At 39.5% G+C, this 144,179-nt stretch overlaps 1 protein-coding gene across 1 annotated transcript; it reads right to left on the bottom strand.

The window, feature by feature from the left end:
* Nucleotides 1-71,605: 71,605 nt before the first annotated feature.
* PLA2G4A (phospholipase A2 group IVA) lies at nt 71,606-133,171 on the bottom strand. The gene is made up of 17 exons (XM_062606272.1): nt 133,043-133,171; nt 128,126-128,207; nt 117,146-117,294; nt 114,450-114,563; nt 106,879-106,916; nt 104,544-104,685; nt 96,278-96,414; nt 91,983-92,205; nt 90,170-90,284; nt 85,882-86,019; nt 85,476-85,568; nt 83,257-83,328; nt 82,047-82,289; nt 76,374-76,558; nt 73,737-73,932; nt 73,370-73,527; nt 71,606-71,905 (listed from the first exon to the last, which is right to left on the bottom strand). The coding sequence occupies exons 1-17, from the start codon at nt 133,073-133,075 to the stop codon at nt 71,774-71,776; spliced, it is 2,250 nt and encodes a 749-aa protein (XP_062462256.1). The 5' UTR covers nt 133,076-133,171; the 3' UTR covers nt 71,606-71,773.
* Between the last annotated feature and the right edge of the window lie 11,008 nt (nt 133,172-144,179).

The following is a 144,179-nucleotide window of genomic DNA, read 5'->3' as shown; positions in this document are numbered from 1 at the left end:
AAAGCATTCACATGTTCAATAATTTATAGCCCAAATTAATTATTTGATTAAAATTATACACTCACAAGTACAAAAAAAATTTACGTGGTCTAGTACTGTCATTTAACACCTTTGCTTCGTTATCTGTCCTCTAAGTGATAATGATTCACCAAGAAATAAACTGCCTGCTTTGGATCATGTTAGAGTCTCAACATTAAAACAGAAATCTGATGGACTGTGACACATTTTTATTTTGCTGAAAGCACTATAATATCCTTTTCCTTGTCAGACTTCAACATATACTGTTTGCATTCTTCCCTCTATCTGCTCAGCCATATAGCTATAATGTTCTATTAATGAAAGAAGTTAAAAGAAAAGTTAATAATAGTGTTCTGAAACTATTAATTAAAAACTGAACTATCCTTCCTTGGCTTGAATGTCTCACTATATTTCTGAAGGCAAATAATGACACTGAAATCCAAAGTAATCCATCCTCAATGACTACCACTCCTTGTCATTTGATTGCCTTGATACAGCAGATAAATTTAAATGGCTTCAGTCCAATTTGAGGCATATGAGTGTGAAGAGCACAGTAATAATAAAACCAATTGACTTAAAATGGGAAGTGACGACAAGTAATATCTCTTCTTCTACCATTAATACAGGCATGTAGATTACATTTTTGCATTGAGGTCTGCAATTACAAAATAATTAAAAATAATATACAGACACCTAGAAATAGAGCTTAATACCAGGACATATAAATGTTAAATATACATGATGTAAGCTGATTAGCCATGGACTCCTGAAAGGAATTCTAAATCAGTGGAAGCACACTCAGTGGTAAAAAGGAGCCTTCAAATATCCTTACCTTCACATTCATTAAATAACTTATTTTTTCTAATCAAGCTGGCACAATTTGCTCTTCCTCTGAACACTATAATAGAAATGAATGTAAACCAAAACCAAAGACAAACTTCAGAGGGGACAAGAGGTATTTGCTAGGAAGCAAAACAAAAAGAAGAGAGTAAGAAATGAGGCAAAACAAAACCAGGCAAACCAGCTTACTAAAAGAATCACCCCCAAACAGAGGTTAACAAGCAGTGAAAAGCTTTTATCTTCACCCTACATGGAAATCAACTTTAAAAGGACTGCAGCTGCAGCAATCCCACTCTACATTAAGCTGTCTCTTTTTTAAATTCTCTGCTCCCCAAGGTAAATGACCCCCATACCGGCAATCTCAAATTATGGCTAATGTAAAAGTCAGTGGACTTGGAAGGGACATTATCTTTTCATCAGAATAAGTGAAAGATATATTCTCAAAGAAAAAAAATAAAAATCTGACCCACTGCATATGAAACGACCTCATGTATATTCCAAGCATAATGTGCATCACAGTTTACGCTGTCCTGGGCCTGTCAGCTCTTCCTTACGTGCCTGTTATATGTGTTTGGAACAGCCATGATTCCTGCTGTATCTCAGTTTTTTCATAGACCCATGATTCATGTCTAAATAAAGAATCATCAGAAATTATCCCTATAGCTTCTCAGCTGCGGATGCTTTAACTTCAATTAAGCTTTTGCCATTGAAGGGATGCCTGTTTCAAGAGGTTTAAGCACATCCTGTGGCTCCCTACACATTCACAGAGATAAAGGTTCAGACTACTTTAGATATGTCACTTATTCCAGGTTCAAATCTGTAAATAAAATTCAGAGAGTTTCCTCTAGATCCACCATAGGAATGCTGTATGGAAATGTCAGGGTACACAAAGTCAATATTACTCCGCTTTAAAACCTGAATACTTTTAAAGTCTATATTGTTGGGATATTAGCTCTAAGCTTCTTTAATGCAATTTGTATTTCAAAACTCTAATGAGGTTACATGGTATTAGCTTCAACACCCTACTGTAAATTTTATCTCTGGTATTTTTATTCTCCTTCTCCACATCTCTGTAGTTGGAGCTGAACAAAAGATTTCCATTCATTCTTGGTTATAATCTACCATGAATCACTCTTTCCTACCATAGTCCCCCTACCACATTCCATTTTCAGAAAGCTGCAAATTAATTTGGGATTAAAGCTATTATAAAATCCAGTATTGCTGCACAAACCTACAACCTACTGAATAGACAGCAGGTTTGTAAATTATTTGTCATCATTTCCAGTCTCCTGGGAGCAGGAAAAAAAAGGTCATTTTATGGGCAGAAGGTAAGAGTTCCTATTTATTCTCTTTTAATTTTTCCTCCTGTTAACTAAGCTCTCCTATTGAAAGCCTAAACCAAAATTTTTACCTTTTCAGGTACTCCAATATATAGCCATCCTTGTGTAAAAACATCTCTCAAGACTGATAAGTGATTTTACTTTGTGTGTTTTTTCCTATGCAGGCGAAGTGCTGAAAGGAGTTTGGACAGTATGTCCAATTACAGCACTGCAAAGAAGTGCTCTTTACCAGGAGGAGAGCAGAAAGGTCAGATGCCATGATGAAACTGCACACCTCTCCACTGGGTCAGCTTGAGCTGCCCTCTTTATCTCCACAAACTTCTTTTAAGAGCTCTTCTTGCTTCTTTCATCAGCCGAAATGGATGGAGAGCAAATGGCTCCCCAGACGCCACAGGCGGTGAGATTTGCCATAGTTGCCCAGTCTGGAAATGTCAAGCCTCTTCAGCAGAAAGGCAACAGATGCCTGGCTGAGTTAGCCCAAGGACACACCAGTTTAATTCTTCCTTTTTTTAGCCTCATAAATATGCCTAAATACTGCCACTCCTTCCATGTAACAGTTTATATGCATTACTGCCCAAGGGTGTTTAATGGGCTCTCCAGTAAGCCTTAAATTTTCTTAACTTTTATGCTGGGACAACCTCCAAACTTGTCACAGTTTCCCTAGCTGTTTAAGGAAAACATTTAAACCTTTGATCTGTATCTGTTTTCACTGATATCAATAAAACCCTGTCCAAATAATTCAGTGAAATTGCAGGGGAATGACAGCAGGAGAGTTTCGTTATTTGTTAAACTTGATCTCAGTCACTCCTCAGTCAGCATGCATATTTATTTCAAAAACATCCATATCTGATCTGCAGAGAGAAGGAACAAATCCTATCAAACTTCAAAATAAGTTATGAGGAAAAAAAGAAAAACCTAAGAAAATTTTTCAAGTTATGAGGAAAAAAAGAAAAACCTAAGAAAATTTTTCAAACAAACGAGTGATGCTTAATTAAGTTACCCAAAAAAATCAAAGGTGCATAATATGAGCACCATGACAGACACCATTAGCACCGCTTAAATTCAGCATGATTGAATCATGTCACTTGTGATAGTTATGCCAGATGCTAACTAGAAAGACATCACACAAAAAAAAGTTAATAGCTCTTTTAATTACTAATTAACATTGCCTATTCTCCTTTCCCTTCTACTGTTGCCCAGTGTTGATAGAGGGTTACTTACTTCATAGAACCACAGAATAGTTTGGATTGGAAGGGACCTTTAAAAGTCATCTATTCAAACCTCTTGTAATGATCAGGGATATCTTCAACTACATCAGGTTGCTCAAAGCCCTGTCCAACCTCACCCTGAATGTTACCAGGGATGGGGCATCTACAACCTGTGCAAGTGTTTCACCACCTTCATTGTAAAAAATTTCTTCCTCATATCTAGTCTAAATAAACAAAATAAAATAAATCTAAATAAAACTCTTTTAGTTTAAAATCATTAGCCCTTGTCCTATCACAGCAGACCCTTCTAAAAAGTCTCCCTTCTAAACTCTCACCCTGGAGTTTTTCTTTGTTTTTATGGTAACTGAAAGCAAACCTTATCATGGGCTGTGTCAAAAGGACCATGCCTAGCAGCTTGAGGGAGGTGATTCTCTCCCTCTGCTCCACACTTGTGAGACCCCATCCATAGTACTGCGTCCAGCTCTGGGGTCCCCAACATAAGAAGGATGGTAGAGCTGTTGGAGAGAGTCCAGGGGAGGCCACAAGATCATCAGAAGTCTGGAACACCTCTCCTATGAAGACAGGATGAGAGACCTGGGATAAGTTCAGCCTGGAGAAGAGAAAGCTCTGCAAAGACCTTAAAGCAGCTTCCAGTGCCTAAAGGAGGCCTACAAGAAAGCTGGAGAGGTATGTCTTACAAGTGCATGTAGTATTAGGACAGCAAAAAATCATGCACCATGAACTAAGAGTTCCAAATTCAGAAGCAGTGGATTTGTTACATTTCTAAGCATAAAAGTTTTATAGTCTTATTGCAGAGTCCAATTCTCTGACGTTTATTATGTGCAATAAAATATAACAGAGAATTTTTTTGTTGTTGTTAAACACTGGTTTTAAATTTTCTTTATTTTCCCCACTTATTACCACTTTCCACTCTCAGAGGGGCCCACAACATAAAAAACCCGCCACAACTACAGAAAGGAACAGGAATGCTCTTTGACATATTTTCTTGACAAAATCTGAGATTTTATCTGAGACAAAGGCAAGATAAATTGTACCTTTTTTTTTTTTTCCATTTGAAAATGGGATTTTGCACATCCAAGATTCTACACCTGTTTGTAACTGTCCCTATTTCCCCAGAAAACCCTTGATCTCTATTTCCTTGGAGTTGATTTTTTCTTTCTTACTCTTCAAAACACCTCCCCTTGTACACTTTCCACAATAAATGGAGCTTAGATTAAAATTCAGATAATACATTTGAAGCAAAAACCTTTTGTATGAATTCCAAACTTTTAAAATAACATTCCTCTATATCTATATCTATCTATCTATATATATATATATAAAAAATATAAAAATAGGGATGGGGGTCAAGGGAACCTGTCTAACTATCTGCCGCATGCCCTAAAAGCTTCCCTCATGCCAAAAGAGCATCTCTTCAAGTATTCTCCTTTCCTTTCCCTGCAAGTCTTTCATTTCTTTTTCTTAGTATATCACACAGTGATTAGAGAATCTACAGCGATTAATGCCCTTCAGTGCCCTATGTCTTCTCTGTACTTGTTAGATGGGTTCTCCTTCATGTCAGTGGGTTGTGTCACATTGCAAACTAATAACAGCATCACCACCAGGAAGCCAGGCTCCCTGCTGGGAGTGATGGTTCTCCACGTAGGTTGCTTTCATACATAGCTGAAAAAGTGTCTGCTAGGCTTGACCTCGTCTCTGCTTTGACATTTTATTTTCTCTTCATAGCCTCCTGTATCACAAAAAATACATCTTCCCCTGCCTTTCTACCCACAGAGAAAAGCCAGGTACTCTTTTTTTTTTTAAAAAAAAAGCTGAGTATTAGTATAGTCTGGGAAAATTTTGTATGCTTAGCTAGCGAAGGATTACATTTGGCTCTGCATCCTTTGTTATTGATTGTTCCTTTGGTTTTTTTTTTCTGATAAAATGCTGGTGCTGGACGATTCAAATACCAACTCCCGCTTCATTTAGTTCAACAGCTGCTCTGTCAACCCACACTCCAGCTTTCACTTTAAACCTATCTCCATGTTTTTTCCACTAGCAACCTTCTCCATATCCCTTAAATTTCTGATTCCTATACTGGAACCCATGATCCCCAGCAGTACTACAGGAAAACCTTCTTATTCAGGAAAACAGTGGAGCATGTTTGATTTTACCACAAGGGTTTGGGTTAGTATTTTAACAGGCTGTCTTGAATCACAGCCTCTATTTAATCCATTTAGTTTTGTTATTGATGAGCTCCACTACCCATAGGCTCAAGTCAGAAAGCCATTTATGCATATTTAATTTCTATTGACTCCTGTGGATTGCTTAGGATTAATCATGTGCTCAGATGCTTCCCTAAATTGGATCCATGACCTTTTTTTTTTTTCCACAGAGAAACAGCAGAAGAACTATGAACCTAATTCAGCAGAGTCTTGAGAGGAACAAACTGGTTTCCAATTAAATGACTTTATCATGTAGGTCAAGTCTTAAAAAAATTCAGTGATATCACTAACCAGGTTCACAAATACAAAACATCATTGCTTTGCCCTATATTGCACAGATAATAAGATGTAATGTAATAGTAACAGAGATGACATTTGAAATGGCCACAAAATGTGGAATCATATGGTGAAAGTCTTGTCCATTATTTTTTCCATTTGTCATCATCTTTCTATACTTTATTAGGGGAATTTATACTAAATATTTTTCTGAAATGATAGTTTTTAACTTTCTATAATTAATAAGAAATTAGAATACTGATTGTTTTTGAGGTACAATATAAACTTTTACATTGATTTCCAAAATTAAATCCCTGAAACTGAAGACACAAATGTTACTATCAAAGTTCTCATGCAGAATAATAAGCTGATACCAATAACCACCTTTTCTGCAAAGTGGAAAGATTTATTTTATGTAGCAGTTTCATACCCACACAAAATTACTTTAAATTAAATGTTGATCACTTTATACCCATAAGCAAAACTGTTCACTGAGATTGCAGAAAACAAGGCTGTTCACAGGAACTCTTAAGTATGCATGTAAAACAAATCACACTTAAAAAGCAGCTATGGCACTGTTATAGGGGTTTAAGCAAGAAAATGTTCAGCCCGCATTGCCCAAACTGGAAAAAAAACACATAGGTACTTACTGCTAAGCATTTCAGTAACCTCAGTGAAACCCAGAGGATTTCTTACAGTCTTCAAGATTTTTTGCACAACAATAAAACCTCCATGTCAAAATGGATTATTTTCAGTAAATAGATCATATTAGAGCTGATGTCGTAGAAATTAGAAAGTTTATAGCGTTTTATGAACTAGTTCCCTCACTCAAAAATTGTTCTTCATTAGCCTTCAATTCCTCCTTTATTGACAACCGTGCTTCCTATAAAAGCAACTGTATTTCCAAGCTATTAGAACCGCTCTGGAAATAGCACTTCAGACTTTCTAAAATGTCTCCCTGAAATGATCTGCTATGTTAAAGTCATTTCACAGATAGCTTGAGAAGGTATTCTCTCATCAGCCCCTAACATAAGCACCTTAATAGGAAACACAATAAAAGAAGTAAGTAATGAGAGTTTTTATTCCAAGCATTTACATCTGAAGTGGGACAATCAGCACTGAATGCGCTGTTACATAGCACCCAGGTATAAACGGTGTGTCAGATTTTACTAAGTACTGATAGGTTTTTAGCAGGGATTATTTACTTGTCCCTTGCCCACAATGAGAAAGTAGCTGTCCTTTATTTCAGCCCATATTTCATCTTCCACTCTCTTTCTGCTTGCCTGGAGATGAGTAAGAAGAGATCTGAGGTGGGGGTAGACTGCAGAAATGGTTAGACTTCAAAGGATGATAACAACAGCAGTTTGACGCCTTTGTGTCCTATGAGTTCAAGGCTGCTGCAAGGAGGGAACCAGTACCACAAAGGAGAAAGCAGCTTTTGCTGAACTGTGGTCTCTAATGTGCTGGGTTTACCCTTAGTCCTCATATATCATTTAACTAGAGGACTACACAAGGACAATTCAACTTAGCCAAGTACTTTGACCCTTTAGGTACCTCCACTTAGGCAAATGAAATCTCCTCATTGTTCACACTGCTTTCTCCTTTCTTTCTCTCTTATTCATACATTTTATTCTCATACATCATGAGCTGAAGGAAGACAGTAAATGAAATACTTTGTTCCTGAATATCACCTTCCTACTGTGTGTTACTCATGAGAGGGAGGTTGTGAAACTGGTCATAATCATGTTAACAAGCATCCAGCAAGGGGAACAGTGCTTGCAGGTTCTCTGCTGTTTCTTAAAAAGGGATATAAAATACAGCACTGAAGAAGGAGACAATAATGAAGAGTAATCAGGAAGGAAGAATGTAAAGTACATGGGAAAGTAATGCTAGTCCTAAATAGAATATGCAAAAAACAATTTCTGTGATTCTTGGTAATTCTACAGAAAATTATATACTGCATTTGCCTGAAGCAATAAAATGCAAGAATTGCAGAGTTTGAGAATCTTACTTGATTCTCACTTTATAATCTGTGAACATGACACGACAGTGCTTCCTCACTGAAAATTACTAGGGGGGCTGTGAAACACCAGCAAAAACAAACCCCCCAAAAAAAACCTGTTTTCACTAAAAAAAAAAAAAGAAAAAAAAACAAAAACCAGAAAGCCCACCAACTTATTTATTTCTTATTTTAGTGTTCTCAGAAACTGATGACAAGCCAGCTTCATCCACAACAAAACAGGTAGCTGACTTGAGACTGGAGATTTTGATGTCAAATCTAAGCTCAGTCCAGATTTCCTAAGGAGTTTTTCAGGACATCTGTGAAAAGCTTAACTATGCTACCAAAATTTCTGCTTAAAGACCCCCAAGAACTATCTTATATGCTTTACCAAATTTTTTATAAAATAGTAGGGAGTAGGTAGTTATTTGGATGTTCACCAGACATCTAATCTGTCTGCATCCTTCAGCAGAATGAGTTTGATTTAATTTTGGAGGTTGTGTAAGAAATCCAAGCAAGTCATAAGAAGTGAAAATCCCATGCAGGTTATACCCTGGCCTCCACCTTTCCACGTGGGATATCTCTACATCTAAGCACCACAACAAACCCTAATGTCCCAATGGCTCTGCTATTAAGAACTTCAAGAAGTTGGCTGACACAGGAAAAGAAAAGCAAACCAGAAAGCAGTACACAAAAAGGTCACATTGTCTTCCTTCAACCAGAATTTACATGGAATATTAAACAAGGGTTTTTTTATAATATATGCTCATGACAAAGGTTGTAACAAGAACAAGAAATCGAAGAAACTAATTCTCCATATGGGAAACAATAAAATTATAATTCACCGTGATTGCTGGCTTAGATTTTCATTTTCTGGTTCCCTTGGGCTCCACAGTAGGAGAAACTGAAGGACCTTGGAGCAGGACTAAAAAAAAAAATTATATCAGTGAAAAAAATTAAATCAGAAACAGTTCTGATTATGTTGTAAGTACTCAGCATACCTGTTAAAACCCAAATAGAAAGCCTTATCTAGCTTGTCAGAGGTTTTAATCATGGTCTTTTCAATCAAAAATCCAATAAATACATAATTCAAAACTTAAATTGTTTTCAGTACAAAAAATTGCGAAAAGAGCTGATGAAAAGCAACCAAAATCTTTCTTTCCTTCTATCTGCTCTACTGTCCAATTTTACTTAGTTTTGAGCTGGTCTTCATCTAAAACATTGAAATAGCATCACCAACCCACAATTAGCCTAGAAATTAGAAAGCATCATGTGAAATCTGGCTCCCTGCCTCCCCATAACAGGAACATTACTTTACCAATGCCAGCAGTGACAGCACAGAAGGCTTATATGTTCTGCCTTTTGTTTCCAAAAATGTGATTCATATTGATGACAATGGAGACCACAGAGCTGGGATGCTGTTTGAACTAGACACTTGATATTAGGGCAACATTTTCATGCTCATATGTGCACAGGTCTCACTTGGTTTGCAGTCAGTGGATGTAGATGAATGGAAGGGGGTGAAATCAGTAAGACAGCACCTAGACTGAGACAACAGCTTTAAAGTCCTAAAAATCTGCCTTTTCACACTCTTCCCTCGTGTCAGGTCCTCCCCCCCCCGCCCCCCCCCCCAAAAAAAATCACACACACACAAAACCTTATTTGACAAAAGCTCAAAAGCTGTTAGGGTTGTTCAAGTCCCTTTCCCAAGCACAGTCTGCAATTTTTGAATCAAATGAAGCATCCCTCTCTTCAAGGAGTATTCCTTTCACTTGCAGAGTTGTCTTTCAGAAAGCATTTTGGGAGTATACCAAAGAAATTCAAAATAGACACATCTCACTATGGGCCACACTTCAGAAGTGCTCTGCCATGAAATTCTTTTTTTGCCCACTTCTTAGGGGACCTAATTTCATCAGAAAGCAAAAGTTAAAAATAAAAACAAAAGAAACAATAAATGAGAGATGCAAAATTTCTTTGGAATTCATTACCATTTTTAGCAAAAAATTAATTTAGTGTAAATTCATTCAATATATCTATTCATTATCAAAATACATAGACTACATATATTCTCAGTCCTGGAGAAAAACATAAAAGCTACTTGGCCTGAAAGATCTGGCATCTCTAAGTAAAGCAATGCAAATGAGATGAAAGATTTTCATCCTTTGAGACTGACCCTAAACTACATTGGACATTTATCTCTCTTCTTCTGTTACCAAAAGAAGTATGTGAAATGGAGAGAGAGCAGCCTTCACTGTAGTCAGGAAGGAATGGGGTCTCTTAAACAGATAGAGCGTTACATATATCAAGATGAGAGGGAGCAGCATGCGGAATACTTCTTATTCTAAGAAAGTCACAGAATGAGTCAAATTTGCAATTAACAGTGTATGTAACATATTTCTATTGTACAACACCAAATCTCACTGAAGGTGATATGACCCTTTATCTCCGTTCGATTTTGAACACCTATGAAAAAGAAAAGGAAAAAAAAAAAAGCAGTATTTTGAGATAGCAGGTGCTTCTTTTACAGGATGCTACAACACAGGTTTAATAACACCTCTGCCATTTCAGAGCTGCATGTATCCTATCCCATTACGAAGAGTGGAAGCTATCACTTCCATAGTAGGAGAAGCTGAAAGGGAAAATGCATCCTTAAGCACAAGGATGCAGGAAGCCTTTCTCTTCTCCCCATCCTTTCCATTAAAGTCCATCTGAGTTTTTCTCTGGCTGTGAGACAGACACCTATTGCACCCATGGTATTGGCTGATGAAAACAAACTCATTCAGAAGCACTGAAGCGCTTGAGAAAATATATAAAAGTGTTTTATTTCCTACTCAAAGAGAATGAAGATTTTTGGTGGGAGGGCAGATTTCTGGATAAAAATGTGTTTTTCTCTCTCACGCTTGAGCTAGCTGGGAAAATGGAAAAAGAGAATCATTTAGCTCTACCTTTACGGGGTTTTTTTGGTTTTGTCTGAAGTTCTTGATCATGCCTTGCTCAGTTTCTGGTTTTTGCACTTGTTTCTAACAGACCAGAGTAGTTTACATTGTCTACATTTTTTTGTTATTCTATATTTTTGTCATAACCTAGACACATAGTTTATGAGGCTTCAAACTATATCACACTGAACCCATATTCCTGTACTTTAATATGTATCATCTCAGCACTGCTCATAGCTAACAGTCTTGGTAATACAGAGTGAGGTTGTATTCCCATGCCTTAGCGCAGGCATAGGTGAACTAAGCAGACCAAATGGGGTTTAGCCACAGTAGCTCCCTTCAGCTTTGTCTCTCCAAGAAAACACAAAGCTCAGTTCCCTCTCCCTACCAACAACTGCAGCAAATAATGATTTGCAACCAAACAGTCCAGCTGAAAAATGTGCCTTCTGCAGTACTGTCTCACTTCAAAGTCATAAAAATCTATCTGAAGTATAGTAGAACAAAGAAAGGGCACCGATATAAAGCTAAGAAGGTAAATTCACACTCTTTTCAAAAATTGTGAAATGTTTATCTCAGTCAAAACATACAGTCTGCTCTTCATCTGCAAAGTTCTCTCTTCCCCAAATGCAAAGTATGTGTTACTTGAGAAGATGTAAGCAGTATTTATTATTTTATTTGTTATTCCCGAGAGGATGGTTTTTATTAAGCTGTGGACTTCTAGATACTTCATCCTCGAGGCTAAGTATTAGTAACAAAGAAAAAAATTAAACTGATATACAAGACTATACCCCATCTTGCAAGAATTGGCCCGATTAAGTTAGTATTTACTACTGCATGTAGATAGACTAGAACTATTTTCTGTAAGATTTGATACTTAAAAAAAAAGGTTCTTTTTCATGTTTCTATTTGGACTGATATAAATATATATCCTTTTATAAAAAAATAAACCAAAACCCAACCTTTAAAGTATTTTCCCACTTCAAAAAAATCCTTTTATCTAAGGGTGAGACCAGGTTGTTACTTGAGATTGCATAAAATCTCATTAGCCTATTGATTCTACTTCTAACACCTCAGGTAGTACTTCATTACCATGCAAATAAAGACAGCCTTTTTACATGTAGCTTAACCAGGACTGATTATTCTCTTTTACATAGCACAGCAACAAAGCACTATTAATGAAAGTCATCAATAATTGTTCAACAGGTGAAAAAGATTAACATCAAACAGAGCCTTTTTTATCAGCAGGAAACTCCTTTTGCCCTCCAAACCACAAATTTTGTTGATTACTACCCTCAGGAAACTATGACATCAAATTTCATCTTTTTATCCTACAGATGGGCATACTGTGCTAGCAGAGTAAAATATTCTGAAATTCACAAAATGAAATCCCAACCCCAACAAAAGCAGTGGGGCTTTCAGCAATAGCTTGTTGCACCAAACCCCAGCCCTGGGCCTTTTAGTTCATTCTAGTGACAGCTCTGAAGTGCACAACACCTTTGGTTTTAATTTGAACACTTCTGATGTGGAAGGTCACTGCTTTAGTGTGTCATACAGTTTGTGACAAGGAACAATTCCTGTGAACTTGCATTGTATTTATGGTTTAAATAAAAATAATAATAGTAATAATAATAGCCAACTAGTCTGCTGCTATGCATATTTCAAAAGTCCTTATAAATAAAATTGCCATGTGATTCAGAAGGAATAATATATCCAGAGAAACAAGAAGAGGCTTGTTTCTCTGACAGAGAAACAAGACAGACTGCTAAAAATCTTACTAATATAGGAAGTCCTCAGATACCTTAGAGGTTGCTCCTTTAAGGATGTGTTTTATATATATATGTAGGGTATTTTTAAAATGTGTTTACTTTTTTTGCCATAACAACTCCAGGTGGTAAATGCTGAGGAGAAAGCAAAACCTATAATAGGTTATAGCTTCTTTTCTGAGCTGAGATGGGCAGGATTGCAGGTGCAAAATACAGAAGCTTTAGGGGTTTTAACCACCGAAATCTACATGCACATGAATCTAAACTGTAACTGTTTAAATAGCATAGGTCTTGGCAGAGATCTTGCACTGCCCTCATCCTGTAAAGTGGTATTTGCAGTACAGTAGGCTTCAAAGCTACACTGAAGTTAACCATAACTGCACTCCAGGATGTAAGCAAAATACCACTGTGAGTCCGCTTGGGAGAGAGAATCTAAGGGCAGAAGCTCCAGCTGGGAATGTTTATTGACAGAGCAGCTTCTGTCAGGATAACTAAGATGTCCCTACCCAGAGTAACCAGCTTTCTTCAAAAGGCCCTTAGTGCAGATCCAGCAGGTAACAGGAAAGAACCCAGACAAAGGGAGGGGGGACAAAAAAAAAAAAAAAAAGTTACTAAAATGGATTTGAAAGGCACCAAAATGCAACTGAGTTCACTGGAGCAAAAATGTCTTGACAGAAAACCTGGCATGAAGCATGAAACCTGCTAAGCCTGATCGAATGATGATTTTACTGCTTTTCCTTTTGTGTGATAACACAAATAAGAAGTGTGCTGCCATTTCAGCCAGCATAGACATGATTAATAGGGGCAGGTACTATTAATGGGGTGAAAATTGTGTAAAGCCTCACTGAAATCAAAAATCTCTCCTTCAACTCAATCTGCATAAGGAATTGGGGGTAGCTGGTTATAAAAACCTGCTGAGCCGATAATGCAAAACCTACACATGAACAATGTCAAACAGAAGCAGAGGTGTGCAGAGAATTGAAACAGGGATGTAATAAAAATGCTAGAAGTAACTTCAGCATTTGTTCCAAACATGTATAAATGCAGGCATAGAGCAGGAGACAAGAAAGCAGCAGTAGCAGGGCTGGAAATGTGGGTGTGAGAGGCAGGAAGAGACCCCTTTTTGAACTAACTGGGAAAAAACAAAAAAAAACAACAAAAAAAAACAAAACCATAACCCTACCAAACAAAACAAAAACCTAGCAAACAACAAACACCTAGGATTTTAAGTGAAGCAAAAAACCCCAATTTTGATCACATAGAAAAAAGTATATGTACTGTATTTTTGTATGTTTCTTTTTCCTAACAGCTCTAACAAGTCTAAGGTATTAACTACATCTGCTATTTGTTGGCAGTGAAAACATAAGGAAGAGCAACAAGATGCATGTACCATTGGTGTTCTCATCTAGTTCCACAATCTTCTGCAGCCCAGTAGAAATCCTAGTAATTGCTTGAGATTCAGCTTGAGATTTTCCCTAAATTAAGAAATAAAAAATATGCAGTATTTTACAAATATGTTTATGAAAAAAATTTTATGAAAAAAAATTAATTACATGTGCATGCAGTATATAATGAATTGGTTCCAATTCCTGTAGCATTTGCTTGCTGAAAACCAGAGTTTCACTATAATTCAGTTTGAATGCCAGTGTTGATTTAATTATGTTTTCCAAAAGAGGCAGCTTAGAAGCAGTAGAAAAAGCTAAGCATCGATTATCAAAAGGTACAGCATGGGAGAAGGACTAAATACATGAAATAAAAAAAAATTTAGGTGTTTTGAGCAAAATCTCCTGCTTAGGAAGAAAACATTTTGCTGCACAGGCAACTGTTGCTTAATTAACAAGAAATAACAAGCAAAAGGGTAAAAAACAAGTGTGTAGAAAATTCTGTGTTGCTAAAAGCAAACCAAATCAGCTGTGTAAGTATACATAAAAGACTGATATTACACAACTCAAGCAAAAACAGCTAATGAATCCCACTGACTAGAAATGCTTATATCAGTTATTAGCATTACAGTCAAAACAGCCACAATTTTGATTTCTGCTGTCAGAAGACAGAGAGGACATAAAAAAGGAGCAAAAATCTTAGAAATACATGTATAATATTTACTAATCACTACTAACTCAGAAAGATGTAACAATTCATATGCCTTGTACTGCAAAATATGATCTGAATTTTTTAATAATCTCTAACACCCTTGTCGTCCTTTCACTTGCAAGTTTTATAGACAGGATTACATTTTCTTGTGGGGGGAGGGGACTGTTGCACAAAAATTGTGCTTTATGAAAGCAATCAGTACTTTTACAGTACTGAGTGCACCCTCACCAAGTCTGCTGACTACACCAATCCGTGTGGTGCGCTTGACACAGTATAGGGAGGGATGTCATCCAAAGGGTCCTTGACAGGCTGGAGAGGTGAGCCTGTGCAAACCTCATGAAGTTCAACAAAGCAAAGTGCGAGGGCCTGAACCTGGGTCACGGCAATGCCAAGTGCAGATACAGGCTGGGCAGAGACTATATTGAAAGCAACCCTGAGGAGAAGGACTTGGGGGTGTTGATTGATGAAAGCTCAACATGACTCAGCAGCCTGCACTTGCAGACCAGAAAGCCAACCATGTCCTGAGCTGCCTCAAAAGGCACATGACCAGCAGTTTGAGGGAGGTGATTCTACCCTTCTACTCCACTCTCTTGAGATCCTACAAGAAGTACTGTGTTCAGCTCTAGGGTGCCCAACACAAGAGGGACATGGACCTGCTTGAGCAAGTCCAGAGGAGGCCATGAAGTTGTTCTGAAAGCTGAAGCACCTCTCCTATAAATACAGCCTGCGAGTTGGGCTTGTTAAGCCCAGCTGGAGAAGTAAAGGCTCCAGGGAGACCTTCTAGCAGCCTTCCAGTACCTAAAAGGAGCCTACAAGAAAGTTGGAAAGGGACTTTTTATAAGAGCATGTAGTGAAAAGGCATGGGGGAATGGCTTTAAACTGAAAGAGATTTATATGATATATTAAGGAAAAACTTCTTCACTGTGAGGGTAGTGAGGCACTGGAACAGGTTTCCCAGGGAAGTTGCAGATGCCCCATGTCTAGACAGTCTTTAAGGTCCTTTCCAACCCAAATCAGCCTATGGTTTTATGATTCTAACACAGACAAGAAACAAACAATAATGTTAGTACCATAAAAACAGCACTCAAGTCGTATGTAGGATAGAAGCAAAATGCAGTATTCCTGGCACTATTAAGTGAACAATTCCAACTCACTGATACACATTATACAAAATACAGCAGTTACAAAACTTGGTGTCTTTAATAGAAAAGATACCAATGTTTTTATCATGAACAGGTCCTGACACAAGATCATCTGAATTTGCTCCACTGCTAATTCAGACACATGCCACTGTAATCTCAGACAACTGCAATCTCAGACAGCTTTCTCCATGCTCTCTTCTTTGATGCATTTTAGAAAACAGGAAAAATTAAGCTGATGAAAAATGCAGTCCCAGAGCTTATGCAAAAAGGTGTGAAGGTGTGGGGGGTTTGTTGTTGAGTTGGTTTGGTTTTGGTTTTTTTTTTTAAATTTGTTTTCTGTTTTGCCCACTATAACCCACATATCAAAATTTCTATTTGTATTTGATTAGCCAAACCCAAACCAATATTTTGTGGATACAGTTAGCAAAGGACCTTTCTGACAGGAAGAAAGGAAGAAGCAGCCCATTGGTTCTGTAAAGGTCATAATTGAAAGGGGTCAGCACTAATAAACATAAGTGCTACCTGGCTCGTCCTTATTATTGAGGCAATATATGTTAAATTGCAACTAAGTATATGGCTACATGAGTTGTTTCTATTGCAATTCACTTTGAAATTTGTTAGATTCAATTGTGCCATTGCATACTGCAAGACAATATACATTCCTGTTTAAAAAACTATAGTGTGAGTAAATCACCCTCAAAGCTTCTTCTCAGTAACACTAAAATATAAGATTCAGTATTAAAGATCAAAATTTACCTGTTGACAGTAATGATGGACTATCTTTGCTTAAAAGACAGTGTTTAGTTTAATATATATGGACTTCATATGAATTAAAGCTACTAGCTCAAGTGCAATCAACAGTCAAGTCAATCCAAGAGTAGTGTGACCTTTGAAAGAGAATATTTGCACTCATTAAACGAGTTGCTGAGTTTTTAGAAAGAAATACAAAGCTTAAAAAAGGATATGGGATGTTAATAGGCTGGGAGAAAAGAATCTAAAGAAAAGCAATCTTACATCTTGCTCTTTGGTGTCACATAAGGCCAAGATCTATATTTTAGTGAATATTTTGTGTTCGCTTTCATTTATCGCCTCTCTATTGTTCTCCTTAACTGTCTACAGTTAAATCAAAAGAGATACTCACTAGGGAAAAATAACCCAAACTAGCAAAACAACAAAAAGTATTATTATCTGCAGGAATAACACAACTTCAAAGGAAAAAGAAAATCATGGATTCATTAATTAAAAAAAATAGTTCAAACCAAGCTAGCAGGTTTATTTTTATGTGTACAATGGGAATGCTGCTGCTTACATCTCGCAGAGGCTTTTTGTAATAGTGACAATGAAGAAAGTTAGAAATGCTCAAAGATAAGGGATTGTTTCCATTTTCTCTATGTTTTAGAGTTAACTGGCAGAAAAATCAACAAATGACCTTCGATCTTCTCTACCCGCACATGAACAACATTGTAGAGTTAAGCTGCTGCACTGGGGAATAGGGTAGAAGAATATTCCGGAAACTGGGTGGTGCAAGAGCATTCTGTAAAACAGTACTGGCACCTCACAACTGTCAGAGAGGTCAGGCATTGACCAATAGTCTAACATCCTATCGGTGACAGTCTCATTGGCTTGGCAGGCTCCCTGTAAGATGGATTTGGTTGAAAACAGAGAATTAAACACTAATCCAGTGTAGAGGTGTGTGGCTGATCTTATTTTATTTATAAATCATGGCAAGTTGGTAGAAGGGAAGTAGTAAAGTATCAAGAGTTTTTCCATAATTTCATCTAATCTCTATTTTTAATTGGCAAGATACGACATTAATTTTCCTCACATTGAGTCTGTTTTACCTGTGATTGTAACTGGTGTCTTCTCTTTTTTTTTTTTTTGGTTTATTTTGTTTTTAAACCTAATATTCTCCCCATGATCTTTTAAGTAGTGGGGAGTGAAAGAGCAGCTGGGTGAGCAGCTGGCAGCCAGCCAGGGTCACCCTAACCCACTGTGTACCCATAGTTCTAAATACTTAGGAGAAGGTTCTTTCCCTCCCTTCTAAAAATTACTGTTAAGAACCTCTGGAGGATGTCATGCCACTATTCTATGATTCTATGTCATACTGCCATCAGATCCTCAGTCCTGTCTATTTGGGAATTTTCATTATGAGAGAAACACAGGCCTGTAAAGAGCTTCCCACACAAAGACTGAGGTTAAAAGTTATATAGCACAGTTATCTGCAGAAAAGTTATTTTCTCTTTTACAACTCGCTTGGTTGCTTTTTCCGTTATTATTGCAAAGTCATTCCAGAACCTAATTTCCTCTGTATGTGAGCAAACTTCTGAAGTCCAGCCTGAATTTATGAGCAGACTATTTGAAACCATTAATTCTTATGCTAACATTTTCCTATTACTTTCTCCATTGATTACTTTTCTCTCTCAAGTGCTTCTAAAGAGAAAGTCCATCACCTGTCAGCTTTAATTTCACAAGGTATCATCATATAAAATAGATCTCTATTTCTTTGGTCAATTTAATCATTTCAGGAAAATATGAGACATTTTACAAGGTAAATGTTACAGAGTTAGAACTTAACATAAGTAGTAAGACTTTGAGTCAGAGATAGCCTTAAGGCAGGAGAACTTTCTGTTCTCAATCCTTCCTGCTCCTTCCTTTAAAGTGACACTTCCAAAAGATGTTTCAATGAGTCTGAACTATGCAATGAAATACATATATTTAAAAATGCATATCATCTACAAATAAAATAAACCAGGAGTTGTCCTCTGTAATGAAGCAATTTTCAGGGATCGAAGCATACAATTCCTTCTTTTTTTTCCAAAACAATGGTATGTGCACATCTTTCTCAGTTAAAAACCAATTTAAGGCTCTCTTTCAAGGAATATAAAAGACTAGAAGGCACCAATGGTTTCACAATTTATTTTCTCTGGAAAGTTCCCAATGTCCCAGACTGAAGATTAAATGAGCTATATCAGGTTCATTATGTTCAGTTCCAAAAGCCAAGAGAAGAACAAGCAGGAGTGTTCTGCCTGCATGTTGTAGAAAAGAAAATAAGGAGTCCTGTATCTACTTCAGGAAGCAAATATGTAAGAAGAATTTTTTCACTACACAAAGGATTCTGGGAAAAAGTGTGGACTTAAAAGCACCAGACAAGTTTTAGACAAGTTACAAATTTTATATGCCTTCCCTCTGTGTCTTTTCTATATGTGGTTTTCATGGACCAGGTTTGAAAATAAAGTCATAATTTTTCAGATCTTCGCAGGATCCTGGCTTTGAGCACTTGAATACACACAGATGACCACACTCACACTATCCCATCAAGGGGAATACACTGGCCCTATAGAGTGCACTGAGGCTTAGAGATACAATGACATTCTGGGTTGAGTGGGAACAGTTCGAAGGGCAATGTCACATGATCTGACCTGTCTTTTAAAGCCACTAACTTTTCAACTGAAGCTAAACTAACAAAAATATGTTTCAGGAGTGTCTTAGAGCTCTTGTAAAACAGCTTAAGATAAAAGACAGGAAAATTCAGTGTTTCATAAAACATCAAGGTTTGTGACAGACACGAACACAAGCTATTTCTTCCGCACCACAAACATGAGGCCATTCTTTCCTTCTCCAGACCAAGGTTATTGACCTGTCCATATCCTCATTTGTAGATAGAGATCATGCACTTCCATTCTTTTTTTTTTTCAAAATTAGATAAAAATTAGAAAATTAGGCTGCACAACATTTCCTCTCAGAGGTATGCTATGGTACGCAGTATCATCTAAAGTCTCCCTGATGCGAGGAGCTCAAATTCATTTACTGTCTTGCCTGGTATAAACAAAGTATAAACACCATTGCAATGACCTGAGATGTGGCACTTTGACTTCTTTCTTCTTTCAGATGTATTTTAATAAGTTTCAGAGAAATACAAATGTAGACGATAGGCACTAAATGACAAGAATAACTTACTGAAATGGAGAGATTCACATCCCTCCTGTTTTTAACAGAATGGCAGCTTTCATTCCCTTTGAAAAGAAAACTAAGGAATTCAGCACTCTGCAAGAGTAAAACTCTCTTTAGGTTCTTTAAATTTCTCTGAAGTAGGTATGCTAGAAGAAAACAAGAGGCTGCATTGAGTCAGGAGCACCACAATCAACACCAGGACCAGCAGCGAAGGATTTAATATAAACTACCAAAAGGGATAAATGAGGCCCAAATACCCCTATCTGGAGCCAGAAGTGAAATAAGGAATCTAAAAGAAGCACTTGCTGCAATAAGATCTACAAACCTGGCAGACCAGAAAACTGTACCAGGGGTTTGGGTAGACTTTAGGAAGCCAAGAAGAAATTCCAAGCTTTTAAAGCCAACCTGTCTACCCCAAACCGTTCCTCCCTCAACTGTTTTGACAGCTTTTAGTTCACTGAGAATATCTGGCTCTGAACCGCCCATCAACCATCCATTTCCCATAGATTTAGGAGTACTTTGGCAGTTTTTGAAAACATTTATGTGGTTAATAGAGGAGCTCATTAACCTTCTCTGTATAGGGAGAAGAGGAAGACAGCAAGCCACCTTTGAGGGTGATCTTTAGCACAATCGTCTTGTTAAACTTAGGTCCTGCAAGACAGGACAGGACATCCCACCCTCACACAGAGAGGATTGAAGAAGATTGTCCTTTGAACAAGTGGTTTCCCTCAGGGATCGGTGCTGGGACCGGTCTTGCTTAACATCTTTGTTGCTGACATGGACAGTGGGACTGAGTGCGCCCTCAGCAAGTTTGCCGATGACACCAAGCTGTGTGTTTCAGTTGATACCCTGGAGGGAAGGAATGCCATCCAGAGGGACCTTGACACACTTGTGAGGTGGGCTGATGCCAACCTCATGAAGTTTAACCATGCCAAGTGCAAGGTCCTACACCTGGGCCGGAGTAATCCCAGGCACAGCTACAGGTTGGGCAGAGAAGAGATGCAGAGCAGCCCTGCAGAGAAGGACTTGGGCGTGTTGGTTGATGAGAAAATGAACATGAGCCGGCTGCAGCGTGCGCTTGCAGCCCAGAAAGCCAACTGTATCCTGGGCTGCATCAAAAGGAGCATGACCAGCAGGTCGAAGGAGGTGACCCTGCCCCTTTACTCTGCTCTCGTGAGACCTCACCTGGAGTATTGTGTGCAGTGCTGGTGTACTCGACATAAAAAGGACATGGAACTGTTGGAACAAGTCCAGAGAAGGGACACGAGGATGATGAGGGGACTGGAGCACTTCCTGTATAAAGATACGCTGAGGAACTTGGGGCTGTTCAGCCTGGAGAATTGAAGGCTGTGTGGAGACCTCATAGCAGCCTTCCAGTATCTGAAGGGGACCTATAGGGATGCTGGGGAGGGACGCTTCACTGGGGACTGTAGTGATAGGACAAGGGGTAACGGGTTAAAACTTAAACAGGGGAAGTTTAGATTGGATATAAGGAGGAAATTCTTTCCTGTTAGGGTGGTGAGGCACTGGAATGGGTTGCCCAGGGAGACTGTGAATGCTCCATCCCTGGCAGTGTTCAAGACCAGGTTGGACGAGGCCTTGGGTGAGATGGTTTAGTGTGAGGTGTCCCTGCCCATGGCAGGGGGGTTGGAACTGAATGATCTTAAGGTCCTTTACCACCCTAACTATTCTATGATTCTATGAATACACTGCAGGGGGTGTTTCACAGGTCAGATGCATGCAGTGAGCCCTACTAAGGATGGACAGCGTCAGTAATAGCAGCCTCTCCTGTAATACTCATAACAAAGAAAATGTCATATGATTTACTGACATTATTCATTTTGCCCTGAGCACTTGGTATGGAAAAAGTATCAGTAGACGAATATATTTTTTTTTTATTATAATTATCATTACTGTTCTTACTTCAGAAGTAAGTCAGGAGAGGGATTTCCCAAGAAACACATGTTTTCTTAAATATCTAGTAATATCACATTGAAACTACATTTAGCCACCACCTCTATGGGAGTAAAAAGTAAGCAAAGTGCATAAGGAAGTTGTAGCACTCAAGGACACTTCCATTTTATCACTGAACAGGAGGGATTCTGGTATTCTGGTATCTGCTCTTTCAGAGTGATCACTGCAAGCGAGACTCACCCACTGACAGTCCTGCTAAGCACCCCTTTTCTCTCACCCTTTCTAGCTATTAGCAAATCTTCAGGGAGTGTTGACTGCTAGTAAGAAGACAATGATCTGCTGCTGCTGACTAGTGTTAGACTAGCTGCTATTGACAATGCTGGGACACCAAAAATTCTTGGCAGCATTAGATGTCTAGGTTATTTTTGGAATAAAAATTAAAAAAAAAAATGCTTTAGAGCTGAGTTTAAGTCACACTAATTCTCTGGTGACAGAGTTTTGTGCTGAAGCAGCCACAGTCACATAATGAACTAATAGCTTTAAAAGTAAAACAACATGAAATCCCACACAGATAAAGTCTGGCACTCTTTTACAGGACTGAGCTGTCAAGGAGCCCTGGATTCACTCACTGAATATACCCAATTTGAAAAATGCAAACATACAGATATATGCGTCTATTCAAATGCATATTCTACTTCTTAGTTGAAATATTCAAAGGATAGTGTGCTCTGATGGTTGCGAACATGCAAATACCAATTTAATGCAACGCAAATACAGATGGTTTCCCCTGCACTCCCTACATGATTCAGGGTAGCAGATATTTTTCCAAGGGTGTTGTGATGGACCTGCAGAGCTTCTGCACCTGTCTCCAAACATATCTCTCCTGTGCACCTACAATACTCTCAAACTGGATAGTCAAAAGCCCTTAACTGAAATAGCAGCTCAGTATTATTTCAGTATAGCACTGAAATTATTGCTAACAGACAGTAGGAGTCTTCCTCCTCAGGCATCTTTGAAACTCCTTCTAAGGAAAGACAATGGGATATTGTGAATATATTATCTCTTAGTAAAGATAAAAGCTGGAGTCATGCTGTGGTTATCATAAAAGCTTTCTCATTTTGGTTTCTGATGTTATTCTTCATTTTTCAGAAAGCCAGTTTCTAACAGTTTGTTGTTTCTTGATGAATCTCTGCTTCAGTTTTCAAGTTTTAGTTATCTATATTTTATTAGTGAGGCACGGATGACATTTCTACCTGGCTAGCAATCTTTATGGATATGGGCTGACAGATAAATGAACATATCTAAAGCTGCTGAAAATCAGAGAGAATTCCTCACAGATAATTTGCACATGTATCATACAGTGACACACTGGAGGCACAGCTATAGCAGTATTTAGGAATGAGAAAGGAGTTGGTAACCCACCTACACAAATGAACAGTGGCATCTGCTCTGAAGAAAAGCAAACCTTGTTTCTAAATATCCATTCTGACAGCTTGTTGAAGAAAGGTTTGATTAAAACAAACAATGAAAAGGGCATTATTTATTTCAAGACTAAATAAAACACAGTACTTTCAGATTACTAAATTCAGCTGTGGGATGCAGACCAATGTTTTTCTTTTAATGGAAAAGATACATCTGTATTTGCCAGCATAATCTGAAAATCTATAGTGGTGTAAATATAAATCTAAACCCACTCATAGTCCAAAAGTCCATCCATGAAATTGTTGTCAATTTGCATAGAATGATATTTTTAAAAATTACATAAAACATATTTGCATAAACCAACACTTAATTTTAAAACTCCTCCTACAGAAAACAGTTGAGACATCATGTTTGAAGGCCACCATGTCTTGCACCAAAACTCTGAAATCCTACCTGCTTTCTGAGTGCATTTATTTTGGCTGCAATGCCCTAGTCTCCAATCCTCTGCATAGCCTGGTGGGAAACATCCTTCCCATGCAGAGAAAGCTCAAATTAATTTTTCTAAAAAAAGTTATGCCTATAATCACATTGGTTTTGTTCAGGAACTGGAAGTTTGGAGAGCTGATTCTAGTCAAAGACAAGCCTGTTTGACAAGATCAGGTGATTCATGAAAATAAAATTGTTGCCTATTTAAATGAATTTAATACTCTCTTCCTTTTACAGCCTTTAAAGAACCCCATAACCGGGTGAATAGAGTGACGCCCATTTAAATTAAATTAGGTTGCATGAAAAGGAAGCTGCCAAAAGATCACCCTCCACTGACGTAAACCATAGTAAAGCAGTTTTAATAGACATGTACACAAGTCCATGGGACCTGATGAAATCCATCCGCAGGTCTTGAAGGAGCTGGCAAATGAAGTTGCTAAGCCACTGTCTATCATATTTGAGAAATCATGGCAGTCAGGTGAAGGTCCTGACGACTGGAAAAAGGGAACTATAACCCCCATTTTCAAGAAGGGGAAAATGGATGAGCCAGGGAATTACAGACCAGTCAGTCTCACCTCTGTGCCGGGCAAAATCTTGGAGCAGATTCTCCTGGAAGGCATGCTAAAGCACATGAAAAACAACAAGGTGCTTGGTGACAGCCAGCATGGCTTCACTGAGGGGAAATCCTGCCTGACCAATTTGGTGGCCTTCTATGATGGGGCTGCGGAACTGATGGACAGGGGTAGAGCAGTTGATGTCATCTACCTGGACTTGTGCAAAGCATTTGACACTGTCCCACATGACATCCTTCTCTCTAAATTGGAGAGACATCAGTTTGCTGATGACACCAAGCTGTGTGGTTTGGTTGATACCCTGGAGGGAAGGAATGCCATCCAGAGGGACCTTGACACACTTGTGAGGTGGGCTGATGCCAACCTTATGAAGTTTAACCATGCCAAATGCAAGGTCCTGTGCCTGGGAACGTGAAGCCAAGTTCTTTACTGTCAGGGTGGTGAGGCACTGGAATGTGTTGCCCAGGGAAGTTGTGTATGCTCCATCCTTGGCAGTGTTCAAGGTTGGGTTACACAGAGCCTTAGGTGACATGGTTAGTGTGAGGTTTCCCTGCCCATGGCAGGGGGGTTAAAACTAAATGATCTTAAGGTCTTTTCCAACACTGACTCTTCTACGATTCTATGATTTAATGCTTATTTATTCCAGCAAAAAAATCTCACTCTAACACTGGCTGCCAAAAAAAAATAAAAAATGCAAAGGTGATGAAATTACACAATTTCATAAAAATCTGTTACTAAATAGTGAAGGGCTGGTGCTGAAATACCTAATTATCTATCAGTATATTAACATTTTTGATCACAGATATCTAAGTACGAAACAGAATCAGTGTATTCACTGCAGCTAGCCAAAGCATTTTGCAGAAAAATGTATTGACAAGCCTTTGGAGCAAAGGAAAAGCAGAAAGAGCTTTAGTGGCTTGAGCGCAACCTGGATAACCTAAAACACAGGCTGCTGAGTTGAGGAAACCCTACCTTAGCTCATCTCTCCCATGTCTAGACTACAATATTCATTATCTTAAGCACTTTTTTCTCTTCTTGTATTTCCTGGGAAACAATTTGCAGTCAAGATTAAATTTAAACAGGGAAAGCTCAGATTAGTTATAAGGAGGAAGTTCTTTTTACTGTGAGGGTGGTGAGGCATTGGAACAGGTTGCCCAAAAAGTAGTAAATGCTCCATCCCTGGCGTTTTTCAAGGCCAGGTTGGGCACAGCATTGGGTGACATGATCTAGTGTGAGGCGTCCCTGCCCATGGCAGAGGGGTTAAAACTAAATGATCGTAAGGTCCCTTCCAACCCTAACTATTCTGTGATTCTATGATTCTAAGATCTAAATATCCACAGGAACCTAAAATAACAACTGGCAAAGAAGTAAGACTTAATTTCTTAACTATTACCAGTGTTTTTATAATTCCCATATATTAATGGATTTGAGGGGCAGGGGTTGTTTTGCCTTTTTTTCTTTAATTAAACGAAGCAAGTGATTGGCTCTAACTCCATAATTTTCCCCACACCAACAAAAGACCTTTGAACAACCGTCGCTTCTTCCAGTTCTCTCCATTTTACCTGCCAACTCAAATCTGAGTTTCCTCTACTGCTGACAAAGTGAACTTGAGCAGTGGGAAGCCAGTAAATCTCAAACAGCAGTGATGCTTTATGTACCTTAAGTAGTGTAAGATTAAAAATGTAGTTTTATCACAGTGTGATACCAATGTTAATAACTAGTCCAGAGCAAGAATTCAAAGCTTTCAAATTCTATAATTGCTCATCTAGGAACACAGGAGCTCAGATCATCTTAGCCAGTATTTTGCTCAAATAGAAAAGCTTGAGAAAGGCAGTGAAGCACCATTCAGTCATGTATTAACTAGTAGTGCACTAAATGTGGTGTTTGCATTAGCAAATGAAGCTAAATATAAGTAACACTCTGACACCATCTGATTACAAAGAAGGTCGGACATGCAGAAAAATTCTTTCATGGCATTTGGTGAAAGCAAAGCTAACATTAAAATTTTAGTTCTTCAGTCCATCAACCATATTTTTTACCTGCAGCTACATTTTCAGTTGTCTCAGCACCAAGAAATTATTTTGCTTTCAGCCTTTTTATTATTGCTTGTCCTTTTCAAGGGGCTTTGTAAGACAATTATTTCAAAAATCTTACTTGTTGTTTCATTTTATATTTTGACTGAACTCAACAGCCAATACCTACATCATGTTATAAAACAGCTGTCCCTCACAAGCATAGATACAGATACCACTCATCACACTACAGAACTGGCATTAAGATGAAGTGATCACATAACAAAAAGATGCAGAACAACAGGAGCAAGAAAGACTTGAGGAATTGCAGAGCAGGGTGAAGGGCCACATACCACAAGTACATGTACACAGATGCATGTGGCCTGAGAAGCAAGCAGAAGGAAATGCATCTCCATGTGTGATCACTGACTGCAACATCTTTGGAGTAAGAGCAACATGGTGGGACAATGCAAGACTCTGACACAAGCTTGTCAGGAAAGACAAGCAGTGACAATGAGAAGAGCAGTTGGCCTCCATGTGAGAGAAAAAATTAGCTGTCACAGCCTTGCTAAGGAATGGAGAACAGCTGGGTGAGAGCTGTGGGTCAGAGGCAGAAAAGAGGCCAATGAGGGTGGCATTGTGAGGGGCCACTTATCATGATGAGTAAGTGAAAGAAACCTTCCTTAAATAACTTGAAGTTTTGACCCTCATTGTTGTAGGGGACTGTAACTTCCCTGACATCTGCTGAAAAGCCAACATGGTGGGACACAAGTAGTCAAGAAGATTTGTAGAGGGTGCTAGGTATAACTTCTTAGTACTGGCTCTGGAGTGGCCAGTGGGATTGCTGCACAGATGGGTTTACTGTTCTCCAACAAGCAAGTACTGTTTGGAGATGTGAAAATCCAAGGCAGCTTTGGTTGTAGTGACCATGAAACACTGGGGATCACAATCCAGAGGGAAGAGAGAGGAAGGAGAGTAGCAGAGTACAGACTTGGGCTTCAGGAGAGCAGACCTTGGGTAATTCAAGGGACTGCCATTTGGGATCCCACAGGAGACAACTCTGAGGGGAGAGAAAGGTCAGAAATTATGGCAGGGATTTAAGGTCAGCTTCCTCCAAGTGTGAGAATGGTCCATACCAAAATTCATGAAACCATGTGACACTATCAGAAGACTTGCTTGGCTAAACTGGGTACTCATGATGGAGGTCCTAAACAAAAAGACAGGAGCTGAGAGCAGGGACAGGTTACAAGGAGGACACTGTGAATATTGTCCAAGTATGGAGTGGTTTTTGCAATACCAATGCTCACCTCAAGCTGGGGCTGCCCTGTTCCTTTGCTAGGATGGTGGATGGGTCCTGGTGAGCCAGCCAAGTTATCTGCCTTCAGCTCCCTGGGAAGGTATTGGCCCTTACTGCACCCTGAGAGACTTCGGAAGACACAAGACAACAGGCCTCAGCTGAAACGAGAGGCTCAGTCTGGAGGTAAGTAACAGCTTTACTTCCATAGGATCATAGAATGGTTAGGGTTGGAAAGGACCTTAAGATCACCAAGCTCCAGCGCCCCTGCCATGGGCAGGGACACCTCACACTAAATCATATCACCCAAGGCTCTCTCCAACCTGGCCTTGAGCACTGCCAGGGATGGAGCATTCACAACCTCCCTGGGCAACCCATTCCAGTGCCTCACCACCCTTACAGTAAAGAACTTCCTCCTTATATCCAATCTAAACTTCCCCTGTTTAAGTTTGAGCCAGTTGCTCCTTGTCTTATCTCTATAGTCCCCAATGAAGAGTCCATCCCCAACATCCCTATAGGTCCCCTTCAGATACTGGAAGGCTGCTAGGAGGTCTCCACGCAGCCTTCTCTTCTCCACGCTGAACAGCCCCAACTTTCTCAGCCTATCTTCATATGGGAGGTGCTCCAGTCCCCTGATCATCCTCGTGGCCCTTCTCTGGACTTGTTCCAACAGTTCCATGTCCTTTTTATGTTGAGGACACCAGAACTGCACGCAATACTCCAGGTGAGGTCTCGAGAGCGGAGCAGAGGGACAGGAATCATCTTCGACCTCACACTCCTTTTGATGCAGCCCAGGATATAGTTGGCTTTTCTGAGCACACACTGCAGCCGGCTCATGTTCATTTTCTCATCAACCAGCACCCCCGTCGACGTGGGAGTCATGAACAACGCAGAGATGATCAATGTGATCAAGCGATTGCCAAATTTATTACAAAGCCTTAACTCCTTATATACTATTTCTTACATGCACTTACAGTGATTTGGCATATTATGATTGGATACATGTCTTGAAGACCCTTAGTGACTAACATATAATTGATTAAGCACAGGTGTGAGAACTTGACCTCGAAAGCTTGCCAACAGTCCACAGTTCTCATTAACTCAGTGAATTCCAGCTTCTTCTTATCTTGCTTGCTTAAGTTTCTTCAGGCCTCTCATGGCCTTGCTGTATCTTTCAGGATTATTCAGAGTTTATGTACTAATTATGCATTCTCCCATGAGAACACTGTCTCCACATCTCCCCCTTTTTGTTTTATATATGTTTGGGTGACCGTACTTGAGCAGGGGATTTGGGCTAGATCATATCTCCAACATACACCAACTACAGGCTGCTGGGCCTGCCCCTTTTTTCTGCTGTATGGCTCTCTGATAACAGGGGAGGCCATCCTTCACATCAAGGTCTGGCACGGCATGTGTCCCCACCGCTCCACTCCTGCTGGGTTGCAGCCAACAGCAGAGCTGTACTAATTAGGCATTCTCCCGTGAGAACACTGTCTCCACACACCCTCAAATCCTTCTCCACAGGGCTGCTCTGAATCTCTTCTCTGCCCAACCTGTAGCTGTGCCTGGGATTGCTCCAAACCAGGTGTAGGACCTTGCACTTGTCATGGCTAAACTTCATGAGGTTGGCATCAGCCCACCTCACAAGTGTGTCGAGGTCCCTCTGGATGGCATTCCTTCCCTCCAGGGTATCAACCGAACCACACAGCTTGGTGTCATCGGCAAACTTGCTGAGGGCGCACTCAATCCCACTGTCCATGTCACCAACAAAGATGTTGAACAAGATCAGTCCCAACACAGATCCCTGAAGGACACCACTCGTTACTGGTCTCCAGCTGGACATTGAGCCATTGACCACAACTCTTTGTGTGTGGCCATCCAGCCAGTTCTTTATCCACCGAGTGGTCCATCCATCAAATCGATGTCTCTCCAATTTAGAGACAAGGATGTCATGTGGGACAGTGTCGAATGCTTTGCACAAGTCCAGGTAGATGACATCAACTGCTCTACCCCTGTCCATCAGTTCTGTAGCCCCATCATAGAAGGCCACCAAATTGGTCAGGCAGGATTTCCCCTCAGTGAAGCCATGCTGGCTGTCACCAAGCACCTTGTTGTTTTTCATGTGCCTCAGCATGCCTTCCAGGAGAATCTGCTCCAAGATTTTGCCCGGCACAGAGGTGAGACTGACTGGTCTGTAATTCCTGGCTCATCCATTTTCCCCTTCTTGAAAATGGGGGTTATATTTCCTTTTCCAGTCTTTGGGAACTTCACCTGACTGCCATGATTTTTCAAATATGATGGCCAGGGGCTTAGCAACTTCATTCGCCACCTCCGTCAGGACAGATTTCATCAGGTCCCATGGACTTGTGCATGTTCAGATTTTTAAGATGGTCTTGAACCAGACCCTCTCCTACAGTGGGCCTGAGGTCTTCATTCTCGCAGTCCCTGCGTCTGCCTTCCAAGACTTGAGCGGTGTGGTGTCCTGGGTTCAGCAGTAGCAGTCATTTTTCTCCTTCTTGGTAGCTGGTGCAGTGCAGTGTTTTGACTTTCGACCTGGGAACAGAGCTGATAACAAGCGATGTTTTGGTTTGGCCAAGGACTTTGTGAGCCTCGTGCTCTGCCAGGGAGGAGGGAAAGCTGGGAGGAAGCAGGGACAGGACACCTGACCCAAACTGACCAAAGAGGTATTCCATACCACAGCACGTCATGCCCAGGAGGTAACTGGGAGTTAGCCGGAAGGGCTTGGAGACTGCGGGGTTGGAGGAGGTATCGGTCAGTGCTTGGTCAGGCTGGGGGGGTGGGAGTTATCGGTTGGCTGGTGGTGAGGTGATGTATTCTCTTCCCTTTTTATTTCCTTTATCATTGTTATTATTGGTGGTAGCAGTAGTGATTTGTGCTATACCTTAGTTACTAAACTGTTCTTATCTCAACCTGTGGGAGTTGCATTCTTTTCGATTCTCCTCTCCATCCCTCCGGGAGTAGGGGGAAGGAAAGAAGGGGAGGAAGTGAGTGAGCAAGCTGGCTGGCTGGGTTTAAACCACCACATGTGGTCATAACATTTGCCAGTGAGGACTGAGGCAAAGAAGAAATGGTCTACTATCAAGTTTATCATATAGAATATATATCTGAATAGAAGCCTAAATTGAATATATTCTGTCAAGCACAAAATATATGGATGTTTTTTAAAGCTGATCATAAATTTTACTCTGGACTTTCACATACCAGTAGAAAGTAAACTATATAACACATGAAAAAGGTCTGTATGATCCTCCTAAAACACACACAGAGCAATAGAAATGTCACAATTTCCCCTCTTGTTTTCCCAAGAAAATCACCTTTTGCATAGAAGACCCAAGATATGGAAAATAACTTCACACATTAAAAAGCTTTTCTTTTTTTTTTTCAAACTTTATCCTGGATTAACCATTTTACCTTCCCAGATATGAAGTCTTATGCCGGATCTGTGATAATGTCCTGCATATTTACCTACTAAATCTCCTGGCATAACGTGCATACAACTTACTGGCCTTCCTTAACTGCACACTTGTTTTCATGGACCTCTCGGGTTTTTCACTGTGTGTTCATGCCAGGTCTGGTACAGCATGTTGAACTGATTAGCACCACTAATGTTGGTCACTGCAGTCCCATCACCCCTTCTGCAAATAAGGGCACATCAGTTCAAGATATAAATGCTTTATTTAAATTTTTAAGTGAAAATACATCTTCAACCTTGTAAATAAATATCATATCATCGATTAATACCTTACCTCATGTATCTTCTCTCCAGCGAGCACTACTAGTAAACTGGGGAGAACAAGCCTACTCAGTTTGCTAAGCAGAACCAGCATTTGAATTATAATTCCTTTAAAATATCTACACTGCATTTAATTAACTTAATATGAAGATGCACAACAGGAAAGGAGTAGGAGAAGCCAACCATCAGCAAGAGCAATTTGAAAACTGCAGAACATTCATCTGAATGGCAATTTTCACACCTCCTTTTTAGCTGTTAAACTTGGCACAAATGACAATCTGAAATTATTTCCAATAAAAGCAACACTTTCATATCTGCTCTACAGTTCTATTAAATTGGGGCCACTTTCATTGATGGGACTGCATGATATTTTTTTTATTTTCTGTAATTCCTTAACCAGTTACAGCTAAAAGACAAGCTCTTTTCAGCACACCTTGTGTGTCATGCTTCTGCAGCAGGCTATGCATCCTGCTGCTCACACCACTGCTCCAAAAACAGTCTTGCTGCAAGAGATGGTTCTTCCCCAGGCTTTTGTAGGATTCACGCTGCTGTTGCATACCTTGTTGCTCCCTAATTATCTAGTTCTTGTACTAGGGAAAAGCATCTCCTTTTACTTTTAAGGATTAACTTAAAAAAAAAAAATCAGAAATGCAAATGCTACTTTTTCACCACTGCAACAAGCTGGAAGTTGTTGATTCTGATCATGAAGACCACACATGTTCATGGTTGCCTGGTACTGACAGCAGATGATTTTTCTCTATTAGAATTGATCAGAAAGTAAAACAGCAATGAACTGTGAATAACAATGTATTATATACAATGCATTAATACTCAGGAGAAATTGATATATTTGGATCTAATAAAAATGTCAGAATGCCATTTTAACAGCTATGGTTACTATTTAACCTCCCTCTCTCCCAATACACACATCTGCACCTGACCTTGAAAGAGCATAAAAATATCAAGGACACAAAAATGCTCTCTGTGAGTTCACAGGTACATGTCTAAATCAACTCTACAGTTACAGCTACTTCTGAATCATAAAGACAGAAGCGTCTTTACATGAACTGTCACCATTTTTATTTTCTAGGTCAGCTTAAATACAATTTAATATATAAGACTCAATACTGCCTGTAAGCCTGTGCAAATGTCTATGTGTCATACATTGCTCATTTCCTGCAGGGATTTTCTGTTTCATTTGTGCAAAGCAGACCAAGAACATGTCTTTGTTCCAAATGACTCTGCAGAGGAGCAGAATACAGTGAGGAGAACTTCAGTACACAGGGAAAAAGAGCAATTCACTCCTCCATCATAAATAATGAAACTATGTAGATATACACAAGGAGCTTGGGCAAATTCCAAAATCTCTAAGAAACTGAAAGGTATCAAAAAGAAACTTGCCAGAGACCTGCAGTAATAAAAAAAAAATAAATAAAAATCAAATCAACCTAGGAGGACAATTACACTTTTAAAAAAATTTTAAATGAAGTGTGTGACTGTTATCAGATGGAATTGCAGGAGAATTATTCAGGCATAATTTCATTTGAAAAGTCTAATAACACTTCTTCATTTGAATTTTATACACCATTCTGCTTTCATTTTGCAGTTACTGGAAATGCCATAGTAAGAAAATACTACACACTATTTCAGTAGTGTATATTTTTGGTTTATGGCTTCCTTATCCCAACAAATTGCCATATATGTAAAGAAAATCAATCCTTTCAATTTCCAAACTGTTTAAGAATTTATGTTCATCTTCTATTATAAGCATTTGTCAGATGAAAAGTCAGATAGAAAAGTTTCTACCCTTTACAGTCAAATAAAAATATCTCTTGAGTATTTTTGACCCTGCAATATAAAAGTCTGAAAGCCCAAGATACCCCTTCACATTTTCTTTTCTGATGCTTAATATCTTTTCTGTTGCCCATTTGTGATAAAAGTTCCTGTGGAGGAATAATGAGGAAAAACAAACATTTGTTCCACACAAATTCTTTCTTCCATTAATAACACTGGCAGGTATACAGATGTTGAAGGCAGATTCTGCGCGTTTGACAAAAACCTGATATGAAACTGTAGAAGCATTCTTAGTTCAATTTATCACCAGATGTTACATTTAAAGATTAACATGTTCATGAAGTAAAACAGAAATAAGAATCATGGCCACACCTGCAGAAAGAAAATAAAAAGCAAGATATAAAACTATCACCTCTGGAAGCTTGTCAGCTTGGCTTAACACACAATTTGCAGGAAAATATAGGCACACGATATATATTTGATTTTTAGGTCAACTTTAGTGATTAGCTGGTTTGCTAATGTCCTGGGCTCAGCTGTACCAGTCATTTTTCTCCTTCTTATTAGTCGATGCAGTGCCGTGTTTTCAACTTCAGCTTGATAACAACACCAATAACACACTGATGTTTTTAGTTACTGCTAAGTAATGTTTACTTCGATCAAGGACTTTTTCAGTCTCATACTCTGCCAGTGAGGAGGTGCATGGGAAGCCAGGAGGAAGCAGACAGGACACCTGACTCAAAGTAGCCAAAGGGGTATTCCATACCACAGCACGTCATGCTCAGTATATAAACTGGTGGGAGTTACCTGGAAGGCCAAGATTGCTGCTGGGGTTAAGCTGGGTATCAGTCAGCAGGTGATGAGCAATTGTATTCTCTCCCCTTGTTATTTCCATTATCATTATTATTAGTGGTGGTGATAGTAGTAGTTTTGTATTGTACCTTAGTCACCGGACTGTTCTTATCTCAACCCATGGGATTTACATTCTTTCAATTCTCCTCCCCATCCCTCCAGGAGTGGGAGAGGAAGAAGAGAGAGGAGTGAATAAGCAGCTACATGTTACCAGCTGGGCTTAAGCCATAACAGCTAAATACATAGAACTTCTGATCTTAGTGTAGGCCAGGAATCTGGAAAGGTGGTGAGCCACTACCACAAAACAGCTTAGTCCACTTTTCATCCTTAAATGTTAAGAAAATTCAAGACTGTCTGCCCTTTCAGCTTCCCTTTCAGCAATGTAAGAATTTATTAAAATCTTGAGTCAAAATAATAACCAAGAAAAAAAAAAAACAACAAAAAACAGAGTCATACTGCCAAAATTTTCAAAAATGGTTCAAATTTTAATTTCATTTAGCTTGTGACCAGTTCCAGGGGCTATCACCCTTTGCTGTTTCCCCCTTGGCCAACAAAAAATGTCTTTTACCCACAGACTTTCCACTACAGAGGATGCAACAGATGTGATCCCACCTTGCAAACAAGGTTGGAAAGTACCTCCTATACTTGAAAATCAGTGGGAAAAACAAATCATGCAGGCACAATTTCTAAATCTACTAGTCAGGGGGGTACTGATGGTACTGCCCACACAATCAGGAAGGAGGACTGTCCCCCAAATGCAAGTGGATAAAAGAATACGGAAGAGTTGTTTTTTCCATAAGATATTTCCCTGTTTTCTTCTATCAGCACTGAGACTCTATACAAGCTCTTGATCATCATAAATAAGAATTGGGCAGAGAAATCAGAAACTTCAGAGCAGTGCATGAGAGGAGTATTTCCCCAAGATTATGTTTCAAATTGCTGTAAATTTAGTGCATTCTAGTAAGATTAAAAACTAAAATGAAGACTTGGAGAAGGACTTTATGAGCCAGGAGGATCTACACTTTGACAGAAATAACTTCGCAATGTAGGGAAAGGAGATAAAGAAGTGGCAGAGTGAATAAGTTATACCAACACTTTCTTCTCCAGTTTTTGACAGCAGAATTCTTAGAGGACATCAGAAAAGCTCAAATCCATAGTAATTCTGAGAGTCTGCAAGTCTATGCCAACAACCAAACAATTACATTCTCCAGTATTATGGGGAAAAAATTGTCTTTTGAAAATCCATACCTTAGTAGGTTTTAAAACAACTATGTTGCATCTGAACTCATGGATGAAGCGAGATACTCCTGGGTTAAAACATTCTCACTGAAAATCCTCTGTTGCTGTAAAACAATATGATTTGTAATACTTCCTCCCCCTTCACCTTGGGCACTGTATTCAACACGTGCATACCCACCTCACAATGTTTGCACATTCAAAGGTTATGGCATAAATATGCTGGGGAAGGAGACAAGGACATGTCTCCACCACTGAATTAGCTGGCAAGTTTTTGTTTACATGCAGGGGGGAAGAATTCCAGTGGGTTTCTTTATTAACAAAACTATGAAATCTTCATGTTTTGTTACTTGCTTTCTGTCTCTGCCACCACTGTCCATTCATACTTTCAGCACTTAAACAACCCAAATTTCAGCATTTACATTTAACTCCCAACATTTAGCAACCATGATTTGATGATGATTCTAGAAAATGTCAAGATTTTAGAGGTTAAATCTAACCTAATATAAATTAAACATATAAATAGAGCTAGGCAGAAAGTAGAGCTTGTCTCTCTATCCTACTTATATGTTTCTGACATTTTCTTGTGCTGTTTCCACTACTTTTCCTTTTTTAAATGGCAAGAGGGGCCAGTCAGAAGATTGTAATATAATTGCAAAATTTAAAGGTTACTCTACAAGTATATTTTCATTTATCCTATTTAGCTCTGAAATATACCACTAAGCTGGTAATATCTAATAATCCATTCATAGAAGCTGAATGTTATCTGTAAAAAAAATTGTTTACATTCACAATGTCATATAGTAAATATAAACGTTCATTCATTAGTTAAATGCATGTCTCTCTGCAGCACATTTACACCATTGCAAATTTTATTGCTTTCCTCCTATTTGGCTAACCAACTCCATAGAAATCTTAGCACCATGTTTTGGTTAATTTGTTTTCTGACTATACTTGTATCTTTTTCTTACAAAATCTCTTACAAATAGGATTGTTGTAAGGGGGCAGTGGGAAGCATGGAACATGCATTCCAATTCATAATGCTGCCATAAACATTGTGAGAGCTGTGGAAATCTTTGGAAGCAAAGAGTTGTATGGTCGGTTACCTGCTCTTTCCACAAATGGAAGATTTAAACTGGGACTGAGGTGGGGGACAGCCATCCAGCATACCTACAAAAACCACCTCTGATATTTCTGTTGGGAATGTCTTCCTAGCGTGAAAAGCAGTCAAAATGGGTATTGACGCTCAGGCTCTGTCTGAAAACCCAACTTGGAGAACCCTATTAGGTCCAATTTACACTGAGGTGACTTCACACAGTTGCAGCCCTAAACCTGTTTTTTTAAAATTACTTTGTAAACATAGCATCACTATAAAAGTGATCGCATATAAAGGCAAATCAAGTCCACTAACTATTAATCAGCTATGGATGCTTGTTTGCATCATATCATTTTCATAAAACATCTGATGTGGGCCTACTCTAGGGCTTTGCTGCTACTTTACCTTCTACTTTCTGTTCCATGTGTAAAAAGCTCTAAATTTAGACTAAGGATGATGTGTAAAAAGTATTTTTCCCTTCTTACTCTTTATGTTGCATTTTTTAAAGTGTTTATTGAAATTACTTGTAAAGAGGATGAAATGCTGCTTCTTATTCAGGCAGAGATCTCCACTCACTTCTGTATTAGTATTATCCTTTTGTCAAATGATATTACATGAGGGAAAAAAAAACTGACATATTTATTTACTAATGGACCCTCAACAGGATCATGTAAGAACAAGGATGGCTACTCGTGCAGTGACCAGGATGGAGGAATATATTCCAAATAAAACATAAACCCAGGACTTAAGAAGATTGTGCAAGCTGGGGTGCTGGAATTTGCTAGAATTTTGGGAATATTCCAAAAGAGAGAATAGAAATCTTAAAAAATTTTTGTTTTTCTGGATCTGGATAAACATTTCTTTTTCTAATTTCAAAAATTAGGACTTGTAGAGCACAAAGGACCTCACAAAAGGTAGAACTGTCTTGCTATCAAAGAGGCAGAGGGCCCTCTGGGTCCAGTCTTAGTGAAATGTCACATTCTGCTTTCACCAAGATCTCTGGAGGTTTCGGTGAAAACACACATAAGCTAACCTGAACTTGCAAGTCCACTAGGATGACTAAGGTCCTTAAATACTTAGTTCGCCTTTAGTAGACATGTTTGTTCTCTCTGTGTAGATCAGAGGATATCCATTTTAGTGCACCACCACATATATGCAATAGGGTGGACCACCATTTGTACAAAAGGAAGTACCATCTTAGAGCAAGATGAAAACAGAAAACTGCAAACACAGATGATTTCTCACTGAATAAGGACAGAATTTGGCATACCTTGCTGTTGAGTTTATGTCATCTGCAGAGCTATTAATCCCACCAGAATCCCTTCTACCTTATTTGTTAAAGAAAAAATTCTCCCAGGGTTAAACAGCATAAAGTATTATGAATTTTTAGTATGATGTTTTATATTCCAGCTACAGCAATATGTAATCAATTTGACATTCTGCTTTACAAAGCAGTCATCATTCATTGCCACCCTTATCTGCGAGTATAGATACATCATGATTTGCCCATGGGATCGAGTATTGCAACTTGGTTAATGTATAACAGAAGTATAATTTACTGCATGACAGCAGCAAATAGCAGTGCAAAACCTAACATAAAAGAGAAGCAGTAGCGCTTAAGAGAAATAATGGGCTATGTGTATACTTAATATATTAGAAACATGTATTTGCTAGTAACAATTACTGGAGTGGGGTCAGATTCTAGCAGCAGTACTGCTTTGCATTAGTACCTTAACCCACAAAACTAGACTTTTTAAGATGGACTTCTTATGTCAAATTATTATGATGAAACTGTTCTTTGTATATCACTACTTGCAAGTTAGACTGTAGTCTGGTGGTCTGGTATTTATGCCATGGTTTGCAGTACTATATTTACAGTGAAGTGTCATCTTGCATAAAACTGGCACAAAAGGCACTTTTACTTTCTTAAAGTTCTTCCTTTGGAGTTATTTATTGATAATAAGCAAACTGGTAAAAATTAGCTAAAATATAACTTATGAGTAAAGCCATGCATTTCAAAAATCTCCTTTACCCATTTGCTAGGTTTATATATATTCTTGGAGACAGAGGTGCAAGACAGCTGCTATAACTGAGCACAACAGGATAGACAAGAAACCTATGAAAGGGTTTTGTGGTCAGAAGAAAGTAAAATGAATTTAAATAAAGGCATCTAATAAAAACTGTTAACATTGCCATACCCAGATGCTTAACAAGATGTGAATAACAAGTACTTAGAAAGTTATTAAATGTGTAATATGACATATATCTATATAATTTGCATCTATATAATATATATACCTGTACCAAAATATATTATTTTATCTCTGGTTGTGTAATTTGAATCTTAAGGGCTGAGAAATACAGAAATGCTGAAGTAAGAATTTATGTGTGAGCAAGAATGTTTTAAGGCCATGCAGAACCATATCTGGAAATAGGAAGAAGACAATCACGTCTTAAAGGAATATTTATATATATATGAAGAAAATTACACCAAAATCAGACAGTCAAAAGAGAAACAAGCTACTTAAGAAAAGAGACAGTGATGTATACATCTTTCATGGTCATGGCATCTGAGGAAAAAGGAACTTTCTGTTGCAAACCAATTAACCTTGAGTAGGGAATCACGTAATTCATCCATGCATAGAAGTTGACTATACAAACCACAAAGGTGGAGCTACCTCTAGACCGGGTATCTAAAGCTATAATAAAGCGCCGTTAGCTGTTTCTTCAGAACTGGAGGGGCAGAATGGGCCAAACTGCTGTCTCACCTATGTACCACTACTACATAGGTAAGTACTGTCTTGCTACCATTAAATGGAAGAGTATCTTAATATTTGGCCTACATCTGTGGAGATTTTGATTGTTCTGTTCACTTAAACCCTTCTGGGTGCGGTGATTAAGTCTGGATGCAATTAGGAAATCCTTGGTCTGAAACCTGTTTCTGGTGCTGGTCTTCTGATATTCAAGAAGTTATCTGAATTACTGCGTTGATGGATGTGACATTAGGATTAAAGCAGAAAACAGATTAAAAAAAAACAGGAAAGTACAATAGGTGACCTCATTCTAGCTGGCAACAACTACATTAAGCATGAATTGTACAATACAGTAACTGGAGATTTATAGGAGGAAAAATCCGTAGCTTGAAACTCCAGAAACGTGGGGGAGATTTCTTTTCTTATTATTCAATAATTAAGGGGAAAAGTGGTTACAGAGCTACATTGCTTACATGTAATGTATTGGTCATATTTTTCCAGCAAATGAAAATCTTCAAAGAACTAGCAGGTTTCTGCTTGCTGTCTAAAAAGCCACGATATTGCAACATTGCATCATTGACTAAAAGTACAATGTTCAAAAATGGTCACAAAGGGACCCAGCCTGGCTGAATTTCATTCTAGTTGCTTCCAACCACCTCTATTTGAAAAGCTGCCTTCACAACATACACAAATAGAATCTACTACAGCAAAATTTAATATAGGAAAAGAGACAAGGAAAGGACAAAAAGGAAGGAAAACTTTTATCATTATATGGACAAGACGGAGACAAAAACTGAAATTCTCTAAAGAAAGTTAAAACTGCTAGAACTGAAAAACTAGAAAAACAAGGTTTTTCTTTGAAATTCAAAAGCCTAAGAAGTCTCATGACATTCCCATTTACACACGAGAATTTAAGTTCAAGGACCAATAAAGTGAGATACCAAAACCTGCACATTCCTTTAAGGTAGTACCCCTAGTTGTTGCAATTATTTTAAATTGATTCAGAAATAATTTAAACTACACCAGCAAGAAGTTTCAAAATAAAAATATGCTGAAATCAGGGAAAGCGAGGGATTGTGATCTTTCACAGGGATATTTTTCCCTGTTGCACTGACTTTATTGTTTATTTTTTAAAACTTCTTCAAGGCTCCTAAATCTATAGTTCAACCTTCCTATTTTTTTAAGACTGAAAGCTTAGAATTTTAAGCCAGAAGAATACAAAACATACTGGGCTTTTTTTCACCTTCTCAGTTAATATTTGATAATTGACCATGAAAGAACTTATTTGAATAGAATACAAACAATCTCAAGTACTTTGGGTACTTACCCTTAAAATTAGTACTGTTATGAAACTTTACACATGGCAATTTTCCCATGCCAACCACAAATTATTTTTAATAGTCATTTGGCACAGTGTGTGCCTGCTGTATCATTATCATGGTAAATGTTTTATTTATTGAAAACCCACTCTCTCTGGGCCAACTAACATTTGGTATTAAATAGCACTCTTCACATTGGTCCCTGAGCAAATGCTGTTGCACTAATATGTGCAACTACGTTTTTTGCAAGCAGCAGAATATTAGGTACTGCTGAACACTTAAATATTCTTTTTGAAACCAGCTATGAACATCGTAAGAAAACTGGCTTGGTTGACAGATTCCATGTCAGTGTTAGAGGAGCTGGGATGATGTCATTGGCTTTGCCTCCTTGTGCACTGTGAAGCACAGTATAGGGAAACATGAAGCAAAGACTGAGGCTTGGGATGTCCCACTTACCAAAGGGTCCAGAGCTGGTTCAGCTAAGAAGGACAGATTTGCCATGCTTATCCCCACCATCCTTCCAAGAAGCATCAGCAGGCGAGAAGGATGGGAAAGGGAGCTGTCAGAGGAAACCAGGTTTTGTCTCTCTATTTCCCTTACAAAGAAAAAAACATCAACCAAAAAAAAAAAACAAAACCCCAGAAAAAAAAGAAAACACACACACACCAAAAAAAAAAACAACACTGACTCACACGAACACACACCAAAAAAACAGGAACCATACTGGAAGATTTCTTTTAAACAAGGACAACAAACCACACAGGAGTTGTCATCATTGTCATTTTGAATGATCCATCCCCTTTAATAAACCTGAACACTGTTTCTGTTTTGGCAGGAAAGGAGCATTTTAAACATCCCTAGCAGACGTGCTTCACTGTTCAACACAGGTTTTCTTACAATATAAAACCATCTATCACAAGTCAGTCAAGACCCAGGAAGAGATTAAATACTAAGCAGGCTCAGCTCTCCCTGCCTTTTAAAAAACAACCTAAACATGAAAAAAGATGTCAAACTTTTCATAAGCACTGCATTTCACAGGATAGACCATAAATGTATTCTAACCAAGTCAACCTTTGAAACTTTTCATTTAGCTCTATGAAGATAAAGAGTAGATCAGTATCTTCATTAAAAAGAAAAGTCATGGCTCATTCCTTTTTGTAATTGAAGAAGTAGCAACATCTTTCAAAACTCAGGAGAAAAACATGTGCTTGCAATAAAAAATAAAATTGTAATTGTTGTTCCATTTAATGTTTCAGTCTGTGATTATAATGGCTTTCTGATGGGAAAGAATCCCCATGCTAAAAACCCTATGTAATAATAGCTAAAGCACACCAAAACAGAAATGGTAAAGCTCACAGGACTAGCCAGGGATTGCTTCTCTAGACAAGGTGTAGGGAACGAAATTTAAATGCTCTTCATATGTTCTTTTTTTAGTTATTATTGTGCTGCTGAAGAAACTTTTGTTCTGCAGTTTCTCTGTTCTCTCTCTCCAACCTCTATAATTTAGCAAGGACCTGGAAAAAACTACTTAAATAAGTTACAGTAGATTTTGATTGAGGTAGATCAGAAAGTCCTTACACAGGCAGTTGAAGAGGAGGAACAATATTTAACAACTAGAACTGTCTGAGATGATGAACTGCAGCTGGTACAACGGTACCAAAAGTAGGTTCTTCCCTTTGATGGCAACAACAGTAGAAGACTAGACATGAATAAGTCATCATCCATAAAGAAAACCACTGTCATGAAAAAGGATGCAGTGTCCTTGTGTTGGGCAGACAGACCCTGCAGACTGTTTTGTAGGCCAATTGCATGCGTTTAAAGGCCGCTAACACATGAACCAAAGACCAAATATAGAGCAAAGCAAAGAGAACGATTTTGGGCAAAATGTTTTCCTTCACTGCAAACCTTTTGAGATCAGAACTTTTCACTGGAGGAAACAAGTTTCAAGGAAGTATTTGTCATGTAATATTTCTTCATGACAAAATGACTGGTTCAAACAAAATGCTGATGGAGAAAATGAGGGAAAAGGAAGGAGAGAGCCTCAAGAAGCAGTAGCTGACCTTCACAACATCATGAGCAGTGTACCTAGTTCTTATTGTGACCTAAAACCATAATAAATATGTAGCATGAAAAGCAGAAGATGCAGCAGATCTGTCATACAGGCAACACACTATTCCTCTGAAGTCCACAGCAGGGATGACATTAATGGGGATGTTGCCAATGTACCAGGCAAACTTATCCAGACTGGCCTCAGTCTCCCCTCAAATCTTCTAGCAGCCTTCAGTACTGCAACCTGCATGCTATTTCCATTACTCTCTTCCCAACAAAACCCGCAGTTAGTAATCTGACAAAACTGAGGATGGGAGGTGCATTCAAGCTGCTAGCTATAACAGTCGAAGCTCATGCTTCAATTGTTTAGACTGTAGCATGGAGTTACATACCTGGGGCCGCCAGGGAATCTGCACAGGAGTTTCTGCTTGTGTGGCATGTTATACCAGCAAAACTAGTCAGAAGAGCCTGAAAAGGAACATAAGTGTCAGGTTTGGCTTTAGATCCCTGGAAGAGGTAGAAGCAATAGGACAAGTATTAAACCAATGACTGGAAATAAACTGCCTACATGCAAAATCCATATTTCAGAAAGTAGGTCTTCTGGGAATTTGTGAAAACATTCAAAACACAAAGAAAATCTTACAACTGAACATCAATGATTGGATGCTCCACATGGTCAGAAGGAAGGCAAAGACCTCCAAATTCTTTTTCTTGAGAATCAGTAAAACAGACACTGATTACTCAACTAGAATTGCTGAGCAATCTCAAGACAAAAGTAAGTTTCTGAAGTATATAGTTTTCTAACTTCTACTGAAGGCTTCTTGCCCAATTGGTGTTTAAATGACAGTCAAGAGCAGAAAACACTAGTAATTAGAAAAAGATGAAGAATTCAAGCCCGGCTTTGCAAACCAAAGACCTGACAGAGTTTTGGATGTTTATGCAGGATTGCCCTCCAACTTGTCAGTACCATAATGTAGTTTACTAGTAACTTAACATAAATATGTAACTGTACATAAAAAGTATACAGAAAGCCACTAAAAAAAAAAAAAATTCAGAAAACCTAGAAACAAGGAATTGAAAACCTGGGTGTTGATCATTACTACTTTCTTTGTGTTAACTTTAAAATAGTAATGATTTACTTTTATCTTAAATACATGAACAATGAAGTAAAATAATGTCAAGTCAGAAGAGAAAATCCTAAGTCACTTAAAGCAAATGAGATCTGATGCATGCTGTACAGTTCTGCTTTCAACAGATTAAAGTACTCTCAGATCTATTTTTTGTACTAGTCAAAGGCAGACTATTTTGCATAAAACATCAGGGAGCTTTCTTTGATCAGATGCATATCTTTACATTTCTTGTTAAACAGTTATAAAATAAAAAAAAAACTTTATAAGAGGTAAACTCAGAGGATATTTTTACTTCCTAAATGAGAGTTCAGCTGGGGCCTTGAGTTCAGTACCACTTTTGAGGTGCAAAAATAATTATTTGTACAGTAAGTTTTTGAGTTGCATCTGTAGTGGAGATAAAGAAATAATCCGCAGCTCTGTGCAAAACAAGTCCCACTTGGAAAGGGTGTTACCTTCATTGAAATAAACCTCTGCTTAATATCACTGAACTGGAATATAAAGAGTTTCTGAGAATTAATAACGCCTTTTTTGTGACCTCTGGAAGTCCACAGGAATGATAAAACTTAGTTAAATCTAAATCTAAAGATTTTCTCAACATAAGAGTTTATCCCTCTGAGAGACAGCCAGAGAAGCTCTGACTTCAAAAATTAGTTCGATCTTAGGTATTGTCACAGAATAAATAAATTGAGGCAAAATGATGTTTATTGTTCAAACTCAATTAAAGCTCCACCAACATCAGCTACAGATTCAGGATATCACATAGATTTGTCACTACACGATTCTTAAAGTTTATGGTTAATGATCCAAAATGCACAGTCACTCACCTAATAAAGGGAGGACTCTCAACCTCTAGAAGTTCTCTTCAGTGGTATTCTGACCCAAAAGGAGAGTGCCCAACTGAAGGCCTGCTGCTCTGAGGAGGACTAACTCTAAACAGCTGCCCAGCTGACCTCCTTTTATATCCTGGTCAAATCTGAGCTGTGGCCAAACATGGTCATGCAGCCCCCCCATGGGCTCCGGATGCAGCTTCCATGATCCTGTACCCACCAAATACTACTATGTGGGTGGCACAAGAGCTGCAAATGTGAGGAGTGTTCCCAGGCTCTTGTCTGTGGTGAGAAGATTTCATGGGTTTTTGTCAGGGCAGGTGTACCTGCTACAGGTATGAACGGCAAAACCCAGAACAGGAATTTGTAAAAGTAAGGAATGGTACAAGGACAGGGTGGTGGTCAGCCTCAGTCTATAGCCTCTTTCATCATGGCTTTTTAGGTTTTTCCAAAAATAAAACTGAATTTGAGCTATCAAGTTTTTATATTGATTTTCTTCTCTGTCATGAAAAAAGAAGGTTAACCAACTGCAAAGAAATTGTAAAGAGATTAACCATAGAAAAAAACTTGTAATACAAAGGAAAATGGGGCTGTTAAGAAGTTCATACTTGGGGTGAGATAAGAGCCACGCTGGAGTGAAGAAGGTTGATTTTTGTCCTTTTTTTATCTTGCAGCTCTGCAGATTTTAGCACCTAGCAAAATAAATCTAAGCACACACTGAAAGGCTGCTTTTCCTTGGAGCACATTTGTTTGTCAGATCACCAGGTTGCACTGAGCACCACAGATGCATGCTAACAGTTTTCCTTTCCTGTGTTACCTAGGCAACTTAGTTTTAACAGTCTGAGCAAAAGAGAAGGAATTCTTCTTAAAATACCAAGAAATAAAGAAGTTTTATCATTGTTTATCTAAACTGCTCATCAATATACTTAAATTCAAAGAGATGAGGGTCAGCTGTTCTGTGTTTTCACAGTATCACAGTATCACAGTATGCTAGAGATTGGAAGGGGCCTCGAAAGTTCATCTTGAGTCACATCTGAAACCATGACAGGGCAACCATTTTGAACAGTGCATTCTCAGTGTCTGCTTGCCAATCCCACTCCTTGTCTCAGAAATTACACCTTGCATCATCAGACACACTTAACGGATCTTTCAGGTGGGCCCTGCATAGTGTTTTTAAAGTGCATTATTTTCTTGTGACAGCAATATGTCGAGTGCCAGGTAGCATTTCTCAAGTCTTGGTCTTTCAAAAAAAAACAACTTACTGATTATGCAAATAAAGACCAGCTCAACAGCTTATGTTTTGAGTTAATCAACACAGAGCAATGGTTTCTACAAACAATCTTTTCAGATTGTAGAAAGCAATTTCATCCTGATTTTCAAGAATATAGCTAAGAGCTATGTAGCTCCGTTTCTTCAATGGTCCACCCTCTGCACATCTGTTTTACAATATATTTAAAGGAATGGTTTGAGACCTATGTAGTAGTCAAATGCCAACTCTATATGTGTGAAAAATATATACATGTACGTATGCTGTATACCTGCCTCAGTATTGTTTATTCTCCTCCCAAAACATGGAACAGACTCTGAAATCTTGGGTTTTAGACCAACACCTCTATATGCACACTGCAGTATCTATATAGTGCAATTAAGGCTGGCATTTTTGTGTTTCCTCAAACCTAGTGCAACTTCTTTAACTAAGGTAGGTTTTCCATTAAACTGATGCAAGAGGTGAGGAATTGCTCTGAATTGGTTATACTATAAAATTGTCTTCCATTTCTTTATAGGATTTCTTTTGGACTACCAAAATTTATGTAAATAATTTATAGTAATAGAAAGATACTTTTGTCTACAGCTTTGGTATTCTCAGATAATACTGTTAGGAAGTATTAGTTAGAAAGATGATCAATTCATGTCAACCCTTTCAGGTTTTTATTTCTATGAGGTTAGGATGTCTACTAGGAAAAACACTGAGACTTTTGATTCATCTTTCAAATGCATAGTGAGTATTTAAGGATAAACAACCTCCTAGTTAACAAATAACCTTTGTTAGTACACCTTGGGAAAAATAGCTCCATCATGACAACTTCCAATATTAGACATTCTCTCCTGTCCACATTTGTGCAAAATAAATTTGCAAATACCAGGTAAAACAGGATAGTGGTGAATCATGAGAAAAACTCTTTTTTGCATTCATAGGCTTCAGTGCATTCTTTTAAAGTAGTTCAACATGGCTATGTGTTAAAATGCTAATGCCAACCATTTGCATAGTCTCCTCTGAATAATAAATTGCGGAGACTCACTGAATAAGAATCACAAAGTGAATTCCATGTCTACACAGACACACCACTGACCTTACAGTCTCCTTTACCAGTTTCAGGACATTTTCTTGTTTCAGTTTTTGGGGAAATGTCAAGTGATATTTTGGTTTTCTTTTAATATTTATAATCACTGTGATTTCTCCTTTGTTGCACTGATCCCCACAGCATGTGCTACCTCTCTCCACCTTTCATTATTTGGCTTTCACATTGCCTTTGACATTTTTTCCCATATTTGCAATAAAATCCCATATTCCAAGTAGCAATAACTTTCCAAAGAAGCAATTTTATCTGTAGTATCAAGTGATCACTGGAAGGCACCAGGAAGAAACAAACTTCCATCTTACAGAACTGCATTAATCCATGGGTGAAAAATGGGAGGATGTTGGCAAAGTAACATTTGCTACTGGACACAATACCAATTTGACAAACCCTTGTCTTCATCAGCTGCCTTTTGGGGCTTTTTTGTCTATGAAAAGATAACAACATATAATGAAGAATTGAATACATATTTATGTATTATTTATACATAAATATGTATTCAATTCTTCATTACAATCATGCAAAACATCTACACAGAAAACTAAGTTTCTCTCTGACTCTAATTTTGATATCAGGGAATTTTTCCAATTCAAAAAAGCAATATGAGGCCATTGTGGAGATAGTAAAACTAATTTCATTCTGGGGAGGAAGGGGTCAATGGGAAATGAATAACCTTTAGGACGATTCAGAACCTATAGTTCTCTATCTCTTTCAAATTAACCAAATGAAGCAATACAAAACAAGCACACAAACAAAGCAGTTTGCAAATCATTTTTGTTTACCTGAAGTTTCTGCTGGGACCCAGACTCCAGACCTGCACCATATACATATATTTAGCTCTGCACATATGAGTAGCCTGGCTACTGCATGAGCATGGTGGAGGTGTTTCCTTGTAGGACAATGGCTGGAGGACACTTCGTTTCGCAAGATAAAGCTCCTTTATCTATAAAATTTTCAGAAAGGGTTACGTAATTACTTGAACCAGTTTAGCCATAAGTCAATAACATGATAGTTTCCTGGAAGCTTTGAGTTGCTCTACCTTATCTTAACAATATGCAGATATGTTTCCTGTGCAAAGTCAAGGGAATTTAATTATTCTCAAACTTTCCCTTTAATTCATGAGGAGGGAACGGCAAGCTATCTAAGACCATCACGATACTTCATGGTCTCTAAATAATAGAGCCAAGAGTTGCTGAAATTTGGAATGAAGCTTTTAAATTAGGATGATCTTAAGCATAGGCGCCAGTAAAGCCTATTTTGTTCATTTCAGGTGAAAAGTGAGCTGTTATAAAAGGAAAGACAAAGAAAGAAAAGTTAATAAAGCCTTGACTGATATTCAGATTGAACCTTAGTTTTAAGTATATGCAGAGATATTACCTTTCAGGGAAAATAAAAGGTATTGCTGACATTGACACACCAGAGGCAAGCTGCACAAGTCCAGAACTGATAGGATGCTTGATATCACCCAAACGAGGGAACAGGAATTGCAACTAGACAATACCTGATGCATTACTGATTTAGATTCTCTTTCAAACCTATGGGCATAATTGGAAATTTCTATTCCACTTGTACTAAACCAAAGATTTTTGTAAAGGCACCATTTGTAGCAATGAAATTCCTATCTAATTCCAACTCCTGACACAAACCAAATTAAAATTATACCTACAAAACAGCCACATGGAAGTACACAACTTCAAAATATCAGAGTTCTTATATCATATTTACACCCTGTATAAAATGCCTTCTGGAGTAATTTCAAACAGGCACATCCAGTAAAAACCTCAGTAAAAGCAAAAGAACAGCAATCTGAAAAAGGCTCCCGGGTCTGTCTCTGCAAGGCAGGTCTCCAAAATCACTCAATTTGTTCTTTTGAGGGAAATTGAGACTGTAAGGTCAGTTCAGCAACTGCAGGTGTGATCGTCTCAGTTTGTACAGACGGTATGCACTGTTTAACCAGGCACAGGTGAGATAAGCAGTTAGGAGGTTAAAAGGGAATTGTTACAGATATAAAAGAGCATCTCTGAATTACTATATTTTCTTTCTTTTATTTCATGATCTTCTGAAGGAAGTGACTGGTGATAAGAAGAGTTCCAGTAGTTTTGCATATTTGTTTCCCAAGAGTATTCAGAAAAGAATTGCATTCTCAGCCAGGAAACAAAAATAGGAATTAATGTCTTACAAGGGAAGAAACTGAAGGGTTTTCAACACTTCATATTTTAAGCTGGGACAAGACACACCACAAAGTTTCATAAACACATCATGTAAGGAGAGAAACTTGTCCACATTCTTGGTTCATGCTTGCTGAGTTGTGGTGGAGAGGAAGGGAAGGTGTTGTAACAGGCTCCTGAGTTCATGTCAGAGACATTGTGCAACTCATTACTTTAGGGTGGAACCAGAAAGAGCTCTAACCAATTGGGTCATGCTTAGCACTTCTCTCACCTCAGTAAGTATTAAATCATTTTGGGCTGGTAGCCCAACAGAACTGTTTGGCCTGTGCATTTTCTTCTGTCCTTTTGAAAAAAAATTAAGAAATCAAGTGCCTTTGATACCATGGTGGTGGTGACTGTCAACTAATGCTGACATTAAGGCTACCCTCAAGGGAAGTTAAGCTTCCAGGCACCACAAAAGAAAACCAGCCTAGTGATGAAAGTACTTTTCTTGGACGCATGAGTTGAAAAACTTTCAGATAGAAAAGAACGCTGCACCAAAGTGTCCTTTGCCATGGCTAATAATGAGCCCTACCTCTTTTCCCCAGATGGCTTTTATGGGAGAAAGATCCCATAGACTTTTAATTTCAAAAGACACTTCACCATGGTCCTGCTGTGACCCTTCTCTGCCAATCATAGATAATCTCAGGCAGAGCCAGCACAGCCTGGGCTGGGGCAGGACGAGCATTCCCAGGCTGCTCTGCTTGTCCACCTCCGTCACAGCCTCCACAGCCAAGGAGCAATCTATCAAATCACATCTGCCTGTGACTTCTGTCCTAATGCTACCAGGCATTAAATACCTTCTTTAAGAGATACGGTTGGTTTGGTCAAGCCAATTTATGGAGCTGCTACTACAGGCAGTTACAATTTGTGAACAACTGTGGATTAATTAGACTGCATATAAACATTTTAGAATAGCAGAAATAACTAGAATAATTAGCAACTACAGCTGCCAGGATTTGCTTTGAGACATTCGTGTTTTCCCTTTGAAATCACGTACATGTAAAGACTACAGGCTTTACACCATACATATGTAGTCATGGCTACTGAGGGAGATATTTTATGGCTGTTGTCCAAAGTCACTTCCCAGCTTTCAAACAATCTCCATCCTTGGAGGAGCTGGATGAAGTGTTTGGTGTACATGCCTTTTCTGGCCTTTGAAAAGAGCATTCAAAATTGCACATAACCAGCTCTTCCACAGCATATCTATTATTGATTAACGTTTGTGCCACACTTAGCTGAGCCTACAAGCCCTTTTCCCTGGTCACTGCACACACTGATAACAAAGGAAATACTGGCTATTAAAAACTAAGATTGGAGAGGAAATGCAAGGCTGAGGACACCTAGCAAGTGCCTGAAATAGGAGAGCAACTTGTGTTTTAAACAGCTTAAACCTGCTAAGGCCAGTATCTCTCTGCACAGTGAATCCTGGAACAACCCGAGAAGCTGTTGCTGTTCTCCAGTGCTTTAGTTGCAGAGATAGCTATTGATTTGTGATTTAAGAATTACCAATGCAACATCACCTTCCTGAACCTGAAACAATTTGGGGGGAATTCAGTGGGGTATATTGATGGTTTACCCTCCCTAAACTTCCCAGTGTGATAGTAGATTGAAAGCTTACTAGGGACTTTCTGCACTAGCGTATTTTACTGAAGGTGTCTTAATCAGATGGAAAGAAACAGAGTAGAAGTCAAGCTTGCAAAATAAAATACAGGAGTTTTACAATGAATTAGCTCTGAGCCTATCTAGCAGGGCAACAGTGCCAAAAGCAATAAGCTCACTCCTTCCCAAAGCTGCTTCTTAGTGTCCGCAGATAGTGGAGAGCAAAACCACCAGAAAGGTGGAAGATGAAATCCTGATCCCAACTCCTAGTGTTTGTCTACCACGAATCTCACTTCATCAGCAGGAAGATTTTCTGCTTTTTTTCTAGATTTGCAAGGGATTTTCTGATTTGTTGTTGCTGTTGTTATTGCTGTTGGATTAATCACATGCATGAGTAAAGTGCTAAAGCTGGTGCAGTGGAAGCCATGACCACGTGTGACAGGATGGAAGTAAGCAGATAGGCTTGCATTAGCACTCCTCATTTGGCTATATCTTAAATGAGGGGAAAGAGGGAGAACAAACATGACAGAAGAGATGCAAAACACATTTATCTTTAAAAATAAACAAATTTTCCTAAGTGCTAATGTAACAAAGCAACACAAAAATGAAAAGATGAGAACCCAAAATTAAAATTCATGACAAACTTCACAATATATTTCTTTAATTTCCATGCCAATAACGGAGAACTTACTTAAAGAAAATTAGAAACTTTTTGCAAGATTGAAGTCAAACTCACAGAAGAGTTAAAAAGGATAGCCTTGCTTTCTGCTGGTTTGCTCTTTAAAGTGTTGCCATGCAACATGCATTTAATGTGCTTAGAAAAAGGGCAAGAGAGGTCTCCACAACTTGGAGATTTAGAAAGAAATTGTCACTTTCTACTCTTAAGTGACAATTTTGTAAATTCCAAACATGACAGTAACAATCGAAAAAGTAGGGGGTAAGGGGGAGGTTGGTCTCCGGTGATGGGTTAGGCTTTGACACAGAAAGGTCTCCACACACTCAGTTGCAAAGATTTGTTAGGGAATTTAGTATAGCTGCTATAATTCACCTCTACAGAGCAATAGTAACATCTAGTGGATATAGGAGAAACTTCCACAGCAGGACCTTGCAGCTCTGCATTCTCCATGAAGACTGGAGACAGACTTCAGGAGAAAAAAAGGGTATGCCCTTACCCCCCTCCCCTTTTTCAAAAATATATGCGCACACCAACTCAAACAGCCCTAGTCAAATCTCACTGCCATCTTGCCAAATTTAAATGGGATATTTTGCCATTTCTGCTGATGAGAGGGGCAACTTAACTACCCCCACACCAAGAAACTTCCACAAACTCCCAAGCAGGTAGGGAGAGAAGGATAGATTGCTGGTAGGAAATGCTAAAATCAGTCCCCACATGCTCAGCTTCCACACCAAAGTAATATGAGTAGCTCCCTGAATTTATAGAGTGCCAGTAGATTATTGCCCATCCTGCAAGCGTATAGGAAGCTCAATGCAGCATCCTCTAAGGCAAGCACTATACTTTAACATTATTTACTGCTGTATTATTTGTTATGAAATAAGATTATTATAACTGACACAATGCACAGATTGTAATGCAAGCAGAATTACCCAGCATTTCGCTAAACTGTTGTGGGTGTGTGATGCTAGACAAAGATCTCCGTCCTCAAAGCCCATAGGAAAAGTGAATAAGCACACAAGTTGTAGAGGGAGCAGTTGCTGCAAATTGCAAGACTTCAGAAAAGGGCTAAAAGTAGGAATGCAGACTTCTACCTTACTCTAACACACAGATTGGTGGAATGTTGGGCAGTTTGTGTCCCAAAGACTATGTCCACATTAGGAAAGGTGTGTGGCACATCATGAGGAGCTCCATTAAGCACGACAATCAGTGTATCTAATCCAAGAATTATCCAATAAATCCCATTGCAATAAAAACATTTCTAATCCAAAGCATCCAATTATAACAGCTCTTTTGCAATGATGATAGAATTAAAATCCATACATGAAAAACTCTGACAGCTACCCCTTTTTCTGGTGTTACACCTGCCCTTCACTAAATGTCTTTACATCAACAGCAGCATCCCACACACCTCACAAGGAGGATTATAACGCTGATGATGGGATTTCTTCCTCTTCGCTCTTGAGTCTACACAGGTTATTTTTATTACTTCCCTAATGGTTTGCTTACTTACTTTCTCCTCTTTGGTGCATAAATTCCATGCTATATAAAGTTTTACAATATATGGTAGAATTGCTGTATGTTGAATACTTTTTTTTTGTTTCTCTTTCTTATACCTAAAATCAGCTTTATCTAGTACCCACGCTTACATCCGTTAAGCACCAGTAACGACTGGCACGTGTTTACAAGTAGTTACCATTCTGTGCCCCACACTTTCAAGGCCTCTAGCATCTCATGCTTGTATTTTGGGGACCCCCTGCTATAATCTTCTATTTTTGTGTGCAAATAATGTAATCAGCACAGGCTACAAGTACGTACAATCTTGATCCAGGGTCACTGAATTATGGACTCTAAGAAGAGCGATCCATTAGAAGGTAGACAGACACATAGGCAAGTGCAGGAACACTGCTCTGGTAACCATATCTTAATAACATAATAACTACAACAGTTTGAAGGTTGTACCATCAAGACTTCTATGCAACATATTGGACTCCCACATTAGAGAGCTCATAGCAGGAAGCTTCCTTCCTGCTGGTAATTTCTGGTGAAGAACTAGAAGGAAAGACACAAGCTTTAGAAGAAATACTACATTTCTCTTATTCACACATTAAACCAACCATCTCTAATTTACTGTACTACCAGTAGCTCTTGATTTTTTTGGCAATTTAAGACATACTTTCTACTCACTTCAGATCATGCTTTACACCTCCCTGCCAACTGTAATTAATGGTTACCTGAAATTGTATTTAAAGATCTAAAGAACTAAATTTAAATAACTCAGCTCATCCTCTCTGGGGCAAATTTTATAGGACCATGAGATTTGGGTTCATTTATTCTTCTTCCCAAACGTCTGTTATTCTTCACTCTGGCTTTTGCTCTAGCTCCTTCTGCAGTTTCCTGTTGTGTTAAAAGAAGCCTCCATAAGGACTGGTAATCTGTTCTATATGTGTTTAAACATGATTAACAGCTTCTAGCAGCTTCTCCTGAAAACTGGATTCCACCTATGTTGTCTCACGTTAACTCTTAAATACATCAGAATTGTGAGGTGATTTTGCCAGGAATCAAATCGATGGTGGGATTTGTTCCTTCTTTATAGTTTTTTGTTACTGGAGAAGTCAGATCCCCACAGTTCAATTTTCCATATCAGCTCATAACACATTAGGTGGCTTCTCCTTCCCTCTGCTTTCTTCCTGTCATACCTAAAAATACATTAGACTCGCTTTGAATAAAATATTATTTTTTTTTTTTAGTTTCCCAGAGGGAAAAAAAAAGCCTTGCTAAGTTTGCCACAAATAAATTAAAGTCAGGAATAAACTGGAAGTAGCATTCAGAAACAACAATCATCTATGCCAGCCAGCAGGGTCCCATGAGACAGACCATCTCTCACCTCAGTGTAATGTATCTGCCCAAGGAGGGGTGTCTGGCGACCCATTGCATGAACATGCTGGGTCTGGGGAAATCCTGACGACCAAGCTACCAGAAGAGAGAAGTTGGTAAAAGCACTGAAGTTAAAGATTACCTCGAGCAAGAGACACCACGAAGAGACTGAACATTTTTTAACTTCTAAAAAAAAGAATAAAATTGCATTCTACAGTATGATAACCAAGCAAATTGCAAGTAAATATATTCCTGCTGAGCATTTCTTTACTACTCCAACCACTGGGAAAGCAATAAAGCTTTATATTACCTTGGAGGCAGCCTCAGGTACTTCATGCAAACCAGGGCCTGACTAATAATACAACCTTGAAAGCAAAATCCCCAAACACACCATTTTAGGACCATCCAACTTAATATTCAGGGTTCTTCAACTGAAATGCTTTGCAGCCCTGAGGGACAGCTGTGTGTCACATTTTACTCCTCTAGCTTTAAAGCTAGATATGACACCTGGAAAAGGAAAAATTCTCTTTTACTATAAGAGCAATTTATGAACATAAATGTGCAAATGAGAATTTATCCAATGGCATCTATATCCCAGTATTCAGTGCAGGTTTGCTAGACCCCAAAGTGACACATTAGCACCATTATCATCTCGAACTCGCTGACTCCCTCCCCTCAAAGAAATGAAAATATAATTTTGATCAAGATATTATGAGCTGACATTATCAATAAAATAAAAACATAAGACTGATTCAGTTTGTTACTGCTTACTTGGACTACAGGTTGCCTCTTTATATATCTTTTCTCATTTATTGTCTGTATTAAAATTATGACCCATTGTCAAAACTGAGTTCAAAATTAGAAAGGGAAATTCATAGCATTATCAGAGTGTTTTGCGCATACAAATGAATACATATTGACTTCTTGGGATACTTCCTTCAAAATTCAACTTTGCAAGATCAGATCAAAGCACTAATTGGTTAAACCACCCTTTAAGCCACTTTCAGTTTTTCATGATTAACTCCTTACAGAAATAACTGAGTGGAATAAAAATTCCAGTCTGTATTCAGCCTAGAATATACACTCAAACTTTCAAAATCCCACACTCGTTAACTAATTGCCACAGCCAGTGCCTTGTCTCTCATTTGCTCAAGACAGAAATTCACTGTATTAACCTGAAATTTCTATTTCAAATGAAATTTTGGCACTCAGGCAGCTTTTTAATCTCCAGATTAAACAATTATAATTAGTGATTTTAATTCAGCTTGTTTCCAGGTTCCTATGAAATAAAAGAGAAGATGGAAATCACTTATTTTTAGCAAACAATTTCTACCTTTTTTTCTTTATTTTCTCTTGACCTTTTCTCCACAGCCCGAATTCCTGCTGTAAAAAGCAGCAACAGTTAACTCCTTCCATTTCTGCTCCTCTTTCAAGGACTTGAGGCAGGCTATAAAACTGTTATTTATCTAATTAGCACCACTAATAGTGCCGCAATTCCTTCTCTTTAAATGGAGAAAGTAGCTGGAAGTCACAAGTCCCTTAATTAGTCTGTGAAGTGCATTTAGTTTTAGAATAGGGAGGTAAACCTGTTTGATGAAAAGCCTCAGGGGATGATGACATTGAAAGGCTCAGATACTATGATGGCTTGCATACTGCAGGCACAGGGCAGAAAGGTTCATTTTAAGCTAAATTCCTCACCTTCCATCCCACCCGTGTTTATGCAGACCTCCTTCATTTGCAATTCCTCAGATAATGCCCAAGATTCACTCAAGCGCTCAACATTAAGGAACTAACGAATGAGCTTTTCGTCCAAATGTTAACGCAAGATCCCATCTGTTCAGACTTCTCTCGGCATGCCACCAGGGGCTCATAGACCATCATGTAAAACCCTCCAACACATGCCATGCTGGGAAAGTTTGCTTTCCTGAGAACAATAACAAAAGAACTGAAATGCATTGTCTTCATCGATTCTTGAAACTTTCATCAGTTATGCAAGAGTTTGGATGAATGAGAAGAAAGGCAACAGAGAACTGCACCTGTGCTTCCGTGAGTTAATAAGGAGGATGCTGAATCTCATCCTTTGATGTTTTCACATTAGACTACTTTCTCCCTAGAGGGTATAGTGGGTTTCTTTGAAAGATCTGGCACATACTATTCTTACAGAATAAAAAAAAAAACACAAAAAATAAAATAATAATAATAAACTCAATAAAACAAACAAACAAACAAATAAACAAAATAAACCAAGCAGAAAACACACACGCACACAAAAAAACAAACCCAAAGAAACAAAAAATGCAACTAGACAAATATCATCTGATCAAAAACATTAGAGACTATTTCTGCTCACAAATGCATGGTTTACAGAGGCAGTTTTGGAAATGGTTTCAGAGTTGCAGATTTTTCCCATTTACTTGGTATGATGTTACTAAACTTCCAGCTGATGCTGCAGGGATGTTTCTAATGAGCTGCTGCCACTCACATTTATGGCTTTCCTCACAAATGAACAGAACTCCAGAGCAGAGCCCATCCATCAGCCCCATGTTCAATACCAAATGGAGGAGACCTGACCACATGCCCCACATCTCAGCATCATACAGGGAAGCTTAAGAGCAGGATATGGGATATGCATTGAAATGGTACAATTATGACCTAGCTCTCACCAGCACCTTCAAGTTTTGCTGCCAGTCCTCACAGGAGATAAGCTACTGGAGGACGATGTTGTAAAGCACTGTTGCAATATTACTCTGCTTTTAACCAAGTCTTGAACCAATTCTGAGAGTCTCACCTGCATTTATTTTAACATTGTTTTATTGAAAGCCCATCCAGAAATTAATAGATCGTGACAATAATAAATTTCACAAGCCTAGCAGGAGTGACCCATCCCCAGTGGGACCAAGAGGTGGCGCCCAGAAACCAGTAGATGTTGCCTGTGGAACTGATTTGAAGTGAGGGATCTGCCCAGCAGAATGCAGGTTGTGTCGGGCTTATTAAGACAGGTTGAAAAGCAAATAGCAGAAGCCGGCAGGGGTGCTTTGTGCTTTGGTTTTTTTTTTTTAACATACGAAGAGAGGAAAGGGGCAGCCCTTTCCACTCCTGAATCGGCAACTTTCCTGAATTGCTAGCTTCCAAGCACCTACATGTTGGGTTACTGCAGCCTTGAATAGCCCAAATAAGCAGTCTGATCCTTTCCCACATTTTTGCTGATTGATTTACTTAAAAGAGGCTCTTGACTTCTCTACTTGCTCCAGCTTCATTTTTATACACCCTAGAAGAGCACACAATAAATGCGAAATTCCATATTAAATATTCCTATAGGCATTTTCAGTACCTTTTTTTATTTTCATTAGGCTGAAATTTCTCAGGTTTAAAGTTAGCAGTGAATATCCAGTATTTACATTTTAAGCAAAAACTACTGAAGTTCAGAGCTTGACTGTTACTGTACTGAAGCTTTGAATGCTGTCGATGTCTTGATCAGTCTTGAATTTCTATACCATGGCATTGGAATATGGACATGGTTGGTTAAAATATATTTACATACAGTCCACTTCAGAAAGTAATAGCCAAAAAAAGCATTCAAGGATAAAACAAACATAGGTGCATAAAACACATTGTCAAAAAGACAGACTGTTCAAGGTAAATATCAGAAAATAGAGTTCAACATTAGTAATAGGGTGGAAGACTTAAATTTGTGGTCTCTGCTGCCAGACCACCATGGGGAAATCTCCATCACCAAATGCCTCAGTTTTCCTGAATAGGGGAGGTAAAGGGACAGGTAAATGGCCTGACTTGCAGCTTCAGTGTATTCCCAGATGGAGAAAAATAAGCATTTTAGTGTAGAAATTAGTGAAGTTAAACAAAACAAGTCTATTTTTTCTTGATCTTTCATGCTATGAACACAAGCTGATGACCAACAGTACATTGAAAGAGGGGGAAAGGTCTGGTTAAAATTTGTCTGTGAAATTCACTATGAAGACATTCACTGAAGCCAAGACATCATAAACTTTTAAAAATAGATTTATACAAATAAACAAATACTTGCAGGATTTTAAGAGATTGATAAGCCAGTTCTTCAGAGCTAAGTCACTAACTAAGCTATAACTATTATATTTTACTATAGCTACTTGTATTAAAGGTTTTCTGAACTCAAATGAAGGACATACCAAGCTTAACACCAATTAGCAGAAAGGAAAACATCCCATAAAATCACCTCATTATTTTATCAAGGGAAAGGGGCTGAAGCTGAAGAAATCTTTTAACAGCTTCATTTATAGGGTATTTGTCTAGATTCATAGCAGTCTTCCTCTAGTTATCACTTGCCTAAAAAGAAAAAAAAAACAGGTTATGGGGGGATGGTGGAACTGCCAATATTTAAACATACTTTTGAGAAAACTCCAAGATTTCATTCTCCACTGAACCCAATGGACCCTGTTGTGTCTCTTGAAGAGGGAAAAATTACTCTGGGGGTTTCACGCTATAGACTTCATGCTGTATACACCTGCTTGAAAGCCATGTTCCTTCTGGAGTGCTGTAAGTATTTTCATGGCATAATAGCTTAACAACAGAGCATTAAAGGAAAGAAGACCACAGCCACGTGGTCTTCTTTCCTTTATACATAATTTCTGCAAAGTCTGAGTTTCTTTTCATCCTGTGGCTTAGGCTTTTTCTCTGCCTGCATGGCATACAATTTCTTTTCCTATTTTTCCCTTTCAATTGCTCTCCACCTAACAGCAGGATGACAACAGACTCAAAAGCCATTAACACAGTGGGCAATCTTCATGCGACCACAGTAAAAACCAGCACAGATGTAAGTAGCTAGTTTGCCAGCAAGGTTCTGATTTAACTGGAAATTCTGCAAATGAAAGAATGTATTTATTCTCCCCATGAAGCTCAACAATAGGTTGAATTATTTCACTTAAAAAGGGAGACTTTCATGCGTTTATTAATATGACAAAAGCCTATTATATTCTTCCATTCCTTATAGAATACTTCTTTTGACTTATGTCTAAAGTCACCTCCAGCTGCCTTTGTAATTTGCTTGATCTTCTTACTAGCAAGCAATCAGTGGAGAACTACCACTTTTTGCGCCTTCAGTGTTTTTCTCCTAAGCATAAATTACTTCAGAAGAGCACTCTGTCTTCACCATAAGATCTTTCAAGCACAAGGAAATTAATTTCTTATCCAACATAGTGCATGCTCTGTATTTATTTACAGCATTTACTGTGAGTTACAAACAGTGTAACAAATAAACAAATTTCTTGGAAGTACTCAAAAATGACATTTGAATTTAAACACTTCACCTAACAGAATGAAAAGTCTTTACAGTGCTTGAAAAGACATATTTCCTTCCTTCCCTGTATACTGGGTCTGCCTTATCTTTTCTATCATTCTGATTTATATGACAACATACAGAGGACAGCTGAACACTTTTGGAAGGGTCAACTGGACAGGACTTCAAGCCATACTACTTCAGTAGTATGACTGAATCATTTTGTTTAAGAGGACAAGGAGCAAAAATTGAGCATTGCTGCAAGCATAGGATCTAACAGATTTCTTACACCTGGGGATCACGAGTTCTTGGGCTTTGTGGAAAGCATCCTTAAAAGTCTGCCAGCTCTATTCTGCTCCCTTGTCCCTAAAGGCAGTTTCCAAGGGGTCCTATTGACCAACACCTTGAAGAGTGGAAGTTGGCTTTCTGAGAATTCAGGGTCCTCTTTGCCTGTCCCACCTCCCTCAGGGCTGCAACTCCACAAGTGCATGATCACTGCAGCCAAGACTGCCACTTGTCTTGATGTCACCAATTAGCTCATTTGCATTGGTGACCATCAGGTCCAGTATCACACCCCCCAGGTAGGGCTGTCTATTACCTGGCTTAAGAAGTTATCCTTAATGCACTCCAGGCATCTCTTGGATCGCCTATAGCTCTCCATGCTACTTTTACAGCAGATGTCAAGGTGATTGAAAACCCAAGCAGGACAAGAGCCTGAAAGCATGATGCCTCCTGTAGCTGGAGTAAGAAGACTTCATCAATAGTCCTGCCCTGACTGGACAGTCTGTACTAAACACCAATCACAAGGTTTACTTTGTTGCCTCGGTCTCTGATTCTTACCCATAAGCTTTCAACTTCCTCATGGCTATTCCTCAGAGACTACTCTTTGCACTCTATCCATCTCCTGATGTAGAAGGCAACCCCTCCACGCTTCCTTCCTTGCCTATCCCTTCTAAATAGCTTGTAGCCATCAACAGCCAGACTCCAGTCATGGGAGCCATCCCACCAAGTTTCAGTAATGGTCATGAGGTCATAGCTTTCTAGCTTCACAGTGGCTTCTAGGTTCTCCTGGTTTTCACCCATGCTATGTGTAGAGGCACTTCAGCTGAGCTGTCTGTCTCATCACCCTAGTAGGGGAACACCTAATTTCCTTTGGAGTGTTTTACCTGTGTTTGCACATTGTGTCCTTATTACCTCAGGTGCCCTTCTACCAGCCAATGGTCCTCACTAGCACTCTGGCATCTCATCCCACAGCTTGTCACAGGTAAGCTTGATACCACCCCCCTCCCCCATGACATCTAGTTTAAAGTTCTTTCAATGAGCCCCACTAGCTCATGAGCAAGCACCCTTTTCCCCTGTTAAGAAAGGTGAATCCCATCCAAAGCCAGCAAACCTGGTGTCATACAGGCCATCCCATACCAAAAACCTGGAACTGTGGCAGCAACACCAGCCACAGAGCAACATATTAAGGACTGGGTCTGTCTATTTCTTCTAATGTCACTGCATGTAACTGGAAAGAGAGGAGAAAATACCCTGCACCCCTGATCCTCTCACCAGCCCTACCCGGGCTCTCTTGGGTTGCTCCTGGGCTACAGGGCATGCCACATGCTGGTCGCTCACGCTCCTGAGGCTGCCTTTTATAGGTGTGGAGGGTGGTCTCCGTTGCTCTGGCAATGCCCAGACCTCAGCAGCAGCTCTGTGCTGCAAATGGCATTTCCCTGCCTCAGGAAAACCTTCACTGCTCTAACAACAGTAGCACATGAGGGTGAACTAGCCTCATCTTCAAGTCAAAGTACTAACTCAGGAAAAAGTTCACTAATTTCTTCCATGGTAGAGGGAATAACATCATTTCTTTCATCATTGTGGTTGTTCGCAGAATCTTAACCACATGGGCTTTCAGCACCAAACCTTACCCTCAACTGCCTAAGCGGTTCAAACTCTAACCAACACGAAATTAAGAAACATAATTTGAAATTAAGCTATTTGAAGTAACAAAACATTTATCTGGATTCCTTTTTCTTTTTACATCTAATAAAAATATCCTGTATTAATACAAAACAAAGAAGTACTTGTTAAAATTTCTCACCCTTACAAAATTCATTGCCTTTGGAGATATTTCTAGTCATTTTTACACAATTCTGAAGGTTTCCTTAAATTCCAAAACAACTCTCATTATGGACTCATTTTGTGAATTCCAAAACAAATTTAGCTATTACTTGGACAGGGATTGTTTCGGATAAAAATACACGTCCTGGTGTGACTGTCCTTAAGCAGAAATCCAGATAAATATGAGCGACAGTTTGATGCAATATTTTCCTTGTCTTCCAGCCTCAGGATTTTGTAATTCTTTGACAGGAAGAGAAAATAAACCAGGTAACTATTACAAGACAAGCTGTGAAATAATCACAGCCTTTTTTTTTGCACAGGCAGATATTAACTAAGAAGGAACTAAAAGTTTGTTTAGTTCTGGGTTGGAAGCTTAAAACAATGCTTACATACCTGGGAAAAACACAACAGATAATTACTATTCCTGTTTGGCTGAATAATGGAGTAGTTTGAAAACATTACTAGGTAGCAACTAGAAAAAAAAAAAAGGGGGGGGGGGGGAGGCAGGATGACTTCCATTGGTCTTTGATGGTCGTCCAGATGTTAGAGATATCTAAGGCTGGATGGGGAAGATGTGCTAAAATTTATTCTCGTCTGCTTGGTCGGCCTCCATTCCTCTTGCTCTTCCCCATCCCTGCATCTGTGTGACTCCTTCCACTTTGAAATTCTGATGAAGAATATATTTAATCAGAGATTTTCACCTACTGCTTACAAAACATAAAAAGTCCCAGAGGCTACCAGGTGGTATGTTCAATTCATAACCTTCAGAAGCAGACAAAAATAAATATGAGAGAGAACAGCAAGAGAGTTTAGGAAATAGTAGCAGGAATTTTTAGTACTGGGGAAAAAAACGGTTGGAGATCAAACGTCCCATCATATTATCAGTACATGTAAATAATCTACATCTGAATCAACCTCTTTTAAACAGCTGTAAACAGAAACCCCAGAAGACACGCTTGGCCTTCAGTGGCCCACATGCAGATATGGCAGGAACCTAAGACACATGTATATCGATGGCCCCAGCAGAGAGATGTGTGAGGATCACCCTCTGTGCTTATCAACAAATAGCCAATGCCACTCTCATACAAGAATACTGACTCCTTGCAATTCCTTCTAGATAAGAGAAAGGGCCAGCAGCTCTTCCTTGATTTGTTGCTTCCACAAGACCATCAGAAATCTGATTTTGCCCACTTTTAGAAGTAGAGGTTTATTTTCTTTTTATTTTTACATACAGTTGTCCTTGTTATAACATGAGTCTCAGGCTGCCAAGGATTTTATAGCCACAGATGGCTATGAAGCAGGTGGACTGATATGTAAGTTACTTAGCAGATAACCATACTCTAACTAACAAGACTAACAGTCTTGAACAGTGAACTAGGGTAAACTCAGCAGGTCAGTGCATGGAGGCACTGACAATGTCTTCTCCATGTTTTCCTTAAATTTTACAGAATCCACAAAATGCAAAGCTGTTCAACAACTTATTCATTAATGTCTTGTATCCATATACAGAATTATACTGAAAAAGAAATAACAGACTTGCGATTGTTACAATACCACTGAAGGTAGAATATGTTTTGGGATAAGGGTGCTGAAATAAATCTTATAACACATTGGCAAATGTGCCCTACCATAAAGGAAGACTGAAACATGTTCAGTTTTATGCTGAAATAATTCTTATTCCAAGATTAATTAATTTTCTGCAGCTTGATGGACTGATTGTGTGCTGGCCTGTCCTTAAGTCACAGGAGGGACTCATTCAGTTTCAGCAGGTTATATCCTCCTCACCTGATGGGTGACCAGATTGCTCAGAGGCACTTAGTGTTAATGTTCTGCAAAAAGTGTGCTCATGCATCCAGGAGAAATCTCATGAATTATTAAATCCCCATTCATAAGCTCATATATCACTGCATTTAGCACCTTGTTCTATCTTGGGGAAGGACTCTGCGGGATGAGTGAGGTTTGGAGCTTGCACAGGCTTTCCAAGGAGCAGAGCATTGCTCTGTGGGACTGCTCTTGCAGCACTGGATTACATCAATCTTCTAAAAATCATGAGCCCACAGCAGTGAGGAGGGGGAATGTTGGTGGTGATGCAGACACTGAAGGAGCCAAAGTTGGCGTTAGGGACGCTCCTGAGCACCGTTTCCTCCTTCTGCTGGGAGATGAAGGCCAGGTTTAAAATTATTTTTATTTTTCCTAAACAACATGTGTTTACTTAGAAGCCTAAAGGCCATCACTCAGGTATTACCTATAGATTCATAAGGCAAAGTTTTGTGTTTTACAAGATATTTCTGCAAGAGTGTTCTGCCACAGAGGGAACTAGGATAATATTAGCAAAAGCTGTTTTCCGCTGTGATAATTTGCCATTAGAAAACTGTGATTCAGTTGCATCCGTTAAGATGCTAAGTGCATCTTACAACATCATGGGCAATTATAAAAAAGATGTTTCAATGAAGTTAAATTTTTTAATCTGACATTTATTACATTACACAACATAGAAGAAAAGTCAGCTTTCATCACACTGTAGAACATAAATGTTGGAATTCTACATTGGAGTGAAATGTTACAACTTTACCACAGTGGGCTGTTTACAAGTGGTTCAGCTACAGGACTCCAACTGCCCGTTTTGGGCCAGGGCTGAAGCATCCAGAGGGTCTGGATCAGGGCAGGGGGTGACATAGCTCCAGCAGCTTGTCAGGGGAGCTAGAAACAGCAAAAAAAATATGGAGAATGGCCACTTCCAGGGTGGCTGCAGGGCCAATGTTCCAGCCAGATGCTTTTCCTTTTGTTTGGAATTTTCCATACTCAAAGCAAGTTGCAAAACATTAAAACTGTTGGTGAACCAGAAATATTTTTTTGTTGTAGTTTGTTTTGTCTTGTTTTGGTTTGTTTTGGGTTTTTTGCCATGATCACAGTCGGAGCCGGTCAGCCACCGGGCAAGCTGCCTGGTGCTCCATCACGCCACCCTGCACCCTGCTGCTGGATCTTCTGGTCTTCTGGCTACCCGAGCTCACAGCTGTGTTACAGAGCTTTTTGCAACTAAATCAGAAAAAGGCAAAACTCCCTTGGCCCTTGTGCTGCTCTGGAGAAGAGGGTCTCAGCAGATTCAACTGCCCACTTTCTTTCACACAGGACATCTAAACAGACAGTGGCAGCAGGAAGATGAGCCTGCTGAGTTGACCAGGGAATCGAGCTGAATTTTAAGCTATTCTTCTGTGGAATGAAGAAAAATTAGCTGTGACCTTTTGCTATTTCTATTGCTCACATTTGATATTGTGACCCATGGTTTCCACTATCTTCTTTACTGCTTGATGCAACCATTACACATTAGCAACTTAATGAAGCCCACTAATTACAGGCATCTCACTAATCTAGGCATTTCCATATCCTTTTTCTGAAATGCAATGAAGTGTGACAAGGAGAAGAGAGCACAGATGCTCCTCCTGGGGAATGAGGAGCATACAACACTGGAGAACAGCTTCTGCACCTCACTGCCGAAGACCATGGACACACAGTCCTCACACAACACGCACTGCTGGCACGCCATCACTCCTAGGGTCACCACCCACTTGCTGGCAAACAGACAAGGAGTTGCTTGGTGTAGCACATCAGCCTAAGGAAGAAATGGTTCAGGCTCAAAAAGAAAATAAAAATAAAAGAAGAAAAGGAAGCAACCAACAGAGACACAGTGACGATTTCAGATGCAAAACAATTATCTCATTTATTTTCTGGCAAGCCCTTCCTTGTCCCACACTGCCTGAAAAATTAGAAAGACACACAGACATGTAATAACAGAAAAAGGTCTGTGGTCCAGTGGGTTATTGAAACTTGCTCTAAACCTGTTTGAAAGAAATTTCTCCACTCAAAAAGGAATGGTGGGAAGGAGAGAGGGAGGAGGGAGTGGCAGGGTATGTGGCTTTAAACAAGATGCTAAAAGAGACTTGAAGCTGACGGAGGAAGAGCAAATGATAGTTAATCGGCATTATTAAGTTCTGAAACTTCTGCAAGGTCAAAAAAACACCGATTCAAAACCGGAAGAGGTTACTGGATTCTAAACTACTTAATTGGTTTTTCAGCAGCTTTATTAGGTGAAGGGGAAAATGCTAAACACTGTGCAGGCTGTCAGGTGGTTGGTTCCTCCCAGCCTTAATCGTCAGCTGTGAATGCTGCAACAGGATGGCAAAACCAAACTTTGGAGACTGCCCACAGCATGAGTCCCACTTCAGCACCAACAAGGCTTTTTGCCCACTGAGTCAGTCCTCATTTCCACCTCTGGTCCGGCCACATTTGCTCATCCTGCCCCGAGATTCACAGGTAAGGAAGGTCACAGCTCCTCTGCAGCCATCACCCGGGCCATCCTGGCATCCTGGCTAAAAGCAAGAGCCCTGGGGCTGTGGACAAACAGAGGGCCTTCCACATCTGCATTCACCAGCACGCAGATACCATCATCTCAGCTGTTCAGGCTGTGTCTATTTCCATTGACAGCTAGCAAGGCTTAGTTCCATAAGCAGTGTTTGACCATAATACAAAAATGTCCTGTAGCAAATCCCTGGCGTTTAGCAAAACAGGACCAGGAGGAAAGGTCTGTATAAATCCACAGCTGCAAAGTATCAGTGTTTCTACTTCCCAATTACGCTGGCAAAACACTTGCCTGAATTTTGTTGAGTATCACCACATGAATTCCATTTCATATTTTCCAGAACACACCCTAAACAATGTGTTGGCAACAAAACGTCTATAGCGTGTTCAGCACAAGCTGGATGTGGAATGTGCCTCCTACATTAACTTCCTCATCGTAAGCACTTAATGATCTGCTTTACAGAAGAGGCAAGTTTCCATATCCTGTGAAGATCAAGTGCTGGCCCCAGCCATCCATCTCTGTGATCCCATTCAGAAAGTTGGGTGAGGAAGCTAAATTAGAAAATGGCAACAAAGAAATTGTATAACTTTGCTTATGTAGCTTTTCTATAATGGCAGAAGTTATAGTTTCACACCTGAAAAAGAACAGAGCTGCTTATTTTTCCCTGCTCACTTTTCAGTTGCCTAAAAAAATATATCTGGCTGAGAATTAGATGGAAATACAAAGGCCAAAACCATCCCAAAGCACTCAGGTTTCTGCTTCTAGCTTGGACACAGGTTTCAAGGAGGACATGCTGGAAAAGCATTGCTCTGGTTAAAGGCAAAATATGTTTTAGGTATAAAGTTGGGTCAATGTTAAATTCCCTATGCTTTTTCTGCAAGTCTAGGGAAAATCCCACAAACAGGGCAGATGACTCCACGAGCAGAGTCAAGGAGAAGCCCAGAGTTCTGTCAGGATGATGCCCCTCTGCAGACATCAGACATTCCTTCTACTCCAGTCCTTGCATCAGCATATACCTGGTGGCCTCGTCACTGGTTTCCCTCCTAGTGGTCCATTTGCTTCCACCCATTCCTAAGGCCTGGCTGTACTTGTGACACCCCTGGGGTCCAGGTCACTCTTCTCATACTGGGGTCTGCCCTAGCTCATGGCTGCCTGCTTGGGGTCTTCTCTTCCCATACGTATTCTCAGAAAACCTGAAGAGAAGAGAATTCTTTTGGCTTGGCCTTTGGTCCCTAATTTCTGCTTGAACCAAATTTGCATGGCTTGGCACTCAAGGGTTAAATGGCCACACAGGGAATTCCTGTTCCTACTGTATCGAATATTGTACTTTTTGGTCAGTCTAAAAGTTAACAAGGCACTCTGGCAACTTCATTGCTGCACTGCTGATTCTTTGCATGCAAAACAGTCTGATGTTTTGTTGTCATGGGGAATTCCCTGCCTGTGAACTATGACGGTCTTTACTTTTTACCTAGCGTGAGAAGGGCCAGTATATATAACTTAATTGGCTGAGTCACATCAGTACACAATCTAGGCCGTATGTGAAGTGCAAAAGCAGTAAGAGTGATGGGTGAATTTACAGCTTCAGGAAACATCTACATGCCTTTGCTTTGAGTGAGATCAGAGCAAAGATATGTTATGTAAATGCATGGGGTTGCACAACTCGCTCCCCAGTGTTACTGATCTCACATCCGTTCATGTGTCTAGAGTAGCTGAACAGCTCTCCTCAAAACTGAGCTTATTGGTGCTGTAAATGCAGAGATCTGTGGGTGATCTGAGCTGTGTTAGAGAGGACACCACAAACCACTCATACTGACTTCTCAAGGTTCAACCCTGTGACAAAATATGCCGGGTCAAACCAAAAAGCACGTTTGTTGCAGCCCTGTTTCCCTGCCAAAATGAATTTTCTTCTCACTGATGCAAATACTCTTGAGGTCAGTGCTCTCATGCTTTCTGGGTCAATAGGATTTTATTCAGAGTATTCACTTCTGCTATTAAAGGAAACAGGCAAGTGGAGTTTCAGATGCCTATCCAGCAGGACTACCCAAAGGTCTTACAGACAAAAAAAGCAATCTCAGGGCCAGGTTTGGTGCCAGGTTTCCCTGGAGTGGGACAGACACATTGTCCACATCTGCTTTTCAGGAGCAGCGCTTACCTGCAATGCTGAGCTCTTTGCAGTCACTTCGGGCTTGCACGATGGCACTTCCATTTCCTGCAGGCATCACCTAAAATAATTTCTGACATCTGAAATAATTCATTCTCTAAACTCACCTTTTGCTGCCTTCCAGGTATAATACATTCAGTTGCAGGAATAAACAAGAGGAACCAGGGATTGAAGGAGGGGAAAATAAGGAACAAAGGACCAACTTTTTTGATTCTGTAAGAGGTATGCCTCCCCTGACAGACAGACACTGCTCCAAAACAAGAAAGCTCATACCAGCACCTGCAGCACTGCAAGGTCCCAGTAGTGTTGGCTCAAGAGTTTGGTGCATACTGGGACACTTATTACTCTGTCCACAGATGCTTTAGACAGCAAGCTATTGATGCCTCTAATACTTTACTCTTAGACCTATTGGTCATAGAATCATAGAATGGTTTGGGTTGGAAGGGACCTTAAAATTCATCCAGTTCCAACCCTCTGCCACAGTCAAGGACACCTTCCACCAGACCAGGTTGCTCCAAGCACCACCCAACCTGGCCTTGAACACTGCCAGGGATGGGGCAGTCACAGCTTCTGTGGGCAACCTGTGCCAGTGCCTCACCACCCTCACAGTAAAGAATTATTTCTTCCTAACAACTAATCTAAATCTCCCTTCTGTCAGCTTAAAGCCATTCCCTCTTGTCCTGTCACTACATTCCTTTGTAAAAAGTCTCCCTGCAGAGTTCTTGTAGCTAATACTGAAACCTACTGAAGCTTTGGATCTTACAACACATATTCAGAAAATACGGTTTGATTAAATTAAATTGATGCTGGTTTGCAACATATTAAATTAAAAAATACACATTTTTCTGTATATTAGCAACCCTTAACCAGGAGGGGAAAAAAATCAGGACAAGATCCAAGAGACTGTCAATCCTGACTTGTAGCCATATTCACCATACAGTAATGGGAGAAGAATATTTACACGTTATTTATAGAGAACGATGCCTTTGCATCTTGAAGTACCTGCAAATGACAGACCACTGCTATTTTTCAGCAAAGAGAAGCAACAGGCCAGCAGCTATTTGATCCGAGTGGTTTTGGGGGAACTTCCCTTATTGATCTGCTTTTTAATCTGGCCAGCAAAGACCCAACATCCACACAGTAATTTGCTGTAGTCACTCTTAACAGAACAGCACAAAATACTGGCAGAGTACTGATAACAAAATATGTCAGTTGGAATAAAAACAGATGGATGTGCTGTGCCCACGCACTGAACTGCTCAAAAAAGTTTTAATTTTAACACCTAAAATCAAAGCAACATGCAAAACCTTGAATTTCCTGCTTGTGAGCTGTCCTACCAGGTTCCATACACCATCAAGCTGTTCTACATCTCTTCGCAGTAAAAGTGAAAATACCATGCAAATGATTAAACTGTCTGAAAACAGTAAGTGCCAAATATAGTTGTTTTACTTTTTATTGTCTGATAACACTGTGATAACATAAACTGTATAAAGCATGATGAAGCACTTCCATAAGAGTAGGTACATATTATAAAATAAAAAATATAATAACAAAAGGAAAATAAAAACATAAAAAAGAAAATATTACAACAAAATAACAGTACCAGTTTCTTCCTGTATACCAAAATTTATTGAAAATGTTTAAATTATGCAGCACTAAGATAAGTTACTTTTATTTTCTCTCTTGATTTTATATGTATACTAACTCAAACAGAAATAAAACCTATTGATCAATACAGAAAATGTTATTAATGATGAAACATTGCATGTAGATTTAAGGAGGGATGACACAGTGGCTGTTAAAAGAAATGCATTATAATTACTTCTCACAGGCTTACAGATTTTAGAATTAAAAATAGCTCAATAATTCACAATAAAAGGACCAGCCACTGAATTAGCTGATAAATCAGCAGTTATTGTAAAAGTTGTCAGAAAATTACCAACCAGAAGATCAGCTACGCTTCAAATAGACTGCACAAAGAGATGGCATTACCTGATACCATGATCTTTGCACTTGCTAGGATCCTGATAGCCTTATCCGCAAGATAAGAGGGGGAAATCTTAACCGTATTAACGTCAACAGAAATTTTGAGACCAAAATTCCACTTCAGCTCTTGAAGAGAAATATGTATGCCTTCTGACCATAAGACTGCAAATAATCCTACTGAAAACATGCTTTGTTTCCACCACGATGATAATCCTAGTGGAAGGAGTGCTTTTTCACTCCGTCTGCTGTGGAGCATGGGACAAGCAGTCCGCAGGGCAACTGGGGATGTGTTCTTCCCCTCCCACCTCTGTGAACACCTTTTTATGTTTTTTTTTGCATTAGAGCCAGCAATCTTACCTAGAGCTAAACTATTCAGCCCCAACTACCTTCTTCAAACTTCAGAATAAAGCAGCTATGGAACCAGTGCTGGGACTGCCAGAACCATTTGCTGACAGTTAATCCCACAGACTTTAAAAAACAAGCCTGCTAAGTGCCTTGAAAGTGCGTGGCTCTCAGTGCCCACATCAGTTCCTCTTCCTCTTTCCCAAGTTACACAGTTGCTGATTACATTATTTCAAAGGAGTCTGGAAGTTCTCAGAGGTGCGACACCACCAGAGTTACCGCAACACTTCTCGAGATGCTGCTACAATAAAATATGTCTGTGCACAGTCTCTCATTATTCAATGTACTAAAAATAGATATTTTAAAATAGCCCTTAATACTTGAATTATCTCACATTCTTACCTAGGAACATTTTAACTATCCCCAGGTAAAAATTGCCACTGCCCCTTTGCAGAAATGTGATGGTTTTAATAGTGATTAAAAGTAAAATCACTTTTAATTTATAAATCAACATTTTGGTCAGAAATACATGAATTAACGATAACACACAGGTGTTACTAGCTCAAGAATTCAAGCAATCTAATTTTGTGGAACAAGAGAAAGAAAATGTAAGATGTTGGATTTTCTGTTGAGTGGATATATACATTCTTAAACAGCAGTAAAGCAGACTTCAATTTTTGTGAAAATACTTGAGATTAAAAGATTCAAGAGGAGATCCTTAGCATCAGTTACAAAAGCTCTGCTAGCATTAATAACCAACCAAGGATCCTATTTATAATATCGAAGATGTATAAACCCTACTTCTTTAATACCTGCTTGCTATCAGCAGTTTGTTAATTCTTTAAAGACACACCATTCATGCAAGAAAAGTGAAATTTAAAACATAGCTTGATGATGGAGTTTTGGTAAGGCCAATATAGACAATGGATATTAGGGAGCAAAACCCCTTCCAGTATGAGAAATCAACTTTAACAGAACTAATAGGCATCTAAGCAACTTCATATACTAGGGAGCTGCTGCTGCCTAGCAGCAGTCAGCAATTACTGACTTTTCAAACCAAAGTCAGAGGAAATCTCATTGATAGAAAGCAGTCTGGAATCTGGGCCCAAGCTCAGGTATATATATTGCCTCTGTTACTAAAATTTTATTCTATTGTGTTTCTAATTCCATTTTCTGTTTCACAATATGCCCAGTTTACATCAATTAAACATCAGACAATTGCCCCACAAGAAACCAGTGTTTACTATTTTGTAAGGAAAAAAAAAAGACACTGAATCCAATAACCATAGTCAAAATAAACTAATTCCATAGTTTTAAAAATAAGGATATCAGCATACTGAAATGTTTTCAATGTTTTTAGTAAAAAAAAAAAAAAAAAAGTACAAAATTTATACTGAAACTTGAAAATCCACAAGAAAACATTTTCAGGAGTTTTGCGCAGCCCTGTTCAGCAGTAGTGATTTTGATAATGTCTTTTTGACTCCAGTTATAAAGGTAGAACCAGTTTCTTGAAGGAGAAGGACCTATGACTTATCCTCTATGTGTGGTTGTTGTTAAGATTGTTCTTATTAAAGAATCGTCTTGCTTCAACACTGCTGAGGGACACGGAACAGCGAGATGGATTCTCTTTCCTGTATTCAATGCTTTCCACCATAGCTTGCTTGATCACCTGAAAACAGCGAACAACATGTCTGCCAGGGAAATAACTAACGCTTTAATGATCTATTAACTGATAGAAAAGACTCCTTCAGATGTTAGCAACTATTTCTCCTACTTTTAACATAGCTCCATCATTGAACAAGGTGATTGCTGAGTATTATTATGAATACTTTTTCTTGATTATATAAAACACTGATTTTAATGTAGTTAATAAAGATACAACTGGATGCCACCAAGATCAAAGAAGTCAGAAAAGAATATACACCATCTAACCAAGTCCTAGTGAAATTCTGAAGGGTAAATCAAAATTGAGAACATCCATACTTAAAGGATATAGAAAATAATTACTATAATGAGAAAGAATAAATCTTCACTTTTGCTTCCTTTGTCCTGAAGTAACAAGATTTCTTTATTATATTAAGAAAAAAATAAAGTATTTCTTTATCTGGGCTGATCATTTACACTTGTGAATAAGGCAAGTCACTCTAGATGCTGGGATAATGGTGCTGAGTTACAGCTTGCATCCATTAAAAAAAAAATATTACTGAGTTATAAATTTCCATAGAATTTTATAGAAAATTTCCAATTTTCCTTTTTTTTTTTTTTTCAAGTTAGAAAATCATCATATATAAAAACTTGGTATAAAATCCTGAACATAATGTCTGCATCCTACAGAGGCATCTTTGCTAAGTTAGTTACCCTGCAGGGATTTTGATGGTAAAATGAAAAAACAACACAGGAACCAAATTAGAAAAGGATATGAATTGAAATGGATCCTCACAAGCACAGGCTCAAACACTGCGAAAAGCAGACATACTACACTCTAGTAGTTTTTCCATTTGGAAGATGACCACAGTAATATATCAATCTTCTTAGCCCCAGAAATACTATTTAGACTTCTTTTTCTCATTTTTTCCCCCACTGGAAAGTACCTCTGGCTTTTTCAGCAGCGTATTTGCTTAGTGGTTTATTATTGACAGAGGATATACAGTAATACTTCCTTCAACACTGATATTTCAGTACTTCAGAAATAGAGGTCAAGTGAAGAGACCAAATTCTCTTCACGTGATTCTCACTGTGTATCTCATCCAGCTCTCTTCAGGTAACTCCAGCCACTGTGTTACCTACAGTGACCGGACTCTTCTTTCCTTCCAAGGCTGGAAGGATACAAGTTAACCCTGCCTGAGTTTGTGCATGCTTGTACACAGCTCATAAAGAACTTACCTTGGTTATCTCTATGCCTCAAGCAGTTTCCCTTCCACTTTCTACAATGGGCTTTAATCCAACCTAAACTTCAAGAATAGCAAGGGGCATAACCGAATGCAAGAAGCACTTTTTATGTCATAACTATCAGACAAATACTGAAGTAAACCCCTGTACGGTTTGTATGGTGGATTTAGGGCTCTACTCACATCACCTATTTCCCATGTAACAACCTAAAGCCTTTAAGCCCCTTCCACACTGTCATACATACATCTATGTTATTGAGGGTGTTGAACTCCATTAGATCGTGAAGCCTCTTGAAAGCCTCATTGGGATACTGGAAGTTGAAGGTAGAAAATGGTGTATTTGGATCATCAAAAATGTCGAAGTCTGCAAAATCCTTCTCTTCCTGTGTTTCTCTTGGAATACCTGCATACAGAACAAATACAAAAATACAATCTACATGTTAGGTCTGAGGACTTATCATCTTATTTTTTCATGCCTCTTTTGAACTCCTAACTACTACAGACAGACTTAAGAGTTATTTCAGAGACAAACCATTTCTAGTATGTAATCACTGTGTCATTACAAAGCTTCAAAGGAACAGCTAGATTGAGCATTAAAAACTGTGTGTTCACCTGGAGCTTTGTACTTCCGGAAATTGATGTTGGCCAAAACAAAATGGATTATAGTCGGACAGTCTTTCTCTGAAGAGGTATCCTTTGGTTTGAAAACATAGCACTCCTTCATGCCCTCTCGATCAAATACATTTGGGTCTATTTTGGGAAAAGGAAGCTTGTTCATTTTGGCCCATTTTTCAGCAAGCAAAATTTCCTGAAAAGATAACAAGTGCATGTAAGCATCCACTGCAAAGTGAGATTTTATGTAGAGAGACACCGGTCAAATTGGTTACTGGAAAAAGTTTTATTAATGCACCCTTCTTTACACAGAAGGACTGATTAGGCCAATCTTTGTATAGACTACCCAGTATGGTGAACTGAGCACGTAATTCAGCCTGCCCAAATTTGACTGCCTCAGATGATTCACAGGAAGAAAAGAGCTGGTCTGTCACATAAATCTGTGGTGAATTTACAGAGCTGACAGCTAGAAAAAACCATCTGTAATTTTACTTGCAAACTGAGTACCAGTGCTATGGAAACCAATGAGAGTTAATAAACATCAGTCCACGTGTTGTTATGTTCAGATACACATCATAGCACAAAACAGCTTCTGAAAGTATGCTAAGTGAAGAAGTAAGTCTGGAAAACAGGCTTTTTCAAACTCATGACAACTCAGTAAACAAAATATTTAGTAAATAATGACTCAAAAGCATGTAATGAGGGTGTGTGAGAGGGAGGAGAGGGAAGGTCTCCATTCAAAGCCAACATCTTTAATGTTAGTTTTGAATGAAACAGGACCCTTCTTTGGGCAACTGTTTTGGATACAGAAGAGATTAAAACAGTGGGTGTAAAATGATAAAGTAAAAGTAGAGTCATAGACTTCAGCTGGCTGATTTCCCTTTATGTTGGAGTAACAAAAGTACATTAGAGTGCTACTATAGGTACTGGCAAACTTTTGAACTGGCATTTACCCTTTGTAATGCAAGCAAAAGCAATGGGATTGCACAGCCAGTAAACAAAACTGGTTTCTGTCCTTCAGGCCGTTAGCATAGAGCCTATACTTGTGGATTATACCTGTGTATTAGCTGGAGCTACGTCACTCTTTTTAATACACACGTTTGCATTTCAGAAATAATGAACAATTCCCTTCAACACTGGCTTCATTAAAACCTACAGCACCATTTAATTTTCCTACCACTTTTTCATGCATAAAAGGATTTCTCCTGTTTAAAATTACAGCTTGCAGAAAACAATACAGGATGCCACCTGACTTCCTATCAATCTCCCCATGTTATGGTATGTTACCTAAAATGACACAGAAAATTGTAGCTGATGGTGACAGAAACTTCAATGCATAGGCTAAGAATAACAGAGATGATACACAGCCTTTTGCACAGACTTCATGGGCAGAACATTAACAAAGGGAGGAAAAAGAAAATGCTTCAGAGATGGCAATGCAGTGTCAGTAAATTTAGCTGATTGGGAAAATACTCAGTTGTGATAAAAAGGAGGCAAATTCTTCAACAGAAACACACTGTGGGATTCAGTCAATTAAGGAAAACGAAGGATCTCAGCACTAATAATAGTTTTCTCAGTCCTGTATTCTTCAAAGTAGTTCCCAAGAGATCTAGAGATTACGGAAGTCATTTTCCTCCTTTTTATTCTCCTGAACTTGTTTTAAATTGCATTTGACAACAATGACCTAGAGTTCATTTTGCTACTGCTGTTATTTTCTAATGTTGGCTGGTAGGGTTGTCCCTTGATAGCAAGAGGAAGGAAAAAAAAGTGTTCTAATTGAAATTTGTCTGTAACACAACAAAGAATGCCAGTTGTTTCTCAAACAGGCAAGTTTTCTTGGTTTCCTTAAAAACAATTTTTAAAAATCCACTTGGATTTCAAATAAATATTGCCTCTTTTTGAGAACCTCACAATAGTCTCATAAGTGCTGCTTTTTTTTTGTGCCAGCTACCAAAATGATCCAGCATTAAGCCTTTCTGATCAGTTGGAGCTGTCTGGATGCAGAGGTTGTACCCATTATAGAGACTGATAGCTGTGCTTTACACATCTGCTACTGAAAGAAAACCATTTCATTTGTATTTTTTGTGGTGTTGTTTTGGCCTGTCCTGAATGGATTCAGTAATCCTATTTAAACCAGTACTGGGATTATCCTAGTGAGATGTAAATGAACAGTTAGCTCCAATTCCAAAATGTTATGTATTTAGCAATACCAGAGTGACTGAGACACATTTCTGCAAGATGATGACAGAAAACCATTCATTTACGTCACAGCATCACAGAGAACAGCTAGAGCATTAGCACAATGGTAAATGAGTTAATGGTTTAATACTGACATAAAATAAAATTCTGCAATTCAGTGTGAATGCAAGATTTCCATAAAAACAACAGAGCAAATATTTCAAATAAGTCATATTAGCCCTTTTTGTGTCAGTCATCTCATGTGAGTCATGTAAACAGGAACTGAGGCAAAGCACAACATTCTGCCTTGACGTAGAAACAAATTCCTCTGATGCTGTCGATAAAGTAGCACTAAGGCCTTCTGGAACCATGAGATGTGCATCCAACCTGACTGGAAGAATGCAACTGAGACAACTTAAATTTATGAACACAAAGAAAGGTATGGCTTATCTCACTTACTTTGAAAGGAGGACTGGAATCACTTGGCCTCGCTGAAAAATCAAAAGAGATGATGAGATCCACGCCTCTTTGAGGTCTTAAAATAAGTGGGTATGGGAGGTTAAATGTAAGACCGCTGTCCACTATATGAATCTTTTTGCTTTTCACATCTAGTGGCTCATATATCCTCTCAAACTCATCAGGATCTGTGCAGAACAAATGAAACCAAAACAAACCAAGAACACTTGCGTTAAGAACTTTTTGAAATTTTTATTTCAAAATGGTACTGGGCTTTTCAGTGTTTCCCCAAGTACTGAAGATTCCACAGACTTTAAACAGTACAGTATCCCAGCTAAACATACCATGAACTCATGTGTAACCTTAACGCTTATCTTAACAACTAAAAAAATGAGGTGAAAAAAACAGAGCTGGAAGGGACCTCAGCAGATCATGTCCCAAGGCAGAAGCAGACATAGCTCGAGGCCAAACCAAAAGGGACAAATGCCCAGGTTTGACTCTAACCTTCCCATCTTTACTCTGTCATCCCTAACAACCAATACACAAAAGAAAGTGTTCATGGGATGGTAAGAGACAGATTTATAGTGTACATCCCCTCAGTGTCCTACAAACCTGCCCAAATATCTTCCCCAGGTTCCCTCCTAATCCCTTGTTCCACCCAGCTCCTCTTCCCCAGATAACTGAAATTTGCCTAAAAATCCTTGAAGTGGTTTGGCTCCTGCATGACGCTTGTCTATGTCACTCCACCTGCAATAACGCATCCTGCACTTGGGCCCCCAACACAAGAGAGGCATGGATCTGCCTGAGTGAGTCTACAGGAAGGCCATGAGGATGCTCTGAGGGCTGGATCACCTCTCCTATAAAGACAGGCTGAGAAAGCTGGGCTTGTGTAGCTTGGAGAAGAGAAAGCTCCAGGGAAACCTTAGAGCAGCTTCCAGTGCCTAAAGGAGGCCTAGAAGGAAGCAGGAGAGGGACTTTTTACAACAGCACATAGTGAGAGGACAAGGGGGAATGGCGTTAAACTGACAGAGGGGAGATTTAGATTACCCATTAGGAAGAAGTTCTTCCCTGTGAGAGTGGTGAGGCGCTGACACAGGTTGCCCACAGAAGCTGTGGCTGCCCCATCCCTGTGGCAGTCTTCAAGGCCAAGTTGGATGGGACATTGAACAACCTGGTGTAGCGGAAAGTGTCCCTGCCCATGGCAGTGGGGCTGGAACTAGATGAGCTTTAAGGTCCCTTCCAACCCAAATCATTCTATGATGCTATGATTCTACATCTGCTTCTGTCCATTCAAATTAGGGCTATCAAATCTGGGTTTTCAACTTATACCAAATCTCACTACTTCATACTCATAGTAGGAATGTAAAGAAAATATAACCCATATCCATATGTGAAATTTAAATACTGGGCAGAATTACATGTAAGCCACTTACTGATAGCACTGTCATGGTATAGTATAAAATAGCCCCCTATCTCTAACGCCCAAACTGAGGGCTGAAGATTAATTTTTCCTTTTAAGCCAAATATTCCCTGGGTGCAGCTGAGGAAAAACCCAAGTAATTTTCAGTAAGTGCTTTTGCACTTATCCAAGTCTCTGGATACTACTAAATGATCCCTGCAGTACTTAAGACTTTTCTCCTGACAGTCTTTTCTTGCTCTAGATCTTAAAATTATTTCCAGTGTATGTTTTTGCCTTTTGAGTAAAAACCAACGCTCTGTCCTGGGTTCAGCAGTAGCAGTCATGTTTCTCCTTCTTGGTAGCTGGTGCAGTGCAGTGTTTTGACTTTCAGCTCGGGAACAGAGCTGATAACAATGATGTTTTGGTTTGGCCAAGGACTTTGTGAGCCTCATGCTCTGCCAGGGAGGAGGGGAAGCCAGGAGGAAGCAGAGACAGGACACCTGACCCAAACTGACCAAAGAGGTATTCCATACCACAGCACGTCATGCCCAGGAGGTAACTGGGAGTTAGCCGGAAGGGCTGGGAGACTGCAGGGTTGGAGGAGGTATCGGTCGGAGCTTGGTCGGGCTGGGGGGGGGCGAGTTATCGGTCGGCTGGTGGTGAGATGATGTATTCTCTTCCCTTGTTATTTCCTCTATCATTATTATCATTGGTGGTAGCAGTAGTGATTTGTGTTATACCTTAGTTACTAAACTGTTCTTATCTCAACCTGTGGGAGTTGCATTCTTTTCGATTCTCCTCTCCGTCCCTCCGAGAGCAGGGGGAGGGCAAGAAAGGGGGGGAAGTGAGCGAACGAATTACCTGACTGGGTTTAAACCACGACACGCTCATACCTGTAGAGGGCAGTGTAACCTAAGGAATGCTGAATAGCATGACAACTATTTCTTGTGTAATTAAATTTCTTAGCACCTGCTTATTGGCAATAGCGATAATAATTCAAACTATAGTTCCTATAATTTCAGGATGCATGAAGAAAAATTATTGTTATGAGCAGCAAAAATAAATTCAGAAAAAGATATTTTGACTTCTTATTTCTGGCACTATTAGAGGGTACTTTGCTAAGAAATGAGACACTTGTTTCCTAATATTTGCCTTGATTTCAGATCATTGACTACTACCTTTTTTAAATCATTTCCTTTAAAAAAGACATTTTAAATGTAATTTAACCCTTGCTCTCAACAGAATTTATAAAACTTGCAGCAGCATTTTTGTTCCTGTTTTGTATGATCTTATTTTACAAAATTTGAATTTAAAAGTCAACAGTGATCATTTAAACAAATACAGAAACACCTATAACAATGTTTATGATAGGGGTGTTACCGTATACACAAACCTCCTACCAAAAAAACACTGAAGAACAAGACAGTTCCTATTGCTTACAGACTTCATGACTCCATAATCAAATTTATCATAATAATATTATTATATTTTCAATGATAAAATGTCAAAAATGCCATCAATAAATATATAATGATGTCACAGATTGCTTTTATTAATTGTGGTCTTCTGTAATTACAGTAGACATTCAACTTAGAAGTTTTTCTTTTTATCATAATTAATTTTAGAAGTGCATTTCTAATCTTTGAACTGAGAAGAAAAGTTTCAAAATGTAATATGTGTCCATTTTGTGGGGTCAGGATTCAAAAAGCAATTAACATAATGCAGTGTTATTTTAATGACATGACTTTAAAGGCAGGCTCAGCATGTAATTTGATTTATCCAGGATCTGGAGCCAGAAGCCAGAAGCAGCATACCATACCCTGGTGAGACAAGGCAAGCAGGCAGACTGACCTGTGGGTCAGCACACTACAGGTGAGACTGCAATTGCTCCTGGCAGAGTTGTAATGTACAATAAGTACCCCAGTGATAAAAGAAGCATCACATACTCTATAATCTGTGCTGTAGTTATTCTAAAGGACTGAATAAGAAGCTTTGTTCTTTTTATACTTTACAACACATGAATCCAGGACAATCATTCTATATACTCTAACAGCTTTGTTAAGTGAATCGATCATTATTCATCAAACAGTATGGAGACTGAATGGAGTATTTATGTCTGAGAGCCTCGGACATTAATTTTCAGCCCATGTGGAATGCTTCTATGAAGTATTACAAGAAGCTTTCAGTCCATCAAACTGCAAACTGGAAGAAGCACAAGATGTTTCCAAGTACAGCACAGCATGCCTATCTGATCTGCAGCAATCAGATACACAAATAGAAATTAAGAATTGTTTGGAAATAAAAAAGAAAACACGTTCTAGAGACCAAAATCTGTCACAGACAGCAGCTTCAATGGAAGTATGGGAGATGAAAAGCGCATTTGTTACTGACGTGTGTCTACTATAGCAGTTTCCATAAATACTGAAATAAGGAAGCAGAGATTATGAGTTATTTTTTCCCTATTGTTATTCACTTGGCATTTTCTCAACTGATTTTGGTGTGTTGTAAACTGAACAGTTGAACAACTCTGAGTTCACAATGAAATCATTCAAGGGATATAAAATTTTAAAGCATATTTGAGACCAATTAAGAAAATGCTCAGCACAAATAGAATCGATAGTAAAGTAAAGCCAAGCATATTCCTCTCAGATCTTTCTGGGATCTCTGCTGTACGCACTGCAAACCCTAAATTCAACCCTTTGTAATGACTGTAACACTGGCCTAGGCCTGCCACAGCTCATCCTCTGCAGTGCAACTTAGTGGGTCTACAAAAGGTTTGAGACAACTGGAGATGTGAAATATTTATATCCTTTTTGATCCATTTATTTCTACTTTGGAGCATTTTGCAAGAAAAAGAGAGTTAAGTTATAAAGCAATTCAGAATTCTCTCTGTACTGAAGCTGATAGGTAAGCTGGTGGTAGGAATAAATACGCAAAGATTAAATGCATTCAGTGCCTTGGTAATATACGGTGTTTTAAATTTACACTAAAGTTTCCTTTCCATCTGCTCTTCTGATCAACTAGGCTGTTACATATAGTAGCAAAATTCACAGCATCAAAATGTGGATACACTTCTAACACTACTGAATGATTAAATTTTATATTATCAATTGAAATTTCAAGGTTTTTTTTTAGCTATTCTTGCCCATAATATTGCAAATACTCATAGCTGTTAGATTCGAATTGTTAGCTCCAGTTTATGAGTGTGGGCTTAAGATAACATTAAAAAAAAATTGCAGTTATATCAAATTTTTGCCAGACATTTTACCCAAAGAAATTTCAGGTATTCAAAAGCAATTTTCTCAGAGGGACAGGCTCATTCTGTCAAACCAGCACTTAATTTCAATTGAAATTAAACCCCAGAAAGTTGATAGTTGATTCTGAAGATTACCCACGTCTTAATTATGCAAAATTCTCATCAACTGTCATTTTTTCCAACCATAAATTTACTACCCACTTTCCTGCCTCTTTTACAACTATTATAAATATTAAGATTATCCAGTTGTAAACACCTCTAAGATGATAAAAATATTTAGAAAGTGGAGTACAGATGGAAATTACTATACAACCTCTCAAAGGGATTTGCTGCATTAACAAATACACATTAGAGAGCGTCTGCTACTTAAGCTTTTAAATGACATCTGGTATTTACTATTGCATAATAATCAGCTAGGACAATCTCTTTCCTCTGAATAGAAAATAACGGCTGAAGTGATTACCGTTACTGTGAGGGGTTGCTGGTAGTGCTGTGCCACTACACAAGAACATGGAAGGAGCACAACTTCCTCTTGCTGAACTTCATAAGGCTCTTGTTATCCCACTCTTCCAGCCTATCCAGCTCATCCTGCCGGGTGGCTCTCCCTCCCAAACAGTCCACTTCCCCACTCAGTTTGCTATCATTGGCAAATTTTATCAGGGTACATTTGATCCATCCAGATTACTTATGAACAGAACCGAACCCTATATTGATCCCTGGGGGACCCGGCTAATGACAGGTCACCAGCTGGAAAAGGAGCTATACACCATCCTCTGGGTGCAGACAGTCAACCAGTTCCCTAACCACCACACCGACAACTTCTCTAGGAGGAGGCTGTAGGAAAACCATATTGAAAGACTTTATAGAAATCAAGGTAGACAATGTCTACTTCTCGCACTTCATCAAGTGACAAGCATGTCCTGCCTTTGGAGGAGCACATGCTGTTGTGAGCCTCACTGAGAATAGCTGTATCTGGTTTTACTAATGAATATGCAGAAACGTAGACCTTCTGTGAACTAACCTGCAACAGCAGCATCTAATTCATCTTCCTCCACGGACTCCTGCGTAAGGAGGTCTGCCAGAGGAGACAGTGGGTAACAACTGTTGAGGTTCAATCCCAGCATGAAGTTGTGTACTTTCCCAGCACGCCCTTCCCTGGTGTTGAAAAGGGTGCTATCACCCACCAAAGCCATCAGCATTCGCTGCACCCAGCTTTCCTGGCTGCTGTTCTGATATTCTTGATGTGCCTCAGCATTTTCAGTGCCTGAGGAGGAAAATTAAAATAACCAATGGTAAGATAGTTAATATATAAAGTATAAATCCAAGATTTCTGGGTCTACTGAAATAAAGGACTATTAAAATAAAAGAAACTGGGTATAGCACTTTCATCTTTGCTTGCATTTTTAAAAAATAACCAATTTCTTCATGTGAAAATCACTGTTGTTCCCAAATGTACCATGAAATACAAAGCATTATTAGAATAAGACAGTGATCCTGACTAAAATCACAGAAATCCTGACGTGGCTTAGGCAGCTAAAGATAATTTTCAATAGGATTTTTTCTTCCCACTGCCCAGTGCTCCCCTTGTGGTTGTACCTCTTCAGGGATTTAGGCATTGTTTAAAACATTGTTCCAAACAGTAGGAATTTCCTGTATCAGATGTCATTTGTAAAGGTGCTGGAAGACATATATGAATGCTAGAAACACAAATTAAACTATTCTCAGGCAAATATTTCCTAAAAGAACCCTTGAAAACAATGGATAGCATTAGTTTACTTGACTGGTAATTTGAACATGCCCCTGAGCTCAGCAGTTTGATGGGAACAGACTTATGGATATCACTGGCTCAGCAAGACTCATTTGAGGTGTATGTGATATTGCAGACCTCTGTGAAGCCCTGTTGGGCTGACACCAAGACTGAAGATATGTGAGAGAATCATTTGATCATCAGCTTGAGTGGGAGTCATGAAGTCAAGCCAAAGGACCTCCTGAGGTCTCTTTTTCAAGGTTTCTCTGTTTTGCTGAGCCACTGGCTCCTTTAGGATCCTTGAGCTAGGAATTAAGTTTACCATTGATATAAATGAAAGCAGAGTTCTCAGTTATAAGAGACTATTGGTAAGACTCAGGAAAACTGGCTAAGGCTAATTTCCAGCATCCACAAACTTCACCATAATACACAAAAGCTGATGAAAAAAAGTAAATTATGAAATAAAATGTGAAGATTTCCTTACCTTTTGGGTGCTGTGATTCATCTTCACTGTCTGAACTGTCATTACTTACAAGGTGCTTTAGCCTAATATTTTCTGTTGAAAGAAATAGAAAATTACTTTAAACTGCCAGGGTTTAATTGCCAGAACAGCTAAGAATTTCAAAACAATTTGTGTCATAAATTTATCATAGTCTTCATAATAGAAAATACAGCTAGAAGAAATTTGATTTGCTGTGGACATCTCTATGTTCAGTATCTGATCAGAATGCATTTGCTTTAGCTTGCAATTTTTGCAAAGCTTCTGCACTAAGCAGATTAGTGAAAGAGCTGAGAAAACAAAATGTAATACTAAAGTAGTACCTACCACTGACCTCTGCACCACATATCTGATACATTTCATTCACCTTGATTAAAATTTAGATATATAGCTTCTGTCTTCTCAGTAACTCCTAGTAAACTAGGAAGACAACATTAATTTCTGTTAATTACCTGCTAATTTTTCTTTTTTTTAATAATAGGAACTCTTCACTTCATTCATACATTTATGAGTGGGTACCCTTAGAAATATTGTGGGGAAAAAAAGCCAAGATAGTTATGAAACTTCTACTAGACTATGTGTGAAAAATAAAGGCCAATACAGTTACATGGGTAGAAAAGACAATGGTTTTCATCTCATAACATTGAATGAGAGAAATAAAACCAGAAATAAGTGAACTTTTCTGTCAAAAATCCGCATTTTGTTAGGGTAACTGCTTTGTTTACAAAACAGCCACGAAATAAACATTAATCAATCATTACTAACTTAAAACATTTCAAAGTCAAGATGAATACTGAAAAAGCAACACATTCCACTCCTAAGGTAAGGTTTCTAATGGAGGTAAACTCATGTGAGAATGGATTATATGCTAACTACATTATTTTTGCTAATTGGGGGGGGGGGGGAAGCTTTTCTTGAAATACTGTAGATTTCCAGTGTTTTATGAGCAGTCTCATCTTGGAAGCTTATATCCTACAAAGACTAGAGACAGGCACTGAATTTCAGTGATGCGAATGTACCCGAGAGACTTTTGAAAACGAAACCCCTTTATTCCCTAGTAAAATGCATGCCAAGAATCATCTCTAATTAAAATTTGAAGCCAGTTAAAATAAACTGAATGAGGGGTTTTCCTAGTGAACTTGGACATATTATCGACTAACTGTTTTTATCATTAACAAAATGAAAATAAAATAACATCTTTTTCTAATAGAATGATAATGTAGGTGTTGGTCTCTGGTGGCACACCCTGCATTGGACTGTGATTTCCAACAAATGCTGTAATTTCTATACATGCAGTATCAAAACATAGCAATTACACTTTGCACTTTTTATTTAAGTCTAAATTTAATTCCTATAAGCAGGCCTGGCTGAAAGAGAAGATTGAAGAGATTCACCATGGTATAAAGTGTAAAAAAACACTGCTTCATTACACTTGGCAATGAATACTGGATACAGATGACCACTACTGTTGCTTTTTTCCTAAAGAGGACTATGCCCTCTTAGACTTATGTACAACACTGTAAAAATAACGACAGAGATGGGAGAGCTTAGTCATCACGTATTTTCCTTTTTTAATACTCAGTGGGTCCTCAATCACCATTAAAATACTGTCAGGGGAAAACACGAACCAAAGACAAATGTGTACAAATTGTTGAGCAATGACATAGGACACAGGTCAAAATCAAAATTAGTGACCAAAAAGGAGATAGAGGCAGCTAAGAAACTTGGGGTTTTGGGTTTTTTTGTTTGTTTTTTTTTTAAATCAACTCAATCTGCATTTTCTGTCTATCCTCTTCAGAAAGATTTGGCGTCTAGTACAACGTATTTGTTGGTTATCTATTTCCCTGAAATGCTGTCTTCTGAATTCATAGGAATTATGAAGGATCTGTCAACTTCTGATCTCCGGAAACTAGCATAATGACATAAAAAAGGGAGTTGGATTCTACTAACTTCATGAAAACAGTTGGATATATGCATGTGACTTTCAGTACCTCTGATACTGATCAGAAACAAAAGTAAAAGAAAATTGTTAACTCTCTTTCTCTGACCTCATCACCATCTAGCAATGTCAGCACTTAAAGTTGCTTGAATTCCACATTTTTAAAATGACTATTAGCAGAGTGCCATCCTTCCACAGACTGAGTATGCACTGATTCCTGCTAGTAACTCTCTTGCATAGTAGAAGAATTATTTACTAATATTACCTAATTCTTCTTCCATGGTGGGACCTTTATTCTGAGAATTGGAGACACCAAGCACTCTGTTAAATAATATAGAAAATGCACTGCCCCAGACACCTGAAAAGGAAAAAGTAAACAATGAATGGAGGCTGGTAGAAGGAAAACAAGCCCCCATAGAATACACTATTTAAGCAGTTGCTTGCTTTCTGAACACACCTCTGATTTTGGAACATGTTAAGCTGTAAGATCAGAGGTAAATACCAGAAACCAAAAAATAGAGAATGCCAGTCCATGTCTGAAATCTTACAAATGGATGTCTTCTCTACTCCTCATCTCACTCTTTCTGTGGCTGCATTTAAAAACCCTTGTCCATGAACTACTGAAATTTGGTGTATTTTAAAATAAACCACATACTCTGCCACATACTCACCCATCAAGAAATGCAAAGGATTTTCATTATACTTCTTCACCACTGTCCCCATAAAAAATTTGCTTCCAAACAAATCAGGAGACATGAAAGTGCCATACTTTGCCATACCAATCTCATAGGGACTGAATTCCACCCAGTCTGCAAAATAAGAAACCAAATTGTACTTAGTAAGCAATCTCAACCTCAATAGAAACAGAGGGTGAAAATACATAAACTAATGAAATCTCTGTCCAAGCAAAAATATCCTAGGTAAATGGGAAATTAAATACCCAACAGAAATATCTCTTAGGTTATGCAGAAGTCAAAATTTTGATGTTAAATGAAGGACAGCCTAATGTCTCAGCAGAGGAGAATTCTCATTCTCTCTTATAAAAACTTTGCTGAAAAAATATGAGGTTGTAAAACCAGAAGTATAAAATTAGTGCTCACAAGTGAGAAAAAAAAAATGACATCTGGTTTTTCATCTCATGCTTTAATATGATTCCCTGTCATGTGAAATGCAACATGGGTCAGAAAGTTCCAAGTTTCTTTTCTTTCACAATGATCCTACCAAAATGCAAAGGGCAGTGGCAGAAGTGGCAGAAAACTCATTTAATATCACAAAATGAAATATTCTACAAGAGGCATTTGTATTGCACCAAAACCTAAAGTTTCTAGTGAAATCCCATATGAAAAGGGTAAAGCTGAGAGTCAGCTGAGAGACTTACCCATACCAAACAATGCCAAACATATTTTTTAAAATATATGCCATTTCGCTGAATAGAGAGCCCAATAAAATACAGAATAAAATAAATACGTTTTCTAATCTTAGCAGAAAAATTTCAGAAGTCATTTACACTCTATGATGCATACATTTTTAGAAATTGGAGTTGAGCTGATTTTGAAATATTTTCTTTGATACTGGTGGAGCTGCTTACATCAGAGAATTCATTTCAGAAAGGGAGCAACAGCAAACGAAAACCCTATGTTTCTAGTATTTCACTCATTCATCTATTTTATCTTCTGTATTTTATTGGCGATAGATTTGACTACTTCTTTAAACAAATTAGAAATAATTCTGAAATAGAATGGAAAAAGAAACAGAATTGAAAAATCCCCACAAGTCACAGGATGCTGTCTACTACTCAAGTTGCTCAGTGCTTCTGTTGAAATGTTAAGCATAAGGTTATCACTTTTTCCGAAAGGAAAGTTTTAATCATGACTGCTGAGAGTTTTATTTCATGGGGCAATGCTTATCTATGCTAACTCAAATGCAACATCTTATTTTCCAGACACTTCACATTTATTGCAGAAGGATATTCCTTTGAAAACCCAGTCCAGAAATTTAATGGCATTTCCATTGAGATATATAAACAGGAACTGTCAGATAACTGTTCAGAACCATGTTGACAGAAAACCTGAATTTAGAATTAGAATTAATTTCCACTTTCATTTATATTTGCACTGAAGAAGATGATTTCTCAAATCACATATCCTGCTTAGGGAAATAAGGTCTCTGCCTTAAAATTAAAGGGCTTCAGCATTATCTTTGGCCATTCCAGAAGTTCCTTGAGACAGTGGCCGTTTAAATGAGCAGGACTTGAATGTCCTGAGAGACAAGAATTCTATACCAACCAAAATACTTAAGTGTTTAGATCACAGCAAATCAGGCTAGTTTCCTGGGTCTGGCTTAATCCAAAATATACTAAAGTAACACCTCTCATATGTGTTCACTGCATTTTGGATGTGGCCTTGAATTAACTTAGATCATAATTCTAACTGCTTCATACCAGCTGAAGGTGCAACAGATTTTTCCCATTCTCAGGAGGGAAGACAGAGATGGAATCTTTTGCTAACATTAAGCATTTGGTAGATTCAGGATTGGGCACATAAATGCATGGCCTGTACTCACACACTGAGACCAAATTCCAGCCTTGCTGAGTGCAGGCAAATTAAAACCACATGCATGATCTGGTATATGTGATGATCATGGCTAGCCAAGCACCAATTGAGGGATCCCAGTGCTATGAATCCATATTTCAAGGCAGCTCTGCTTCCAAAGAAATTCTGTAGCACTTATTGGTACAAAGCAAGACACAGACTCACCCTCTTGCAGACATAAGCTTTTTATAGTGACATTCAAGAGCAAAACTGCCAAATCCAAATTTTGACTGGTCTGTCATTGCAGCAGCAACAAAGATGGTGAACGAGGCTGTTAAAGGATGGGAGCACGCAATACCAAAGCCAAACATTAAATTCCACTCCCCTCCTTAACACTGGATATCAGTATCTTCAGGTAATTTCTTACCATTAAGGAAGCTATCATAATAAAAAAAAACAAAAACCACTGTCTTTAAATCACAGTAATTATGCTCAGTCAAAATGATTACTGCAGGTTTGGGTATGCCGGCACCACCTGGGTCAGAAATGCTATTGGTAGGAAACACACGCAGAGCCTGGGGCATCAAAGCTATTAGCAGCTGCATGAAATCTTGCACAATCGCAGAAGGAATGTTATCTGATATAATTAATATATTTCAACTTGAAACAACATGAAAGTGCTCACCTCTATCTATAACCCTGTAAATAAGAAAGTATAAATATTTCTATTCAAAATTTACTCAATATTTCACATTAAGAATAGCTGTTCAGCTCTAAAAGAAAAAAAAAAAAACACAACAAAAACTTACAATAGAAATTATCAAGATCTAGCATCCTATATAATGATACAGGTGATAGCCTTCAAAAAGCAAAACCAAGATCCCTTGGCAGAGTCAATACCTTTTTTTAGGCCTACTGCTAAAGCTACAGAAATTAGACCAGCCTTCTGGTCTTGCTTACAGAAGGCTATTATTAACTAAAGATAATTTTGCCTTTAAAATGGTAAATAAGTAACCCAAATAAAATTTATCAGTGAACAGAAGCACATCAAAAACCAAAATACTTCTCAAACAAAAAGGTTTCAGTTTCCTAAGGCAGAAAGTTTCACATTCTCCTGTGAAAAAAATAACCTAATTTACTACCTCATTTTTCATTACACACAAAGTTTTGACAACAAATTTTCCAAATAATCTTTTTAGGAACTATGGATACGTCTGACTTATAAACCTTGGGCAAGCCACTTGGTGTTTCTGTTCTCAGTCTTATATGCAACTACGTACATATACATATCCTTTGTACAGCATTTAGCACAACTGGACCAACTCTCAACTGATGCTACTAGATGGGATTAAAACCCATGGAATAAATAAAAGCAAAAGCCCACAGGACTTTACACTGTGCGAGAAGTAAAAAAGATAATATATCTAATTTGTTTGTTCAAGTCTCATTTCACTCAGAGTAATTATCCTGTACGGCTGAAGACATTTCCCTTTACCTATCTGATATACTAGTGTTAAGCAGCTTTCTGTTGCTGAAGAGACACCTTGACTCTTACAGAATACTAAGATACTTCAAGGATAAGCAATGTTCTTGTCAATTGGTAGGAAACAATTTGTTTTGCAACATATAGGGAATAAAACTTGGCTATCACTTAACATTTCACAGAAACCTAAAGAGGCTGTTATGGTGTTAGACTTAATTCCAAGTTAAAAAAAAAAAAAAATTAATAAATATAAATTTAAAATATAAATTTATAATATAAATATAAATTTAAGCTTCAAAATGGTCTGAGAATAAGTCTCCAAACCCAAGAATGATGGAGAAACAAAAGGCATTGACTTAAAATAGTCTGTTTGCCTTTCCATGGACAGGAAAAAACGCATCTTAAAAGCCAATAAATGGCTCAGTTCCATTATATACCATGAAGAATACAACCATTTGATGGTGCTCTCCATAGCCCTGTAATCTTGGTGCAGATACTACACTGATTGAATAAGTATCCACCTACTTAAGTATGTGATCACTTATCCCCGAGTCAGTTCTTATTAACAGACTCTACTGTCAGATTCCTAGAAGCCACTGAACACAAATGCATCCATTTTCCAATCATCTTTTAAAACCCACCAGAACAGTCCTTATGATGTGCCTGATCAGTATATCCTTCAACATCACAACTTCCTATTCTTTTTACAAATTAAAATCTCCCTGTACTTAATTTACAGCAATGTGAATTTTGTTAAGCCCTGAAGAATGTTCTATATCATGGCAAATTCCTTCCTAAACCTTGCCATAAGACTAATAATTTCTAAGTGTGCCAAATTGCAGAACACAATTATTCTCAGAAGTATTAAAAAAGTAGGCTGTTCTGTCAGTCACACACTTCACTCTTCTTGTCACAAGTGACTCAATACACAGATTGAAAACATACCTGCAAACATCAGCTCTGAGACATCTGGTTTGACATGGAGACATGTAAAGAGTGGGAGAGCACATTGCGCATTATTGACTTTCTCTTTCATGTTGCTCAAAGTGGTGTCCATTCTCTGAATGAAAATAAAGACACTATGTCTAAATGGATCCTATCAAGTCCTGCTGACATCTGGGAGACAACTACTTTTCTGAAAAGGCAGCAAAGATAACTACGAAAAGCAAATGGACTCTTAAGAGGCTTACACTTGTTAAACAAGGATCTGCATTTCCCTGCAGAAAATATTCTGGAGTCTACAATCAAAAAAGAATGAGAGTCATCATGACATTACAGTACTAAGATGTCTTATCAGTGAGTACCCAAGAAACTTTTTTCCATTTTTCACCCATTGTTCAGGTGTAAGCTAAACATTTGTGCATTTGTTTAACCTCTTAGTAACTGGGACTTCTAATCAACCTCTCACAATCATTAATATCTCTTCATTGTCAGAAACTTACTCGATATACCAGTTACTAAAAGCTGTTGTTGCCCGTTTTTCAGTATTTTAGAATGTTAAAACCAATGGCAATATATGCTCATGGAAGATACAAATGTATAAAACATGTCTGTGAATCTGTTAATACATTTCAATCTTACCATCAGATCAAATCCAAATTCTGCTCTCCTGAACTTGCAGTCTTTGTGTCTGATTCAGTCAATACAATTATTCAATAATAAAACACAACCGTACAAAGCTCTCCTATGGTCTTGTTTCTCAAAAACAACAAGTAATAATAGAGATGTGGATCTTTCACATGGAAATATAGTATTTTGTTAAGCAAATGCTGCCTGTCTTACAGCAAAATGTGCATAAAGAGGTTGCATCACTATCATGGTTTAACCCAAGAATGGCAACTAAGCACCATGCAGCTGCTTGATCCCTCCCTCCCCTGCAGTGGTATGGGGAGGAGAATCAGAAAAAAGACAAAACCCATGGGTTGAGATAAGAACAGTTTAATAATTAAAATAAAGTACAATTTAATGCTGCTACTACTACTACTACTACTAATAATAATGAAAAGGGAAATTGCAAAGAGAGAGAAAACTATAAAAAAAAAACAACAAACAGCAGTGATGCACAATACAATTGCTCACCAGCCACTGACTGATACACAGCCGGACCTGAGCAGTGATAAGTCCCTTCCAGGTAATACCCCTAAATTTATATACTGGGCATGACATGCTGAGGTATGGAATACCCCTTTGGCTAGTTTGGGTCAGGTGTCCTGCCTCTGCTCCCTCCCAGCTTCTTGTGCCCCTCCTTGCTGGCAGAGAATAAGACTGGAAAGTCCTTGATCAGGGTAAGTGCTACTGAGCAACAATTAAAACACTGGTGTGTTATCAGCATTGTTCTCAGACTAAAGCCAAAACACAGCACTGCACCAGCTACGAGTAAGAAAATTAACCCTATCCCAGCCAAAACCAGGACAACCACTTTGTAATTTTTTTTTTTAATTGCTTGAGCAGCAGTTTTAATGGATGATAAACAATGTTAAGAGCTTGCTGCAAGTACCTACTGACTGAGCTCATTTCTGTTGCATGAAACATGCATGATGTTTTCCTAGGTCTTAAAAAATAAGAACCATTCAAAAACATATCCCAGAGCAAGGAAAGCATTTTACAAGTTTTTTATCCAGTATCTGTTCACTTGTAACTTCAAGTATTCCTACTACTAAACATGGCTTGTTAAATGCTACCAAGGTCATTTCAAAAAGATAGTGGTTTAGTGTGCAATAGTTTCACAATTGTCATAATCATAAAAAAATAAACTTACATTATGGATAAGTGTTTCACCTATTAGCATTCCAAAGATATCTGTGAAGGTGACAGGCTGCCCTGAGCTTTTCTTATTCCACAGTGCTTCAATGTAGCGTTTGACTTTCTGAGGAGTGAGCAGCAGAAGTGGGTTGTGACTGACAGAGTTCATCAATTCTTGATTAATCTCCTTTGGTCCTTTTTCTGGAAAATCTGGATGTGAATACAAAGTTGACATGTACCTGCAATGGAAAATAGGATCTGTAAGTATCAAAGCCTGGTTCAATGTCAGCTGCCTGAAATGTACAATAAGCTCATAAATAATTTGATACAATTACTGACTAAATCAGATTAATTTACTCAACATTTACACAGTAAACTGTCATTTCCTTTTTCTCAAGGCATAGAAAGCTAAACAATTTGTTCTAAATGTAAGCATACAATCAAACACTCAACATAAATTTCCAGAATGTGTACGATGCAAAAAAAGTAAAGTGCTCCTCATTTATCTGTTTAAGGGATAATGGACAGAATCATCATAAGCTGAAAAAAGAGCCTCTCAACTTGTCAGAGCATACCTAGACTGGAGGTCCTATAAGCATACATGCAGTTATTTCAGTCTAGAATGGATCTCTGTCTGTCACTCTCTAGTTCACTATCACTGTTCAAAAATTCCTGAAGTACATTAGTATCCGGTATGCTTTCCAGGATCTAGGCGCTTTCATAATAAGATGAAGCACTATAATTACAACCCATGCAGAGATTTAATTGACTGTAAGGATTCAGAAGAGGCCTATCAGGCAAATCTTGATTTTGTCACTGAGTAGTAACTCTGGAAACTGAAGCTTTGTTTACCCAAAACAAAAGTTAGACACAGATCCAGACAAATGTGGTCTGCACTTGACTGGCTTATTCACTATTGGTGAAGACTCAAGATAGGCAGTCCTAATCTACTAGATGCCCATTTCAGTATTATTTATTCAATTAACTGGCTCACGTATACATTCCATACTGCAGGTACGACTTTGCACAGCAGTGAAATATACACTCTGTAAGCTCAGCCCTGAGACCACTGCCTGGCAATTTACTTGACAGTGTGATGTTACATGCATGGTTTAAGAACTTGATTCATTAGTCCTCATGCAGTCTCTAAAGCTTAGCATGCAAGTCAGCTCACAGGTGGTACAAACACAGCAGCAAGCTTCCACGTGAGCAGAGAAAGGGAAATGCAGGATGAGGAATTCAGTACAAGGTTGAAGCAAGATCACAGAAGCAATCAGGGAGGTAAATGCATTGCTATAAGGTTAGACATGCCTCTGAGGGAACAAGTGAAAACCTGCCTCTACCGCCAGGAAAGGAATTCTCCACCCTTCAGAAGAAAAAAAAATAAAAGAGCATTATTCCCAAGTAATAGACTGCATGGAAAAAAACAGAGAAGAAAAGGAGTGCCAAAGTGTCAATTTATTTATTCATCAGGCAAGGAAAGTCTGAATAGGTGACATCACCAAAACAGCATAAGCAAATTTGTTATAATACAATTGTTCCCAATATATGTTTCTGACTGAACTAGTTCAGATAACCTTGCTCTTTTAATACAGATTTTATAGGTTTACATTAGATCAGGTATGTATTCACACCTGGGGTTTCTGAAAAAAGGACTCGTGGCCAGCTGTTTTCAGAATGCAGTCTACCTATCCTTCGCTAGAAACACAGTGAAAATTTTTCACATTACATTACACTATCCAACTGCTCTTCATCCAGACAAACGACATCGTCTACTTTTCATAATTTTCATAAATCTGACACACACACACCCCCCCCCCCCCAACTACTAGTGATAGAAAATCGAGGTTCCAGAAATGCCAGTATTCTGTAGTCCATTCTGAATGAGGAACTTACTCTGGATCATAGACACCTTCTGGCATTTCAAAACCTTCTGGCATTTTGAGAGCTTTCTATCTAGTCTGCAAGTGGAGAAGCAAGCTTCACACAAGTGAAAAATAATAGAAAAAAAAAAAAAAACACAAGGAACAGAAAAGTACATTATCTGTTTCAGAAGAGGCAACAGCTTTAGGGTTAGAGTATTTCTTAGAAACGTAGAACCAACACTCATGTGGCTCCTTAGAGCTAAACCAGAGGATAAAACTCATCCCAGGCAGATTCCCTGCTCATTTATATTTAGCTATTCCAACAAAAGACATTTTCCCTTACTCCTGAAGAAATAAGACATTCATATAATCTTACAATTTAGACTTAAAGGAATCTCAAGATTTCTATTCCAACCTCCTGCTCAATGCAGATCCAAATTAAAAGTCAGATCAGGTTGCCCAGGGCTTTGTTCAGTCAAGTTCTGCTTTCACATGAAGTATTCACTGAGTCAGATAGAGAATGACTTTACCCAGCCTAGTCAAGTAAAGGTGAGGCAATACATTCCACTGCTTGACCACTCTCACTGAAAAATAACTTTCCTAATAATTACATTTCTTTTGCTGTAACTTATGGTCATTGCATGTTGTCTTTTCTCTCTGCATCTTCAAAAAGAGTTTTCTTTACATCTACTCAGTAGGTAGCTAAAGATAACATTGAGACCTCCCCTACCACTATCTTTGCCTATTCCTCAAGGCTAAACAAATACAGCTACCTCACTTTCTCATGCGCTCTAATCCCCTGATTGCCTAGGTGGTACTCTGATAAAATTAATCCAGTTTGTCAACACTTTTATTGTACTAGATGGCCCTAAACGGGATTCAGATCCTCTGATATTCAAACTGGTACAGTTATGATAAAATCATATTTTGGAACATTTGAGATACTCCCTTGCAAAGTTCAACATTTTCTTAAGATGTAACATCCCCGACTGAAACCCTATCCCCCTGACATGAAAATCAAGTTGTAAAGTTAGACAAAAAATATTAGACTTGGGGGTGCTGGTCGATGAGAAAATGAACATGAGCCAGCTGCAGTGTGCGCTTGCAGTTTAGAAAGCCAACCGTATCCTGGGCTGCATCAAAAGGAGCATGACCAGCAGGTTGAAAGAGGTGATCCTGCCCCTCCACTCTGCTCTCGTGAGACCTCACCTGGAGTATTGTGTGCAGTTCTGGTGTCCTCAACATAAAAAGGACATGGAACTGTTGGAACAAGTCCAGAGAAGGGCCACAAGGATGATCAGGGGACTGGAGCACCTCCCAGGCTGAGAAAGTTGGGGCTGTTCAGCCTGGAGAAGAGAAAGCTGCATGGAGACCTCAGAGCAGCTTCCAGTATCTGAAGGGGGCCTATAGAGATGCTGGGGAGGGACTCTTCATTAGGGACTGTAGTGACAGGACAAGGGGTAACGGGTTAAAACTTAAACAGGGGAAGTTTAGATTGGATATAAGGAGGAAATTCTTTCCTGTTAGGGTGGTGAGGCACTGGAATAGGCTGTCCAGGGAGGTTGTGAATGCTCCATCCCTGGCAGTGTTCAAGACCAGGTTGGACGAAGCCTTGGGTGAGATGGTTTAGCGTGAGGTGTCCCTGACCATGGCAGGGGGGTTGGAACTGGATGATCTTAAGGTCCTTTCCAACCCTAACGATTCTATGATTCCAAATTAAACAGTGACAGTAGGATTCATATAAGGCAATCCATAGCAGGATGCCCTGAAGCATGGCAGGCAGTCAGTATTTTTTCCTAAAAGCTGGAATGTATCTGCTCAAATCTCCTTACCTTAAGAAAGAATCAATGAACAGGTCCTAGACATCCCCAATAAATCTATTAAGAAAAGGACTACAGATTCTATGACAGACCAAAAGATTTTTCAGTGATTTTGAGAATCTCTGAAAAGTCCCCCAAGAGTATAAAATTTTTGACTGAATGAGTCATCATCCTCAAATAGCAAAGACTTTTTTTTTCTTTCAGGAAAATAAAACAACACAAGAAAGTATTTTGGATTTATATCAACAGCTTGAATTCTTAATTTTTGATTACCAAGATGAAAGAATCAGTTACACAATCCTAGTACATACAGTACTGGCGGTTGATACAGAAATGTAGGCTCGTACATGTAACACATCTTTTCATCCATTATTGCTCTCAAATCTCCTAGGAATATCACCTGGAGATAGAGCTGCTCTCCCTCTTTGAAATATTCCAAAACACCTCCACCAGCAGACTTGCTCCAATGACCTGCTATGCTGCAAGATAGCTGCCTCCTTCCGTCTTTCTCATACTGACTCTGTATGCCTAAAATTTACTGTGAATTATAACCTTAGAAATAAGCCAAGTCTAATTCTTGAACCTACCGAAAAAAAACTGTAGAAAAACAAAAGAAAACCCCTTACCATGTGGATCCCGAGAGACCAGCAATGTAAGTTGCACAGTCTAAAATTCCTGATTCATAAAGTGCTTTCATCACTCCAGCAAACCCTACCATGGCACGAAATCCACCTCCTGAACCCAATATCGCTATCACTGGTACCTGCATAAATGAGAAGAACAGCATATCACCACATTAATTTTGATAAAGACTTAAAAGTAGTAAATAAACACTATTCATCAATCACTGGCCAAACATACCAGCCTTGAGCAATTAATAGGTCACCATCCAGAGATCCTCACCACAGTGAAAAAACCTGTGCTTTTCCAAACCTCTGCACAAGAGATCTAAACAAGCCAAGAAGAAGCTATTCTGCATGTTTTCAGCAGTATGTATGTAAAAGAATGGCAAAATACCTTAATAAAACACTTTGAGATATGAGTTTTAAACACTGTACATAGAACAGAACAGTATCGTAATCCTACCCATGAAGTTAGCAGTCCCCCCTAGGCTGTCTACGCCCAATAGTGATGTACAATATTTGTATGTCATACTCAGTACCCTTCTGCCATCCAGAGCTGGATGGCAGGAGTACTTCTGGACTGTGACATGGGAGGAGAGCACTGCTGAACACAGTCAACGGAAGCCTGGAACCAGCCAGCACCACGCGAGGTTTTGCCAAGGTGGAACACTCACAGAAGGGCAGAGGAGACTTTCTTCCAGTTTTCTATTTATCTTGTAGCCTGGGACCATTAGCAACCAGGAGGTGCAAACAGACGGCATATAACAAAGCACCTGGCATGCAGGGATATAAAGGGAATTTTAAGGAATTTAAAATCATGCAGGCAAGAAGGAAGATATGACTGAGACAACATAAGAGCAGGAAGACAGCATGAATTCCCAGAAGAGGGAGAGCTGAAAGCTTGCTATGGCTTACAGGCAGTAAGAGAAGTCTCCCTTTTCACCTGCAGCTTTTAGCTTCAGTTCAGAGCCCTGGTGACAGAGAAGGAACAAATGCTGTCAGGGAGGATTTTGGACCAGATATCTCAGGGTACTGGATAGGAAACAGTGCTACAAGCAACAGTAGCCGATAACTTCCTCTTCTATGGGACACAGTCCAGTCAGACTGATTATTCAGGGAGGTCTGCTGCTTGCCCAGACTCCAGATCCATGATAGCAGTGAGAAATGGCTGAGTCTCACCTGGCCTTCTAGACGCTGCTCCTTGCTGCTCATCCATGTGGGTAACAGTGACACAAACAGAGAAGACCCTAAGCAAATGAGAGGTGCTTTGCCCCATTTTTGAGCAATAATGAGGGGCATAAGCATCTAATGCCTGTGGACTTGATTTTTCTAGTCTGAAAGATGAATGGTTCAAGCAGATGCTATCAGGGTCAAGTGGCACCACTAGTGAAACTGCTGCCTACTTGACCAAGAAGCCTTGCTTGCTGATGAAGACGGTCCATGGGAAAACAAGGAATCCAGCAGACAAACAGAGTGGGAAACACCTTCATGTATGGACCGGGGGTGGTGTAGCTGCTGTGCTTGGAGCTGGGGTAGCCACGCTGTCTGTTGCAGTTGAAGTTTGAGTAGCTGCTGTACTTGCCGCTGGGGTGGCTGTGCTGTTCATTGCAGCCAAAGTTTGAGTAGCGACTGTACTTGTCACTGGGGGTGGTGAAGCTGCTGTGCTTGGAGCTGGAGTAGCTGCGCTGACTATTGCTTTGCCCTCAGATCCACCGACATTCTTTTCCTTTTGAAGGTGCTGGATAGTGTTGAACAAGGCCCTGTAAGCATAGGCCAAGCCCCAGCACGTCGCCATGATTTGTCCATCTCTAGTATGGCCAGAATGACCACACACCTCATTTAAGTGTTTTACTAATTCTTCTGGATTTTGCAGTTGTTCAGTGGTGAAATTCCAAAGTACTGGAGCGGCCCACTGACCTAGATACTTGCCCATACTATCCCACACACCCTGCCACGCATGACTGTCCAGCCTCAGGGAAAATCTCTTGGTCCTCCTATATCGTCATTTGACCCCAGACAAGATCCAAACTTGACTCTGCTTAACTCTTGAAATCAGACGAAATGGTCATGGGCAAAATACACTCTGTATGTGTGTCAACATGGTGATCCCCATCACAATCAGCAAACAAGTCTCAACAGTATTAAAAAGCCATTCAGAAACTTCAAAACTCTCAAATGATGCTGTAAACAGTATGGGGGGGTGGGACTGGAAGGGTAAAAGAATGTCTCCTTCACAGGTTGACCACCCAAGAAGGAGAAAAAAGATGTGTAATTGCTAAGCACCTCCATCATATACCTCCCAAAGTATAAAGGTGGTGACCACACTGGGAACATAAGCCAGATCAGTTTCATGATCAATGATTCTATTGTATTACAAGTCATTACCATAAAGTACAATGAAACAAGAACCTTAGCCCAAGCCCCACACTTGAAAAACACTAATACAGCAAATACCGGCTCAAAGCAAGGTACTGAATATATTGAAACTGTGAGATTAAGAGGAACAACTTTGACAGCCAATAAATCAGCATTGTGACGAGTGACTATTAATCCGGGCAGATCTGTCATTATCTCAAGCCTTCGTGCCCCACATTGGGCACCAAAAAGAACTGTCATGGTTTAAACCCAGCCAGACAGCTCATTCACTCACTCCCCCCCCTTTCCTCCCTCTTTCTTTCCTTCCCCCCCACCCCCACTTCCCCAGTCCGGGAGGGATGGGGAGGAGAATCGAAAGAATGTAACTCCCACAGGTTGAGATAAGAACAGTCCAGCAACCAATGTACAACACAAATCATCACTGCTACCACCAATGACAACAATGATAAGAGAAAATAACAAGGGAAGAGAATACGATATCACTTGCCGAAACGAGTCTGACCCAGAAGACCCTGTGTCCTCCCAGGTAACTCCCAGTTACCTCCCTAGGCATGATGTGCTGTGGGATGGAATACCTCTTTGGCTAGCTTGGGTCAGGTGTCCTGTCTCTGCTTCCTCATGGCTTCCCCTCCTCCCTGGCAGAGCATGAGACTCACAAAGTCCTTGGTCAAGGTAAACATCACTTAGCAACAACTAAAAACATCGGTGTTATCAGCACTGTTCCCAGGCTGAAAGTCAAAACACAGCGCTGCACCAGCTACCAAGGAGAAAAATTGACTGCTACTGCTAAACCCAGGACATTTGATTAGGAGTTTAAAAACACATTTTATAATAAAACCATTTGATATTACTACATAGCATGAAAACAGTGTTAAATTTACAACTAGCTTGCAAAAACTACAGCAGCGATAAGGAGAACGTATGTGTACCTGCACACCGATTCAGCTACCAAGAGACAGCAAAGTCAGCAAAAACAGATCTAGTTACATATTGAAAATGTATCTACAGGGGTTTTATTTTATACTTATTTCCTTCTTACTTCCCAGCCCTGACTTCAAAGCTGTTCCCTTCCACTGCATATTTTCCTCAAGTATCTAGAAATAAAATAAGTGAAATAAAATGAAACAAAAATTCACTTGCTACCATCCTCAAGTGTTTTAGACTAAGCAAAGTACCATCTGGCTCCATTTCCAAAAACTAGAAGAATGTTCCACTGTTCAGTGGTGATAAGGTAACAACCCCTTGGTTGTTACTAAGTATAAAAAGAATTACACAGTTGTGCAGAAAGCCCCTATCTGATCAAACTGGTAACCAATCAGTCAAAATTTTCACTAAAAGGCAATTTAAGGTGCCAATGGATTGCATTAGTTATAAGAAAAGAAACCATGTTACTACTGAGTTTCAGTTTCTTTCTTCAGATTCCACACTCCAAGCCATGAAACATTCTTGTGGACTGAAAACACCATCACATGGAAATAAACATGCACAATGACGAGTTAAGTTGAGACATTTCTTGAGGCTTCCAGTTCACAAAAACTGCTGATTCTTGATGCAATAAGATTATTTTATTATCTTCTTCGTAAGTGTTAAGCTTTAGTAATAGAAACCACAGGTATTTACTGGCATTAGTATTCCTCAGGCACCTCCAGAGATAGCTATCTATCAAAAAAATGACAAAACAAAGGTAAAGATTTAGCACATGCCTGTTTTGTTAAGCCAACACCCCAGTAACGGAGCAGTTGCTTTGAACAGAAGAGCCATATTACTAATCACAAATTTAATAATGTACGTTAGGCTTTGAAAGCTCTTTACAAACACCACCTAATTAACCTACACAGACAAATCCCAACAGGATGAAGATGGCGGTTTGCAAGCCTGAGAACACTTCCAAAGCACCACTATTCAACAAATCTATTCATCAGTGAAGTGTCATGAGCACAAGGGAAAATCTGAGTTTTCTTCGGGATGCAGAAAAATCCGTACGAAGGATCAACAAAGAATGTCGAGGAGTCACTAGCATCCTGACTATAAATGCTTCCTGTATACTTTATCCACAGACATTTTAGAAATCATAGATTCCTATACTGGGGAAGCATGGGCATATGGAGAGTTAGGTGGATATACAGTACCTCTTCATTTCCACTTCATACCAAAGCTAAGTACAAAGAGCTGCAATCACTGCTTTCAGTTCCAGAAATTAATTCAACTAAAGAGCTCTAAAGCAGAGGCTGCAGCTTAAGTAAGCTACCCATGGTAAATAAAGCTGTTAAGTTGTGAAAAATTAACTCAAGAGAAGCATCTCTTGCACATTTACATTCATTTATTTCAGTTAACTGAATACAAGTTGTCAGGGGGTGAAGGTTAAGAGCCCTTTCCAGCTTTGCAGAGGAAGGTAGAGCACATTTCCAAGCAGGTAGGTCTGTTAAACCAGCTTTTCATCTGCAATTCAGTTTCCAAATTTTCTTGTCACAGTTAAGGGCAAGAAATGGTAAAATCTGAAGCTACACACTCCCATCTGACAGGTTCCCTATAGGACGAATAGGGCAGAGAGAGGAGAAACAGCTGCAACAGAGTAGATAGGGAAAAGAACCAAGAAGCCATCTCACGACTGAGAAACAATGGAGAAAAGGCAGAATACCAAGGTGTGCACACTTCTCCATGTACACATGCTGGGGCTAACACATTCCACTCTTTGAGGTACTCTGAATCCCAAGTCCTCTGAATCCCAGTAAAAGTGGGGTAGAGGTACTAAACCCATTCAAGCAGATTTACAAACTTAGACCAAAGGGTAAGTGACTCACAAGAAAGTGATGCAGGGAGTCAATGGCAAAAATGTGAATTGAACTCAAAAGTCTTGGAGACAAAAGCCCAATGATCTAATCCCTGTCCAAACTGCCACACTCAGTTCTGTATGGTTGTGCCCAGTTCTGAACAATCAAAAGGCTGTGCTAGCATGACTTTCTTCTTCCTATGGCCCGTCTGCACATCACAATGCTGAGCGACTCAGCTTAGATATCATATGAACAAACTCCATTGAGGCAGTGTACAAGCTTGGCTCCACACAGTTCCACTTCAATCAATGAACTCCTCCCCTCAGCAAGAGCTGATTGCTTCATCATCAAACAAGGCATGCAAATGAAAAGGATTTGGGAAACAAGACATGTTTTAAGAAAAGTTAGCTCTGAAAAATGCATCAGTCATATTTTCCAGCAATCTGGGGAAAAAATAAAAAAGCTAAAATATGTTAAATCTTGGTTTGGAAATGAGTAGTATAGATGGTTCTATCCAAATGCCCTGGAAACACAGTGCATAAAATCTGGACAAGAGTACCTGTGGTAGAAAAAAATGTTACCATGGGGTACACAGATGATTATTTGAAAATTGTTCTTCAAATCCAGCCTTAGAGAATTGTATGCTTTCTTTCACTGATGACAATATTTTTAGAAAATTGTTTAAAGTGACAAAAAAAAAATAAATAAACTGAGCAATGACACAGGTACAAGAAATCTCATCCTGTGTTTTCAGAATATATCTTGACAGTAAATATGGAAATTTGGAAGTACTCACTTCCCCTTCTAGGGACATATAATTATCTCACAGGCATTAAAGTCTCATAGCATCCCTGCACGGCATGCATGTTGCTGTTCACAGATGAAGAAACTTAGATGAACTTTGAGTAAGTGACTTGTCTAAGATTAAACGACTCATAGCCAGCTAAGAATACTCATAATGTCTCCTGACTTCTGATGCCATGTTAAGACTACAAACATCCTATAAATCCTCCTGCTATCTTCCATCTGCAGCAATAAAAGTAAAAATGACAGGCTGGAAAGACTAAATTATATTTTAATTTGAACAAAAAGGGTTTTTTCGTCACTAGAAGCAGCTAAAAATTCTGACAAGTCAGCTTAGAAATACACACCTGACATACAAAAAACAAGAGGATCACATTACCTCAATCCTTCCTAGGGTTGGTAAGATTACAATTAGAGATTACTGTCTGGTCTTGGAATATTCATTTTAACTAATAATATTTCAGTATTTGAGACAGTGAGGGATACCAAGGGAAGATGATGACAAAAAGAATATGGCACCTTACCTAGTATTTACAATAATTCATGCACACGTCACCTGCATAGAACTGATACTTCAGGCACTGAGTGCACTCCAGTTCTAACTGGATCTTGGCAGAATATCTGCATTCTTTCTGAGAAAGATATTATTCTGCTGTAGAAGATCAAACCAATGTCATATTCACAGATATCTACTCTGAGAGATTTGCATTTGTTAAGATTAGAACATCCAAACTGAAAAAAAAAAACTTAAAAATGTTCCTTTACAATGTGTACAATTTAGAACAGTACAAATAAAACAGGTATTATACTTATCAAATTCATTCATCTTCCTCAGAAAGCTCACACAAGCACATTTTATTAGGCAAGAGTTCAAAAGCATACAATAATAACACACTTTTTCAAGGGCATTTAGGGATAGGACAAGGGGCAATGGCTTTAAACTGAGAAAGGGGAGATTTAGATTAGCCATTAGGAAGAAGTTACTTACTGTGAGGGTGGTGAGGCACTGGCACAGGTTGGCCACAGAAGCTGTGGCTGCCCCATCCCTGGCAGCATTCAAGACAAGGTTGGATGGGGCTTTGAGCAACCTTGTCTAGTGGAAGGTGTCCTGGCCCATGACAAGGGGCGTGAAATGAAAAGATCATTAAGATCCCTTCCAACCTAAAGCATTCTATGAACACATCTACCACCTGCTCAAAACTTCATAGAAATTTAAAAGAAATTCCTTCAGTATTGTTTCCAGCTTCTGCAAAAGACTGTCACATTCTGCTTATACTAAAAATGTACAAAACAAATCAATATCCATGAATTAATCAACCCAGATTAATTCACTGACTGTTCATTGCTCGAAACCCCTCACATTACACACAAGTCTTCCTGTCACAATTCTGGGAGCAGAACTAGAAAGGGAACAAGCAGGGAAGAAATAGAATGGAAAAGCTACTACAAAACAAGTGGATCTGTACCAAGTGTATTCTTAATTAACTCGTAATAAGGCAGTGTCTTAACTTTCTGTTGGCTTGGTATAGAGCATCAGCAAGCTAATGAAAGCTGCAGCTTCTCACATTCTCTAAGAAATAAACTTCATAATCCTAATCATGTAAAATGGGATAAAGGGAAACAAAAAAGAATTTAAAGAATTACTTTACATTGAAACACCTCATTTCCTGCCCCATCTTTTAGACACAAAGGCCAAACAGCAGGGCCATTTTAAAAGCCCAGGATGGATATCAAACATGCAAGGGCAGATTCTGCAGTTGGGCATGTGCCCAGAGCCACCACATGCTTCTTGGGCAGCAGGTATTTTGCACACCCCTTAGGCATTTTTCAGATGACAATCTCAGCCCAGAACCAACACCTTAACAGAGTATGGAACACAGAGCAAAATGAAAACCATGGACTAATCTCCTTTGCCCAATTTTTACCTAGACACAGCCTGCTAGTGTATAAACAATAAAGAACCAGATAAAAGATACAACAGTTTATTTAAGGTGCCAGTGCAAATGAAAAGCTGTGATTTCAATCTTACGATGGCATTTACACATATTGTCCTTTTGTCCATAATGGGCATATCTTATTATATAAGTGCAGCTTCATTTTGGCACAGGATTTTGGCTCCGTAAACTTTAAGCTACAAATTTAGAGCCCAAGAAAAATTATTCTCCAGCCTAAATGGTGCATGCACTGAAGAAAAAAGAATTTTTTTTGGTTCTGCCATCTGTGTTTACACTGAACCTTTTTACCTAATGTGTTACGCATCCCTTTAAGAGACAAATGCAGGACTCCAAAGGTTCCTGATGGGAACTCTCCAAACTTACATCACGGGAAGTGGTCAAGTTCTTGCTTTTTTCCTCTCCTAGAAATGATTTCATACTGTGCATGATATTATCTTTTCGCTGGTGCCGAAATTTCTTCTCTTCATCACACAGAGCCATGCTGAACCGGAGATCAGTTGAAGAGCTATTTTGCAAAAAAGACAAGCTTTAACAAAAGGCATAATTAAAAAGAGAATTCAAAATAACACCTGGGGAAATAAGTGGAAGTAAGAGTGAATTCTAATAAACTTACATAAGCTGAAACAGATAAAAATAAAAAATACAATAAAATAACATAAAATAGAATAAAATAAAATTAAATTAAATCATTATTATTGATTTGACACAATTGCATCAGCTAATTCTATGGTGATGGACATGAAGAACAATGGCACACTGCATCTTTACATCTTTAAGACATTTTATGCATCTATAAGACATTTTATGCATTTTATCTAGAAAATGCATTGTTCTCATACTAGTGAAAACCAAATGCAAAATTTGCAGCTTCAGTGCTATATAATGTGGTCTTCAAAAAAACTAAATTAAAATGTAGCAAATGAGTTCACCACTCATATAATTATGAATCTGCAGTGTAGAAATTTGAATTCCCTGCAAAGAACAAAAAAAATTCATACATTCCTACTAAAACATACTCTTTGTAAGTTTGAGGTTCATGTTTAGGGAGGAGAGTACAATTTTAACTCTGTATCCATTCAGTCCTACAATCAAAAACTATAGATCTCAACTGGCTGACCACAGGAAAAACTAAGGCTTTTTATCTAGCTTTCTCTCCCTATTGTGCAATCAAAAATGTACATAGGGCTGCATAAAGACGTCAATACTGCACTTAGAAGCTACAACTTCAGTTCCCATTTCTTATTTCAGGCATCATGGCAGGATAAATAGTTTGAACTGTCGGCTCATTTGGACTCACTGAGCCTGTATGTCATTTGGAGGGCTGGAACTAAAACAGCTCCCGGCAGGACTGCCTCCAGAAGACCACAGTGAGGAGTGTACAAATTCAACCTGCTATCCATCCACCTCATTGCCATTCCCATATTCACAAAGATGGGGTAAAAATGTTTGTGGATACTTTGACATGTTAGTTACAAGGCAGCAGTTTTAAGAGTCCTTTATGAAAACAGTGAAATGGATCTATTTAGGCACAGAGAATAATTCTTCAGATTAAAAAAATAAATAAATAAAATTATCCAATGAAATAATAGGATTAAGAAAAGGGGGGAAAAGACTGCCTGGAAGCAATGTTCCATAAAGGTGTGTATGATAACTATAAACAAGAGGTCCATTCAGATTCCAAAATCTGTGCAGCCATCCGAGAGTAATAGAGCAGAACTTGATCAGATCCTTTAGTTTAACATATTTCAAAGCCTACTGCCTAAGAACAGCAAAACATAGCCAAGCATCTTCTGTTTATTTAATGTCAGAGATATGAAATACCTGTAATATACAAACCCTGCAAGGTTTAGGGGTGGTCTCAAGGACCACCCACATATGCATCTTTCCTAGTACAAAATAACAAGGAGAAATTATCCCTAAGGGATGTTTGTCAGTCACCAGAATCATTACAAAAGACTTCCACGTTTACAGTTACAGTGCTCAGCACTGCTATTTACAGACAATAAAAGGACTCTTTAAATGCCTTGTTCTCAGCAATTAATTTTTAGACTTTAAGTCTAAAGTTATTTTTCTTATTATGCCTCAAGGTGATTTTGGTCTTTCACCTAGACAGGCTAAGAAAGAGGGAGAAAGACAGCTAGAGAGGAAGGAAAAAGGTAGGCATCTGCTTAGCTTTACACAGGGTGAAATCCTGCCTCTACTGAGATCTTCACCTTTGACTTCAGTACTGCATGGTCTTAACATTCAAATACATTTCAGGGGAAGCTTTATAATGATATCCATATTTGCTAAAAGTTAACGTGCGATGCAAAGTTACCACAGAAGGTAAAATAATGAGGATAACAGCTAAACCATGACTTTATTAGAGAAAAGGCCCTTGAAAATGAAAGCACTTAACATAAATCAGGACAAGAAATTCATATATGATGGCCTTGTTCCTACAAATATTTGGAAAGGACACAGTTGTTAGTACAAGTAATGGTATTTAAGTCAACAATAGAATTAAAATGTGAAAATAACCTTCAATTTTAAAATCTCCTGATTACAGTACATGGTATTTCTGTGTTAAAACAAGAAGCTTTGTAGTCTACCTGATACAATTTTAAGAAAACTCTAATGGAGTAAAATAAGAAAATACCTTTGCTGCTAACATATTTTTTGCCCCCTTTTTTGTTTTTAATTAATATGAGACACTTACCATACTTCGAGAGACAATTCCAAAGTCATTTCTGTGACCTAAACAAGAAATATTTAAATATGGTTACACCATTTAGAGAGGGAAAAACATCAACACACCAGGAACAGAAACTACTACTGTTAGGATTTTTATTTAGACCATTTTTTCTAAAAAGGAAGACATTTCTGAAATACATGAATGAATTTCTTTTCTATTCATCTAATTTTTTTACAGCAAACAATGTGATTCCAAAATCCACCACTAACACTGAATACAGTCAAAAATGCTGCTAGGTCCTGACTTTCATTCATCAAATCCCATTGTTTTGGCTTTCTTCCACTGACAATCAGTTTTTGACAGCGTGATTCATCTTTGGCCTGAAGGGATCTAATTGTCTTCACGCACTTATGTTCCTTTGCTTCTACCACCAGCCACAGTCTTTCTGCCACTTGCTTCCCAGTTCACTGGATAAACTTCATACTCAACTTCTATCTGACACAAAGACTTGTAAGGGAATGAATTCTCTGTGCTCCGTATGAGCCACCAAATGTCTTCCTGCAGTTTAATATAATAAATTATCAATCAGGAAGAGTGATTTCTTTCAGGTTTCTGAAAGATGCAAGTAAACTAATAAATGCCACTATAAAATGATTTCACTTGCAGACCACACAGATCCACCTGACCCATAAGCTACGGGCTGATCTCCTCTGCCTTTCATAGAGCAATTTAAGGGGCTGCCTCAGGCAAAGGTTAAAAAAAATATGGTTAAACCACCAAGTGCATTTAGGCAAAACCCAAGAGTAGGAGCCTGCTAAAATGGACAGACATTTTCATCTCCCGAAGCTCTCTCACATGCAATGGCCATCTACACATTGGTACAGCCTTCTAGGAGCATAACAGATTCACACACAGCGTCTTGTTTTACTGCCTGTAGCTATAAGCGGAATATCCTCCTTGTTTGTGGTATGTGATCACTAGGAATGGAGCTAGAACACCTCAGGCTGAACATTTGCTTGACACTTAGAATAGTTAAGGATATAAAATTGCAAAGGTGCCTCTGGCCTCCCACACCTCACAAACGTGATAACAGGCCAGGTAAACCTGGCACTCTGCTACTGCTCTCTGGAATGGAAATGGTAAATGAGGTAGTGAATTAACAGGGTGGTGGAAAAAGGAAAAGGCAGAAAAATAACAAAAGGAGAACATGAAGAAACAGAGTGAAGAGTCATTTATGGAAATCCTTCAAAGACAGGGTGGCAATTACATTATTCTAGCACCTGATATTACTAATTTAGAAACCACTTCAGAAATCATGCAGTGATCCAAGGGTTGAAAAAAAAATGTACACACAGAGTATTAAATAAACCCTTCAAGTGAAACGTTCCAATAGGGAACCAGCATGCTGTTTTCTATATGTTATACAGACTGCCACAGAAATCTCAGGAATACATGTTGCGCACACAAATTGACTACATTGGGCTCAACCTGACTTAGTGTCCCCTCACTATTTGCTTATAAATTTCAGTGTATTTGGCCTTTTTTACTGAATTTTTATCCCATTCTACATTCTCTACAAAGCTTTGCTTGGTGCTGATGAGAAGTTAAAGCATATCTGTAACGTAGCAATGCCTCGTATTATAGGCATGAGCTTTGTAAACTGTGCTCTCAAAGCTTATTCCTCAGCTCTATCTCTCTACCTCACCCTGTGCCTGGCAGAACCAGGCAACTGCACTCAGCCCATACTGTTGCAAAACTCCAACTTCCCTAATTAATACCTATATCTTACATATCACAGAATCAAGGAATGGTTGAGGTTGGAAGGGACCACTGGGTGTCATCTAGTCCAATCTCCCTGCTCAAGCAGGGTAATGAAGAAGAGCACACTGCTCAGGATTGTGTCAGACAGCTCTTAGAATCATAGAATCATAAAATAGTAAGGGTTGGAAACGACCTTAAGATCATCTAGTTCCAACCCCCCTGACATGGGCAGGGACACCTCACACTAAACCATATAACCCAAGGCCTCGTCAAACCTGGCCTTGAACACTGCCAGGGATGGAGCATTCACAATTTCCCTGGCCAACCCATTCCAGTGCCTCACCACCCTCACAGGAAAGAATTTCCTCCTTATATCCAATCTAAACTTCCCCTGTTTAAGTTTTAACCCATTACCCCTTGTCCGATCACTAAAGTGCCTAATGAAGAGTCCCTCCTCAGCATCCCTACAGGCCCCCTTCAAATACTGGAAGGCTGCTAGGAGGTCTCCACGCAGCCTTCTCTTCTCCACGCTGAACAGCCCCAATTTCCTCAGCCTGTCTTTATATGGGAGTTGCTCCAGTCCCCTGATCATCCTCGTGGCCCTTCTCTGGACTTGTTCCAACAGTTACATGTCCTTTTTATGTTGAGGACACCAAAACTGCACACAATACTCCCGGTGAGGTCTCACGAGAGCAGAGTAGAGGGGCAGGATCACCTCCTTCGACCTGCTGGTCACGCTCCTTTTGATGCAGCCCAGGATATGGTTGGCTTTTCTGAGTGCACACTGCAGCCGGCTCATGTTAAGTTTCTCATCGGTCAACACCCCCAAGTCCTTCTCCACAGGGCTGCTCTCAATCTCTTCTCTGCCCAAGCTGTAGCAGTGCCTGGGATTGCTCCCACCAAGGTGTAGAACCTTGCACTTGGCATGGTTAAAACTTCATGAGGTTGGCATCAGCCCACCTCACAAGTGTGTCGAGGTCCCTCTGGATGGCATTCCTTCCCTCCAGGGTATCAACTGAACCACACAGCTTGGTGTCATCGGCAAACTTGCTGAGGGCGCACTCAATCCCACTGTCCATGTCACCAACAAAGATGTTGAACAAGATCAGTCCCAACACAGATCCCTGAAGGACACCACTCATTACTGGTCTCCAGTCGGACACTGAGCCGTTGACCACAACTCTTTGCGTGCAGCCATCCAGCCAGTTCTTTATCCACCGAGTGGTCCATCCATCAAATTGATGTCTCTCCAATTTAGAGACAAGGATGTCGTGTGGGACATTGTCAAACGCTTTACACAGTTCCAGGCAGATGACATCAACTGCTCTATCCCTGTCCATCAGTTCCGTAGCCCCATCATAGAAGGCCACCAAATTGGTCAGGCAGGATTTCCCCTCAGTGAAGCCATGCTGGCTGTCACCAAGCACCTTGTTGTTTTTCATGTGCCTTTACATGCCTTCCAGGAGAATCTGCTCCAAGATTTTGCCCGGCACAGAGGTGAGACTGACTGGTCTGTAATTCCCTTGCTCATCCATTTTCCCTTTCTTGAAAATGGGGGTTATATTTCCCATTTTCCAGTTATCGGGAACTTCACCTGACTGCCATGATTTTTCAACTATCATGGACAGTGGCTTAGCAACTTCATTCGCCACCTCCTTCAGGACCCGCGGATGGATTTCATCAGGTCCCATGGACTTGTGCATGTTCAGATTTTTAAGATGGTCTCGAACCAGTTCCTCTCCTACAGTGTGCGCAAGGTCTTCATTCTCACAGTCCCTGCATCTACCTTCCAAGACTTGGGTGGTGCGGTCAGAGCCTTTGCCAGTGATGACCGAGGCAAAGAAGTCATTCAGAACCTCAGCCTTCTCCAAATCCTGTGTAGCCAGTTCTCCTGAGAGCTTCCTGAGGGGGCCTACATTGTCCCTAGTCTGTTTTTTATTTGCTATGTACCTGTAAAATCCCTTCCTGTTATCCTTAACATCCCTAGCCAAGTTTAATTCTAACTGGGCCTTAGCTTTCCTAACCTGGTCCCTAGCTTCCTGGACAACATCCCTGTACCAGGCCGCCTGTCCTTGCTTCCACCTTTTATAAGCCTCTTTTTTCATTTGAATTTTCCTCAGGACCTCCTGTCGTGGTTTAAACCCAGTCAGGTAATTCGTTCACTCACTTCCCCCCCCTTTCTTGCCCTCCCCCTGCTCTCGGAGGGATGGAGAGGAGAATCAAAAGAATGCAACTCCCACAGGTTGAGATAAGAACAATTTAGTAACTAAGGTATAACACAAATCACTACTGCTACTACCAGTAATAACAATGATAAAGGAAATAACAAGGGAAGAGAATACAACACCTCAGCACCAGCTGACCGATAACTCGCCCCCCAAGCCCGACCAAGCTCCGACCGATACCTCCTCCAACCCTGCAGTCTCCCAGCCCTTCCGGCTAACTCCCAGTTACCTCCCCGGCATGACGTGCTGTGGTATGGAATACCTCTTTGGTCAGTTTGGGTCAGGTGTCCTGTCTCTGCTTCCTCCTGGCTTCCCTTCCTCCCTGGCAGAGCATGAGGCTCACAAAGTCCTTGGCCAAACCAAAACATCCTTGTTATCAGCTCTGTTCCTGAGCTGAAAGTCAAAACACTGCACTGCACCAGCTACCAAGAAGGAGAAACATGACTGCTACTGCTGAACCCAGGACACCTCCTTATCCATCCAAGGAGGTCTCCTGGCCCTCCTGCTGCACTTCCTTCTAGTTGGGATGCAACACTCCTGAGCTTGTAGCAGGTAATCCTTGAATATCAACCAACAGTCTTGGGCCCCCTGCCCTCTAGGGCTGTATCCCATGGAACCTTCCTAAGCAGGTTTCTGAAGAGGCCAAAGTCTGCTCTTTTTAAAGTCCAGTGCAGTGAGCTTGCTGCACGCTCTTCTCACTGTCCTGAGGATCTCGAACTCGACCGTCTCATGGTTGCTGCATCCAAGGCTGCCCTGGAGTGTCACATTTCCAACCAGCCCTTCCCTGTTGGTGAGCACGAGGTCAAGCATGGCACCTCTCCTTGTCAGCTCCTCTATTACTTGCAGAAGGAAGTTGTCTTCTACACAATCTGGGAACCTCCTGGATTGCTTGTGCCAGGCTGTACTGTCCTTCCAACAGATGTCAGGGTGGTTGAAGTCACCCATGAGAACAAGGGACTGTGAGCATGAGGCTTTTCCTATCTGTCTATGGAGTGCTTCATCTGCAGGTTCTCCTTGATCAGGTGGTCTGTAACAGATCCCCACGGTAACATCTCCCATAGCTATATTCCCTTTAACCCTGACCCACAAACTCTCTGTTGACTGCTCACCTGTCCCCAGACAGAGTTCCATACTCTCCAGCCTATCCCTAATATAAAGGGCAACTTCCCCTCCCCACCTGCCAGGCCTGCCTTTTCTAAAAAGCCTGCAACCTTCCATTCCAACACTCCAGTCATAGGAGCCATCCCACCACATTTCTGCGATGTCTATCATATCATACTCCCATGGATGTGCACACATCTCTAATTCCTCTTGTTTGTTCCCCATGCTACGGGCGTTTGTACAGAGGCATCTGAGCCGAGCTCCAAATGAAGCCGGCTCATTGGCTGGAGCGGCTGGAATATATCTACATTGCTCCGAGCATTTATTATAGGTGCTGGCAAGTGACTCGGTGTGTTGGGATGGAATGATGCCCCCCTCCCCCAACACATCTAGTTTAAAGCCTCCTTGACCAGTCTGGCAAGCCTCCTACTGTAACTGGTCTTTCCCTTCTTTATCAGACCAGCTCCACCAGCCCCCACTAGACCTGGCCTACAAACTTGGGTCCCGTGTTCAAGACACCCAAACCCCTGACTATGACACCACTCTTTTAACCATTTGTTAACCTGGCTAATCCTCCTAGCTTTTTTTAGGTCCTCCCCTGTATCCTGGAGAATTGACAAAAAGACTATGTGAGCTCCAGAGCCCCTAACCACCTCTCGCAGGGCTCTGTAGTTCTTCTTTATGTTCCCCAATCTACTACTACTATATCCCTAGCACCCACATGTATCACTAGAAGTGGGTAATAGTCTGCGGGACTTACTAGAGCAGGCAGCCTCTCTGCAACATCCCTGATTTGTTCCCCCGGTAGGCAACACACCTCCCTTGAGACTGGGTCAGGCCGACAGACGAGTGCTTCTGACGAAGCACAGGGATGATGAGGGGGCTGGAGCACCTCCCGTATGAAGACAGGCTAAGAAAATTGGGGTTGTTCAGACTGGAGAAGAGAAACTGCATGGAGACCTCATAGCATCCTTCCAGTACCTGAAGAGGGCATACAAGGATGCTGGGGAGGGACTCTTCATTAGGGACTGTAGTAATAGGACAAGGGGTAACAGGTTAAAACTTAAACAGAAAGTTTAGATTGGATATAAGGAAGAAGTTCTTTACTGTGGGCCTGGTGAGGCACTGGAATGGCTTGCCGAGAGAATAGTAAATGCTCCATCCCTGGCGGTGTCCAAGGCCAGGTTGGATAGAGCCTTGGGTGACATGATTTAGCGTGAAATGTCCCTGCCCAAGGCAAGGGGGTTGGAACCAGATGATCTTAAGATCCTTTCCAAACCAAATCATTCTATGATTCTACATATTATGTGCATACAATATATACGTATATCATAGAATCATAGGTTGGTTTGGGTTGGAAGTGACCTTAAAGATCATCTAGTCCCCAATACCCCTGCCACAGGCAGTAACACCTTCCATCAGACAAGACATGAGGGGTATGTTCATAATGGCCTGTGATATGTTACTCCAATAAATGATGATATGCTAATATGAGCAGAACAAGCTCAATTACACATAGCTTTAACAACAGTTTCCAGGAGTCACATGCAGGCAAACAATAACCATTAAACTGAGTCCATCTGTTTTGTATACATGTTTAAAGAGAATAATCCAATAAATGTATTATTTCATGTTAACCAGGGCTGTATTACAAAAAACCATTTATTGAAAGGGAAACATATAATAGTAAAATAATTTCTGCTAGCTTTCCAGAACCAACAGACATCAGTAGTACAAGCAACATACTGACCAGCAAACTTGTGTAACCCCTCAAAGGTCAGTCAAAGACTGTTAAACTAAATTGAATCAAATAGGGCAGAAACTGGTTTAGCAAGCAAAAGTCTGAAATTAGACTTTTCTAGAGGATTCTCTCAACAAGGACACTAAGGCATTCAGTGACGCTTTTTTTCTTAATTCTCCCCTCAGCAGGACTGTAAGAACATATATACAGTTAAGCTTCAGAACAGGGTGTGCAGAGAACAATCCTCACCTGAGATACTCCCTCCTGTGCCCCCAGATATTCAGCTATTTCCTGACTGAAAGGTCACCAACCTTATCCCTGCTATGATATCCTCCAATCCCTTCTTGAATTCAAAACTTAGCTCTGTATTAAGAAAACAGGTAGCCTGATGGGATCAGAAATAGTCTTGGATTTCCTTTCATCTAGGAACATGTACTTCTGAGGAGTAGGCCAAATGCTTTTCTTATGATTCAACAAAATGACAACAGGAATACTTGAGCAAGATCAGACAGTGAGAGTCATGAGGACGCATAACTTTGTCTTTATAAGCACCATCCTCTAGTGATTTGTGAAGAAGCTTTATCTAACAAGAATGTGGCACAGATAAAATGCAGACACCCAATAAAAGACTAAAATGTGACACATCCTGTGGTACATCCTGGTTTACACAACAGTTTAGGTCTCTCAGTTCAGGTGTTTTTTCAAGAAATGTCCATCATGTTCAAAACTGCACCAATACAGGCAAAGCTATGAATGTTGCAACTTACATCATTGAAAGTTAACTGGACCTCCTTCTTCTCTCCCAGTTTCAAAGAAGATATAGGAAATGTGGATGTGCCAAGAGTCTCATCCATAACATAGTTGGCATCCATTAAAGTAACCTAGAAAAGATACATGGGTATTCAATTTTACTTTGATAAATCCCTTTTAAGTTCCATAGTCTATGTCGAAAGTAATATAAAAAAAAATATGGAAAGGAATAGGCCTAACCCAACCCAGTCAATACCCAGTGCCAATAGACGTGTTCTTTTAAAACAGGATATGCTCATGTATAGTGCAGGTAGCACCTTCAAGGCATTCAATTGCATGAGTATGACAATACCATCTAGGAAAGGTTTTTCATTTGAGCATCTTCCTGTCAGTAAATCTCACTATCTTTCTAAGCAGACATAATAACTTCAAAAATGACATATAAAATATACAATTACCTCAAATTTCCAGTTATCAGAACTTCTCTATGGAGAAACTTACACAGTTTTAACTGTGATATGCCAAAAAACATACAGCAACTTTTCTGTGGAGAGGGAATCCATACATCTTAGACTTAGATCTTTATAGCAATGATTTGGAAAACAGCACAGCATTCCAAATTACACAAAGATTTTCTCTGTATCCAGCCAGATCTTCAAGTCTCTTCTCATATTCTCCATGTCAGAGCATACCTTTTCAAAATGCAATACTATCCAAAGATGTATGTGGATACCACAGAACATTCTTCACTGCTTTTATTTTATTCGTGTAGATCTACACTAGCAGGTTTTTTCTCAGTGACATCCTTCCAAGTTCCCAAGTAAAATATACAGAAAGAATTTCAAGTTACTGTTTAGATGGTTTGTATCAAATAAGTTCTGCAAACTCATTTGGCTTACAAATTTTTTTCCACTTGGTAGAATTGTGTCTTCTAAAATACCATGTTTGTGGTTTGGGCCATATATTTTGCAGAAAACAAATAGAACAAAGATACAATCACTTGAATAACTAGTTCCTACATCTGGGCTCAGCCTCTTCTCAGCTGTGAAGAATCTTCTTCATCCTGTGCCACAAGCAACCCTTTGAAACAATGAACTGTATTTTAGCACAGAACTCATTATTTTCATAGGATCATAAAATAGTTTGGGTTGGAAGGGGCCTTCCACTAGACCAAGTTACTCAAAGCCCCATTCAACCTGGCCTCGAACACTTCTGGGGACAGGGCAGCCACAACTTTTCTGGACAATGTTAATAGCATCTACATTCTTCTATTTCCTTGTAGAACCTTATGCCCATGCTGCAGTCCATGAGGGCTGTCTTTTAAAACCAATAGCAAAAACTTCTTAATGGGTTTTGAGAAGCATCTGACACTTCAGAGTCAAAACTGTACTTGGGATGGAGTTAAAGATTTAGATTAAATAATGTGAGGAGTTGAGGATTGTGGAGTCTGTCTGAGCTTGGGAATTTGCAAAGAGATTTTGGGTGGGGACGTGAGCCTTGCAGAACCTGGCAGCATGCTGTGGCCATACTGCGCTGGAAATCAGTAGCGTGCCAGCTCATAAAATTTTCATAATGACTGCATAAAACCATGATAAAACCTGAGAAATACCTCACAAAATGTTAGCTAAATTACAAGAGATGTTTTAGTAGCTGGGGTGTCTCACCCTGGTGGGAAATGAGCTAGTCACATTGTTACCACAGAAGGAACCAAATGAGTCAGGTCTCCATGTGGTCAAAAATATCTGAGATCATGTAGCAGTAAGAAACTAATGGCTTGCCAGCATCTTGGCTTCTTCACATCAGAATACATAGAGATAAGAGCATAAGAGGTAGTAATGTTCCCAAGAAGGCAGCAGATAAGCCAGCGGCCACTGCTGTTTGTGATTTTAGTAATTTATCCTTTAAAAATCCTTGAACCAAAATTTGTACTCAACAAATTCATACATTACTAGTGAAGCTGCTAAATTGTAACTGCAAGTAGACTCAGACCCAGTCTATATAACGCCAGGAAACCCAAGGGACTGTATTTTAAGTATGATTTGCTATTCCTGAGTTTACCATTCTGCTCATCTTTTGAGGTTCATGAGAGCTACCATAGATCACATCAACTATTTAGCCAGCTGCTCCTGCAGATCTTCCAAAGAAGCACAAGATCTGCGAATAGACAGGTAAAACAGTCTGCCCCAGGACTTCTGTTAGAATTCACAAAGGTTTTTATCAGACAAAATTGAAACAATTGAAGTAAGAGTACCCAAAACATCACTGGGTGGGCTACTCAGCCCTTGGCTCCAGGCATAGAGGAGACAGCAGAACCATGCTTCTACTTTCTGTCTCCTTAGGGAGAAGCAGGGAATGAGCAGAGACTTGACTTACCCCACCTAATTGCTGTCCTTAATTGTTGAATCAGTGTAGGAAGCAGGGAGAAAATAATTTATGGCTGATGTAAAGAATACTAAGCTACTAGCCCTCAGGAGCAGTCCAAGAGATGACTCAGAGGCATATCTTATAAGGACTCTCAAGGCTACTCCTTGAATAATTTATACAACACCTCTTTCTTACACCATGCCTAAAGGCAAAAATCAGCCCTTAATGTTTTAAAAAAGTTGTAAACTTGAGACAACAAATGCCATGCACTACAAGCTACTGTTATGTTAATCTTCCAGACTTTGTTCAATTTCCATTTTCAAAGATGCAGCTCAGCCATGTCATTTACCTCAAGAACATTCTCTTGGTTAGGATCCAAAATGAACTCAAAGGTCTCGTTCCAAATGGGATTCACATCATTATTGAAATGTTTTGTTCTCTTCCTGCAATCAGGGGCGGACGGGATGAACAGTTCCACATAAGGATCTGGAGTGTCAACTACAAAGCAAAACACATGTTCAAGTTAGGTACAACTCAAGTTTGGGTTGCAATAATGAATGCAACTATGCAAATCTACAGATCACCTCATGGTCTATGACATAAAATATTCAACTATAAATATAACAAATACAATGACATGAATGATAAAATGATATTAACAATCTCCCCAAAAGAAAGAGACATCATGGCTTTAAAGGGGAGGAAAAAAGCCCTTAACAAACAGAATGGCACTGGACTGATTCAAGTTTATTGAAATATATATGCTTCTACCAGTTAGTGGAAATTATTTTTAATAACTCATTTCAGCTGGGAGAAAGAGGAAAAGAGCAGACCAAAAAAGTCTGATGTTTCAAATAGGAATCAACTGTATTTTGGAAAAGAAACAACAACAAAAATGGAGGTTTGAAACCACTCAGGAGGTTCTGCATGTGTATCAGGGCAGAATGGAAGCAAAACTTGGCCTCCCAGAAATTCTAGTGGGGAACATCAGACAGCCCTAATGTGCCTTCTGATGCCATCACCAAATATAAAAGATACCGAACTTGCCCACAAAGTACTTCAAATATCTCTGGAGATGCAGAATAACAAGCAAGAGCTTTGAATTAAGTATTCTTCTAGCTAGGGAAACTTTAGGGACATTAAACAAATCTCCTAGACTCGGGCTCCCTCAATTAAAATTTTGTATGTATGACTTTATGATTCAAAGATTTCACTGTGTGAGAATTTCCTTGGACTGCTACAATACCACAGAATTTCTTAGGGAGCTCTAGATCTTGCTTCATTATCTGGGGGGCTTAGCTAACTGCTACAATTTGGCAGGTCACACTGTTACCTGCATAATTAACAAGTAGCTATTTGAAGTTGGGAATCAGTGTGGAAAGCCTTTAAACAGCAATCTTTATTAGCTACTAAGAATTTATGTCTGATCTTGTCTCTTATTTAAAGCAAGGGGAACAGGGAGATCAAGCCCCAAGTGCTATTTAAATCTGTTTCCCACTTGCAGATATAACTAATTGCCAATTTTTTACTGAATACATTAACTCCCTTGAATCACTAGACAAAATCGTGCCAGAATGAAGGGAATCAAGGCCCCTTGAAACTAAACAGAGTATCTTCTGAAATCAGAATTGACAAGATCTCATCTGTTAAGTCTGGATATTGAGCGATACTTTGGCAAACAGCACTACAGACTTGCTCTGCCAAAAGACTGAACATGCCTACAAAAGCTTGGGTTTTAACCAGAATACTGGCGCTGAACAGTGCTCTGGCCAAAACATCATGACTTCCCTTTCCATTCAACTGTTTATGTGACTATGTGATCAGCCCTAAATATAAGTTACAAAACTCTTTTTTTTTCCTTTTAAACACAAAAAACAAATGGTTTCCTATCTGTACTCAAAATCCTGAAGCATGTGGAAACCTCGTATCACTGCACAGCTGGCATACAGATGCCATTACTAACTTCCTCTCTAACAGACTCCAAGTAAGTGTTCAAACAGAAACTAAACCCAAGGCATGGAACAACTAAACTTAGAAAAATCACTCTTTGTAAATTCCTATTGCCAAGCTGCCCCCTCACTCTCTGCATTCATTACGTTTTTAACCTGAGGCAAAGAATTAATCTGTCCTTTCATGTTTGAAAGTTTATTTTGTGCCATTTTCAATTATGAAAGTGAAAATCTATTCTTTTATAACTTCCTTCTTCAGCTGAAGAGGAAAAATACTGGAAACTGTGTTGTGATTAAGATATTGCTATAAGTTATGGGTTTTCCCAGATCAATGCAATTTTCTATTTTTAAAAAAAGGAATTATTATAAACAGTACTTACAGAAAATTTTATTTCAATTATTAAACTGTTCTTATCTCAAGCCACTGGTTTTTACATTATTTTTTTCGATTCTCCTCCCAATCTCACTGGGGAGTAGTGGGGAGTGAGTGAGCAGCTGCGTGATGCTTAGTTTCTGTCTGGGCTTAAATCACAACATAAATCAAGGGCCTAAAAAATGATGTCTCCTGTATTCAGGAGAAAACACAAGCACCAGTAATTGATTAATTAATTCAGTATCAGACAGGCAAGGACAAATGGAAAAAAGGCAGAGCTGCAAGGCTCTCCATACAGCAGCCAGCAGTGCTACCTGGCCATAAGATGCAATGGTAAACAGTTCAACTAGGCTGCTAGGTGCTCAGCATAGGGCATCAGCTTGGTGTGTGTACCCTCCCTGCCAATTCACAGGCAACAAACAAGTACTTAGAGTCCTTGCTGCGGAGGCTGGTGGTGTGATTTTGGAAACCAAGTTGCTCTCCAGCCTGAAGAAGTGAAGCCTGGGAATGTCAGGAGCAGAACTGGCTGTGTCAGGCTGCCACATACAAAAGCATCCCCTCACACCCTTAGATAATTTTTACATTAAAAACTGAGGCAGCTGCACAATCACAAGCCCTCAATTCAATACCGTAAGACACTGCAGCAACAAGGCCAAACTTTCAATCTGTCTTTTTAGATTTGTTCTGAATTTCCATTTTTACAGAGGTGAGTCCGCTATCAATTCTGGCCTCCCATGCCAGAAAGCCATAGGGAACCTAATCTATCCAGGAGTACCCACAGAGATCACCAGTAGAGGGTCCCAAGGAAGAGGTGACAGGTTATTTGCTGCCTGTGGTTAACATAGTACAGGGAATGCCAGGGCTTTTGGCCTTCAAGAGGGATTTTGCAAAAAGGATGATGCAATGTGAGATGTCAAGAGTGGAAGGTGATTACAAGCAGAGTAAGGCAGCTCCTAAAGCAGCAGCTATGCTATGAGAAATCCTGTGATGATTGCATAATATATTTATTAGAGATTATTAGTACCTTTTGTTATGACACTTTTCATCTCCTGTGTTACTTAAGTGAAGGAAAAGAAATGACCTCCCAGCACTGGCACTGCAACACCACCCCGTTTACTGGGGTGGGACACCACTAGCAGTTTCACTGATCCAGACTTGAAAGGAAATAAAAACCCAAACAAATAAGTCAGCTGAACCCTTCATAGGTCCCAAACAAATCTGTAGAAATGCCAAGATGAAAAAATTATTCACTTCTGTAGGTTATCCGTACAGTCCCTTTGCAGACAGACAGACAGACAGCAGTGAAAAGTGACTGAAACATTAGTTTCCAATATCCCAGAGAAAAATCTGCTTTTCTAGTAGCATGTCAAAATCTAAGGGGTTTGGATTTTGGACTGGCTTTGTTTGGTTGGTTTTAATTAATTTAAATGCCTAGCTCTTAAAAGTTTTGGTATTTTGCTTGTGAAATGTCTCACTGCGCCAACAAAGACACAAGCAGGAGAGAAGGAACAAGTGGAGTGGCTGCTCAGTTCAGCTATGACTGTAGGTCCACAGTAATGCCAGATCTGGGCAGTGATAAACTGATCTAGAGCAGGTTTAGGTGTATCATCACATTCCTGGTAAATTAGTCAAAACCCACAATATGACTTTTATTCCAGATTTATGTTAGTTGATGGAGTATAGATTATTCCTAGTCTGGCATAAAGTCTGCTAATACAAATTTAAACTGGCAATGCTTCCTGAAGCCACAGAACAAGTTTATACTGGAGCTGTTTGGTATCATGAGGTTTCAGAGGTTTTAGTCCTCTAGCAGCAGCCCTAGAGCTTGATTTACTATACTGCTGAAATAGAGCCTGAAAGCCTTTGAGTGAGAAGAGGTCCTTCCCTTGGCTTTTTAATTCAGGCAATCATCAGAAACATTTTAAAAACCTGGAGCTGTCCTAACTGGGCAGAACAGTAGATAAGTATAGGCTCAGTTTCACTATATAAACATCACATGTTAGTAAAACCATCATCATTGCTACTGCAAGCAATTACAGGAAATCAAACCATAAAGTGACACCTGGGAATTATTTCTGCCTCAGCCTCACTGCTCAGTCAGGTTATTACAGGTATTTCATTTACAGGCCTGAAGGATGGATTGTGAAGCACTGAGTCAGAACAGCGTATGGATATCAATGTTCATAAAGGGAAAGGGATGGTTGTGCATGTGAGTTAATCTGTCCTAATAAGCACAGCACAACCTAGCATTAAGCAGACATTCCCTGTATTTCAACTGTCCTGTAACACTGTCAGCTGGGTGATTTGATAGAGCATCATTTTCTACTACCAGACTTTACAAAAAGTGTTCCTTTCTACAGTAAAGATGAAGAAGACTGATGCCTTTTTTTTTTCCTCTTCCCTTTCAGAACACATTCACTTAGAAATACATAAATGAAAGCATTTATTTATTTGTAAGAAGTTTCCTTTGATACAGACTAATATGTGGGACAGTTAGCATCCTGCAAATGCAAGGCAGTAACCAGAAGATGCTTCAAATCACACTTAAAGAAAAACAAAACAATTTCAAAACAAATTTAAGAAGTCATCTCCATACAGCAGACGGCAATCTGCATAACTTCTTGTCATCAAAGGAGCTGTGGATGAGAAGATTTATGTGGATTCATGTAAAAGCAGTCAAGTTAATGCAAGAAAACCTCAGTGAGGGCTACTAGTTACATCAAAAGCATATCCAGCTCAGGGAGTCCCTTACTGAAGACAGCTGAGTGCTTGGAGACTATCAGAGGAAAATATCACATGCTCACAATAGTTTTCCTTTGCATCTGACTATGACTGATGCTGTTCCCAATTCTCCCTTAGGACCAGGGATTGGCCCAACCCTACAACAACTTCAAAGCCCTCCCTGGGAAGGGGGATGAGAGAGATAAAGAAAAGAAGGAAAAAAAAAGGGAGGGGGAAAGGAGGGAGGGGGAAAGGAAGGTAACAGGATGAACTCAAGCTGTTACAGAGGACAAATGGAATAAAAGGAGGGAGGCCCATCCTAAATGGAGGCAGAGAAAGGCTCAAACTAGAGAAACCGGTGTCCACAACTCTCTGGAGAAGAGCCCCACCACAGAGTTCTACCTGGAGACATGACAGCACATAAAACAAAACCAGATTCCAGTCACCATCAAGCGCCATTCTCCTGGGGCTACAGTTGGTCACTGCATGGCAAAAGCCTCAAGCAGAGAGACAAGAAGGTCCTTCAGAGCATCAGGCAACACGGATCCTTGGTCTAAGCCAGCACAATTGCTTTAATGTTATTGCAGTGTAACAGAGTAACAGCAGAGCCTTCCTCTAGGATGAAAACAAGTTTGCACTAATGTTTTACAGACAGTCCCTGCCTCAATAACTACATGGTAAGTATTCAGAGACAGAATTTGTTTCTTATTGAAAAGGTATTTTTGCAACTGGAAAAAGCAGCATTTTCTGGACCAGTTGTTTGACTGTGGAACGCATGAGTCTGTTTCCCACAAAATTTTCACCTCCCAGCACTGCTTCATTACAAGCCTATGGCTCTACAGCCACAGTCAGCTGCTATGTTTGGTGATGGACCACTACAGGACATGACTAACAGCAGGGCTGCCAGAAAGTCAAATCAAAACAGGTTGCTGAGGCCCACAGACCTTGGTCAACCTGGGACTCTGATGCCCATCCAGGCCACCCTAGCACAGACTGGAGCAGCATGGGTCCAAATGGGAACATTTCTCTGTAAAGCATACAGTACATCTTACAGGTCCTGGCCACATGCAGATCTGCATGTGCAGCCTGCAGGACTTGAAAGATTGGCCACCTCTGACCTACTTTTTCCAGCCTGTTAAACTGGCAAAGGGGAGGAGTGTGGCTTGTTTTCCTCCAGGGCCTTGCAGGAAGAGCATTATCTGATAACACATCAACAGTTCAGTTCAGGTATACTGTAGCTAAGTCAGGGTACAAGACTGGCCAGCTGTGATAGAGAGAACAGCTGGATTAATCCTGAATGCGCTGCTGTAACACAAACTCTTGTGTCCCTGCTCCAATAAAAACAGGCAAATCTCCAATTCCTTCCCTTTCAGCTACCTCATACATATGCCTAAACTGCACTTAGGCTACTGTGAGTATGCCTTAAAATAAGCCAGCGCCAACATTAAGACCTATGGCTCATGATGAACACAACTCCAGGGCAAAGGCCAACGGAGGGACTGGAACTGCACCGGACATCACCTCCTCCCTTCCTCCACAATGCTAAAGCAGATCCTACAGCCAGGACCAAGCTGGTGCTGCAGGCAGGGAAACGTGCATACCTGTCCTATGCAATGCCACAATTCCTAGTTTCCTTTGGATAAGGCAGAAGGCAAACAGGAAGCATGTCAGCAACACTGCCCCAGCAGAAGGATGTCTTCCTTGACTTTGGAGGGGACATCTATCGCTGGTTGCAGCAGTAAGGGCTAATTGTGCCAAAAGCCACTTACAGAAGCTGTTTTCCATCCTTGCTGGCAAGTTTTGCAATCTGGGTTGAGCTTTGTTGACTGGACTGCTCCCAGTACTGTAACTTGTTTATCTGAGCAGCCTAACTAAGGAAACGTATCCTTAATCCCAACTGGGTGGAAAGAAACTGGGATAGCAGCTGAGTACTAGTTCCATTAGCTATCCAAAGTTTAAAAGTTTTTAATTTTAAGAAAACACTTTTTTCCTTAAAGTGCCCAGAATTAGACTGTTTATCATTATAGCATCAAAAGTAGATGAAGCAAATGAAAGCTGCAAGTCCAAAGCAGGATTAAACAAGTTTAGCAATCACTAAGAGTAGAGTCATACAACTGGTTTCCTTTGTAGATGTCAGCAATTGCTTTGAAAGCCAGTATACTGGGAGAAAAATAGATCTTTAAAGATCTATGACAAATATTAGGATGCTTCCTTTGGCCTCAGTTTCCACCAAGCCCCCTCAAAATGCAGAGGAAGAGATGCTTCAGGAAAAAAAAAAATAAAAATCCCACAACCTGCAAGTCTTTCTCTTCCAGAATGTTGCAGTTTGGGATTCTGGTCTTTTTCTATATGTTCTTATACTGACATGCAACTAAGGAAAGGCTCTACAGTATGGCATGGTATCTGGAGTAGATTCAAAACTAAACAATGGAAACAATGTGAGTCTGAGGTGTCCCTGCCCATGGCAGGGGGATTGGAACTAGATGATCTTAAGGTCCTTTCCAACCCTAACTATTCTAATAATGAAGTTTAGATTATTATTCTAATAAGTAAGCTCTTTTCCAAAACCTCCAGAGAAGTGATTTTAAAATATCTATTGACCCCTGCAACCATGGGAAAAGTAACCAATTAGATAATTAAATCCTCACCAAAATCATACAAATTTTGAGATATTCCATCCTGTATTGCATTTATGTGGTAGGTTTTCAGCAGCAGAAAGCTGCCCCCATGTCATATCAAGACAGTTTTAGCTGTCTCCAAGACAGACCAACTGCTAGCCAAGGCTGAGCACAGCAGCAGCACTGCTGGTACCTCTGTGATAATGTATTTAAGAAAGCATTAAAAAAATAAATAAAAAAAAACCCACCACACAAAAACACCAAAAAAGCCACACGTCACAGCAGATGTGAGGAAAAAGTAGAAAATGTAAAAGAAGCAAATATGTATATAACAAGTCAGTAAAGAAGGAGGGAGCAGACATGCTCCAAGTGCCAGCACAGAAATTCCCCCATAGTGACAGAGCTTGTCTCCCTGCAAGCCCATGGAGGACCATGGGTGGAGTAGAGATTCTTACAGTAATTCTCATTTATCATCCCCACATTCACAGAATGAGAAACTGGCATAAGTACCTAACTTCCTTCATATATGAAAAGCATTTGCAGGGAAACATTCTGTGATGCAATTATTGCCATTTAGTTTATTCTGATGTGTTTTATCAGCGAGAAACAAAAGCAGCTACTGTAGCTTAGCTACTCAGATTCTGGTATGACCCAGATTCAGATTTGAGTGCTTGTCTTAGTCAGCTCACTTCACAAAAATTTTAAAGCTTAAAGAGACAATGGGAAATCTTGTTGCAGAATGGCCCTAAGAGCAAGGCCATGGAGCCTTAGAGGCCTTGTGCGAGCAAGGCAAGGGGTAGGCCTCACAGGTAACCAGACACTGGAGGCGGGAGGAAAGTGTGAAGGAAGCTGTGTAGAACTGACCAATACTGTTCTGACTAGTAGGTGTGGCTAAACACCACGCGGATATAAGCGAAGTAGATAAAGTAGAAGTTTGCTTACCACCCGTATTGGGTTGGCCTGTCTTGCTTCTCCTCGCCGCTTACAAAATCTCAGCCAAATAAAATAAAAAGGGAGGGTGGGAAGCTATCCTGGCTCCAGCTTTCTCTATTGTTCCAGTCATCCAGATCAGCAAGGCCAAAAATACGTCTTGAATCAGCAGTGTTCTGTGCGAACTGTCTGTCACTTGAGAAAAAACACTGCCTGTGGAAGTTACTGTGTAGTGCAGTACACTTGTAGCAACCAATACCTAGTTTTAAGGATGATGTAACCATTTATACTCTCCATTAACGAAGAGCTCAAAAAATCTCGAAAAACTTGTTGAAAATACTGCAGATGTCCCAAGCCTAGGCTTGAGGAGACGGAGGTGTGGATAACTATGCCATTTAGGCCCTCTGTGCCCACCTAGAGTTGGGGCACTATGCATACTAGATCTCTAATCTAAAACTCCTTGAGCAGAGGTAGATCTGAAACACTTAAAATGCAAAATGCCCCACACAAACAGCCAAATAATAAGCACTTCCACATATTTAATACTTAGATTTACTCAGGTCTTTCACAGCTATTCCAGAGAGTCCTGGAAAGATTGATATGGAAAAATGAAAAGCAAAATATTATACAAAATCTCTCATGTTCCCCAGGACCTCCATCACCACCACAATGTAAAATTATCTCTCTTGCCCACAGAGCAGTCACTGTCTACACAAACTTGAGCAACAACAGAATAAATTAGGAGAAACTCATCAGAAGAGTCAATAGTTTGGTAGCGTCCATCATGGGAGAGCAACACACAGGTACCCACTCTGCCCAAGGCACCTAATTATGTATTACAGCCACCCTCCCTGGTGGGAGGGTGACTCCTATGTGAATCCTATCCTTGAGGTCAAAAATCTAACGTAAAATTCAGAAATTCCTTTAACAGATTACAGTTTTGGCAAAGCAAATGAAAAAAGAAAAAAAAAATCAGCTGGCACCATCAAACGTAAAGACCCTCAACCACTCACAGCTTTATACCTCTTTAATCAGTATGAATTAACATGATTACTGATTTTATCAAATAGACTCCAGACTTCAACACAAACTTCTTATTTCCTATGTGTATACACATTTTTCATTTCCCTCAAATAAAACCAGAAGCAATGTTTTAGTTGTTTGTTTTTAAAAAAATTCAGGGGATTTGCCAGTACTCCATGAACAAGCCCCAGAAACTTAGAAGATCATTCAGAGAAGCCCCAGGCTGCAGGTGCCTCAGGCTATGGAGCACTCCTAGCTGCTTCAGACAGGAAACCAAGCAGGTTTATGTGGCTCTTGAGCATAGTTCTGTCAGATTTTATCAAAACAACAAGTTCTTCCTGAGTAGCTTTTTTGGTTTTGTTGATTTGGTAAGGCAAGAATTTTGTCTGGAAAAAAATATCCAATTGTATTGATAGACAATATTTGGGATTTACACTGGACCATACTTTTCCTGTGAGGTTGGGGGTAAAGCCATGGTCTTCCAGCTTGCTTCACCCTTTCCATACTCCCTTTAACATCATACCATGTCACCCCCATTTCAGCCCCTTTATTTCTCCTTCCCATGTTCCCCACACTGTCTCATGACAGCGACCTCTGTGTCTGAGAACCTGTGCTTTTTCCATTTAACCCATCTTCTTACACATGCACACCTGTGGGGCCCTTATTCTGTTCTTCACAGCCCTTTTTCTGAGATCATCTTACATAAAGACCCTCTCAGAGACCACCAGAATAGCACCCCATGCATCTTGCCTGAATGCTCCTTTCCTTCACCCTGCAGTAGATGCTTCCTTCTCCCCTCCTGCCAGGGCTCTCCTCTCTTCTCCGTATACTTTTGGTTTTTCACCATTCCCCTTTCAACTGTCCCTCCTGCTTACCCCCCCCAACCCCCCATCCCCAAGTTGACACTAACTATGGAAAAAAAAACAACCACCAAACCAAACAACCCCCCCCAAAACCAAAACTGTTAACACACTGAACCAAAGCTGTGTGTCAGAGAAGTTGCTGTAGCTTGAACTAAAAGCAGTTACCAGGATCATGCTGGGAGAGAAACACTTGCACGTCAGACGAGCCTGAGGAGAGATCAGGAGTGTAGCACCACATTCATCCTCCCAGATCTAGCCTGCATATTTTGGGCTATGAAACACTTTGCATAAAGCATCAGCAAAAGGGAGAGATGACCTGACATCAAAACTATCATAATCTAGGAAGCAAGAATATTCTCTTTACAGATTCAGCTAGTGTCTTATACAGCTCTCTACCATGAGATCTGCTTATCCTTACCCATTTGGGACTTTTGTTTTTTTCTTCTTGCTCTGCATTGACTCAGCAGAGCTGTGGTCTTTTATTTTTTTCTTTTGTGTTCCCACCACCAAACCACAGTCTTTTGAAGATACAGCAATTGCCAGTTTCACTATAGTTAAAATAGCCCTTCCAACTGAGCCAAAAGACTAAATGTAGGTGTTGCTTGCTTGTAGGCAAATTGTTTACAACTCGCTCAGCTTTTTGGATCAATGGAAAGAAGGAGTGGCAAATCTGCTTTCTGAGTTAGAGTGAGTGAGCAATGACATGGGTACATTGCCCGAGCTTTAACAAGCAAGAAAAAAAAACACCAACCCACTAACAATCATTTAATGTATGACAAGCTTGATGTGTCATCTCCCCCTGCCTATAGCAACAGTCTGCTAAGAAGAAAGAGACAAAATAGAAATACTCACGCATGTCACCAATCGTTCCTTTTGTGACATTTGTGGCTTTCCTTACTGTCACAGTGAATATGTGTGAATACTGGTGTTCTACCTGGAAGTCAGAAAGTTAGAAAAGGTTAAGCTCCAGAACAAAAAGCAACCTACCAAAATAGGTTTCATTTTGTCCAAAAACTCAGAGAAATCACCCAGTCAAAATGTAAGTGAAACTCATACTGGATAGAGCATCTTAAAGCTGAACTGCACCCTGAGCTTTACTGAAAGGTCAGTGCTTGTTTTTCCTGCAGCCACACCTACTAATCTTAATGAGTAACACTCCTCCTCTCTACAGAGCCTGCTTTAAGGCATTTAGTCAGTCAGGGACAATGTAGTATAGTAATCAAAAAAAAAATTAAAAGGGTTTTTTTTTTTTAGAGTGTACTTGGTTTTGTAATTACCTTCCCCCAGTATAAAGAATGGGTGCAGTTATTTCAAAGCATATGTTCTGGAAAAGATATATGCATACTGCACACACAAGGGATATAGTTAGTAATGCAAAGAATATACCTTTCGGTACACACCCATATTCAAAGTGCAAGTGTCCTTAAGACAATGGAGGCAAGGTGAAAAAAATCAGGCTGTTAAAACATTCACAAGCAAATTTCAAGCAGCTTCTAGAGCTTCCTGTTTCCTGCAAAGCATAAGCACATAGCAGAAGCTGCCTTTCTAACTGCAGATCTGACCTGAATGAACTAGGGGAGTAAAAAAGACATGAAATTAAGAAACACATGTTAAAACTTTAATGAAGAGATCAGTAACTCACATCTTTTTCACTTTACCTACATAGCCATAAGTTGTAAGCTGTAGGAGTTGTCTGGTTCAAAGAACAAGTAAGCAGGCAGAGGGGAAACTGTGGCAATGAAACTATTACAAGTGGTATACTGAAATCGTCATTGCACAGCAAGTGGTTCATCAACCGCAGTACAGCTGGAACTCAGACACTTCTTGAAAGTGCTCAAAGCTTTTTTATCAGTGTGCAACACCTGCACAAGCATGTCAAATCGCTGAAGTGCCCGTTTCACAATGCAGCACTGCCCTCAGTTTGTTCACACAGACTGATGTAGTTCCTTTGTCATATACAACCTTATAATTAAAAGAAACAGCCCAAAGTACTAACACACCACCCTTCTCATTCTTTGCTGTTAAGAAAGAACCTGTCCTCACTAGAGGCCACAAATCAGAGATCACTGAACATTTAGCAACAAGGAGGAGGACAGGGTTACAATTAAGTTACAAGTATGGGACATTGGCGTGCTGGATTTATTTCTTAGCTCTTAGGTTGAACTCATGCAGTTGTGGTGTAGTATCCCCATTTTACAGTCCTGACTATAAAATGAGGATACTACAAGATGCTCACTGACAAAAAGCACTTCTTGCATCTCCTAGTCCTACTTAGGAAATTCATATGACTAATAAAAATGCCTACCATCACTACCTTCTATTACAGGTCAATAACAGTTTTGCTAACGCTATGGTGAGAACTGCTTTTTATTCACTTAAGCAGCAAACCCCATCATTCTAGCTGTTGTTTTGCCAAAAAAGTTAAGTCTAGTTTAAGATCTGGTATCCTCTGATCTGAATGCGAGTACACAGAGGTCTGGCAAAACAGAAAAACAGTATCTTCTTTCCCAATGCCTCACCTAAAATAACACATTGAGGTTTATAATTAGAGATATTAATATTTGGCCATAATCACGCACTTGGAAGAAACCTGCCACTACTAAAATAAATGATCACCCTCTTGGTAAAACAACAACAAAAAGAAAAACCACCTATGTACACAGAGATATACAGGGAGCTCAGAGTCTAGATCTTTTCTTATACCAAAATAAACATTTTTCATGCAATTTAAAAGCGAACGGAAATTAAGACAATTTTCCACTTAGGATCCAGTTTCTGAAAGTATCTCAAGGCCTAAATTAACAGCTAGCACAACTTTCAAAAGTTGTTTTTTGTTTGTTTTTGTTTTTGTTTTTTTTTTTAGTTTTTGGAAAGACTGAGTTCTAAAGAAGTCAGATGCCCCCTGGAAATACCTCAAGAAATGTACTGACTATGGATACTTGTAGAAATCCAGCCCTTGCTAGTTTAGATGACAAAGCTGCATTTTGTAAAGTGACTTCACCTTAAGCCTTGATAAAAATCTGTACATTGGCAACTCCTCAATTATCCTGAAAAATAGATGATAGTACATAAATCACTTAAATGTTGCAACACTGAGTGGAGCAACATCTGCATACCTTTAAAAATCTAAACCAGATTAAAAATTTCAGAAGCTCACAACATAATCAGAAACTTAACTTCTAACACCCAAAGTATTCTAGCTTTCCATATGTGCTTCAATTCCTCTTTCTCCATAAATTTTGAGAAGGAGGAAAAATAAAAATATGCCCTCTCTGAACATGGATTTTCTGAATTATGGAAACTCCTATGGACAGTATTCACCCTTTACTGGTTCAATTTCCTAGCATCCTGCACGGCCATGATTCGGTATCTCCTGTTCTCATACCACACCTCTTCATCTCTTCTTACTCCTCCCTCTGCCTCATTTGCTCCTTTCCCACCTTTGCCTGTTTTTTTTCCTCCCAGTAGAATTTCCCTAACTCTCTGGTTTCCTCTATTTTACATCTCACTTTATTTGTATGTACATAAATGCCACCGCCTTCCCCACAGCAGGACTGGGAAACAGAATAATGCACTAAGATCTCTTGTGACACAATCAGGTTTTACCTATGAACTTTCCGTGCTTACTGAGAAAGCAAGGGATTTGCATGCATTAATATAATATTTTTCATACCCCAGAATGCTGAGTCACAAAATGTAACCCAATCAGGAGATATACTTGCACACAAAATACCATTCAGGAAGGTCTGGTATAGATAAGATTGTGTAAGAAGTGTTTACTGCTTAGAGTTAACATTAAGGACACTTGAGCTGACAACTCCCTTGCTTTCTTAAGTAAGAAATTGTCATGAATTCCATGGTCTTCTTTCACAAGGTAAGACAATTAAGACAAACGTTCGTGCATGCACACATAAATTTTGGCTTCAAGTGATTTTTCCCATCGCTACAATATTTATCTCCCATATCAATGTTACTTGCATATTACACATCTTAATTCTTTATTCTCTGAATCTAAAAACATTTCTGATACAGTCAGTTCTGTCTGTACCTGCAGTAGCTTTATGAATGCTTTATTTTATTCCTCCAAGTCTTTCATAAGCAATTTCAATTTTCAAATGAAAAAAATTTCCATTCACTTTTCAAGCAATTATAGGATCAACTCTTGCATTAGCAGTGTTCCGGCATTAACAACATTCCCACAGCAAGAGTTCAACATTGCCAGAGTATATGGCAGTGTGTATGTTCCATTTTGTTCATTATTGTATATATATATATATATATATATATTGGTAGCAAAAAAAGATCTTTGTGAATGATTCAATGAAATGTAAGTGCCTCAGAGCACCCACAGAAGTACAGAGCACATGAAGCATTCCATCCACAAGAGGGCACTGCTGCAGAAAGGAGCAAGAATACTGTTCTAACACTTAAAATACAGACATCAACCTGAAACTGGTCTTTACAGCAGCATCCACAGAACTATGGAGTGAGTAAAGCAACAGTTTGACATCTGCTGGCTGCAAATTCATGCAAAGTATATGACTGTGTGGGGCAAAAACCACATAATTGATAAGGGATCAGTTCAAGGAAGTATACACTGTATTTTTAGCAGCGTAAAAGTTCAACATTACAACAAATGCATGGTAACTATCTTTGAGTACATATCGCTTTTCCTGATGTGAGATTATGTGACTGTTAGGAAAAGTGCTTCACATGAACACACCCAGCTTGTTTCAAGATTTCAGTTTGAGTAGGAATTGAATTTCACTGTTTACTTTGGAAAGCCACTCAAGCAAAGATATGTGTGAATATTACAGCCAGAAGCCAACATTCAACTAGCTGCTGAGCCACTGCACTGGCTTGCCATGCAAAGGGCAGTTCTGCTCACACTTCTCTTTTCCTTGCGCCTACTTCTCTATTTATGCAGATTGTTCTCGCATGGATGTATTCTTTCTTCAAGCCAGTTCTGACAGCAGAGAATGAAACTTTGCCAACTTTTTCCACAAATTCAGCTCACCCAAATAACATGCATTTGATAGCTGATACAAGGGATGCAGCAGGAACACCAGAATAAAGCGTGAAGTGGGGAGCAGGAGCTTTTGGGAGCAGTATGATGTTGAGTGGCACAGGTCATTCCACTGATACTTAGAGATTGCAGGCTATAGTTTGAAGATTCTCTTTGAATCAACATCACTGATACACACTAGTTTAAAATTTAAATATCCAAAATTTCTAACTTAGCTCTGACCAATGAAAAGAGAAAAATAGTTATTTGATAATTAGAATTATACAAAAGAAAAAAAATTGTACTGTAAGGGAGAAAGACACATGATGTTTCTTTTGTAGATCACATTTCAGTTTGACAAATAGTATATTATGCATATGCAAAAACTTGTGTAAAATAGTCAGCTGCAGGACCTTTGATGAAACGCTTTGAACAGGCATGTCCTTTAGAACAATATCCTACAACATCATATCCATGAGGTGGTTGCTAGGAGCCAGTATTCCATTTTGACTTACACATGAGCAGTGATACTCAAAACCATGGCATGCTTTCAAAAAGCTAACTTGAATCTTTCTAATTTCAGTCAAATTCCTGAAGAAATTTGCTCTAACCACGCTTCCATTATACTCTAACTTCACTTACCATTTCTCTAAGGAATTAATAACTCTAATGCTGCATGCATTTTTCAAGCAAGTTCTCATATGGTACATTATACCAGACAGTATATACAAGACAGAATACAGGTAAGATTCAAAGCTACTCACCACTATATGTTGATAAGGATCTATGACAGCCATTTTTGCTTTAGCTTTTATTCAGAACTGACAAACGTCTATTTCAATCCAACACAGAAGAAGCTTCTTGTTTGTCAAAGCAGGCTTCAGTATGACAGACCCTTTAACTGTTAAATAAAGGAAAAAAAATAAAATCAAAATTCTTATGTTCTCTTTAAGCCATATTTTGTAACAAAATATTTTGTACATATTTTGTAACAAATTAGTTCTCTGACATTAAGAAGGTTCCACAATTTATTTGTTTACCAAGAACTTAATTTCATGTAAGCTACAGAGGTATAGATACTTACTTGCCTGAACTAGAGAAATTTCCTGTGCTTATTTTCTCTACCTCGGTATAAGACCATGAACCAATTGTCTTGAATTCCAGTCATCCAAGTGTTTTTAGCAGCTCTACAGATAAACAAAAGAATAGGGCAATTATATTTATTACATACATTCAAATGTATATGCTTTCATGCACTACAATCCCTGTGGGGGAAAGAAAAAAAAAAAAATCACTGTTTAATTAATTAGCCCTTTTACAGTAGCGACAAATTCCTGGTTCCCATGCTTTGCTCATGTATTAAAGTGCTCACACGGTCAGGACAAAGATGAAGGTCCACTTTTTATCCTCTGTTCTGTACAAGGTGAGGTACAAGGCTATGTCCTGCACTCACCCCAAGGGACATGAATTTTAGAACTAAAAAGCCAGTTAGACAGCATAAACACAATAGTTAGCAACTTGCACCAGACAACTGCAACCCTCCATAGTAAGGGTCTGTTTAGCCATTTTAACGCAGCTTTTCATATCACGTTCACTTTGAAAGCTTTTTCCACAAAGAGCAAATTCCCAAAGTCACACCCAATTGCACCTAAGAAAATAACAGAAAACAAATTCCAGCGTCTAATCCACAGCAACAGCAAGGGAGAGTTCATTTGGCAGCTGCCCATTTAACTACAAACAGGCAGCAATGGTGCCCTCTGTAAACCTCGGAAGGGAATTCAACAGAAGCTGTGCATAACCTCACTGGACATCCCAGCTGTCAACAGATTCATAAGACGCTTTGATGGGCAAACTACAAACCAGCCGGGAGGAGTTAAACAGGTTCTTCCTGGGCCACTGTTTTCCCAACACTTTGTGAAGATTTCTACTGAAATCAGGGGGTACCAGAGGCCTTAAACTTCAGAACTGTTTCCAAGCAGACAAATATGCAATCACATAATTAACAACTGTATCACAAACATACATGCACAAACAGCAAGCTAAAGATTTATGGCCAGAGTCTCTGAAAAGGGTCAGGGAGCAAGTAGATCATGATGTGGTACATAAAGCTTGGTATCTTGGGTTTCCATACAGCTCTAACCAACAGTGTAACAGATGCCAGCCCTAGACATGCTGGTATTATTCCAAATTGGAGCTTTTGGTTTGCTGTCTTAATTACAGTCTTTCACATGTGATATACAGAGGCAAAGACAGGCATCCAGTGCTATTTCAGACATGCAAGTGTCACTGAGGCACCCCGAGGCTGGCAAATAGACAGGTATCCATGCTCTGCCAGAAGCCAGCAGGACATTTGAAGTGGAAGCAGACATCTATGTTTGAGTGACCTGAATACTTATGTCCATTACAGTGGATTTAACCAAAATCAGAATTACGTGACCCTAATATAATTACACCATACCTTTTACAAGCTTGTACTACTGTCCTGGTTCAGCAGTAGCAGTCATGTTTTTCCTTTGTGTTAGCTGGTACAGTGCTGTGTTTTGACTTCCAGCCTGAGAACAGTGTTGGTGAAGCCGATGTTTTCAGTTGTTGCTAAGTGATGTTTACCCTGACCAAGGACTTTGTGAGGCTCATGCTCTGCCAGGGAGGAGGGGAAGCCGGGAGGAAGCAGAGACGGGGCGCCTGACCCGGGCTAGCCAGGGAGGTATTCCATACCACAGCACGTCATGGCTGGGGTGGGGGGTGACTGGGAGTTACCCGGAAAGACACGGGGCTTCCGGGTGGAACTGGTTTTCTTGGCCGGTGGTATCGTATTCTCTTCCCTTGTTATTTTCCCTTATCATTGTTGTAGTTGATAGTAGCGGTGGTGATTTGTGTTGTACATTGGTTGCTGGACTGTTCTTGTCTCAACCCGTGGGAGTTGCACTTTTTCGATCCTCCTCCCCGTTCCCCCGGGAGTGGGGGAGAACCCCGGTGGGGGGGGGACACGGACCTCAATTGTTGTCAGCTCGGCACCACTCACTGGGAGTGAGTGAACAAGCTACCTGACTGGGTTTAAACCATGACAGTTCTTTTTGGCACCCAATGTGGGGCACGAGGGGTTGAGATAAGAACAGATCTGACTGGATTGATAGTCACTCGTCACAATGCTGATTTATTGGCTCTCAAGGTTGTTCCTCTTGATCTCACAGTTTCAGTATATCGTATCTTACGTCCATCCGGTATTTGCTGTATTAGTGTTTTTCAAGTGTGGGGCTTGGGCTAAGGTTTTTGTCCCATTGTACTTTATGGTAATGACTTGTAATACAATAGAATCATTGATCATGAAACTGATCTGGCTTATGTTCCCAGTGTGGTCACCACCTTTATACTTTGGGAGGTATATGATGGAGGTGCTTAGCAATTACACATCTTTTTTCTCCTTCTCAGGTGCTCAACCTGTGAAGGAGACATTCTTTTACCCTCCCAGTCGTCCCCCCAGACCATTTACATTTGAGAGTTTTGAATTTTTTGAATGGCATTTTAATGCTGTTGAGACTTGTTTGCTGATGGTGATGGGAATCACCATGCTAACACGCATACAGAGTGTGTTTTGCCCACTACTGATTTCAAGAGTTAAGCAGAGTCAGGTTTGGGTCTTGTCTGGGGTCAAACGACGATGTAGGAGGACCAAGAGATTTTCCCTGAGGCTGGACAGCCATGAGTGGCAGTATGGGCAAGTATCTAGGTCAGTGGGCCCCTCCAGTACTTTGGAATTTCACTACCGAACAACTACAAAATCCAGAAGAATTAGTAAAACACTTAAATGAGGTGTGTGGTCATTCTGGCCATACCAGAGATGGACAAATCACGGCAACGTGCTGGGGCTTGGCCTATGCTTACAGGGCCTTGTTCAACACTATCCAGCACCTTCAAAAGGAAAAGAATGTCGGCGGATCTGAGGGCAAAGCAACAGTCGCTACTCAAACTTTGGCTGCAATGAACTGCGCAGCTACCCCAGCGGCAAGTACAGCAGCTGCTCAAACTTCAACTGCAACAAACAGCGCGGTTACCCCAGCTCCAAGCACAGCAGCTACACCACCCCCAGCAACAAGTACAGTCGTTACTCAAACCACAGTGATAATCACTGCAGCCAAACCAGAGGACCACTTTGTACCAATATCGGTTGCCCCTGTACACAAGAGAACAAGTAAAAAGGAGGCAAAAAGGGTGAAGTGAGATGAAGAACCAATGAATTCACCACCCGGTCCAGAATCTGATCAGGAGTCATCATCACATGACGAAGAAGAAGAAGAAGAGGTAACTTCTCGACCTCAGACCTCAACCGAGCTGTGGAATATGCGAAAAGATTTTACCCATCAACCAGGGGAGCACATCATCACCTGGTTACTCCTATGCTGGGACAATGGGGCTGATGGTCATGAACTAGAAGGTACAGAAGCCAAGCAGCTGGGATCACTTCCTAGAGAAGGGGGAATTGACAAAGCAATTGCAAGAGAGAAAAAGTCCCTCAGCCTTTGGAGGCGGCTCTTGGCAGCTGTGAAAGAAAGGTTTCCGTACAAGGACGATGTTATGAGTCGTTCGGCCAAGTGGACTACTATAGACAAAGGCATCCAGTCTCTGAGGGAATCAGCCATCGTAGAGATGCTCTATCACATCAAGCCGAATAACGGGGATACACCTATAGATCCAGATGAAGTTGAATGTACACGACCCATGTGGCGAAAACTTACACGGAATGCACCGTCATCATATACCCATTCACTGGCAACAGTAACCTGGAATGACATAGTACCACTAACAGTGGATGAAATGGTTCATAAACTCCGAGAGTTCGAAGACAACCTCACCCCTTCCATCATCTCAGCTGTGAAAAAACTGTCCCAGGACCTCGAACAATTGAGGGACGATCTATCTGATTTATCCAGCTCCTCACGTGTACCAACACACGTCTCAGCTATTAACAAAAGGCGTCCTATTGTTCAAGAGAGGAGATACAGGAGGTATACCCCACGGGGTACCCTATGGTTTTACCTGCTGGATCACGGAGAAGACATGACAAAGTGGGATGGAAAACCTACTTCAGCTTTGGAAGAACGGGTGAGTGAACTGAAGAGGGGAGCAAGGGCCAAGACTGATCGTCCCATGAGAGCTACGGCTTCAGTCTCTGGTGAGCAGTTTCCCAGATGGAGTGGAAGAGCTGATTTTACTCCAGCTCCTGTGATAACGAAGAATAATCCCTTTCACCACGACTTAAGTGTCCAACGCTGTGACGACCATTAGAGGGGCCCTGCCTCCAGCCAGGTGGAGGTAGGGGACAATCGGATTTACTGGACTGTGTGGATCAGATGGCCTGGCACATCAGTCCCACAGAAGTATAAGGCTCTAGTAGATACTGGTGCACAGTGTACCCTGATGCCATCAAGCTGTCAAGGGGTGGAACCCATCTATATTTCTGGAGTAACAGGAGGATCCCAAGAGTTGACTGTGCTGGAGGCTGAAATCAGCCTGACTGGGAGGGAGTGGCGAAAGCACCCTATTGTGACTGGTCCAGAGGCTCCATGCATCCTCGGCATAGACTACCTCAAGAGAGGGTACTTCAAAGACCCAAAAGGGTACCGGTGGGCTTTTGGTATTGCTGCTTTGGAGACTGCTTTGCAGTTCTAAGCAAGTCGCCAAAGATATTTTAACATTATTAACATGCATTGTTTTGTTTCTCTGATATCTGGTAATACTGCAGCATCTGTGAACTATGGTGTTGCCAGGTCTGATAGAATTCTTTCCTAAAGCACTAACAGAAGTACCTTGCAGGCAGTGCCTCTGCAATGACAGAAGCATAACTTCTGTCAATTCATGTAGTATCACCAAAATTAACTAAGCTGGCCAGACTGATTGAGGATCAATTTCTTGATGGTTTTTTTTTTTTTTACAAATGTCAAAGCTTACAAAATACCATGGCAAACACACCTCTTGAAGGGTTGCAATTTAGCTTGGCATGTAATACAGAGACAACTTTCTGTTAAATTTCTAAATCTCCCTTTCATCCAAATGTGACCTCTACTTTTATCAAAGAGCATTTAATTTCAGTTTCAGACATCAACAGGAACAAGCTATTAGTGGATAGGTGAATTGCTGTTTGAAATCAAGACAGTTCTGTGAACTTGGTTCATTTTTACTTGAGATGACAGACTGAAATGAATAAGAGATTATTGTCTCTAAAAACACCAACAAATAACAGAGCAGTTCCACAAAGAGTTACACACACACAGAGATTATTACTGCAACATTTTCATCCTTTGTGTCGATTCAGTAAATTCCTGCAGATACTTCAGTTTTACAGGATATGCCCAGGAAAAAGGACAAGAAGAATAATGAGATTTTCCCATTTCATGCTGAGCATGAGCTTACTCAACAGTTAGTCTCACCAAGGGGAAGAGCTCTCAAAATGGGTAAAGCACAATATCACCACCAGGGTAAATCCTCAATATTGTAAGAGGAAAAATCATAAGGAGATTGGTTATATCCAGCTGGCCAATTCTTGAAAATCAAAAGACCTGGATAATTAAAAAAAATGAATAAGTGTGACTCACTGGTACAGTCATTAATGCTTAATCTAATATGATAAGAATAAGGGGTACAGGATAAACTAAGTATTGACTCAGGCTTTTGGTATGAATGTCACCATCCATTTTTATCATATCAGATAACACAATTTTATTTGGTTAGATTGAAACTTTGTTTGTTTAACAGAAATAATAAATAATCTGTTTCTACATGATTTTACCCAGCATCCTGGAAAATCACTGTAATGATATTTCTTAATTTAGGTCTTTCCACACAAGAAACAAGGTTCACCTCTTACTCTGTGTACAGCTCCCATTGCCCCATTTTCATCACAAATTAAAAAGTATATGCTTCGCTGATGTGCAGTGATTGCTCTTCCCATGCCTTGCTAAGAGAGCATGGGTGGCAGGAAGGATTCTAAGCACATTCTGGGGTGAAGTTTGGCAAGGAAGTTGGTACAACATAAATAGCGAGACAGGAGATTTTGAGATTGGGAAACCACATTTGATTTCCTGCTAAAGAGGATGTAGTAGATGAAGGAGATTGTGAATCTCTTCTTGAAAGATGACCTCTTAGCCTGTAACCAATTACTAAAAGTATGGGATACAGAGTAACTAAGATTTCCTTTCAGTAAAGAGAAAGTGCCATAAAATACCCTAGCAGGGCTGAAAGTCTGGAAACATTGCAGAAGCCAGAAGCAAGATAAATTTCAACCCTATCATCTAGTGCTGGAGGCTACTTTAGAGACCAAAAGTGAGGAAGACAAAAGCAGCAAAAAACCCCAAACAAACAAACAAAACCCCAAACAAACAAACAAAAAAAAAACAAAAAAAAACAAAAAAAAAAAAAAACAAACAAAAAAAAACCAACCCACAATCAGGCTAGCTCTCTATATAAAGCTGCCCACCACCTCCTGGAGAACTCCACATTAGAGTAACCTCCCATAACAGGAGGCAAGACTGGTGAGTCAGAGGAAGTCAGACACACTCCTGTAATACACTTCATTAAGCTGAATTTAGCCTAAAAGAGCATAAATAAATAAAAATATCTATCTTACATTCTTGAAGGAATGACTTTAACAAGAGGAATATTAACATTTGGGATCAGGCCCAGTCACCATAGGTTCATGAAGGGCAGGTCCTGCCTGATCAACCTGATCACCTTCTACAAAAAGGTGACCCACCTGGTTGATGAGGGAAAGGCTGTGAACACTGGCTATTTGGACTTAACTAAAGTATTTGACACTGTCTCCCACAGTGTTCACCTGGACAAATTGGCTGCTTATGGCCTGGATAGGTGTATTATGAACTGGGTTGGAAACTGGCTGGATGGCAGAGCCCAAAGAGTGGTTTTAAATGGTAGCACGTCTAGTTGGCGATGAGTCACTAGTGACACCCTTCAGCATTCGATGTTAGGGCCAGTGTTAACATCTTCACTGATAATTTGGATGAGGAAATTGAGTGATTCTGCAAAGGTGGATCTGAATAAATTCAAGGTAAGGATTTTATTTGAAAATGAGTTCCTTGAGTTAACACAGTCAAATTAGCTTTTCTCCAACATCTTATATTTTACTTGTCTTGAAATAAAATTAGAAATAAAAAAAATAAAAAAAAACCCAAACAAACAAAAAAAAAAACACCACCACCCTTGAATAGTAAAAACAAAAACAAACAACAAAAAAAGTTCATCTGAGGGACTCCAAGAGTATTCTTTAAAAGTGGCAAAGATCACTGTCTTTTGCTACAGAAATCCAAGCCACAAGACAGTTCACATAGCAGAGCCTCAAAGTTCGTTAAAAAACCTCAAGCAGTTGATCAGTAAATCCCCACTGCGTGGGTCCGACTCCCTGTAGAGTATGTGGGAAGCAGCTAGCTTGTTTTTCCACCAAGAAAGCCAAAACACAAAGAAGAATGTGAAAAATCTGGTGGAATTTCCATGAAAAAAGAAGAATTATTAGGATATATTCCCTGTCAAAACAATTACAGTACACTAGTCAAGTCCACCTATTATTGAAACCATTTTGAAAAGATCGTCCATGCAGGCTATTTGTTATATGCACTCTGCTATTAAGCAAAAGGAAGATTGAAACGTATCCAGCATTTACGTATATTAGGGTTTCAGAATTTCATGTATGACAGGTATCCATTTAAAGGCATTCTTACTTTAGGAAGCCCAACATAAGGCAGTAGAGAACAAAACCTCATGCTTAAAGATAATAGGTGCCCCAAGTACCTAGCACATTTGAGAGTTCAAGCTAAGTTCTCAGAAACAGAGAAGCTTGATACCAGTGGGAGCTTTAAAAGAATTGCAAAAAAATGCAAACACTTAAAGAACAACTTCTAAAATTAAATCATATACCTCTCCAGTGCAACACCTAACTGAACAGAGTTGCTTGTTGAATATATTCCTTTAACACTTAAGTGAATGGAAGAAAAACCTCCAATGCATTTAATTCTTACCTGGACCTTTGGCAAAACTTTCCACTTTCTCTACTGTGCTGGTCAAGAATTGTTGCCTGCCAAAAAGAAGCCTTATTGTTACTGTGTAAAGAATTGTTGCTGAATGTCTTAGGGCACTAGATTTAGACTCCAAAGATCTCAGTCCAAACCCCTCACTCTTCCTTGGTGACAACAGGGAGGTCATCCAACTTCTAATATCTCTGGGTTAATGCCTGTAAAAGATTTTTGCTTCTTACATATCTTGAACTTAGCTATGCCTTCATTTCTTTTATTGCTTCCCTGTTGTAAAATAGGGACGGCATAAAATAAAAAAAAAAAATAAAAAAATAAAAAAAACACTCAAAACTTTAGGAAAATACTAGAATAAATTTTAATGTAAGTATTTATGTTTGACTTCTAGGGGAAGAGACAAGCAAATAGAGCTGCCCAATGCTCTCAAGCTTCAACTGCAGATGACAATCCTTCTGCATTACAGTTATGCTGTGGTTATACACAGAACAACTTCAATAATAGCTAAAAATTGCAAGGAGCTGGTGAAATTAACAGCTGGCTTCTGTTCAGGTAACACGTCTACAATAAAACAACTGTTTGCCTTTCAGCTACATTTTCTTTAAATAGCTTTTAAAGGTCTTTAATTTAACCAGATCCAGAGTAAGTTATCCAAACTGTTCTTTTCTTCTGAACTTCCTGCCATTTCAGTGCCAACTGTAACACCAGCCAGCACACACAAGCTACTGCCTTGCTGGCTCTGCAGGGATGGATAAAGGACTGCACACAGAAGGTCTGTTTCACCATCTCACACTCATCATGTCTGTACAACATGAGTCACCACCAAAACTTTCATGTTCTGGTTTTGAACCATTTACTCAAAATATGAGCTCTGGTCACTGTCTGCAATAAAGAGGATAATTGTGCTACACTTCCTTTGGTCTATATGGTCATAACATTATAAAGCATGACAAAGGAGAGTGACTCAAGGAAATTTGTCAGGACTTTCTAGTAAAAGTAGTCATGAACAAACTCCTGATGCTGAGATTTTTCAGCCTTTTAAGTTATGTGAGTAAAATTTACATGGAAATACTTTATGGCTACCGCCAGCTGGAGTTTGAGTAATATAAATGTATGTTTCACACACAAGCACAGACACAAAGGCAACTATAGGCATCCTTCCTCCATATATTATACTCTTGAGCGGAAAGACTAAGTGGTAAACTTATACTATGAGAATATACTTTGCATTTTTCATCTACAAGTAATTTTATAATCAGCTGATTTAATAAATAAATACTAGACCTAGCAGGATAGTCCAACTGTCCTAACTGTTTTAAGAAGTCTGTGGCTGGACGCTTTTGCAATAGAAAGTGCATCAATACCAGTGGTCTTCATCTAACTCCCACGCTCCACACAGTCAAACAGCCTGGGGCAAAGCCTGCCTGACCCCACACAGCTGAGTCTCTAGCCAGAGAGACCTTCAGTCTAGAATCTGAGGCAGTTACAAAAAAGCTTTGGAGTTACCAGGTGGCGTTTGAAGCCAAACATACACCACCAAAGCCTTTGCTCAGGGATTTTGTCTAAGAATTCAAGTGAGACTTTGTTGCAGCTCCTCCACAGCCCTCTCCTCTCCCAGCTGGAGAGGGTAAGCAGCAGGCTAGCTTTTTGCTCTGAGACTGCACAAGGGAGTGGCACATTATTCTGGCCCTGCTTGAGCTTCCTCTTTCTTCACCATGCCCTCATTACTTCTCTGAGGCTCTCAGTTCCCTGGTCACCTCTGCCATCTGTGCTCCAGCCAACAAGTGCCTGTACCTGCTCTCCTCACAGGACTATAGTGGCAGTGTTGACAGGACTTGAGTTTTCTGCTCCACCATTTTGGCCGAGTTCAGAATAACAGCAAAAATGCCAAGCTGCTGCAAGAGCTCTTTTGCAATCTCTCAGCCGATTTAGTCAGAAAGCTTTGAATTGGGTGACTCTTAATTTTTAGAAAACTCTCTCCAGAGCTAATGTTACCAACGCAAGTCAATCCCTGAGGGGACAAAGGGGAAGGATATAAGCTACTATTAACATTACCAACTATGGCTTTGGGCATGTGTTAAAACTGAAAATAACATTTTGATTTAATACAATTATTGGAAATTTTTCAATTGATCATAAATAAGAAGCTATAACAAACCTTACTGTAATCTGATTCTACCAGTAGTAAGAGATTAGCTACACCAGTGGTTACATACAATCAAAACCCGTAAAACTGACAAAAAAAGCAATAACTGCTAGCTACCCAGACCTTAAATGTGGCCTTGGAATTCAATACAAACAATCCAATAAGGAGTCACAAACAGCACTCACCTGCTCTGCTCTACTTAGCTCCTTCATCATCCATCAGTTTCTATCAGAAACATTTATACATTATAGCTGATCATAGACAGGCCTATGTAAAATAGTGATTTTAAAAAGGAGATGGAACTGGAGAGAGAAGCTAGACTGGGTTCATATGATCCTTCTTACTTTGCACTCACTGGTGAAAAAAGTTTTACAGGCAACAAAACCTGTTTTTCTTTAGCTTTAGCATACCAAACATCTTCATACTTGCATTATTTTAGTTCCTAAATTACAAGCGATAATCCTCAGAAGCATATAAAAGATAAGCCAAGAAAAAAAAAACAAAAAACAAAACCCCACATCTTATTTTTTTCCAGACAACACCACCTAACAAAATTCATTGTAATCATAGTGGCTATTTTTTCACAACAGTGTGGTTTCTGGAAGGGGAGAATGCATAAGAGAAGACTATGAAAAGTGGTTTCAGTGTTTTATACATAATTTTTTATTTTTTTTTAATTTAATGACTAGGAAGAAGCTATTTAATTTCTCTATGTCAAAAACA

Source organism: Pezoporus occidentalis, unplaced genomic scaffold (assembly GCF_034315485.1).
Source record: "Pezoporus occidentalis ecotype Australia unplaced genomic scaffold, CSIRO_AGI_Poc_V1 ctg95, whole genome shotgun sequence".
Taxonomy (NCBI): domain Eukaryota; kingdom Metazoa; phylum Chordata; class Aves; order Psittaciformes; family Psittacidae; genus Pezoporus; species Pezoporus occidentalis.
The sequence above is the reverse complement of the archived record's forward strand: the minus strand, read 5'-3'. Positions and strand labels throughout refer to the sequence as shown.

Excerpts from the sequence above, each read along its gene's own strand:
- PLA2G4A (XM_062606272.1), bottom strand. The coding sequence starts at position 133,075 with ATGGCTGTCATAGATCCTTATCAACATATAGTG. Across the intron at positions 104,686-106,878 it reads GAATTGTCTCTCGAAGTATG|CTCTTCAACTGATCTCCGGT; the intron begins GTAAGTGTCTCA and ends TTTGCAAAATAG. Across the intron at positions 82,290-83,256 it reads TGAATCACAGCACCCAAAAG|GCACTGAAAATGCTGAGGCA; the intron begins GTAAGGAAATCT and ends TTTCCTCCTCAG.